This window comes from Thamnophis elegans, chromosome 13 (genome assembly GCF_009769535.1).
Source record: "Thamnophis elegans isolate rThaEle1 chromosome 13, rThaEle1.pri, whole genome shotgun sequence".
In the NCBI taxonomy this organism is placed as follows: domain Eukaryota; kingdom Metazoa; phylum Chordata; class Lepidosauria; order Squamata; family Colubridae; genus Thamnophis; species Thamnophis elegans.
This window is the reverse complement of record NC_045553.1, coordinates 525,502-660,501: the sequence shown is the minus strand read 5'-3', so window position 1 is coordinate 660,501 and position 135,000 is coordinate 525,502. Positions and strand designations below refer to the sequence as shown.

Sequence of the window (135,000 nt, the reverse complement as noted above, 5' to 3'; positions counted from 1 at the left end):
GATAAACTAAATCAGTGATCGGGGAGACCCCGAGTCTTGTTGCTCTTTTATGGCCTGTCACACAGTCGGGAGGTTTTTCCTCCCTTGAGCACCTGGGGGTGCTGCTGGGGAGCGGCTGAGCCGCATCTGGCCCCTCGCCCAGCGGGGAAGGGGAAGCCAAGAGGAGGGGGAAGTCAGAGAATGGAGGAGGAGGAAGAAGAGGTGGCCCTCCGACTCTGCTCCCGTCTGCCTCTCTGGGGGTTCCAAAGCTGCAGGAGAGGAGAGGGAGAAGCAGCTGTCCGGGACTGGGTGCAGCTCCCTGGAGGTCAGTACCGGCCAGCGGGATTCGGACTTGCTTTGGGTCAGCTGAAGACTTCGATCTGCTGAGCAGCCCCAAGCGGGAAGGAGAAAGGGGACAGCTTGAGATAACCAAACAAACGTCCCTTTCTCAGAGCTCAGGCAGAGTCCGGCAGCAGCAGCTCCTTTGCAGAGGTGGGGCAGGCGGGGGTGGGGATGCTAGCAACAGCTGCTGGAGGCCCTTCCTTCAAGCTCCCTTGGGGGGGGCTGAGAATCGCCCCCTCCTGAAGGTGGGCAGAGAAAGCCGCTCGCGAAAGGAGGGAGTAACTGGCGCTTCCTGTGCGGGTGTTTCCAAACGCTCTTAAGCCGAGACGCCCTTTTTGTCCTTCAGCTGCCACAGACACCCACAACTGTTTGCAGAGAGTTTCTCAAAACAATTCCAGAAGCAAGTTTCTTCCGAACGAGGCCTTCGCTTTTCAGGGATTGTTTTGCTAGCGATGTTTCCAGGAATGTTCCCCCAGCTAAACTGTCCAATTTCGAAAACAAGCCCATCTTTGCAGAGTCTTCCTTCCTACCCTCTTTGTGGCTTTTGCCTGCCCTAGTCCACTTCCTCTGTTTGAAATGAGGAGCTTTTGAAGGACCGGCAGCCTAACCGAAGGTGCTCCAGAAGGAAGGCATACAGATGTGTGCGTTTTGCATTAGAAGGGTCCACCTTTGACCAAAAGTCTCTTAACTGAAAAGGAAGGTGCTTAACAAGGGGCAAGACCCCCAGAAGAGAGACGACGGGTGGTGCACAAATTAGTGAAACAATTTCACCTTCATTAAGGAACTTCTTGTACCTTCATCTGCTTTCTCTCCCCGCCCCCCCCGCCGCCCAATTGACTGCTCTTCTCCCCAGCAGTCTAAATAACAGCTTCCAAGTAATTTTGAGGTCCATCTTGCATCCTTCCAAGCTGTGGATGGAACCTATAGAAATATTTCCGCCTCCTTCCAGGCCCAGCATGTCAGGGATGTACCTGGTGAAGAAAGGGCGGGAGCAGAGGAAACTGGACCTCCACAGGGACTCACGGTGGCGTCACCTGCTGAATTTGTCACTCGTTTTGGAGGAAACTGTGTGATTGAAAAGGTACGGCTGCTGAAGAAGAAGCGATGCTCCCCTTTATCGTGATGCAGATGGAATGGCTGCCTATTAAATACATTTCTTTGATATATATATAAAGCCCAGCACATATTTAAAAAAAAACTTATATAAAGCCAGTCAGGTATTCCAGAAGTTCAGCAGAAACGTGACCCGTCAAAACCGCGCTCGACTAAACGCGCCCGATTAAACGACGTCGCTGACGTCATCAACAGGGCGACAACAGCCAGCGCGGAGAAAGAAGGGCGCTTTAAATAGCGCTTTGAAAGCAAGCCGATTCAAGTTAAGGTTAGGGTTAGGTTTAGGGGTTAATTTAGGTTTAGGGTTTACAGCGTGCTCTCTGTCTCCGCGCTGTTGTCGCCCTGTTGATGACATCAGCGACGCGGTTTAGTCGCGCGCGGTTTTGTGGGTGAACCCAGCAGAAATGCTGAAGGTTTCTATGGCTGACCTGGGAAAAGAGCCCCGGAGACCTGGCTGAAAATGAGCTGGATTGTCCAGGTCCAGGGACTGAATTCCTCTTCTGCCACCGAAACTCTGGTCCTCTTTTTGGGAAGCTCCTTTTCAACGTCCTCTTGTCTGTTGCGCTTCCTGGAGGGATGACCGCCCCCCGTGCGTGCCTTCTTCCCAACCTCAGGTCCTGATCGCCAACAATGGCATTGCGGCCGTGAAGTGCATGCGCTCCATCCGCAGGTGGGCCTACGAGATGTTCCGGAATGAGCGGGCCATCCGGTTTGTGGTGATGGTGACGCCCGAGGACCTGAAAGCCAACGCAGGTAGGCAGCCGAAGGCAGCCTTCTCGACCCCCCCCCCCCCCCCGGGGCTCCAGGGGGCTCTCTTCTCACCCTTTGGCTCAAAACCTTTCCTCTTCCAGAATACATCAAAATGGCGGACCAGTACGTGCCCGTCTCCGGAGGAACCAATAACAACAACTACGCCAATGTAGAACTGATCGTGGACATCTCAAAAAGAATTCCCGTGCAGGTAAGGGCCAAAGTTTTCTGTCCGTCTTGGGCTGCCGAGAATTCTGTAGCAGGACGTAAATATAATGAGTAGAATGGAATTTATGAAAACATAGAACAGCCAAAGGGATCCTTTTGGGAACCGGTGCAAAGGATCCCTTCAACTTAATTCTCCTTCCAGGCTGTCTGGGCTGGTTGGGGTCATGCCTCTGAAAACCCCAAACTTCCGGAGCTGCTGCAGAAACACGGGATTGCTTTCCTAGGTAGGTGTCTTTGTGTCGGCACCTTCAGCTAAGCACCAGATGGAGCAGGAAATGCTGCTCTCCGCCACCTGCAGACTCTCCTTTCCCTAAGCATCATCGCACAGCTGGAATTTATGTTGTGTTTTCCATGCAACCTCTTGAAATTTCACCCCGTGCTTTGTTCTTGCCAAGGGAAAAAATAGATCTTCTTTCCCAGAATTTGTTCTTGTTGTTCTCCTGGACCAAACGTTACCCCTTTGGAGCAGAGATCTCTGTCTTTCTAAAATCCGTAGAGGGCCCTACCCAGGCCAGCTTTCCTACTGGACCCAAGGAACCCTCCTTGAGCGACGAAGGTTAAATGCCTGGCCCGCAAAACAGGTGTGAGAGAGAGAGAGCTCCCCTTGGCTCTTTCTAATCCTGCCTATGTATAACTGAGCTTCTCTGCTTTGTCTGGGCCTCCAGCATTCCAGCCGAGCTCAGGCAGGCCCTCTCCCGAATATATATATATATATTTCCTAAATGTCAGCTGGACCTCTTTTCTCTCTTTACTAGGCCCACCCAGTGAAGCCATGTGGGCCTTGGGGGACAAAGTGGCTTCCACCATTGTGGCCCAGACCATCCACATTCCAACCTTGCCGTGGAGTGGTAGTGGTAAGAGGACTCCCCCCCCCTTTCCCCATGCCTTCCTGTCCTGTGCCCTGTTTTTAGATTAGATTAGATTTATTAAATTTCTATGCCGCCCTTTTTCCCCAAAGGGGACTCAGGGCGGCTCACAACCCAAGTCAAGGGGGAAGGGTACAAATAAGGAATAAAAAGACAGACAAAACAATACCATATCTGGGGTCTTGGCAGCTGTGATGGCCGCTTCCATCTTGGCCCCTCCAGATCCCGCAGGATAGAGAAAGGGCTGCGTGGCAGGAATCCCTTCCCTTTTCCTGCTTCTGGCTTATTCCTCGCGTTATTCCGAGGCATGGTGAAGCCTCTGCTTCAATCGTAAAGAAATGGCCGTTGCCCTTAAAGTTTTGTTGTCATCTTTTTTCTTCTAGACTAGTTGCAGAATGGATCCATGGGGAGAAGCAGCAGGGGGGGACGCTAATGGTTCCCTTGGAAACCTATCATCGGGGCTGCGTGCGGGACGTGGAAGAAGGCTTAGAGGTAACTGGGGGCACCCCAAGTGCCTTCTTATTTGTATTTGTATTTTGTATTTTATTAATATTTATAGGCCGCCCTTTTCCCCACGGGGACTCAGGGCGGCTTACATAAAATAGGGAGGGGGGGTATAAACAATAAACATAAAACAATACATAAGAGTAAAATAGTACACAACATTCATTCTTCATTCAGGTGGGGACAGATTGTGATCTTATCCCCAGGCCTGACGGGATAGCCAGGACTTGAGGGCTGTGCGGAAGGTCTGGAGGGTGGTGAGGGTACGAATCTCCACGGGGAGATCGTTCCAAAGGGTCGGAGCTACTACCGAGAAGGCTCTCCTCCGTGTGGTTGCCAGTCGACACTGACTGAGTGTCAGTGAGTTAGCGTTATTCATATTATTGGAGGGGGGGGGGAAATGATAGAGGCTGAGGCAACTACGCGGAGGAGGTTTTTTGAATTAAGCTGGGCTTCCTGTTGGATCCTTCGTTAGCTGCAAAATGAAACAGGCCAGGCAGATTTTTGTTCCTTAAAGCAGTGGTCTCCAACCTTGGCAACTTTAAGACTTGTGGACTTCAACTCCCAGAGTTCCTCAGCCAGCTTTGCTGGCTGAGGAACTCTGGGAGTTGAAGTCCACAGGTCTTAAGTGCCAAGGTTGGAGACCACTGCCTTAAGGATCATTAGCTGCCTTCATGGAAGGAGAGAATCAGTCCTGTGTAAATCTCGGCTTATGTGGAATTTTAAGCATAGGGCATTCTTTTTCTGGCTGGACACAGTACCCCAAAAGATGGCAATGTCTGGCTATTCGTGTCAGAAGCATCACAATTAAAAAAATGTATATGACACATAAATTTAAAATATAAACATACAGGATTAAATATGCGCAAGTTAATAAATGGGCAACGAAGCCTGTGCTTTCAGGATTACCCTGTTCACATGTTCCTAGAATTTGTGCAAAGTGCTTACGGGCGTCATGAAACGGTTGGCAGCTAAGCACATGACTTCGTGCCACTTCGACTTGCTAGTTTAGGCCAACTATGCCAAGCATATAATCCAGCTATTGATGGGCCTGCATGTTTCAGCAGGTGGCAATGCCTCTCTGCGTGGAATGCCAAGGTTGCATGTCCTTTGGCTTCGGGGCAGGCCTGGTCAGGCGCGTTTGAGGAAGGCTGAGTCAGTCTCTGGGCACCGCAAGGCCATATTTAAAAAAAGAAAACTGAACATTTTTAGAAAAAAAACTTTTACAAATGTTTACCTCCCACCCCGAAACACCCCCCCCCCCCCAACTTCTCAGAACAAATACAGGGTATATATTTTGAGGGGAAGCTCAGGGCTGGGGTTCCAGGGTAGGCTTTTTCACCCCTTGATTCTCCTTCCTTCCCTCCTTCCTCGTCCTTCTCTCATCTGTCAGGCATCCAAGAGGATCGGCTACCCGGTGATGATCAAGGCCTCTGAAGGGGGAGGCGGCAAAGGGATCCGAATCGTGGAAGGGGTGGACGAGTTCCCCACCCGCTTCAGACAGGTAAAGGAGGGGCAGTTCTGGGACTCTCCTGGGCCAGATGCCCCGTCATTTTAAGGGTTCCCTGCACCCCTGTAGCCTGTTTCTCCGTCATAGTGTCAGGTTTCCAGAAGATGCCCTAATTAACTTATGATAGCAGTTAGCAATAGCAGTTAGACTTATATACCGCTTCATAGGGCTTTCAGCCCTCTCTAAGCGGTTTACAGAGTCAGCATATCGCCCCCAACCAATCTGGGTCCTCATTTCACCCACCTCGGAAGGATGGAAGGCTGAGTCAACCTTGAGCCGGTGGGATTTGAACAGCCGAACTGCAGATAACAGTCAGCTGAAGTGGCCTGCAGTACTGCACCCCTAACCACTGAGCCACCTCGGCTCTTATGAGCCTCGAGACGTAGTTTATGAAAACCTCTTTTTCCCTCCTCAGCTTCCTTTGGAATCCACATTGAGAGACGATTTCAGTTGTTTGACTTGAATTAATTGAGGGTTTTTTTGTACTCTTACAACCCAGAGTGCTGTCCCAACGCGTATCCCTGGATTTTGGCCAGCTGTTGGGAAGGTCTAGGCACGCTGGCGCGTCGTTTGATTTTCTTGCCCTTCGTGCAACAGGTGCAGAGCGAGGTGCCCGGGTCCCCCATCTTCGTGATGAAGTTCTTGCAGCACGCCCGCCATCTTGAAGTCCAGGTCTTGGCTGACCAGTATGGGAACGCCATTTCCTTGTTCAGCCGGGACTGCTCCATCCAGCGGATGGCACCAGAAGATCATCGAGGAAGCCCCAGCCACGGTGGCTCCTCCGGCCGTCTTTGAGTACATGGAGAAGGTGCGCATGCGTATGTGCGGAGTCCTAGCAAGGAACAGAGGCCAACCGCAGATGTCGCTTCTTGGATGGGAGCCCCAGAGCAGTTTGGCCATTGCAGCCAGGGGGGCCTCAAGGGGAGAGAGCGGGATTTGAACCTGGGTCTTTTCAGTCTCGGTCCCTCCCTGCGGCTTTTCCAACTAAAGGGGATATTTGTAACCCAACTGTGTGTCTGTTGTGACATCCATAAAAGGAAGAGCTCTTACAGGGACCCCGTAGCAGACGGTCTGCGCAGATAGTAAATGCATTCTTTGAGATTACGTCCCCTGCTTTGCTTGGGAACACAACCACTCACTCCTCGGGAGCTGTTGTCCTTGAATAATGTCCCAAGACGTTGCGTATTTCTACCCGGCTGTGTTGTGTTTCCTCTCCACAGTGCGCTGTGCGCCTTGCCAAAACGGTGGGCTACGTCAGTGCCGGGACAGTGGAGTATCTCTATAGCGAAGGAGGGAGTTTCCACTTCCTGGAGCTGAATCCCCGCCTGCAGGTGGAACATCCTTGCACAGAAATGATTGCGGACGTCAACTTACCGGCTGCTCAGCTCCAGGTATTCCTGTCCTCAAGTCCGTTTGTCCAGTTGCGGCAGTTCTGGGGCGTCCCAGAGGGAGAGAAAGTATGATCAAGGTGTCTCCCCTGCCAGATCTTCAGAGGGAGAAGAACTTGGCTTCGTGTTGCAAATGAGCCCTGCGATTTCTTTGTGAGCCCCTTCAGAAGAAGCGCTGAGACGTCCAATGAATTCTTCCCTTTCCCTTTCTGTCTTTCCCTCCTTTCAGATTGCCATGGGTGTCCCGTTGCACAGAATGAAGGACATCCGAGCTCTCTACGGAGAATCCCCGTGGGGAGACCACCCCATCACTTTCGAGGGCCCCAGCAATGCTCCCGTCCCCAGGGGCCACGTCATAGCGGCACGAATCACCAGTGAAAATCCCGATGAGGTCAGTCAAGAGTCCCAACACTTGCCGTGTCTTCCTTTTAAGGAGTGCGAATGCCCAGAATGGTTGGGTGGGCTCTAGCTTGCCCTGCAAGACGATAGAATCCTTTTTATAAAAGGGTGGCAAACATCTCTAAAACAGATATTGAACAAACCTCCGGTTCTTATTTGTTTAAAAGTGTTTGTTCTGTGCCTGTTCTCCTGATTCGACTGATAACTAAAAATAATGAGCCTGGCTGAGAGTTTTAGTGCAAATATCTGATAACAGGCAAAGGGACGCAACGAAAAAAAAAACCCTGTTTATTTTCCAGTCAAGGCGGATTGAGATTTAAATAATTGCTTCCAGTTGCATCATCAAACTATTTGACAATCGCAGCTGACCCCTGAAAGGGAAGGGGGGAAATTCTGGTGCCTCATGGGCTTAAACGCTCACGAAGGAGACAATGTCTTAGCACCAGACCTAGTGGGCCAGGAGAGGACTTCCTACCTGCTCAGGTGCCGCCTCCCTGGTGGCTCTGGATCAGTGCCCAGGGCTGCCTGCGTGGCCCTTCAGGGTTCCAATGTGGCCTCGATTCTGCCAAAGGTGAGCAAGTCTGCCTTTCCTGCCCCCCCTCCTCCCCCCACCTTTACCTGTCCTTTTGCTGCACCTGCAGGGTTTCAAGCCCAGCTCTGGCACCGTGCAGGAGCTGAATTTCCGCAGCAATAAGAAACGTCTGGGATACTTCAGCGTTGCGGCCGAGGGCGGCTTGCACGAATTTGCCGATTCCCAGTTTGGACACTGTTTCTCCTGGGGAGGAGAACCGCGAGGAGGCCATCTCGTCAGTATTGCCTTCCCTCGGGCTTTCACGGGCGATGGAACCCTTGTGGGGGGCGGGGAGCTTCCCCAGAGGCCCTTGAGACTCTCCATTGTCCACCCCCATCCCTTGGTTCCACCTCCTGCTTTGCTAAGAAGAGCCAGTCGTGCTGGGAAGATCACACATCCCAAAGGAACCTAATCCTGTCAGCCCCCCCCCCCCCCGCCCTCCCTTTGCTGGGGCGTCATTTGCACAGACCCCCCCTCCCCTGGGATTGAGAGAAGCAGAGCAGGTTGCGACTTGATGCATCTGGCTTGTCGGCTTTCAGAAATTTGGTGGTCGCCTTAAAGGAGCTGTCCATCCGCGGGGACTTCCGGACGACGGTCGACTACCTGATTAAGTTGTTAGAGACCGAGAGTTTCCAGACGAACGAGACGGACACCAGCTGGCTGGATCACCTGATCGCTGAAAAGTCCAGGTAGCCGAGAATGCGGCAGATTTTCAGGAACGGATGCTTGCGTCTCTCGAATATTCTTTTCCAAGCTGAGAGGCCCGAGTCCATATTTCCTGTTTTATTTGGATTTACTCTCATGCTTTGCCTTGAAAGACTCATCCTCCATCTGTGGAGGTTTCCCAAACTGAAGCCAATTCTTCCTCCGTCGGCAGGCAGAGAAACCAGACACGATGTTGGCCGTGGTCTGTGGCGCCCTTAACGTGGCAGATGCCTCCTTCAGGACCTGCATGGATGACTTCCTGCATCTGCTGGAGAGGTAAAGGGTCGTCCTGGCATCCCAGCCCCTGGCCGTCTCATGCAGTGATCACACCATCAGCAGGTCTCTGTGGGGCGGCCCCACAGGGCTCAGTGCTTTGAAATGCCTTCATTTCAGAGTTTCAGCAGTGAAGATGTGCTGTGATGAGCTGTGGAAGATGGTCTTCCTAATACCTAATGCCTGGGGTTATGTTTGTAAGGCACTCCGGGAGTCTCTCGGGAAGAGTTCGAGGGGACGAATGTGAACATATTTGGGAATATTTTTTCTGACCCTCAACAGACGGTTCCACCACAAATGCGCGCACAACAAAAGCGCGCCTGACTAAACCGCGGTGTCTAAAGCGCGGTGACAAAAACCGTGCGACGAATGAGTGACGAATTAGCCCTAAAGCGCGCGACAAAAGCGTGCCGACAGAAGCTCGCCGACAGAAGCGCGCTGTAACGTAACCCTAAACCTAACCCTAAACCTAACCGTAAATCTTACCTTAAATTAAATCGCGCTTCTGTTGGCGCGCTTTTGACATCGCGGTTTTAGCGCTGCGGTGTTGTCGGCGCGCTTATGACGTTCGCGCTTTTGTCGGGTCACGCAACAGATAATTAACTGAAAGGGCCGGGACAGTTTTTGGTTCCGAAGTGTAAATGCCAGGGAGGGTAAACAAAGCAACCCAAATGGAATATTATAATTCTATAAACGGAATGACAAATGTACAAGAACCACGAATGTAAAAAAAGAATAATAACTATGTGAATGTATACCTTTAATCATACATAGAGAACAAAAATAAACATTTATATAACAAAAAGAAGAAGAAGAAGTGTAAATGCCTGGCTGCTTTTTCAGGGGCCAAGTCCTGCCAGCAGCCTCTCTCCTGAATATTGTCGATGTGGAACTATTTACGAAGACACCAAATATGTGCTTAAGGTGTGTGTGGCCCCGATTTCTACAAATGGGCTGAAAGGGGAAAATTCCTTCTGGATGGAAGAGGGAGGGAGCATTTACGGAAGCAAAAACTCCTGGTTTCTGCTGCCCTTGACACAGGTCGCCGTCAGTCCCTGACCCACCTACGTCCTCCTAATGAACGGCAGCCACATTGAGATCGATGTGCACCGGCCTGAACGACGGGGGGCTCCTCCTCTCTTACAACGGCAACAGTTACACCACCTACATGAAAGAAGAAACCGACCGGTGGGTGGCGGAAGGGCTGCCAGACACACACCAAAGTTCACACCCCAGGCCTCACAAGGACCCTTCTCCCATTGCACAACCGCTCCTTGGTCTCTGTGCTGCTTACTTGGCTGAGAAGCTCCTCTTGATGGAACACGGGGGGGCCTTGGAAGGAGCCGGTTGATGAGCTCGGCTGAAAAAAAAGCAGAATCCGAGGCTCTCCCTTCTTCTTCGGAGATTTTCATTTTCTTTCGTTTGCTTCTTTGCCTTCTGACAACCTCCATGGTACCGCATCACAATCGGCAACAAGAGCTGTGACTTTGAGAAAGAGAAAGGACCCATCCTTGCTTCGGGCCCCCTCTGCGGGAAAGCTGCTGCACTACACGGTGGAGGACGGGGCCCGCATCTATGGGGGCCACAGCTATGCAGAAATGGAGGTAACCCTCGCGCCACCGGGGGGTGTCTGGGTTTTTCCACCGAGGAAAGTGGCTGTTTCTCCCTAATGATTCTCTAACATTAATGTGCGTATTTGGGGAGCAGGCTGGCAGTCAAGAGGCAAGCGGGCTCAGCCTTTCCCATCCTTTGGGCCATCATGCGGAGAGCATAACTTTGGTCCCCTGGCCAGATGCTCAAGGCATAATTGATCATGTTAGATAGATTAGATTAGATAAGTTATTTATAGGCCGCCCTTTTCCCTGAGGGGACTCAGGGTGGCTTACAACTTATGGGGAAGGGACTACACACAATGACGTGTAAAGACAATACATAATTAAAATAGAAACACACTTCATCATTCGGGTGGGGGCGGATATAATCTTTAACCCCAGGCCTGACGGGATAGCCAGGTCTTAAGGGCTGAGCGGAAGGTCTGGAGGGTGGTGAGGGTACGAATCTCCACGGGGAGATCGTTCCAAAGGGTCGGAGCTACTACTGAAAAGGCTCTCCTCCGTGTGGTTGCCAGTCGACACTGACTGGCAGATGGAACTCGGAGGAGGCCTAATCTATGCGATCTAATAGGTCGTGTTGGGATCATTGGGAAACCATCCAGATGTGCAGGCCCACTGCTCTCTCAACAGGTGATGAAGATGGTGATATCCCTGACAGTGGAAGAGTCGGGCATCATCGCTACGTGAGACGGCCGGGCACGTTGTTGGAGGCAGGATGCGTGGTAGCTCAGCTTGAGCTGGACGACCCCACCAAAGTTCACCTGGTGAGTAACGGAGCAGCTGGAAGCCATTTGGGGGAGGGGCAGCGAAACCCCACCCGGGAGCCATTAAGGAGGCCGCCTAGTGCATCTTTCCAGGGCTTCTCTTTCCCCCCCAGAAGTGACGGGGCGCCGGGAGGGCGGGGGTGGTGGTGTCTTTCTCTGCAGGTTCAAATGCTTCCAGGGAGGAACAGCCTCGTGCTAGAGTTCCTTTGAAGTCATTCCGGGTCACAGGAAGCCCCCAGATGGTGGATTTTCTGATTATAACATTCTGTTTATTTTCTATGCTCTGCCCCTCTGCCCGCCCCCATGCTGCCCCCAGGCCCAGTTGCACACGGGGGGGCTCTCCCCTCAGCCAGCCCTGCCCATCCTTGGCGAGAGGCTGCACCAGGTCTTCCACAACGTGCTGGAGAACCTGCAGAATGTCATGAACGGCTACTGCCTGCCAGAGCCTTATTTCTCTGCCAAGGTAAAGAATGTTTTCACCTTTGCCTCTTAAAAATCAAGCCTGGGGGAAAAAAAGCTGGCTTGCAGACATCCTGGCTTGTTGGGAATATGTTCCTGAATTGCAAGGAAGCCCTTGGGAGATCTTGCTTTGAAGAAGGGCAAAGGGGGGGAGGAAGGCAGTGGAAGATGGCAGGGGGAGCTGCTCCCTAAACGGATGTGTGCAGGTTGCAGCAGGAGAGACTGAAGGAAAAGACCAGCTCACTTCTCTCCATCAGCCAAAAAAGAAGCTGATTTTGTGGGGATAATCTTGTTTTCCTCCTTTCGGACGGTCCCCATGCTGATCCCCCACAAATCTCCGCAGCCAAAGGGAGGCCTCTGCGGTTTGGCACCAGCGGAGGGCCGGACTCCCTTGCTTACATCTTCTGTGATTCACTCTCATGAATCCTGGAACCTGGAATGATGTACATTGTTAAGTTCTAATAATGATGGGAAGCTGAGCTCAATGTAGAGAGTTTATTGATTTTTCCTCTTTTTTTTTTGTTTTTTTTATTCCTTTCTTTTTTCCTTTCTCTTTTATCTTTTAATTTTAACCTATTTGGTTTTTAATATACTCTAGACTGTGTTGATAAAAAGCTTATGCCGGGTATGGGATCTGGGAAGTCGGAAGGGGGCTAGGGAGGGGGGTTTACTGGGGGGAGGGGGGAAACATAGTTTCAATTTCCAAAACAATAAGAACGCACTTGTATACTGTTGCTCCTTTTCCTTTTTTTTTTCTTTTCTTTCAATTTTAGTATAAAATACAAATTGAATAGATTAATGAATAGTAGAAATACACCGAAGCGAGGAGTAGAGGGAAAGAAGAGGGAGGAGTAGAGAGGAGTGAGAGGGGAATGTAAGGAGGGTGAGATGGAGGGAAGGGGAGAAAGAAAGTTGGAGGGGGAGAAGAAGAAAGGGTGTATGGAGGATTGAAGTGTTATGTTGGTTTTCTATGGTGGAATACTGTTTTCTTAATTGCACAGTATATAAGTGATTGTACAAAATGAGAATGAAAACGAAATAAAACAGTCTTCATGATGAATCCTGGAATCTTCTTTCCCCTCACCTCAGATCAAAGAATGGGTGGATAAGCTGATGAGGACCCTCCGGGATCCTTCCCTTCCCCTTGCTGGAGCTGCAGGAGATCATGACCAGCCCGCTGGGCCGGATTCCAACCTCCGTGGAGAAGTCCATCCGGAAAGTGATGGCCCAGTACGCCAGCAACGTTCACCTCCGTGCTCTGCAGTTCCCCAGCCAGCAGGTGAGGGAGGGCAGCGGCCAAGGAGCCGCCGACAGGGCGGGAGTGAGCAGGAGGTGGATGACGTCGACTGGCTGGGGAATTCTGGGGACATGAAGTCCACCTACCTTAAAGTTGCTCAGGCTGAGAAACACGGCTCTAAAGGATCGTTCCCTCTTTCTCTTCCAGATTGCCAGCATTTGGACAGCCACGCAGCCACCCTGCAACGCAAAGATGACCGGGAAGTCTTCTTCATGAACACCCAGAGTATCGTGCAGTTGGTTCAGAGGTGGGTTTGTGTGTCTTTGGGGACAATCACACCAACACACTCCCTGCCTGGACATCTGGTCTGCCCTGAGCTGTAGGGGGGCTGTTTTGTTGCACCAGCCAAGCTGATTCTTCTGCCTGCAGCCTGGCCTGGTCTGCCCTTGAGCATTTTTAGCAGCACTGAAGGTGATTTGAAAAGCGGAATGGAGTCCCCTGCATTGGGGCTCTCTTCACCAGGGCTCCTGCAGTAAGAAAGCTGAGCAGAGCTTCTGCCTTTGTCGCTAGAATCGTGGCCAGAGCGTCTTGCGTGACGACAGTGAATCATGCCTGAGCCTCTTCCCCCCCCTTTCTCCATCGTCTGCTCCCGACAAGTGACTCGTGCATCTCCTTTCTCGCCCCCCGATTCCAGGTATCGCAGTGGCATCCGAGGCCACATGAAATCGGTGGTGCTGGATCTGCTGAGGCGGTACCTGCAGGTGGAGACCAGGTTCCAGCAAGGTAAGGGGGAGGGCGAGGGGGGAGGGGGCTGCCAGGGCCTCTGGCAGAGCTTCCCCCCAGGAGGCGGCGGCAGGCTTCTCTGCCACTGGCTCCTCCTTGGGGTTCCGCTCCTTGTGCTGCAGCTCATTACGACAAGTGTGTGATCATCCTGAGGGAGCAGCACATGCCCAACATGACCCCCGTCCTGGAGTGCATCTTCTCCCACGCCCAGGTGGCCAAGAAGAACCTCCTGGTGACCTTGCTGATTGTGAGTTGAAAAGGAGGCGCTTCCCGACCTGAGCGGGAAAGGGGACCTCCGGCTTCCCTCCAGCCACACGGGGGTCACCCCTTTTCCACCCCGGGCACACAGCTGCAGGGCCCAACCCAGCTGGAAGATGGGGCCTGGGGTTCACCGACAAAAGGGCGAACGACAAAACCGCGCCCGACTAAACCGCGGTGACAAAACCGCGTGTTCTAAAGCGCTCCGACGAATGAGTGCTGAATCGCGCCGACAACAGCGCAACGACAGAAGCGCGCTGTAAAACTAAACCTAACCCTAAACCTAACCCTTAACTTAAATCGCCCTTCTGCCGACGCGCTGTTGTCGGCGCGTTGATAACGTCACGGTTTTAGCGTCACGGTTTAGTCGGGCGCGGTTTTGTCGCTCGCCCTTTTGTCGGGTCACGGGGCTGGGTGGGTGTCCCTTTGATGCCCCTTTAGACAACAGCACTGCAGCGACCCAGCTGAACGTTGGTTTCGTTTTGTTACCAGGATCAGCTTTGTGGCCGAGACCCGACCTTGACCGATGAGCTGATGGCCATCCTGAATGAGCTCACCCAGCTCAGCAAAACTGAGCACGCTAAAGTGGCCTACGGGCCAGTCAGGTCAGGCCAGGGGTTGCCAATCACCCTGGCTGATTCCCCCAGACTCGCCTGGGGAGGGGTGGGGGGGGAATCCTCTGACCCAGCCCTCCTGTGCTCCCAGGTGCTGATCGCCCTCCCACCTGCCGTCCTACGAACTGCGGCACAACCAGGTGGAGTCCATCTTCCTCTCTGCCATCGACATGTATGGGCACCAGTTCTGTCCCGAGAACCTAAAGGTGACGACTTCTTGGACTTCCAATTCCCCCGGGAATCCGAGGTCCCAACACACCCGCTGACTCACTCTGGGCTCCATCTCCTTTTACAGAAACTCATCCTTTCGGAGACCACCCATCTTCGATGTCTTGCCGACCTTCTTCTATCCCGCCAACCAGGTGGTGCGCAAGGCAGCCCTGGAGGTGAGGAGAGGATTGGGAGGCTCCGGTGACTTCATCTGACCAAGGGTGCTGGGGGGCGGGGGGGGGGGGAGAGGAGCTGTTTTGCAGAAAAGATGGCTTTTCTGAGCTACGGTGGCGCATTGGTTAGAGTGCAGAACTGCAGGCTACTTCTGCTGACTGCCAGCAGTTTGGCAGTTCGAATCCCACCAGGCTCAAGGTTGACTCAGCCTCCCCTCCTTCCGAGGTGGGTCAAATGAGGACCCAGATTGTTGGGGTTTGCAAGAGGCTGACTCTGTAAACCACTCAGAGAGGGCTGGAAAGCATTGTGAAGCAGTATATAAGTCTAAGTGTTATTGATATTCCTTCCTTCCTTCCTTCCTCTTTCTTTCTTTCTTTCTTTCTTTCTTTCTCCTGACTCAGCCTTCCCTCCTTCCGAGGTGGGTCAAATGTGGACCCAGATTGTTGGGGGCAAGAGGCTGACTCTGTAAACCACTCAGAGAGGGCTGGAAAGGATTGTGAAGCGGTATATAAGTCTAAGTGTTATTGATATTCCTTCCTTCCCTTCCTTCCTTCCTTCCTCTTTCTTTCTTTCTTTCTTTCTTTCTTTCTTTCTTTCTTTCTTTCTCCTGACTCAGCCTTCCCTCCTTCTGAGGTGGGTCAAATGAGGACCCAGATTGTTGGGGGGCAAGAGGCTGACTCTGTAAACCACTCAGAGAGGGCTGGAAAGGATTGTGAAGCAGTATATGTCTAAGTGTTATTGATATTCCTTCCTTCCCTCCTTCCTTCCTTCCTTCCTCTTTCTTTCTTTCTTTCTTTCTTTCTTTCTTTCTTTCTTTCTTTCTTTCTTTCTTTCTTTCTTTCTTTCTTTCTCCTGACTCAGCCTTCCCTCCTTCTGAGGTGGGTCAAATGAGGACCCAGATTGTTGGGGTTTGCAAGAGGCTGACTCTGTAAACCACTCAGAGAGGGCTGGAAAGGATTGTGAAGCAGTATATAAGTCTAAGTGTTATTGATATTCCTTCCTTCCCTCCTTCCTTCCTTCCTTCCTTCCTTCTTCTTTCTTTCTTTCTTTCTTTCTTTCTTTCTTTCTCCTGACTCAGCCTTCCCTCCTTCTGAGGTGGGTCAAATGAGGACCCAGATTGTTGGTGGGCAAGAGGCTGACTCTGTAAACCACTCAGAGAGGGCTGGAAAAGCAGTAAGAAAGCAGTATATAAGTCCAAGTGCTTTTGCTATTTATTTTGCCATGAGTTCAGAGAGCTGTGATAATTTCTGTGCTGGGAGAAAATCATGAAATGGTTCTTTGGGCACAAACTCTCCAGTCCTCCTGCTTCCTTTTTGCCTTCCCAGGTATATGTGAGGAGGGCCTACATCGCCTACGAACTGAACAGCCTGCAGCACCGCCAGCTGCTGGACGGCACCTGTGTGGTTGAGTTCCAGTTCATGCTGCCTTCCTCACACCCAAACAGGTGGGGCAAACGTCCCCGAGCCTTTGTGGGGTGGGCGAGGGGCTGGGGGAGGCTGAGAACTAGTGGGAGAGGGTCTCCCCGGGGAAGGTTTCAGGATCACCCACTGGTCTCTGGCTTGCAAGCCTGAGGGGGGGCTGGGGAAGGCCGAGGGCTCCCGGTGGGTCTGAGCAAGGGGGCTATTCGTGTCCCTGTCTCTTTGCAGAGGAAGCAGCCTCACCCTGAGCAGGTAGCCTGGAGTTCTTTTGGCTCTGCAGCATGATAGCGGTTACACCAAAGCTCCGCTCCCCCATAACGGCCTCCTCAGCTTTTCTCTTAACTGCCCCTCCCCAAGCCCTTTGGATTGGCTACTAACGTCCTGTCTTGTGGGGCACGTGGGGGGCAAAGCTCCATGCTGGAGCCATGTGACAAGTGGGTGAGGGAGAGAAGGCCAAGAGGAAAAGGCCTTCAGGCTCCTATCAGCTCCAGCTGGGTGGCTGCAATGGGCCAAGCTGCCCTCGGAAGCGGCAGGGGCTCAGTTCTACGCCCACCAACTGGTGGCAACAGCCGGTGCTCCATCTGATGTTTCCCCTCTTCCCTGTGTCTCCCCCCCACACACACACAGGATGTCCGTGCCAATCAGCATCTCCAACCCAGACTTGGCCCGGCACAGCACGGAGCTCTTCATGGACAGCGGATTTTCCCCGCCCTGCCAGCGAATGGGAGCCATGGTGGCCTTTGACAGATTTGAAGATTTCACCCGGTAGGCAAGCGCTGCCCTGGTGGCCTTCACTGGGGTGTGTGTGTGTGGGTGTTGTCGCTGCGTCGCTGTTCCCGTTGAGCTTAAGTATTGGCCAGGGAAGCTGGGCCTTTCCCTGGAGTCCCGTGCTCTCCCTGGGGGAAGGGCGCTTCCATCTTTTCTCCCTGGCTTATCTTCCACTTTGCCTTAATCCCAGCTTCATTGTTTCTGAGGCCTCTTGACTCCTTCTGATTGATTGATTGATTGATTGATTACATTTATATGCTGCCCTTTTCCCCGAAGGGGACTCAGGGCGGCTCACAACTCAATCAGGGAAGGAGGTACAGACAGGGGGATAAAAAAGACGAGACATAACAATACAAAATTTTAAAAACACACAACAGTCATACCATTCGAGAAGGGGGGCAAAAACTCATCAGCCCCAGGCCTGTCGGAACAGCCAGGTTTTAAGGGCTTTCCGGAAGGCCTGGAGGGTGGTGAGGGTCCGAATCTCCACGGGCAGCTCGTTCCAGAGGGTCGGAGCAGCCACAGAGAAGGCCCTCCTCCGGGTGGTCGCCAATCAGAATTGGCCGGCAGATGGAATTCGGAGGAGGCCTAATCTGTGGGATCTAATCGGTCTAGTGGAGGTAATTGGCAGCAGGCGGTCTTCTCCATCTGGATGAGGGGCACTTTCACCTTGGAAGGGAGAGCTACTTGGGACTTGAGGGAGCAGAGAAGTAACATGTTTGGAAAGTGTGAGCCTGGTTTAATATGTGGCTGCAGATGCAGAGTTCCCCAGGTGGAGGCTGCAGCCTCTTCGGTTCTTGAAAGCAAGATGCCCTCACAGGATCAGTTTTGCCCCCCCCCCCCCCCCCCCCCCCAGCAGCAAGAGGTTCGGTTCCCTGGTGCCCCGTTTGTTCCCTCTTCTCACCTCCGGCCTCCCTCTCCCCTTTGTGTGCTAGGAACTTCGATGAAGTCGTTTCCTGCTTTGCTGAGCAGGAGAGCCCCCTCTTCAGCGAAGTCAGGTCCACCTTTTACGATGAAGACGACACCAAAGTGAGTGTTTCTGGGCGGGCGGCTCCTCCCTGCTGGGTTACGGCTGGGCCTAACCTCCGCGTGGGCTTGTGGCTTCCAGAACACCCGGGAGGAACCCATCCACATCTTGAACGTGGCCGTCCGGTGGGCAGATCACCAGGACGACGAGGAGCTGGTGCCGATCTTCAGGGCCTTCGCTCAGTCCAAGGTCGGTTCTCACAGAAGCCTAGATTTCCTCCCCCGGGGGGCTTGGCCTCCGGCTTATTTATCGACCTGCTGGCTTTAAAAGCTGACCTGGTGAATCATTGGCTCCACATCCAAGGAGGGTTGCCTCTCCTCAGCTCCTGTCTGAATGCAGACAAAAACCCCTTGATCTCATCGGACTCTCCTTCCTGATTTCATTCCTCTTTTGCCCTGGTGATAATGTTTCTTTCCTGAGATTATTCAGGTATTCGGTATTTTCTCCTCATCTTTCCCCATGCAGAATAATATTCTTGTGGACTATGGGCTTCGAAGAATCACGTTTTTGATAAACCAGCAGGTCAGTGATAATATATAAATATATGTGATATATGTACCGTATTTTTCGGAGTCGATGCACCTTTTTTCCCCAAAAAAGGGGGAAAATTTGGCTGTGTCTTATACACTTATGCAGTATTTTTGGCCTCCCGAAACCCCGCTCTCTTCACAAAAATGGACGTGCAGAGGGTTTGGGAGGCCTGCAAAGTGCTCCTGGGGGCTGGGGAAGGCAAAAATGAGTGAAAAATTGGTTTTTTCCTCATTTTTGCCCCCCCACAGCCCCGAGGAGCATTTTGACAGCCTCTCAAATTCTCTGCATGCCCCGTTTTTTTTTTTTTTACAAAAAATGAGGCCTGCAAAAACTTGGTTTTTTTTTTTAATTTACCTCTTCAAAATTGTGGTGCGTCTTATACTCCGAAAAATACGGTGCATGAAAGTGTATCATGACTGTTGATAATCATGGTGGAATTAACGTCTGTTTAAAAAGCAAAGATTGGCAACTTCTGCCCTTTCTCCTCACTGGTAAGGTCTCTCTTCTTTTGCAGAGGGAGTTCCCCAAATTCTTCACTTTCCGAGCTCGGGATGAGGTGAGGTGGGGGGCTGTTTAATCCCCCAGGCGACGCCTGATCTTGGTTTTAACGCGCGGTGGGTGCAACCTCAGCCTCGACGACAAACCCCACAAGTTTTTGCTGCATCTTCAGTTTGCCGAAGACCACATCTATCGCCACTTGGAGCCAGCCCTGGCTTTCCAGCTGGAGCTCAACCGCATGCGCAACTTTGACCTGACCGCAGTGCCATGTGCCAACCACAAGATGCACCTTTACCTGGGTGCTGCCAAGGTGGAGGAAGGCACGGAGGTCACCGACTACAGGTTCTTCATCCGTGCCATTGTCAGGCACTCCGACCTGATCACCAAGGTGAGTTTAGGGCTGAGTTACAAGGCACTTCATGGCCCCCGGTGCTCTCTGAGCTTGGCGGTTTTCTCGCAGACGTTTCACGACCCAAACGAGGTAACATCATCAGTGTAGTGATGGTGTTGTTGACTAGCGCTGACGATATTTCGTAGTTTCGGTAATCTGCAAGAAAACAGGCAAGCTCAGAAAGCACCAAGGACCCCGCTGTCCCTCTTCTTCCTCTTTTACCTCCTCTTCCTCCTTTCCCTCCGCAAATCCTCTCTCCTTCTGGCACTGGTGTTGTTCCCTAGTTGGGTCATGAAACATTTGTAAGAAAACAACTAATTTCAGAGAGCACCAAGGACCCCTCCTTTCAACCCTGAGCTACAAATATTCTGCTTTTTTTTGGTACTTCCTGCTCAGCAGAGCAGCCCCTTCTGGGATCAACAGTTGCCCCCTCCTCTCTGCCTGCCTCATGGACAAGTTCTCTTTCTCACTCTCCCTGTCCTGCTGCCGCCCCCGTCTTCCCATCCAGGAGGCCTCCTTCGAGTACCTGCAGAACGAGGGCGAGCGGCTGCTCTTGGAAGCCATGGACGAGCTGGAGGTGGCCGCCAGCAACACCACCGTCCGCACCGACTGCAACCACATCTTCCTCAACTTCGTCCCCACCGTTGTCATGGACCCTTCCAAGGTCTGCGTGGCTTCCCTCTCTAGAAAGCCCCCCCGGCCGCTTGCAGAGTAAGAGGCTCCCCCCCAGAACACATTTTGCCTCCCCCCCCCTCCCAGATCGAGGAATCTGTGCGCTCCATGGTGATGCGGTACGGCAGCCGCCTCTGGAAGCTGCGGGTCCTTCAAGCGGAAGTGAAGATCAACATCCGGCCGATGCCGACGGCCCAGGCGGTTCCCGTGCGCCTCTTCCTGACCGACGAGTCCGGATACTACCTGGACATCGGCCTCTACAAGGAAGTCACCGACCCCAGCACGGGAAGCGTAGGTGCCCCCGAGCCCCTTGAGCGCTTCATGCGTCCCTTCGATTGGCTTCCCTTCGTCTCTCAGGGGTGGGTGGCCTTCCAGGATTGTATTTTCCTTCCCCGGGGTGCTTTGGGTCTACGCAGACCTCTCCCCACGCTGAGCTCAGGGTCTGGGGACCTTGGCTGAGGGCAGCCGCAGAGGCCTCCAGATCCTTCCGCCGAGTGTAAAGTCTGCATTTGTGAAGATTTGAGTGCTGCTTCTCTCCTCTGACTGGAGTTGCCTCAGCCGAGGGAGGCCGCCTGATCGTTCTTTGGCTTTGTCTCCTGGCCCAGATTATGTTCCACTCCTACGGGGAGAAGCAGGGCCCCATGCACAGCATGCTGATCAACACGCCCTACGTCACCAAGGACCTGCTCCAGGCCAAGCGCTTCCAGGCCCAGTCGCTGGGCACCACCTACGTCTACGACTTCCTGGAGATGTTCCGGCAGGTGGGCTGGGCAGCGGCTCAGGGGTCTCCCCTGGCTCCGTCGGCCACCAGGGTGGAGAGGTGCTCACTGCCGCCACTGCTGCTCACTAGGCTTCCACCGTGGCTATTCACGGCTCCGGGTTTAGGTTGAGGTTGAGGTTTGTTTTATTTATATGCCGCCCTATTCCCAAAAGGGACTCAGGGCGGCGAACAACTCAAGCGGGAAAGGGAACAAATACAAGACAAGCATTTAAGATAGCCAACAACCACACCTGTCGAGAGGGGAAGGGAGCTCATCACCCCCAGGCCTGCCAGCAAAGCCAGGTTTTAACGGCTTTTTGGAAGGCCTGGAGAGAGGTGAGGGTCCGAATCTCCACGGGGAGCTCGTTCCAGAGGGCCGGAGCTGCTACAGAGAAGGCCCTCCTCCGGGTGGTAGCCAGATGGCATTGGCTGGTGGATGGAATTCGGAGGAGGCCGACCCTGTGTGATCTAATGGGTCTTTGGGAGGTAATTGGCAGCAGGCGGTCTCTCAAGTACCCAGGTCCAATAACATGAAGGGCTTTATAAGTGATAACTAGCACCTTGAAGCGTATCTGGAGACCGATTGGAAGCCAGTGCAGCTCGCGGAGGATAGGTGTAACGTGGGTGTATCGAGGTACACCCACAATCGCTCGCGCGGCTGCATTCTGGACAAGTTGAAGTCTCCGAATACTCTTCAAGGGCTGCTTAATGCTCGAGAGGCCCCAGAGTGGGGATTGAGGGTCCTAGTTAGTCCCTTCATTGGAGCTTCTGATTTGAGAGTTGCTGCAGATTTTTAAATTAAAAGACAGACACACGCACACGCACACACAATATTGGGAAATGTTTTCACCTGGAGAGAAAGCCCGCCTGTAGACCCGCCTCTCCAGAAATATTGGGAAAAGCAAATGGGCACCGAATGGGTGAAGGTGTCTCTCTCTTCCGGATCTCTCCCAAGGAGATTCTGTGCCAGTGGAAGAGGCAGCGCTCGGTCTCCCCGATGGAGAGCCCACTGGCTCACTCTGGCAGAGCAGGCACCCAGGAAATGCCTTCCCCTCCCCTCCCTTCAGCTGCGTCTGCCCCTAAGAATCCCCCTGATGCCGAGAATCTTCCTCCTCCTCCTCCGCAGGCTCTGTTCAAGCAGTGGGGACCCACTGAAGAGGCCAGCCCCACCGACGTGCTGACGTACACGGAACTGGTGCTGGATGCCCAGGGGAAGATGGTGCAGCTGAACAGGCTGCCAGGAGGAAACGAGGCAAGCGGAAGCTTGAGAGAAGTGGGGCTCCACCAGGGAGGTTTGAAAGCGCTGGGGGTCCTTGCAGACTGAGGGGCTGCCTGCCTTTCATCTTCTGTCTAAGCTGGTTTGCTGCAGGCCTCTGTTTTTTTAAAGTTTTTTTCTTTATTTTTCTTTTAAAACAAACATTTCATCCTTCATCAATCCGTGTGTCGTCTGAGTACAATGTGTGTGTCGTAATAGTTATAAGCTCACCACCAAATTCTTTATATGTTCTTACTTTAACATTACAACCTAACATAACTCCTGTTATAACATTTCTCTTCCTAAATTATCTAATTTCATACTTTATATCCCTATTCATATTCTAACCAGTGATAAAATAACCCCCATATGGTATAATAATCAGATTCTTCCTTTAGTTGCTAGTGTTAGGAATTAGGAGTTAGGCCAAATGGGAGAACTTCCTCCAGATTTAAGAAATGCAGCTTGTTAACCTCTGCTTTTGATCAGTTTGTTTTTCTTTTTCTTCTTCCTCTTCTTCCTCTTCTTCTTTCTCCTCCTCCTCCTCCTCCTCCTCCTCCTCCTCGTCCTCCGCCAGATCGGAATGGTGGCCTTCAAAATGAAGCTGAAGACCCCCGAGTACCCCAAGGGCCGTGACATTGTGCTCATCAGCAACGACATCACCTACAAGATCGGGTCCTTTGGGCCTGCCGAGGATCTCCTATTCCTGCGGGCATCGGAGCTGGCTCGTGCAGAGGGCATCCCGCGGGTCTACATCGCAGCCAACAGTGGTGCCCGCATCGGCTTTGCCGACGAGATCAAGACCAAGTTCCAGATAGGCTGGGTAGATCCAGCAGATCCCTACAAGGTAGGGGGATGATTGTGGGACCCGGCGGGATTCCATCGTGGCTGAATCTCCCCTTGGGAAGATGAGGAGACGCCTTTGTTGCTGAAGCTGAGCCTCGTTGCCCGGGCAGGGAGAATTCCTCGACGTTTCCAGGGCCTCGTCTTTTGAAAGCTTAATGGCAGGGAGGCAGGCACGGAACGCTGGGCAACAACAGGAAGCAAGAGAGGGTGTGGTTCCCCAAACTCCTCTAATGGTGGGAGAGCAGAGAAGGACCCACTGCCCCAAATGTGAGGGGTAAACAATATTTCATCCCCCGTTCCTTGTTCCTGTTTCAGAAAGACCACCAAAACGATTCAATTATATGCTTAATCTAGAACGGGGGTCTCCAACCTTGGCCAGGCAGAGCTTTGCTGGCTGAGGAATTCTGGGAGTTGAAGTCCACAAGTCTTAAAGTGGCCCAGGCTGGAGAGCCTTGCTCTAAAGGCTTCCTAGCAGTCTGCTAATCCTGCACACACACCCTCTTTTTCCAAAGGGATTCAAGTACCTGTACTTAACGCCTCAGGATTACACGAGGATCAGCTCCATGAATTCTGTTCACTGCAGGCACGTGGAAGAGGCTGGTGAGTCCAGGTGAGCAAGGGGCTCCTCTCAGACTTCCCCTCCTGGGGGAACCCAGGGGACTAAGGTGTGTGTGTGTGTGTGTGTGTGTGAGTAACCCCCTGCTTGCTCTCGTCTCCTGCAGGTATATCATCACTGACATCATTGGGAAAGAGGAAGGCTTCGGGGTGGAGAACCTAAGAGCATCGGGCACCATTGCTGGGGAGTCCTCTCTCGCCTATGACCAAATTGTCACCATCAGCATGGTAGGGCTGCGGATCCCTCTGGTTCTAACGCTGGGGGGGGTGGGGAAACGGCTCCTGAGCAGGAAGCTGCCATGTTTTCTAAACCGGTGGTTTAGAAAACAGCTTGACTTCAAATCCCAGGATTCCCCGTGGCTGACTGGGGCACTCTGGGAGCCACTCATCTCCAAGCTGCCAAGGTGAAGAAATACACAGTTCTAAGCTAAATAGCAGCTTCCTCAGCCACAAATTGGTTCCTTCGCTTCTGGTCCGCAGGTCACCTGTCGAGCCATTGGGATTGGGGCTTACCTGGTCAGGCTGGGCCAGCGAGTGATCCAGGTGGAGAATTCCCACATCATTTTGACTGGGGCCAGCGCTCTGAATAAGGTACGGAGGGAGCTTCTTTTGGCTTCCAGCGTTTTCCGTTTAGATTATCCTGAGAAAAGTACTTTTAAAAAACCAGAAGTGCCTCCCTTGCTATGTGGTTGTGGAATCGGTCCCTGGGAAACGATGTGCGCTAGTTCTTGTACGTAAAACACTATATTCACATTTTAAAAACAGCTACTCAGAAGAGAGGTTGGTACTGTTGGATTACTGTCTTTATCAACCACTCATTCAGAGGGAGAGAGAGAGAGTGGAGGGAGGGAAAAAGGAGAGGAAGGAAGGACTACAAACCTGGCAGTAGACGCAGCTTCAGAGGATAATCCAGGGCTGGGATGTACCTGGAGGTCATCTAGTCCAACCCTGCTCCAGCAGGACATTATTAAAAGTGAGTTTCTGTCAGCCTCTGCTTTGCTGCTGCTTTTCGGCTGCCATTGAAACGGGGAGGGAGGGAGGGAGGGCATGGTATTTGGGGAGGGAATCATTCTGTACTGGAGGACTGTTTATTGGGAGTTATTCTCACCATCTCTTTGCACACGTGGAAGGGGGGAGTTTCCCGCCAAGGCCAACTGTCCGGCATTCTGACCTGATGATGATTTTTGAAGATGTCTCCCACCTGACAGTTGGGTGACTTATGATTGGACTATGGACTGGGGTACCAAGGGGAGGGGGATGAATCATGTATTGATATCTATTGCTTTCGTGCCTTTTTACTCAGATTCAGCTTTGCTTTGCTCCTCATCGTTTGTAATCAGTAAAAGTACACTTAATTCTGAAACATGGAGCTGAGTGGTTCCTTTCTTGGTTATTAAATGAAGGGGCAGTGACAGTTTCAGTCTTTTGATCCCCCATAGTTACATGACTACATAGCCACACCCACCCAGTCATATGACCTCGCCAAGCCACGCCCACCAAGCCACGCCCACAGAACCGATAGTTTAAAAAAAAAAATGATTTCACCAGTGGCTGGAGCCACGTGTCCTGAGTAATTCCCAAAGCTCCAGGGTGGGACCGCTAGGAAGCTGTCCTCGTTTAAGCCTTTGAGGGAAGCGCTGGTTTTATCGCCCTTTTCGTGCTCCTTCGCGCAGGTCTTGGGCCGGGAGGTCTACACATCTAACAACCAGCTGGGCGGAGTGCAGATCATGCACAACAACGGTGTCTCCCACGTGGCCGTCCCGGATGACTTTGAGGGCGTCTACACCATCCTTCAGTGGCTCTCCTACATGCCCAAGGTACCTGGAGGGCAGCGGAGGAATGCCAGGCTGCCCGCTTGGAAGACAGTGAGAGCGATGGTGCCAAGCATCTAAATGAGGAAGGAATTTCCTGCCATGGGTCCCTTGCCTAATATCTTACACTTAAACTTATTTTATTTCATCCCAATGGCCTTCCCTGTTTAATTCGGCCACAGGGTTGTTGTTGTTGTTGTTTTTAAAAATCTTATGTATTATGCTAGAAACTTCTGTAATTGGGTAAGAATGAATTATCTTCACTTGTGAACGTCACAATCAGATTTCTTCAGGACTGTAGAATTACCTGAAAAAGCCCGTTTCTTCTTCCCTTCCTGATTGCTGCTCTGGGTGGGCTCTTCCCCCCACCCCCCACCTTAAAACTGGCCTTGAGCAAAGTTTTCTTCTTGCAGGATAATCACAGCCCGTTGCCCGTTGTCCCTCCAAGCGACCCCATCGCTAGAGAAATTGACTTCGTCCCTTCTAAAGTCCCCTACGACCCCCGGTGGATGCTGGCCGGGAGGCCCCATCCGAGTGAGTATCTCAGTCAGCTCTTCTGGAAGAAGCGTGTTTGGGGAAGTGGGGAGCAAAATCCAGCACTGTGGAGGGAACTAGCTTGGTTCAACGAATTCTATAGGAAGCTTTTGACAAAGATAAAACTTGACCAGATAAACATACAGAGATGAGAAGCTGGAAGATATTGTCTTTGTTGGTTGGGAAGTGTACAAATTGATACCCAGCATGGCTGGAAGGAAGAAGAGACATGGAGAGTCGCCCATCTGCAGGTGGAGATAGTGGTGTGACGGGTTTTATTTACTTATTAAATTTATTGGCCGCCCATCTTGCCACAGGGTAACTCTTTAGTAGGCCTTTCTGGTGTAGCCTCACGGTATGGCTGGGTTTCCTTCTTCCTGAATCTTCTCCGGTTTTGCCTAATAGATCAGCAGAGGTTATGGAATTGCATGACTTTTAGAAGACTTTACCTTGAATTTTCTCAATGTCTTTCCCTTTCCCTTCCTCCCCCCTCTGTTTTGTTGTACAGCTGTGAAGGGATCTTGGCAAAGTGGTTTCTTCGATCACGGATCATTTGCAGAGATCATGCAGCCCTGGGCCCAGACTGTGGTAGTTGGTCGAGCCAGGTATCGGCGAAGGGTTGGGGCTGGCTGAGGAGCCTTTGGGAGAAGGGAGGGAACCCCCGCAGGATAGATCTTGCCCCTGAACATCAGCTGGAACTCCCTTTCCTGCCCTGGCTGATGTGTGTCTGCCTTTAAGGCATGAGGAAGAGTTCGGCAACCCCAGGCCTGGGGTTGATGAGTTCCCCTCCCCTCTCGACTGGTATGGCTGTGTGACTCTTGTGTATTTTAATTACGTGTATTGTGTTTGTATCCCCCTTTCCCCTTTTGAGTTGTTCGCCGCCCTGAGTCCCTCCCGGAGAAGGGCGGCATACAAATAAACTAAATCTTAATCTTTTGTTCCCAAGTTTTAAAACCTTAAAATCTCTATGCTTACGAAATAAATAAAGGCACATTATCCATTGACTGGTTGCATTGAGTCCACGTAGCCCTAATCTGAAGTCGTCTGGACTTATTCTGACAGGCTAGGAGGAATCCCCGTGGGGGTGATAGCCGTGGAGGTCCGGACGGTGGAACTCGCCATACCGGCTGATCCGGCAAACCCAGAATCGGAAGCAAAGGTTGGCCTCGTAAAATTCAGAACCTTTTCTCCCACGGGGCATCTGGTCAGTTTGTCAGAAGCCAGAGAGTCTCCCCGTCTTGCTTCTCTCAGGCTCCTAGAATACAGTTCCACGCTGCCTTCAGTAAAGGGGCACTTCTGTGAAATGGGCACATCCCCCTACAATGTGTCCAGCACATGTTTTTGCCTTACGTCCGATTGCTGCATTAATTCGGGATGACCCGTAAATTTTTCTCCCTTTTTATATTCCTTAGATCATTCAGCAAGCCGGGCAGGTCTGGTTCCCGGACTCGGCTTTTAAAACTGCCCAGGCCATCAGGGACTTTGACCGTGAGCGCCTCCCCCTCTTGATCTTTGCCAACTGGAGGGGCTTCTCTGGTGGCATGAAAGGTGCCCTTCCTGCACCCCCAACCCCTGTCCTCATCACGCCAGTGGCTACCAGAGCGAGAGGGAGGGAGACGGAGAGAGGTGGTGGTGGTGGTGATGACCTCTTGGCCTCTGATTGCAGACATGTACGACCAGGTGCTGAAATTCGGGGCCCACATTGTGGACAGCCTCCGGCAGTTCAAGCAGCCAGTTCTCGTCTACATCCCCCCACATGCTGAGCTGCGGGGAGGCTCGTGGGTGGTGATTGACCCGACCATCAACCCTCTCCACGTGGAGCTCTACGCAGACAAAGAGAGCAGGTGAGTGTCCGGCTACATCCTCACCTTCTTTGTGGTCAGGTCTTGGGGTGGCCAATCCTGCCTGCTGTCCAAAACATCCCTTTGATCTGTGAGTTTCTCCTTTGGCGAGAGCGAGAACTTCATTTTTGCTGAAAATCTTTATCAGTAATAGGTTTTTTATTTTCCATTTTCATTTTCGTACAGTCACATATATATACACTGTGCATAACCGGGGCCATATAACATTAAACAATAAACACAGCCATTCCTCTTGTCAACAATACCCCCCAAAATAGAAACCCAATGTACCTCTTCAACCCTCCATACACCCTTTCTTTCGCCCCCCTCCAACTTTCCATCTTCCCTCCATCATTCCCCTCTGCCCTACTTCCCCTCCCCCTCTACCACTCCTCTCTCCCGGTACACTCCCTCCCTTCCTTCTCACCCTCCCTCCAATCCTCTCTCCCACCCTCTCTACCCCTCTTTCTTCTATCCCTCTACTCCTCCCTTCAGTGTATTTCTACTATCTATTAATATATTCAGCTTGTCCTATTTTTACAATGGAATTAAAGAGCAACAGTATACAAGTGCAATCGCGTTGCTTTGAAATCTAACACATACTATATATCCCCCCTCCCCCCTCCCCCTAACACCCCCCCTCCCTCCCCCCCCGGACTTCCCAGAGCCCGTAAACGGTATAGATTTTTAACAAACACAGTCTAAAATATATTAAGACAAAGGAAATAAAGAAGTTAATAACATCTCTGCATTGAACTCAGCTTCTTCCTGTTGCACTAACTTTGAGCAGTTTAGATTATTCCTAATCTTAAGCATAGGCTATCTGGAATTTCTTAGTCCCGTATTTATTTTGTATATAGTTGATCCATTTTTTCCAGTCTCGTTTATATCTCTCATTTGAATGGTCTTTAAGATATGCCGATATTTTAGCCATCTCGGCTAGATTTGTAACTTTCAATGTCCATTCTTGAGTTGTAGGCAAGTCTTCCTTCTTCCAGTATTGCGCCACCAACAGTCTTGCTGCCGTTATTTTTGCTGAAGATCTTGAGATAGTCTGTGTGTTGATTGGGGTTTCAGTAGGAAAGTATCTCCGTTTTTTTCTTGCAAAAGGAACGTATTCCTTATTAGGTTTGCCTGCTTAATAAGGGGCCCCCTTGGAGCCCTTGTGAAATGCTGGCTGGAGGCTCTCGAGGCCCAAGGCATGGAGTGCTCCTGTGGTGGGGGGAGACTTGTTCTGACCTGTCCAGTGCTGGTCAGCCCAAGAGGAGGGGCGCTTCCCTCTCCTGCCTTCCATTGCAAGGGGCTCTGCTTTGCAGGGGGGGCATCTTGGAAGCGGAAGGAACCGTGGAGATCAAGTACAGGAAGAAAGAACTGTTGAAGACCATGAGGAGGGTTGATGTCACCTATGCACGAATCGCACAGCAGCTGAGTAAGAGGAAGGCCAAGCCGGGCCGGCTCTCCCCCCCCACCTTCCCTTCTCTTCCTTTCCCTGCTGCTGGTTGATCTGCATCCACTGGGCCCTCAACACTGGAAAAATGGGGGCGGGAGGGTGTAGCAGAGCTTCAGGTGGGAAACACCCTCCGGAGCCTGTCCCCCCTCCTCCTCCAGCCTTCCTTCCCAGGGGCTTCCTGGGCTCCCCCTCCCTCCCTCCCTCCCTCCCGGGCTGGATCCCTTCCAACCGGTCCTTCCTGTGTCCTGGCCTTGGCAGGTTCTCCGGAACTCTCCCAGGGGCAGCGCAAAGAACTGGAGAAGCAGCTGAAGAGGCGAGAGGACGAACTCCTGCCCGTCTTCCACCAGGTGGCTGTGCACTTTGCGGACCTCCATGACACCCCCGGGAGGTTGCAGGAGAAAGGAGTGATTTCAGTAAGTGCAGGCCGTCCTCGACTTATGACCACAGTTGAGCCCGAAATTTCTGTGGCCAAGCAGGGCATTTGTTCAGCCGCATTTTACTCCGGCCTTCCTTGCCACCGTTGTTAAGTGAATCACTGCAGTTGTTAAGTTAGCCACACGGTTGTGAAGTGAGCCTGGCCTCCCCACAGACTTCGCTTCTCCAAAAGGGATCACAAGAACCTGGCACACTGTGGCCGTCATAAATATGAGTCAATAGCCAACTGTTTGAATTTTGATCACCTGACCACAGGGATAGCACAGTGGTCGTAAGTGTGAAATGGAGTCACGAGTCCCTTTTTTTAGTGCCGTTGTAACTTTGTCACTAAATGAACTGTTGTAAGCCGAGGACTGCCTGCAGTCAAGCTTGGAATCTTGGGAGGGATCCTTCTTTCCGTGATCTTCTTTCTCCTAGGGATCTCGGGGCTGTTCTTGGCTTCCTGGGCAGCTCTGCAGCTGTGGGGCAGAACTCTGGGGTCGAACCTGCCCCCTTCGCCATCTCTGGTGTCCCCCCACCCGCTCTTCCTCTCCAGCTGAACCTTTGAAGGGGGCAGGAACTCCCCAAAGGGTCTCCTTAAGAGATAAGACGCTGGCCATGAGTTCAGGGGGAAGGCGTCCTGAAGCAACCTGAGTGGGGTCTTCCGTTTCAGGACATCCTTCAGTGGAAGGAGAGCCGCACCTTCTTCTACTGGCGGCTGCGGCGGCTGCTGTTGGAGGAGGGTGTCAAGGCCGAGATCCTGAGCGCCCACAGCGAGCTCAGCAACAGCCACATCCAGTCCATGATGCGACGCTGGTTCCTGGAGACCGAAGGCGCCGTCAAGGTCGGGGACTTGGTTGGCGGGAGCCGGCTTCTCTCGGCTGCCCCTGCTTCCCGGCTGAGTGCGGCTCCCCCCTTCTGTCCCTCCTGCAGAGTTACCTGTGGGATAACAACCAGGTGGTGGTGGCATGGCTGGAGAAGCAGCTGAGTGAAGAGGACGGGGCAAAGTCAGCCATTCGGGAGAACATCAGATACCTGAAGCGCGATTATGCCCTGAAACATATCCGAAAGTGAGTGTTTCCTTCCTGATTTGTATTTGTATTTGTATTTTATTATTTGTATGCCGCCCTTCTCCGGGAGGACTCAGGGCGGCGAACAATTCAAGGGGGAAAAAAAGGGGAACATAAAAAAACAAAATACAAATAATAAAAGTAAACAATAGTCGCACAACCATACATGTCGAGAGGGGAGGGAACTCATCACCCCCAGGCCTGCCGGCAAAGCCAGGTTTTGACGGCTTTTCGGAAGGCCTGGAGAGAGGTGAGGGTCCGAATCGCTGCGGGGAGCTCATTCCAGAGGGCCGGAGCTGCCACAGAGAAGGCCCTCCCCCGGGTAATAGCCAGGTGGCATTGGCTGGTAGATGGCACCCAGAGGAGGCCAACCCTGTGAGATCTAATGGGTCTGTGGGAGGTAATTAGCAGCAGGCGGTCTCTCAAGTACCCTGATCAGGTGTGGGGGTCTCCGAGAGGCTCCACGGATCCGTCACTTAGGGGTGTCGGGGCCAAACGGTTGGGGTGGCATAGGAAGGGCCCCAGGAACCCCGAGAGCATTCCTTGGAGCTGGGAGAAGTGAAAGACTCTGCATTTTCTGCTCAAAGGAAGAGTGCAGGATAAGTGTGTCCCTGGGGATGATAAGGCTTGGGCCACCTTAGCTGTGCAGTGTGTAAAGAGGATGCCACAGCAAGAGGGCACTCAAAGGGCTCTTGATGAGAGAGGGAACTCTGGTCTGTGGAGGCTGAGATTTCAGTGCATTATGTGCCGCTCGTTGGCCCTCTCACTTCCACTGGGCAGCTTTGGCTCTCTTCTTGAAACAGTACTGAGCAAAACTCCGGTTGCGTTTGTGTCTCACAAAATTCAGGAGAGAAAAAAAAAGGGCTTTTTTTACATCAAATCCTGGTCATCCAAGTCTCTCTTTACAATCCCGCTTCTCTCTTCCAGCTTGATAGAGGCGAACCCGGAGGTCGCCATGGACTGCATCGTTCACATGACCCAGCACATCACAAGCGCCCAGAGGGCTGAGGTGGTCCGCCTCCTGGCAACGATGGACAATCCGTCCCCCTCCTGACTTGCGTCCGCTGACGGTGGGAGATTGCCAGATTGCCTCTGATAAAGGAAGGAGGAGGCGGCGCTAAACCACCTCAGTTTGTGAGCGCCGTCCGGCTGCGGCTTTCTAGCAGGGCCCCCGTTTGTCCTGAATTAGGAGGGCCAGAGTCTCCCAGTTCCCAGGATTCGCTCTCCTGCCACACTCGGCGGTCCGTATTTTCCCCAACCGCCTGGGTGCCCACCGCACAATGTCCAAGGGAAAAGGTTTGCACCGCTCAGTCTAGAATGTAGGCTTAAAGTAAGTGCATTTTCAGTTATTGCCCAGGGTTATCTGTTGAGATAAGGGATTCTCTTTCACAAAACCACTCAGGACACAACGCTTTATTAAAATATGTATTGGAAGCGGGAGGAGGGGGGGGAATGTCAGTATCTACCACCCAGCCAATACAGAGGAGCGGCTGGGGAAAATTTCCCAATAGGCCAGACAGACAGGCGGCTGCGTTGCCTTCCAGCACAGCTGTCCTAGAAGCCTTTGAGAACGGAGGCATTCCTCCCTCTCTCTCCTGGAAAGGTGAAAACAAAAGGGACATCCTCCCCCCCAAGGGAAGTTCTTGTTGTTTCTTTAGAAAGAAAGGTGGGGGGGGCTCCATCCTTGTTCCTAACTGGCTGAGATGTCAGATACCAGAAGTGGAGACGGTGGTGCTATTTATTTGTGGGATGAGTGGACTTTGCGAGAGGCGAGACAATCAAAACACACTTTTAAAGGGATGAATCATCAGCAGGCGGAAAGTATGATGGGCTGTGAAACATCAGATGCACAAAACACTTTCACACACGCGCACACACACACACACACACACGCACAGAGTCTTTTCTAAAGCAGACCTGGGACAAAGGAGGTGACAGCTGAAGGTAATTTACATTGTCCGGCATATCTTGGCAGGTTTCCTAATCCTTCCTGGGAGTGGGATTGTCTCTCTACCTCTGGCATTAATGCTTGAGTGGGTCTGGTATGGGACGGGGGTTTCCCCCCACCCCTAAAAGAAAAGAGGGTGATAAAACTCCTTTTCCCAGGGACAGAAGAAGAAACACCTGACAGAATCTTGCTTTCTTCTCCTTGGGAGAGCTGTTAATAAATCTCAGGGAAGGGAGGCCCCCCAAAGGCCACTCCAAAATAGCCGTTGTTTTTTTTAAATAAGAGCAACTCTTTGACTTTTGATACAGGCTTCGAGGTTTGTTTTACCTTTTGTGAGTTGGAGATTCATTAAAGGAGTCTTGGTTTTCTTAACGATCCCAATTGTATTTCTTCATTCTCCTCCCCACCCACCCCCAACCCCCCACCCCGGAAAGATGCAAAATTGCTCTCTAGGTCTGATTTGCCGCTGTGGATGCCGCTGTGGTCTCTATCAGTAACACGTCTTTATTGCCCTTCGTTTCCATACAAAGCTGACAGTAGTAAATCATGGGATGATCAGCACATCAATTCATCAGAACTCAAAGTACATTTTGAAGGGGAAAGTTTTTCGGAAGCCATTTCCATTCCCTCCTGCGTTTTGCTTTTCTAGCCTGACCTCTAGCCAATGTCTGTAAGTAGCCTTGTCTACGCTTAAAACAACAACCACCACGGGGGTTCCCGAGAAGAGCCCGTGTGGGTCACGTGGTAGGAGTCACACCCAAACTGCGCATGCCCTATTATGCACTGGGCCATGGGTGACCCACACCTACACAAGGAGTTATATTACAACAGCTTTCTTCCAAATGATCCAAGCTACAGACGGTCCCCTCAGGGCCAGCTTTGGGCTAAGGCCACGTAGGCACTGGAGGGGGAGAGGGGGCACCAGGGCTTAGGGGGCACCACCAGGCACCAGCCCTTCTTCCCAAAACAAAGGCTGCTCTAAGAATGCACGTCTTGGCATTGGCGGGAGGTGGCGCTGTCAGACCAACTGACCCACCGGGACCCTCTCCCCTTGAGCCAGCCCTGCCTCTGTGCATATTGGCCTCAGGGAGGGAGGGGAGGGGTGCCTAAGTAAATCTCTGTAAATGCAAGTGAATCCTAACCTTTTAAGAAGTCAGCAGGACCCTTCCCCAGAGGAAAAAATGGGACATAGGCAGTTCCTGATCTCTGCCAAAATGCAAGAGAATGCTGTAGCCGAACTATCCTGTAACACTTGTTGTGGGCAAGGCTCTCCATGGGTGCATCAGTGGGGCTTTTGGGCCCCTGGGGAAGGCTGTTGTGTGAGCTGCAACACCCCCCTCCCCCCGGAAGGCCTTGGACGAAGAGGAGGGCTCTGCTGGAGGGAATGGAACTCAGTGCCCCTTTGCTAAGAATCTCCATCGCTACCTGGAGAGTCAAAGAGGCTGTTCTTTGCACCTTGAACTGTACGTGCAATTTCCTTGAATGATATGGTTTGGCTTCTTTTCTTCAAAATTGAATTCTGAGGCAATAGGAGGAATTATTTAAAATTTACAGTAAAAAGGTGTTTTAAAAATAAATATTAGATCAAAGTTAACCTGGTACTGATAGCCTAAATGCTAAATCAGAAGATCTTAGCTGCAACATGCAATGTCTCTTATACTAGTGGTCATTTTTGAAACAAAACAGTAAACAAAGATTGCTGCATGATATATTTCTAAGTAAACATTTAGGGCTGAGCGGGGGGAAAAAACACAGCATTTTTATGTCAGTTGTGGAAAAGCTCACTGGCTAGAAGTAGGTTTGGTCTTTCACAGAAAACGTTCCATCCACAGAAAGTACGTCCAAAGTGCTTCTTTTGAAAGGGTAGTTTAAAAAAGTCCACAGTGTTCTGGTGATCTTTAAAATAGTTTGCTGCAGTTTGAATAATTAAGTAAAAAAATATTAACAGTGTTTTTTCAAAAGTCAGTGCTGAGCATAAAAATTCCCTTTCCGTTTTCATAAAAATAAATTATAAATAAAATTTACAAACAGTAATACTGCTTAGCCCAAGAATCAACAAACCTCTAATCCTAAACTCTAGTATTTCCCCCCCCCCCCCCAAAAAAAAATCTCTAGTAAGATCGTTAATCCTAATAATCTATTCAAGGTTGTTTTTTTTTAAATCTCATTTAGTACATTATTTTCTTTTCTGCTCTGGCTGTGAAAAGCAGCCCCTTCTGGCAGCCTGAAACCTTTGCTGTCAGAGCACCAAGCCGGGTGAATGGGCTGCGGGATTCAGCTCCTGCAAGGGAAGGCTGGCCTACTTGCTACGCCTGGGACTAAAATTCCTCTCTTGTGCAGCATGTCTTGAGGCCTGGAGAGATGATTTTGGGAGGTAGACAAGTCAGGTGTGGATCTGAAGAAAAGACCCCCGAAGACCCTCTGGAGGAGGAGGAGGAGCAGCGAGATCAGCAACTGGAGCTTAAAAGGGCTCGGAACAATTTCACGGTACTTGCCAGTAGGAAGAGAAAACAAGTAAGAGCTTAACCGAGACACAAAGTCAGTGGCATGGCCAAGACCAAGCCCCCCTTGCCCCTCCCTCAAATGCCCCTGTGAAAGGGGTGAAAGAAAGGCAAGGAACCTCCTCCCGTGCTTTGATTAGCTCAGAGGAGATCAGGAACCTAAATAAAGGACAGCTAAGGACATACGGGGAGGAGAATGTGTATTTCCTCCTTTGAAGCAAGTTAATTTAAATTCTGTAGCCCCTTTTGATTTAGCTGTTCTGAGAACAGCTCCTTCCCCCCCCCCCCCCATGCTGCCTTCTCTCCCTCTCCCTCCAAAAAACCCACAATAAATTAAAATTTTATCTAGGTTCTGATGGAGAAGCAAATTCCATGCTTCTTACCATTCCGGTAACAAAATCAGGCCTTGGTCAAAAAGCTGCTCGCTCCCACCAGACTCCTTAAAAGGTGGGCTTTGTGCTACTAGTGCGGAGACCATGAGGTGTCTTGCAACATTGGTTGATGGGCTGAACATGGAGGAGGCCGGGTCTTCGCACGATCAGCGTGCCCCCCCCCCAAGGCCTGGCACTCACTGGTGGGGGGGGGGGACGGACAGAGTGGGGGGGGCTGCGAGCAGGAGAAAACGGCCCAGTCCAAGTGCCGTGGGGCTTTCAGAGCAGAGCGATGGGTTTGTTCCCTTGAGGGCCCCGGTACTGTGCTGGGGAGACGGCATCCAGCGTGGCGTAGGTTGTGTAGAGACCCGTCACCTGTAAGTCTGCGAAGGAATGGTCGCTGGCACTGGAGGCAGGGGGCAGGCTGGCAGGCGCCAGGTCGCAGTCGGAGAGCGCCAGGGGAGAGTTGCTGAAGGCCCCCAACGTCTCCAGGTTGAAGCTGTCGTCCTTCTCCTCCCAGAGGTTCCCTTCCACACAAGAGAAACGGGGGTCAAACCTCTACTCTGGTGGGGCTTCATTGCCTTCTCCGTGGCTGCCCCGGCCCTTTGGAACGAGCGCCCCGTGGAGATTCGGACCCTCTCCACCCTTCAGGCCTTCCGGACGGCCGTGAAGACCTGGCTGTCCCAGCAAGCCTGGGGTTGAGTTCCCCCCCCCCCCCACTCGAATTTGCTGCGTCTGTTGTACTTTAAAACTGTTTGTATTGTCTGATTGTCTTTGTCTCACTTTTTGTAATTTCCCCTCCCTTGGCTTTGTTCAGCCGCCCTGAGTCCCTTCGGGGGAATAGGGCGGCCTACAAATTGAATGAAATCCAAAATCCAATTGCGCAAATCTACTCAGAGAATTTTAGCAGTGGGGCATTTCCTGCTTCCAGACACCCCCCCCCCCCTCTTTTCCTCCCCTGCTGTTTGACTTTCTGGAGAAAAGGAGGAAAATGTGGTTCATTTTTTTCCCCCCAGTAAATAAAGCAGCTTTATGGCTGGTTGCAGGATTCTTCAGCCGTCCTCTTGACTTGAGTATTTAAGTTCGGACCTTATCAATACCTGAAGGTTTCATCCTAGCCTCTTCCCCCAGGCACCCCTAACCAGGTGCACATAAAAAAGAACAAAAGAGCCGAGGTGGCGCAGTGGTTAGGGTGCAGCACTGCAGGCCACTTCAGCTGAACTGTTATCTGCAGTTCGGCGGTTCTAATCTCACCGGCTCAGGGTTGACTCAGCCTTCCATCCTTCCGAGGTGGGTGAAATGAGGACCCAGATTGTTGTTGGGGGCGATATGCTGACTCTGTAAACCGCTTAGAGAGGGCTGGAAGCCCTAGGAAGCGGTATAGAAGTCTAACTGCTATTGCAATCTATCTATCTATCCATCTATCTATCTATCTATCTATCTATCTATCTATCTATCTATCTATCTATCTATCTATCTATCTCTATATCTGTCTGTCTGTCTGTCTATCTATCTATCGGATTGTTGGGGGCAATATGCTGACTCTGTAAACCGCTTAGAGGGCTGAAATTCTAACTTCTATTGCTATTGCAATCTATCTATCCATCTATCTATCTATCTATCTATCTATCTATCTATCTATCTATCTATCTATCTATCTATCTATCTCTGTCTGTCTGTCTGTCTGTCTATCTATCTATCGGATTGTTGGGGGCGATATGCTGACTCTGTAAACCGCTTAGAGAGGGCTGAAAGCCCTAGGAAGCAGTATATAAGTCTAACTGCTATTGCTATCTATCTATCTATCTATCTATCTATCTATCTATCTATCTATCTATCTATCTATCTATCTATCTATCATCTATCTATCTATCTATCTATCTCTATATCTCTGTCTGTCTGTCTGTCTGTCTGTCTATCTATCTATCGGATTGTTGGGGGCAATATGCTGACTCTGTAAACCGCTTAGAGGGCTGAAATTCTAACTTCTATTGCTATTGCAATCTATCTATCCATCTATCTATCTCTATATCTCTGTCTGTCTGTCTGTCTGTCTGTCTATCTATCTATGGATTGTTGGGGGCGATATGCTGACTCTGTAAACCGCTTAGAGAGGGCTGAAAGCCCTATGAAGCGGTATAGAAGTCTCACTGCTATTGCTATTGCTATTGCTATTGCTATTGCTATCTATCTATCTATCTATCTATCTATCTATCTATCTATCTATCTATCTATCTATCTATCATCTATCTATCTATCTATCTATCTATCTATCTATCTATCTCTATATCTCTGTCTGTCTGTCTGTCTGTCTATCTATCTATGGATTGTTGGGGGCGATATGCTGACTCTGTAAACCGCTTAGAGGGCTGAAATTCTAACTTCTATTGCTATTGCAATCTATCTATCCATCTATCTATCTATCTATCTATCTATCTATCTATCTATCTATCTATCTATCTCTGTCTGTCTGTCTGTCTATCTATCTATCGGATTGTTGGGGGCGATATGCTGACTCTGTAAACCGCTTAGAGAGGGCTGGAAGCCCTATGAAGCGGTATAGAAGTCTCACTGCTATTGCTATATTTCCCTCCATGATCACATTTTCTGGGCCAGCCCTTAAAAAGACCTTCGGGTAGAAAAGATGTCTACGCAGCCACTCTTTCTTCCTGCAAAAGCAGCTTGGAGATAGGTGGGGGCAAGAATCCCTGCAGGTGAGGACCCCTCCCCACGCCTTCTCCCAGCTGCCGGATTTTTTTTAAAAAAAACTATAACCTCCTCTCTCACCTTGGAGTGCAAAGTCCATAATGCTGGGATCGAGGGCATCCACCTCCGTGCTCAGGTCAGTCATCACGTTGAGGAAGTCGGGGGCCCTGCTCACCAGGTGCTGAGGGAGGGGGCTGTGGTGGGCGCTGGGCAGGGCGTGGAGGGGGGGCGTCTGTGCAGGGGCCGGGGAGTCCGGGGCCAAGCACGCCTGGGGCTGGATCTGCCGGTGAAGCCGGACGGACTGCAAGGGGAGCGTCCCCATCGGCTGGGGCTGCGCCTGCAGCAGGTGGCCCTGAGCGGCCGCTGCCCCGTGGCTGCGCAGGGAGGCTTCGGCCTCCGCCAGCTTGCCGGCCCTCCTGCAGCCGGCGGGGCGGTCAGTGATCAGCTTGTCCAGTTCCTCTGCAAGGAGAAACGGCTGTCTTAAATGCCCAGCTGGGCAGGCAGAAAGAAGGAAACTTATTTCACAGCATTTATTATTTGCACTGTGGTTTCTTTTTTTTTAATGCACTACAGGTGGTCCTTGTCTTAACGACAGTCGGTTTAGTGACCCTTTGACACCAGCTTTTCACACTTAACGACCGTTGCAGAATCCCCACGGACACGTGATCAAAGTTCAGACTCTGGGCAACTGGCTCCTATTTATGACGGGCCGGTCGCCGTTTTCCCCGAGTTGCTTAATCCCCTTTTGCAAAATCGACTGGGAAGTCAAATTCACAAAGGTCACTTAAGGAGGCCGAGCTCACTTAACAAATGCCCCACTTAGCGACAGAAATCTGTGTTGCTCGGTTGCGGTTGTGAGTCGAGGACCAGCTGTACGCCCACCGTTTTTCAGAAGGCCGAGGAAGCCCTGAGACAAAGGAGGGCCGCCTGCCCAGTGTCCCTTCCGGTTGAATAACTCCTGCCGGACCACAGGGAGGGAGGGAGGGCGGGAGGGAGGGGAGAGCTGGGCCTACCTGGGTTGGCCATGCTCCTGTGAATGGCAGCCAGGTCCTTCCTCTTCCACTTCTGCATCTCCTCCTCCATCTTGTCTATCTTGGCAGGGTTGAGGGCCCAGAGGCAGCCCTTGCGGGAGGAGCTGCTGGCCTTGTTCTCCACTTTCTCGAAGCACTTGTTCAGGGAGAGGTTGTGCCGCACCGAGTTCTTCCAGCCGTCGGGGGCTGTCTGTGGGAAGCAGGTGAGCCGTCACACCCGCCTCCCCCCCCCAGGCACACACGCTCGGCTCAGAGCCCCCCCAGGCCATGGTCTTTTGGGGGGGGGCTTTCCAACTTCTATTCCGGCAAAACATTAACCTCTGGGGGGCCGGAAGCTGCTCTGGGTACTGTGGCTCCAGAGACCCTCATCACCCTCGGATCTAAAGATGAATTCGATGTTTGTCTGGCCTATGAGGGAATCGTTAGGAGGATACCTGTCTGTCTATGGTGATAAGGTAAAGGTTATTCCCCTTGCGCATATGTGCTAGTCGTTCCCGACTCTAGGGGGCGGTGCTCATCTCTGTTTCAAAGAGCCAGCGCTGTCTGAAGACGTCTCTGTGGTCATGTGGCCGGCATGACTCAATGCCGAAGGTGTTCCCTTCCCACCAAAGGTGGTCCCTATTTTCCTACTTGCATTTTTTACCTGCTTTCGAACTGCTAGGTTGGCAGAAGCCGGGACAAGTCACGGGAGCTCACTCCATTAACGCAGTGCTAGGGATTCGAACTGCCGACCTTTCTGATCGACAAGCTCAGCCTCTTAACCACTGAGCCACCACTATGGTCTATGGAGATACCTGTCTGCATTTCTGCAGGTAGTCTGCAAGTTGTGGTGTCTGTCTGGAAAAGGGGCCTTTAAGGTCGCCAGAGAGCCAAGATTCCTCTGACCTGGAGCTCTGGGAATATGGTCGGGGGGGGGCGGGCTCCTCCGTTCTTCAGGGGGGGCTTTCGACAGCCAACACTCCCTGCACACACACAACCATCCCTCTGTCTGCACATCGGCCCCAGGGCGAGGGAGGGGCCGCCCTCTCTGACCTCCCCGTTGGGCTCGGCCTTCCTCACCTTAAAATAGGGGAAATGCTCCTTCATGAAGCCATAGATCTCACTCACGGGGAGGCTGCCCGTCTTGCTGTTCTTCAGGGCCATGGCGATCAGGCAGCTGTGGAGGGACAGGGGAGGGTCAGTTGCCCAGCCGCCTGCAGCGTGCCCGGACCTCACCTCTACTCATTCCCGGGAAAGTGGGGGGGGGTTCCCCTCCCTGCGCCGTGGGCCCCCGAGTCTTACTCACCTGTAGGAGTAGATGGGCTTGGGGTAGTGCTTGGCATGCATCTCTTGGGCTGCATGGGGGGCCAGGCGGGGCTGGGAGAAGTGGGGGTGGGCTCCGTAAGAGGTGCTGTAGATGGTCACGGGGTTGCACTGTGGCCGAAGAGAGAGAGGGAGGAGACCGAGTGAGGCCCTCCTCAGGGGAAAAGACAAAGCGGGGGGGAGGGAGGGGCTCTAGGGGAAAGTGGGCTGTGGGGATGTGGCCCCCTCCCTACAAAAGCTGCCCAGAACACCTCAATGCATCCACATACACACACACACCCAAGGCAACCATCAGCAAGGGGCTTGGTGGTTACTTTAGTCTCTAGTCTAAATGGAGGAGGGGTCCGGAAGCTGGGGGGGAGGGCCCCCCGGCCCCTGCCCACTCTGCAGTTGGTTTTCTTAATAAGGGAACAGGGAGGCGCCTGCCCTGAGTGGGGGTCTGCCTCCTTTTCAGCCGTGCCAGGGAAGGGAGAAGCAGGCCAGCGCATTTGCCCTCTGGGGGTGGCTGGGAGACCCATCAGCCTCGGCCAGTGGGGAGGAGGCCAAACCAAAGGCCGGGGGCCTCTGAGGCATGGGTGGCCACCAGCACCCCGGCTCCACGTTCTTCTTGCTGGTGCAGAGATTGGAAAGGAAGCCCCCGCTAGGAGAAGTGTCTCTTCTCAGCTGGAGGCTCCAGTCACCTCTGAACCCTTGCGCCCACCGGTTAAAACGTTTTCCTTGCACTGCCTGGATGTTCTGGTACAAGCACACGTGCACCGCTGAACCTACAGCTGTTAGACCTTCACACAGGACGACAACTAAGTTGTGGCGAGGTTCCTGACACACACACACACACACCCAAAGCCGGGAGCCGTACCTGCTGCGTGCTGTGCGTGATGGTGAAGATCTGCTGAGTGTGGCAGGAGGGAGGAGGGAAGAGTGGGGACGGCTGAAGGCTGGGGGACGGCTGCCCCCCCACCATGTACTGACTGATCTGGGGTGGGGGAGAGAAACCAAAGCATCAGTTGCGCAGGGCATCAAACCCCTCCCCCCCTGCGGCCGTTAACGAGGGAGGGGGCCTGTTCTTACGTCACTTTCATGGGGCGAGATGGTGTTAAGTCCCAGGATGTTTGGAGACAGGCTGGCTTGAATGTGAGGCGTCGCTCTTGGGGGCCCCGAGCTGTGCATGCCACCTGTCATCGAAAAGCAGCAAATGATAACAGTTCTGGGCAGTGGTGAAACCCACATTTCTTTACGACCGGTTCTGTGGGCGTAGCAGGGGAAGGATACTGCAAGACCCCCATTCCCTCCCCACTCGGGGGCCGGTCAGAGGTGGAGTTTGCCGGTTCTCCAGACTACTCAAAATTTCCGCCACCGGTTCTCCAGAACCTGCTGGATTTCACCCCTGGGCTGCTCTCAATCCCCCCCTCCCCACCCAAAAAAAGCTCTCCGTGGGATCTACAGGGCTGCATACCCACTGATCATCGCAGTGGGGCTTATTGAACCCAAGTCGATGCTGGTTTTACACCCTTCATTTGCTTTTTTTGTGCTTTAGCCACTAGGCAACACAGCACAGTGGGGTCAACGCAACGGAGTCCCAACAATTATTTAATTATTTAATTAATTTGTATGCCGCCCACTCTCAAAGAGACTCAGGGCGGCAATGAAAGGGTCAAGGAGTTTTTCTACCTGTCTGCTGCAGGACCACATTCTGGGAGGTGATGCCAAAATCCATTCTTTCGCTGGTCATCTGCTGCAGCCGAGGGACGTCCACGGAGGTCAGCCACGAAAGGGACTGCAAGTCGCCGGGGAAGTCATCTTCGCTCAGATGTGAGGGGTCGGAGCCCAACAGTCTGCAGAGGAATAATGTGGTTTTAGTGGCTGCCTTGCCCTGGCCTGTGTGAAGGTAAGGTGGCACCTATTCTGACAATGTTTTTATGCCAGTTTCTGACTACGTTGTTATGCCCGCAGGGTCCGCTGTCTGGGGCCCTCCTGCGTAGGGAAGACAGCAGAGATATGCAGGAGGAGAAAAACTTTCCTACTGTGCAGAGAACGATAATACTTATAAGCCTAAAGTTAGAGCACTGTGTACCGAATTCGTCCTGAGAATAAACCTTTTGCGGGTTGTTTCTAAAACTCCTGTTTCTGCTCCAGCAAAGTCATGCTAACTCCAGGTTCGTGTGGCGCTCGGAGCCTGCTGGAGTTGCACAACACAGCAGCGCCAGAAACAAACAATTTAAAACAGCCAGAAGGGTTTAAAATAAATCTGGGATATTAACAATGCCTTCTTTACGTTTCCCAAGGCTTTGAAATGCTCTCTTCAACTGCCCCTCCCTAGTTGCAAAGCGAAACTTCCCAGTTGAAAACTTCTGGGCGCTTTCCCTCCCCTCCCTTCTCGGGGGACGACAAGACCGATGGCTGTTATAGCAGCGGGCGCCCGGTATGCTGCTGGCTGGACCCGCCTGTCCTCCTGCCACCCTCCTCCGGGGAGGCTGTTTTCTTTTTAATGTCATGTATTGATGTGGCAATAACCAACATCGCCATGGTTACACTTCTACAGTTATTTTGCAGAGCCAGCCGGGTCCCTTCCACGCCTGGAAAAGGACATCAGGTGACCAGTCTGCCTGCCCGGCCATTGGCCCAACTGTAAGTAAACACCAGCATCAGAGGGTTCAAAAACGGGGAAACAGCCCTTGTCATTTGCAACAGTTGGTGCCCCTGAGCATCGTCAGCCCCATAAGCCATTGTGTGGGGGGAGGCTGTTGGCTGCCGGCACGTGGCGACCCTTTGTTTTTGGAGATCCTGGCTTAATTGTTTCCTTCTGCCCACCCCCGCCTCCCTCCCCCCTTTTACCAGTTCCCCATTAATCTGCCTGAATGACGGGAGACACTCCACCCGTGCCATCTGCCGCTCTCCAGCCCCACATAACAAACGAGCGGGGTCAAGGGGGCGGGAAGGGTCGGAACCCACAGCAATGGCCTCCTGTCAGGGGCCATGTGCACCCCAGGCCCCCACCGTCCGGTCTGCTTTGGCACTTTCCTGGGCGAAAGCTGAAATGCACCCGGCAGCTTCAGCCGCTGGTTATTTGCAGCCTCAAGAGGTTGTTGACAGTGTTCATCACACCGCTGGGCACCTGGTATGTGGCAGAGGGAGAGAGAGAGAGAGAGAGAATCACACCCTTTCCCCTAGCAAATGTCCTGGCATCTGTGCCCTGTGCCCCATCCTCTTCCACAAAGCAGCACCCTTGTGGAGTTAGCTGGATGTGTGGAAATATAACTCTGGGAAGCAAATACTCCTCTTCTTAAAACTTCCCTACTCACTTTCTCCTTTGAAAGTGTTTTTCTTCATTCTTTGGAGCTGGGTATGTGTAGGAGAGGATGTGGGACTTTGGAGCAGCTCCATGCCGCCCTTGAGGACATAATTCCCGTTTTGAGGAGGGCTGTTCCTAAGAATCTCCGCGGCTTCTCTCCCGGCGGAGCAACAGCCGTCTCTCCTGGCGCTCATTTAAATCAATCGTGGCTCTGATGAGATTTCCCCGTAGAATGATGGGAATGGAACGGAGGGGGGGTTACTTCTCTCCCCGGGAGATTTCTTGCTCTCTGATTATTTACCCCAAGAGATTTGGGACCCTTTGCCTGCCTGTTGATAGCCGATCCTTGCCTCTTTATTCTGTCCTGCTAAGGGAGCGCCCCCCCCCCCCCCCCGAGAGATGGGTGGGGTGGGGGAGTCGGCAGAGAAATCTGCTTGCCAGGCCCATCAGTTAAACCGGCCAATGAGCCAGAATGTGGGGTGGGCCTGTTTCTAAATTTGCTATGGAAGAAGGGCCACTTTAGCACAGTGGTTCCCAAACTTGGCAACTTTAAGACTTGTGGACTTCAACTCCCAGAATTCTCCAGCAGAGCTGGCTGGAGAATTCTGGGAGTTGAAGTCCACAAGTCTTAAAGTTGCCAAGTTTGGGAACCACTGCTTTAACAGTACACACACACAAACACACACACACACAGCCTTTTGGAGGATGAGAGCACCCTGTTTTAAGGGACACATTTTTAAATCTAAAATGCTTTTTATTCTCCAAATACCCTCTTCCACAATCAGACACGGGAAGCCTTTTTCCTCCTCTTTTTCCTGATCAGTGGTCGGTTAAGAAGCATTGGTTGCAATCGCGCAACCGCAGCCTTGCCGCTAACCTTTCCGTGGGCAGGTAAAGGTGCCGCATTTTTGGCTGGGCAGAGGGACCGTCTCGAGCCCCGACCCCAATCCACCCACCCAGAGCAGACTCCTTCACGCTTCTTAGCTGCTGGTGGTTCCCTCGGAGCAGGCCAGCGTAGCCTCTCGGGCCACTGAGGGATTACAGTCCTTGGCTGAATGAAAGACTCGGTTCCGGTGGCGTTTCCTTTTGAGGGTCCCAACACTTTCTCACCTGGCAGCCCACCCTTTACGGAGATTATCCCCCTGCCCCGTCAGTTCTCTTTGCTAGGACTCTCTGGAACACAGGCTCCTTTAATCCCCACGTTGTCCCATTGTGGTCAAGAGAGATCTCAAACTGGAGCCCCAAATCCTCCAGGAATCTCCCGTGGGCTGCAGTTTGGGCCCTTTGGAGCAGATGACCCGAGCACAGTCGGACTCCCACACATACAAACAAACGCACCAGCATGGATCCTCAACCCGTTTGGTAACCTGCAGGAGAAAAAAGATTGCCACAGGCCCATCCTTACAGGGAAGATTGCAAAGGTCGCTCAAATCGAAGCGAGTAATTTAAGCGAGATTTAACGGAAGAGACCTGTCTGGATTCTCTGCCTCTGGCCATAAACTGGAGAAGGCGGCTTTGCTTCCACCTCAGCTTCACTTGGATTCAGAAGGATTCGAACATCTCTCTGTAGAGACAACTGCAGAGTTACCAATTCTGCAGCATCCCGATTCTGATCGACCGAGCCTCCCTTCGTCTTTCCATGGCCAAGATGGGATCCGCTTCTCCCTCTCCTTTCTCTCTCTGGCTTTTCCGCTTCTGTTTTTTAACCCTGACTTTGAAATCCGCTTCTCTTCATGTCTACCAGCCCCATAGAAACACTCCCAAGTGAAACAGAAGCTTATTCTCAGCACAATTACCCCTCCCTTCCGCTAATTGGGGGGCCATTCCTTCATGCCCCCCCCCCACACCGCCCGCCCGTGGAGCACTCAGGACCTCGGGGTTCCCGTCCTGCACTGTGGTGACAGGAAGAAAGTAAATTGACCTGATAGAATTTGACAGGTCTATTCTCTTCTTAAAAATCGGTCAGTCTGGAAGATTTTCTTTTACATAATCCGAAGTGGTTTCTCATGAAACGGGACAAATGCTACAGCGCACTTTGGCCATAATGGTCTGGATTTTGTATACAATTTTTTTTTTGCCACTTTTAAACGGGGGTCACGCAATTCGTGGGTGGAAAAATGACCGCGGTGAGGAATTACAGCTTTATTTTTTGAGATGGCGGGAAGGAACAAGGAGAATTTGGGAAACTGGGTTATTGATAGAAATAAGCATTTTTGTAATAACTAAGGTGACTTCTTAAAGGCTGCCTGAAACTCTATATAAACTGAACTATACGTGTCTTTTTTTTACTGAGAAATAACCTTAATCTGCCAAAGGGCTGCATATTTGATCTAAGCAAAGTTATTCGCGTTCCTTATGCTAAGAATTAAAGATTCTTGTCCATGTAATTTTCAAATTCCATTTATTCTACTCTTATCAAATTTGGCAAGTACAGATCATTTAACAACTTGCACCTTAGCAATGTGATTTCGGTACAAGGGGGCTGAAATTGTTAAGGGCAGCCTGCATAAGTTCACCGTGGAAGATCTCTTCGCGTTAATGGCAGGTGCTGTTGCCACCACTGCTTTGGGAAGGTTGGTTCTCTTGTGACTGGGGGGGGGGATTTCAGATCAGGTGGGCAGAGGTCTTGAGTGTGCAGGATCTAAACCCCTCTTGCTCCCCTGACATCTACCAGAGGGGCTTCAAAACCGCGCCATGCTGGAGCAAACAGTTAATTCCCCCCCCCCCCCGGTGCATTGCCAATCACCTCCACTAGACTGATTAGATCACACAGACTAGGCCTCCTCCGAATTCCATCCGCCGGCCAGTGTCGACTGGTGACCACCCGGAGGAGGGCCTTCTCTGTGGCTGCTCCGACCCTCTGGAACGAACTCCCCGTGGAGATTCGAACCCTCACCACCCTCCAGGCCTTCCGCAAAGCCCTTAAAACCTGGCTGTTCCGACAGGCCTGGGGCTAAAGAGCTTCTGTCCCCCCTCGAATGATATGGTTGTTGTGTGTTTTTAAATTATGTATTGTTATGTTTCGTATTTTATTTTTTGTCTGTACTCCCCTTCCCTGGTTTGAATTGTGAGCCGCCCTGAGTCCCCTTTGGGGGAAAAGGGCAGCATATAAATATAATAAAATCAATCAATCAAATCAAATCATTGCATCAGTGCGATGTCGTTGTTTTTAGGGGGTGGGGAGACTGAAATTTGGACAATGGTTCCCCAATCTAGTGTGGCCTCTTTATCCATATTTGCAAGACAGAAAAGTTACGAGGAAGATGAGGAATGTCTTGAAAGCAACTCCAGAGCCAAGCGGATCGAATCGGAGGTTTCTCCCCAGAGGTTTATCTCCTGGATTTGCACCTGGAGGCACCCCCAGCCATCCAGCCGCGCCCAATAGGGAAGAAGGTGGCTGTGTTGGGACTCCGATCAGATTGGCAGCTCGTGACTTTAGAGTGCAAGAAGACTTTCGCTCCGACTAAACACACAAGCTTGCCAAGAAGGGAAGCCGTTCGAGCCACCTGTTGCTTCCCAGACAGCCTTCAAGGTCAACCCCGAGTAGATTATGCTGCAGTAGCCTAAAAAGATGGTGGGTCGTTGTGATGGGGCTAAAGGAGGCCCCCCCCGATTCTCCAGAAGGACCCCTAAACCACAGTCTCGGACTTCCCAGAGCGTGGAACGGTGTTCAGATCAGACCGGACTTCCCACTCCTCATCACCTCCCTCTCTCCATCTCTCTCTGCTCAGTCATTGCTCCGGAACCACAGGACCTCCCCCTTCTGGGAGAGAGGGGGCAGAGCCCACCGACTCTCCCTCGACTGCCAGGCCTGGATTCCCAGAAGGGGAGGCTGGCAGGGCTCCCCCTCCCCCTCCCCCACCACGGGGCTTCCCACTGGTTGTCCCAAGCCCAGCGCACCCCAAAGGGAATTGGATTATTCAGAAGGGGCTGGGGGAGGCAGGGAGAGCCCATTTTTCGGAGGGAGGGGACCCTGACAAGAGGAGGGCCGGTTTGGGGCACCTGAGGGTGGCCTCCCACAAGGGCTGGAGGGGACCAGGGGTCCTGATTGGGGAGTCGGGCAGCTTCTCCTGCAGGGGGGTCCCCTGCGAAGGGCCGGCGGGGGCGCATTTCGGCGACTTACTCGGGGCGCAGAATAGACTTTCCGAGGAAATCGGAGTTTGGAAGACGGGAGGTTGAGCGTGGCATAAAGGCGCTTCGGTTCCTCCTGCTGCAACAGGGGACTTGGGCACCGAGGCAGGCGGGGGCGAGCCTTTAGGGGCTCCGCATGGGGGGTGGGGGGGCAGAGCCAGCCTTGGAGGCGTTGGACGGTACCTGCGCGGAGGTTGCGCTCAGGGAAAGCCTCTGCCGAGCCCCGAAGGCAGCCCGGACTCCAGGGCTTAAACTCCCCCGGGCGAGAACGGGGGAAAAGAGAGGGGGGGGAGCGCTCACCTGTAGTCCTGCGGGGAGGGTCGGCGGGCCGGTCCGGGGTTCCTGACGAGGCCGGACATGGCGAAGGGGGGGTCGCTTTCGATCATGGCCTGCCGGGGGGAGAGAGCCGGGTAGCTATCCAGCATTTCAGCAGGGAGGGAGGGAGGGAGGCGCCGGGCAGGGCTCCCCGGCCTGCCCTGGCACCAGAGGGGCGGAGGGGGGCCGCGGGGCAGGTACCTCCGAGCCGGGCGACCCTCCGGCGGCTCCTCTGCCTGCCTGGAGGCGGCTGGGGCTGCGGCCCGCGAGGGGCGTCCGAGGGAGGCAGCTGGCGGGGCGGCCGGCCGGCCGAGCAGCGTTTTTAAATTTCCCTCCCCGGAGCTGTCCAGCTGGAGCATGCGCGCCCAGGGGCCGAGGGGCGGGGGAGCCTCCGGGGGGGAGGGGGAGAGGGGCGGGGGAGCGACCCCTCCCCTGCTCGGAGCCGCTGGGCGGGCAGCGCGCGGGGCTGGCTCGCAAAGGCGCAGACCCCGACTCATTGAGGACTAGCCGCTTGCGAGGTCCGCGAGGCCGGGGCCAAGAGACGGGCGCGCGGCGGCGGCGGCGGCGGCGGCGGGTGAAGGCGGCTAGTCGCCCGCCTTCCTTCCCGCCTCGCCCGGCCGCTCGCCCGGCCGTTCGAGACGGCGGGAAGGAGCCCGCCAGCCGCCGCCTCGCCCCTCCCGGCCCCGGCAGGGCCTTCCTGCGGGGGGCGCTCTCCGGCACGAGACCCCCCCCCCGCCCTCCACGCAAAGGCTGCCCCCCCTCCATCCCTCCCCAACCGCCTTCCCCAGTCTCTAGCGCCCCGAGGGCTGGCTGGGGACGCTGGGCGTTGTAGTCCCCGCGCAGTTTGAAAGTCCTTTTTGGGAAAGGCTGGAGGAGTTGTGGTTCCTCTGGTGCCCTCCCCTGCCGGACTCTGGTCCAGGAAGGACCCCTCGCCCTAGCTTTTCCTTGGGGGGGGTAGAAAGCTGAGGGTTACCTGTCCCCCCCCCTCACTTTATCAGGTTTCTTGACTGAATACTCCCTCCTTCACCCTCCCAACTCCTGCTAAATCCCAGTTTGGTCACCCAGTCTGTCTCTCCCACTGGGAGAAGCCGCGATGGAAGTGGGGCCTCCCCAAATCTCTTGAGCGTATCTGCTGAACCCCCTCCCCTATTTAATGCCCCCCTCCCCGGGACTGGACAGGCTTGGCATCCTCAGGAGGGGGGATTTGGGCTTCTCCTCTGCCTGAAGACCTGGAGGGATGGCTGGATGTGGGGCCAGGCTTTGCCCTGCCCTCATGGGTCAGATTCAGCCCCCCATTTGTGTCCCTTTCCAAGTCAGAGCCCCGTCTGGAACTTCTGGCTGGTTTTTCTGGTCTTGCTCCGTAGGGAAGGATGAAAACTCAACGTGCAGACATTCAAGCGAAAGACTTCTGCAGTCTCTCCAGAGGGAATTCAGCCTCTTTTCTAGCCACTGAGTGAAGAGGATGAAGGAGGGAGAAAGAAAACTAATGCTGAACAAGAAAGATTCGCTCTCGGCATCCCTTTATAGGGCAAAATGGAAAATGCAGAAACAATGGCTGAATATCCTTTAAGTAGCGCAGTGTTTACATTCACCTCTGCTTGGAATTTGCAATCCACGTTGTCTACGTTTAAGAAAAAAAAAACAGCACTGATATTCTTAAACCCTCTTTGTGTCTCTGGTAGGGAGGAATTTAAACTGAACTCGATACAGTTATTTCAGTTTTCTAAAGCCTGGCTTTTCCCCCCCCGCCGCATGAAAAACGTGTCTCAGTAACACTTTTTATCTGTGTAACAAATTGTAGTTAAAATCATTACGTGTGAAATTGCCAATTAATCCCCACAGGGACGAGTCCTTTGGTAGAAATCTACCCACTTGGGACCGTACAGATGGTGAATCTGAGTTTTACAATAGACCCAACCTCTGATTAAATGCGGAGATGTAACGGACAAAAATTGGGCTAGGGAATAAAATCTCAGGTCCTAGTGCCCTACAGGTTCAGCATAGTACAGTCTTTAAAACTTTATTCTCTTACTTCAGTGGATCCTAGGAGCAAAGATTATTCTTAGGATTGCTATAGGAAATCATTTTGCACCGATATTGCACAGCCTGAAAGAAATATACAGCGAATCTCTTCAAAAAGCAGAATGTAAGGCAGAAAGCTCACAAGAAACTCCCTGTGAAAACTGCTTTACTGCTGTTTCGCTTTGCTCTCTGTTGCTCCAAACTTTGCATTAAATCTTAGAGAACTTTTAGTGTCTCCACGGGGACCTGTGTTACAGGTAGGCTTGCAAATACTTTGCTTCCCCCAATTTTTTTTTAATTTCAGAAAGGACATTTTGTTTAAATAATGAACCTTGACTGGTCATCAGAGGCAGAGATGCCCGCTTTCTGTTTGGCGTGGTGGCCCAAGACCTGGTTCGGTATTAGCAGTTAAATCTTTTTGTGTATTCCAATCCCTCACCCATGATTTCTTGTTTCTACATTTTATATCATCTGGGCAGAATTATAGATCCTTCTTTTGGCTGGAATTACTGAGTGTCGGGTAATTAAAAGGTGTTAATTGTTATTTTTTAGCGCTGGGCCTGGTAATTCATTCTTACTTTAATAGGACAGATCCACCCGTGGCCTGGATATGCATTTACCATCACTTTCAGTTTCAGTTTTGACATGGCTTCAAAAATCCCATTAAACCATTTTTTTCTGGCCTCCCTTGACCAGAAACTGATAAATAATGAGTAGAAAGCAGTATGGTCCCTTCCCCGCCCCCCCCCCTTACTCAAGGGCCGTGCCCCACAATTTAAAACCAACATTTCCCAAAGCACTTCATGGATTTGGGGAAAGGTCAATTAACTTCTGTTTCCTCCGAGTAACCCTGGGAAGAACGGGCTGCAGTTGTGTCCAGAGTGATTTGTCTAGTGACCTTCAAGGGCAGGAAGTTCACAAGTGCAACTAACAATGTCATCTCAAATTTGTTCCTGGGTTGGTGTATCGCAAGAGAAGGAACAACGGTTGTGCAGCCTCTCCTCCTCCGACAATACTCAGGTTCCGAGTAACGTCACTGATTTTATTCATTATTTATTAAGCAAACGTATCTGGGCTCCAACCTCACACATAGGTGACTCCAGGGGGCTTGCAACATTAAAAATCCCCGACGTTAAAACCCTCCATTGCCCCCCCAACTCCTCACGGCAGCAGCAACGGAATCAAATCAACTGCCCGATGGATTTTATGTCCATTGGTGGCCCACTGGCAAAACCACGTCTTCAGGGCCTTTTAGAAAAATGAGGACCAATCTTCCCCCAGGGGAAATGATGTCTGATAGAGAATGGGCCACCACAAAAAAAGGCCCTTTTTCATGGTCCCACCAGATTTCATTCCTAGCAGATTCCTTCCTACCACATTGGGTGTGCGCCACGGAGTCACAAGACACACCAAAGATAGATGTGTATCTCCCGTGTGTCTTTTTCCCTTTTCTCTCCCTTTGCAGAATCCGTACTGTTGGAACAATAGAAAATCCAAGCGATGCGCACCAAGATTGGTTTCCCACACGAAGACTGAAGGGGAGCAGTACTTTTTAGGGGAAGCTAAGAGATGGTGACTGTCATGTTTATTCCTTGAAGTGAAAGCTCTGGACTGGAGTTTCAAATGTTCTCTTGTTTTTATTATTATTATTACACAATTGTATCACAGCGGCCAGTTGTTTCGCATTTGGCATTGGTTACTAGTCGGGCCCCACCCAGGGGCCTAGGACGTCATAACGTATTTTCGTAATATGCGTGCAGATCCAAGCAGTGCGGCTTTTTGCATTTGACTGATGGTGATTTTGTCAATTTTTAACTGTTTTAAATGTAATTCCAGTGCTTTTGGAATAGCACCCAGTGTGCCGATTACCACTGGAATTACCACTGCTGGTTTGTGCCATAGTCGTTGAATTTCGATTTTTAACTCCTGGTATTTTGCGATTTTTTCATATTCCTTCTCGGCGACCCTGCTATCACCTGGTATTGTGATGTCTATAATTGTGACCTTGTTTTTCTCAACCAGTGTGATGTCTGGTGTATTATGCGCCAGTATTTTGTCTTGTCTGTATGCAGAAATCCCACAAGATCTTGACCATCTGATTTTCGGTGACTTTTTCAGGCTGATGTTCCCACCAGTTTGTTGCTGTTTTAATATTATAATTTTTGCACAAATTATTATTATTGTTATTGTTATTTTGTATATTGATTTCTAAGGGAACCTGGGTTGGTTTCTGTTCAAATTACAGCTGGATAGGGAAAAATATAACTGCCACAATTCCTTAAATGATATAACTTGATGACACGAAGTATTTTTCTCCAGCTCTGTCAAGTAGATCTAGTGTATCCCAAATAGGATTCCCCCCTCCCCCTTTTAGCAGAAGGAATGAATTGAGGAATAGCCGCAGAGAAAGTGCATTGAAAGCAAGGGGGGGGGTTGGTGTTATTCTTGTTTTTTTTATTTGATTTACTTCCTCCTTCTGTCTTTAATAACTGAGTTCCTCGGATGAGGCAGGTTTTGTTGCCAGAGCTGTGCCACTGAATGCCACTGACCCCGGCCGAGACCCCAGCCCCAGTTCCCCCCAGACAAAGATGGGGCTGTGCGAGGACCAGTCAGCCCCCATTATAGCTGAGAGAGGCTAGTAGGAAGAGACAGCCTTCATTATTTTTAATTGGGCTCTACAGTTAAATAATACACAATGGCCACAAATCGTCTGGGAAGTTATATTGTGGAAGGCCATTGAATTAATGGAAGCCGGGCCGGAGCGGAGCAGCGTTCCCATTCATTTCGATGGGTGAGGGCCGGGCGGATCTCCTGCCCAGTCCAATGTTGGTGGTTTATTGATCCTGGTGTTGAAACGTAAGACAGGCTCCATTGGGGGTGGGGGGAGCGGCAAGTTGTTAGACGTTCACAGTTAACAGACCGTGTTTCATAATCTGTCAGCCAAACCAGATGCCATCCAAATCATACCCATTAAATCCCATTTCTCTTTATCCCCCTATATTTCTTTCTGCATTGCCTGCTCCGGATTTGGATGGACGCTGTTTGAAGTCCCTTAACCTGAAGGAGTCGAGACGGGAGTCCCCAGGTCAGCCTTCTTCGGTTGCGGTGAGTCCAAAGCTCTTCCTTCCTGGGACCAATCCTGGCACTGAATGTCAGGCAGTCTACAAAGCGTCCCCCCTTCCTCCTCCTCCCCAATATCTTCCTGTTCTGACCCCCCCCCCTTCTTCGTTCGTTCAAAGACGACAGTCAGACAGACTTAAAAAAGGAAATAACTTTATCAGTCCTGGCTCCCGCTGGCTGTGAGCCCAAAATAAACATAAATAAAGTCCCTGGCAAGAAGATAACAGAATGCCAAAACAAAGATCTCTTACGGCCAAACCAGGTGTACAGAAAGAAAGCAAATCACTTATCCAAGTGCCTCTCACAAACAAATCATGAACGATGAACGATGAACCACGAACGAACGAATGAACGTTGACTTCTGCAACCAGGGTGTGGCACCATCCGTCCTTTTATCTCCAGAAGACGACACTAACGAGCCCCAGCTGCATTGTTATTCCTGCATCCCGACTCAACTCACAGCAAACTTCTGCTGAGTCACAACACTTCCCCTAAAGGAAGGTTGAAGATCCCACAGCCCCAGCGAGGCCTAAATTTTAGGCCATCCATCACTTTTCTTTCCCCCGCACCCCACCCCACCCAGAGGGCCAAGGCATCTGGGGATGAGTAGGGCCTGGGTCGTTCAGATGTTAGCTGACCCTGGGGCTGCTGTCTGGTTTAAGTGGGCAGACTGAAAGCAGTGGGGAAACTCCTTGAGGTAGGCAGGGGCCAAAGCCTCCCCTAGATCCCCAAGATCTGAGGTGGCACAGTGGTTAGGGTGCAGCACTGCAGGCCACTTCAGCTGACTGTTATCTGCAGTTCAGCGGTTCAAATCTCACTGGCTCAAGGTTGACTCAGCCTTCCATCCTTCCGAGGTGGGTAAAATGAGGACCCAGACTGGGGGGGGCGATATGCTGACTCTGTAAACCGCTTAGAGAGGGCTGAAAGCCCTATGAAGCGGTATATAAGTCTAACTGCTATTGCTAACTGCTAGATCCCTCCGTCTCATCAGCTTCAATAAGGAGGAGGTTTTTTTTTTAAAAAAAGTCTTCCACGTAGAATAATAAATCCAGCTTGATTTCTTTGCACGGAGGCCTTGTGGAAATTATGTCCGGAAGTGCGTGTCCCACACTACGGAGCCATAGCACAAGCTCAGCATGTCTTCTCCAAAGTCTGTCCCGAATGTGTTTAGGATTGCAATGCTACAACCTCGCATAATTCATCGCCCTATAAAACACGCTACCATATTTTATTGCAAACCAGAGAGCATGAAATTGTAGCTGCGATGCAATGTTCCTGTTCCGTGGGGACGCAGGGAGGGAGGAGAAGACACACCTGTCCCTTCCCTCGGAGGCTGCTTTGACGAAGGAGTCCAGGGGGCCTGGTAGCAACTCTTGCATTTTTGAAGCTCCCTCCAGAAAAGAGAGAGGGGGGCGGGAGAGAGAGGGGGGTAGGGGAGAGAGGGAGGAGACGAAATTGAGGTTAAACGTAAGGCAGAAAAGCCAGGAAGGAGGAGGTGGGATCTGGTGTAAATGGGGAGAGAAGGGAAGATGTGCAGAATCGGGCATTAGAAGGAAATCTGGAACTCCAGACTGTTCATCACCCTTTATAGCAAGAGCTCTTACAAATCCCACCCGATTTAGCACTTAGTGTTGGGTTCCTTCTGATTCTTGCAAATGCAGGATTAGGAAACGAGCTTTTGATGAGATTGTCATTCTTGGACTTCAGATCCTCACTTGTCATTCTAACAAAATCCGAGTGATACCTGCAATTTTAACTTCAATCCTTCTGAAAATTCACTTTCTGAGACCGGTTTTTTAAACAATTGGATTGCCTTTAAAACACCTGCCTCTTTCTTACAATTTGTTTAATATCTATGAATTGTCGACATTTAAATTTCTCAGTCAACATGGCATCACTAATCACAAGTGTATGATTAAAGACAAGCAGACATATTTATCTGCCTGAAGCACTAACAGTGCAGTAAAACCCGACTTATTGCTTGTAATATTTAGAATTAATGAATGCAGGGCTGAATAATTTATGATTGTCTTAGCACAAGCAAGAATTCAATTAAATTTGAACAGGAAACACCAAGGCGCTTGGCAAAAAAATGAATAAATCCCCTTTCCATTTTTTTTTCCTCCTGCAAACAATACCCTTCACTTCTGCTCCCTTGGGGCTGCTGGCAGAGAAACAGGTGTGTAAAACAGGAGCAAAACAGGTATTATGTTGCTTAAAAGTCATTCATCCCATCAGAGGAAGGGAGGAATCCAGAGGCACCTGGGAGATCTGTCTGCTTGGATGTCAGCTACCTTGTTACAGGAATAACAGCCCATTTGCCAGGAGAATGTAGGGGGGGGGGTTGGCTTTTTTTTTTTCCAAACTGGATTTGTGGGTTATGTTTAGCCATAATTTGATTTCAGCTTAGCACTTTTTAAAAGCCAAGGCCAACCCGAAAGGCGATGACAGATAGGCAGGTGTGTTATGAATGAATAAGTAATAGTAAAACATTCCAATTGCTAAGCAAATGAAGGGAAGGATGAACCTAAAACTAAGGAGAAATTTCCTGCTTGCCTACAGAGGTTGTGGATGTCCCATTACTGGAGGTTTTTAAAGCGATTTGCCCAGAAGGGTGTAGCTGGCTGGGGAATTCTGGGAGTTGAAGTCCGCAAGTCTTAAAATTTGGACACCCCTGGAATAGGGTCTCATGCTTGAGCAGGGGATTGGACTCAGACTTCCAACCCTGTCGGTTCTGTGAAATGCCAGCTGTGTTTCCCTTATTCCTGGGCATCCCCAGCTTACCTTCACCGACCTGGTGAGAGTGTGCCAGTCTTTGGGCTGGCACTCATAAACCCAGTCCTACATCACCTGTAGGCCTTTTGACAACAGTCAGGAGGTGGCTGACCTGCAGCTACCAGGCGCGCCTTATTCCATCTCTTATCTAGTGTGAGGCGTCCCTGAATTATTAAGGATATTTAACATAAATATATAGTCGTAACATCAGCCGGGTTCTTGTTAGTTTTAATTTTTAAGCACGGCCGCCGGTCTCAGACTAAACTGGTGAAAAGAGATCCTGTAACTCTTTGCTTACCTGCTGCGATGCATTATTAAGTGTAGAGGTTGCCCTTCCGTCGACTTCCTTGGGGCTGGCCTGCAGAAGGGACCCCCGGGGGCCCAGCAAGGCCAGCGGAAGGAGCTGCAGGAAGGCTGGGTGGGGTGGTGGTTGGGGTGGGGGGGTTCAACCTCCTCCTCTCATCCGGGCTTCATTTCTGTCCTCAGTAATTAGTCTGTCAAGAAATTGCAGCAATCAAAGATCAGGCTGCAACCTAATCTCCGAGAAGGTCCAGTGTCTCATTCTTACCAGCGGCAGGAGCCAATACCAGCATCCCGGACCCGGAGGGCTCAGCCGCCGACACGCCGCATGAATTATTAAGCGCGCTTCGCTGGGACGGAAAAGTCTTTTTGCAGAGCTCCTGGCATCAGGTTCTGCTGCGCCGGATCTTAAGCAAGCCAGAGCCCCGGATGGCTTAAGCCGCACCGTCCGCCTTCAGGATCAGCATTCAGGATGGCGGCCCAGGTAACGGTCAGCGCGGCTCAGGAGGAGGAAGAGAGGCCATCGCGGGAATAAAAAGGCTGTTTGGGGGCGGGGGGAGAGTCTGAGAGAAGCTTCCACAAGAACCAGAAACCTCCTCCCTGATTTTGGGGCGCAGCCTTGACGCCCTGGTGTTTCCCTCTCGTGAACGTCCTGCTCTTTCCGTCGTTCAAAACTCCTGAGCGGGTGGGAAGGATGGAGCCCCAGATCCAGGCCTCAGGGTGCCCCCCTTTTGCCATTGCATTCATGGGGAGGGGGGGTGAGAGGCGCTGACCTTGGCTCCTGGGTCCCTGTCTCTCCATTCGTGCCCACGAAGGAAAGCCACAAATGTTCCATGTCGCAGCTGTGGAGAGAGAATGTGGAGAGCTAGTAGCTCAGGGAGGAAAAACATGTCTCTCCTCTTTGGTAAAGAACCAAAACTTTCTTATTTAAATAAGCCCCAAAAAACCCCAAAGCCTCCATAGAGTCGACAGTGTAAAACCAAATATGTCCCCTGGAACGGGAGGTCTCGGTGATTGGGGGCAGGAACTGTTGACCCCAAAGGTGCACCCGGCCACCCCACCTCCGGCTGCAATAGCAATAGCAGTTAGACTTATATACCGCTTCATAGGGCTTCCAGCCCTCTCTAAGCGGTTTACAGAGTCAGCATATTGCCCCCAACAACAATCCGGGTCCTCATTTCACCCACCTCGGAAGGATGGAAGGCTGAGTCAACCCTGAGCCGGTGAGATTTGAACCACTGAACTGCAGTTAGCAGTCAGCTGAAGTGGCCTGCAGTACTGCACTCTACCCACTGCGCCACCTCGGCCCAAGCAGCTGCTGTGGGGCACATCCATAAAGAGAGGGGCCGGGTCTGTTCCTGGGGGTGGGGGTACCAACTCTCTCCAAAGCCAGCAGCCTTGGCCTCGATGAGCAACGTGGTTGAGGTGGGTCTCTTTCCAGCCCCTTAAAGCCTGCATTGCGTTACTCTAACACAGTGGTTCCCAAACTTGGCAACTTGAAGACTTGTGGACTTCAACTCCCAGAATTCTCCAGCCAGCTCTGCAGAGCTGGCTGGAGAATTCTGGGAGTTGAAGTCCACAAGTCTTCAAGTTGCCAAGTTTGGGAACCACTGCTCTGACACCACGTTTGCAAACTCAGCAACTTTTAAGGTGTGTGGATTTGGGCTCTCAGGAATGGGAGTCCTGACGTCTGAAAGTGGGCCAGGTTGGAACAGCAGCGCTTTCACAGTGGGGAGGGGGGGAGAAGGAGGGAAAATTGGGAGAGGGAAGCATTGGAGGCTTCAGTTCAATGGGTGTGTTTAACACAACACTTCTTTAAAAAAAATTGCAAAGCCCCAAAGCCGAATTCTGGAACTGGAGACTTGCTACCAACGGCCGTTTTCTCTCCCTCCCGCATAGACGGCTGTAGCCTCCAAGGGAGAGGAGTTTGTCGTCTTGTGGCTTTTTTGCTTTTGTGTGTGTGTGCGCGCCAACAATATCTGGCCGAGGGCGAAAATAGTTGCAGACCAATCCTTCATTGTAATCCAAGGCTCAGCTGGAAAAGGGGGCTTTGCTTTCAGCCCATTTTCTTTGGGCCTTGTGAATTCGGTCGGTTCGGATGCTGGCCTGACCCTCGTCCTGGGTTGGGAGCCGCTTGTGATTCTGATGACCAAAGAGGGCTTGTAATTATGCTGAACTGGAAGCCAGAGATGACACCGCAGTAAATTTGAAGGAGGGTCAGCATCATTTATCTGCCGTTCCGTTTTCCTTTCCAGCGAGGCCGTTATGAAAATCTAATTTCCCAAGGCAGCCGGCTGTGAAGCCAACCCAGAGCAGAATCTCTTCATTCGTTTATTTATTTGTTGAGCAAGGCATGGACGGAGGGGACGGGGGGGGGGGGGGGAGATCGAGGTTTAAAGCGGCGGCAGCCCTCTCGGCCGTTTGGGCGATGTTAGCCAAAAGAAAGTTCCAATCCAACTCTTGCTCCAGAGCTGCTGGGGGCTTCAGCCGTTAGCCTCTTTCCCTCTCAAGGGTTGGGCTGCTCCTGAAAGTGGGGTGGGGGGGAGCCCTGTGGGTGACACTGTGGGGAGAGTGGGGGAAACTTCAGCCTCCCCAAAGTTGGGGCAAGGCAAGGCTGACGATTTGGAGATGTTCATGTTGGAATAAATCAGTCAGAGGCCCCCTGACCCTCGAATTGCTCGAGAAATTCTCTCTTTGCCCTCCGTGAAAGAGCCGTTTAGGGCCCCAAATGCTGAACGGGGTGACTGGTATGGGGGGGGTCCCTCCGAGGCCGAGCCCACCTTTGGCAGAAGAGCCCCAGAGGCTCCTGGCTCAGCTTTGCTGTGGCTGCTGGTGGCTTCTCCCTTCAGTTTAGGCCGCAGGAAAGGCCAGGATCGCTGCTGCTGTAGGATCTCGAACTTCCTTTGAGCAATTAGCACTCCCCCCCCACAAGCCAAAAAGGAACAGCTGCACCACCGCTGCAAGCCATAAAAGGGGCCTTCCCCACATCACCCCTGGCTGTCTAGATGGGGGAGGGCCGGTGACGGTCTGTGTGCACCAGAATGGAGGGGCTGCCGGCGGTAAGTGCTTCCTGGGGGCTTTTGGGGAGGGAAGGGCTTCCTTCTCTCTCTACAAACCCTTTGGCTTTTGCAGGGTTAAAACTTGGGGGCTCTCTGGGAATCCTCCACGGACAGAGGAAAGAAGGGGCTGGAATGTCCTTTTGTGCTCTGCTAAATGACCTGGGAGGGCAGCCGAAGGCTGTGCAGGAGGAACCTGGCCCAGGTGAAGCAGCCCGGCTGCCTGGGGGGGGTGGTCTTGCTGCTCCTTTCACCCATTCTGCAGGCCCAGGTGTTGAGCCAAACGCCTCCCTCACCTGTTGCAGGGGTCACAGACAATTGCTGCCCCGTTTGCGTTATCCCCCCCTCCCATATATTACAGCTGGCCTGCTGCTTTCACACACATGTGGGGGGGGGGAGGGTTTGTGAAGTTGTAGTTTCTGATGTTTGTGGTTGGTGTGTTTATTTTGAAGGATTGTCTCCTGGCTTTTTTCTTCTTCAGCTAGTCAGGCTCGCCAAATGAAATTGAAATTTCTGGCAATTAAATTAGGGTCATATTGCAAGGAAGCGTTAAAAGATCTGTAGATTTAGGGACACTTTGTGGCAACCAACAGCACAACGGTAGCAGCCCTAAATAAAAGCCGCCCCTTGTTGGCTATTTCAATTTTGAGGCTGCCCGCAGTGGCTCCGGGCAGATTGCAACAGCCTCCCCCTCCCTCAAGGCCGGCTGGGAAGAGATTGCCAGGACTACTTTCTCCCTCTCTCTACTTGAGAGACCGCCTGCTGCCAATTACCTCCCAAAGACCCATTAGATCACACAGGGTCGGCCCCCTCCGTGTGCCGTCTACCAGCCAATGCCACCTGGCTATTACCCGGGGGAGGGCCTTCTCTCTGGCAGCTCCGGCCCTCTGGAACGAACTCCCCGCATGGATTCGGACCCTCACCTCTCTCCAGGCCTTCCGAAAAGCCGTCAAAACCTGGCTTTGCCGGCAGGCCTGGGCATGATGGGTTCCCTCCCCTCTCGACATGTATGGTTGTGCGACTGTTGTCTACTTTTATTATTTGTATTTTGTCTTTTTATGTTCCCCTTTTTCCCCTTTTGAAGTGTTCGCCGTCCTGAGTCCTCCCAGAGAAGGGCGGCATATAAATAATAAAATGCCATTCCATTCCTCTTAGGAGTCAGAGTCCCCTCTTAACACCAGGAAGAGCTGCTCTTAGGAGGTGGTGAGGGAGCTTTGCCTTTCAGTCTGGGAACAAGGAGCTCATAAACCAGTAATTTAAAAAAAAAAACCAATGTCACGATGTAGTCTGCATCGGAGGTAAATAAAACAATCGTGGCAGTCTATTTAACAGGCACCCAAAGAGAGGTTTTGGTCCATCCAATGGAGGGATGCTCTGGAGGCCAGGTGCCACTCTAGAGGTCCTCCCCCCCACCCCAACCTCTCCAGTCCTCTCCCTAAATAGCAAAGTTTGAGGGGGGGGGGAGAAGAAGACATGTTAAAATTGATTGCCATAAATTGAATCCCTGCAGGGTTTGCTTTCCGGAGTGTGGCCGTATTTCAGTTTTGATCAGAGGGCGCGCGGAGGCCTGTTTTGCCAGGACAGTGCGTGGTTCTTTACTGGCCTATGAAAAGGAATCGGAGGTGCTGTTCCCTGCTGTGGATCATTAACCCCCTGAGATGTTTTGACAAGGGGAGCAGGGAGGAAGAGGCTGGCAGAGCAGCCCTTTCAGGCAGCCAGGAGAGGGAAGGGAAACTCTCCTCCGTCGTCGGCCCAAATCAGGAATCTTTCCCCATGGTTAAAAAGAAAACAGGGTGAAATAAAATGGGTCCTTCCACTTTCCCAGGGAGGCCTGGGGGGCCCTTTGAATGACCCCAGGCTCTGTTTTCAGCCCTGCTCCAGTGGGGGCAACATTTTCACCCCATCCTGAGCGGAGGAGGAAGAGGAGGAGGCTGGGCCAGGAACCTTGCCTTCCCCACCAGGCTGGGGCTCAGCCCTGGGGATCCCCAGCCCACCAATTTGGGCTGCTATCTTGACCCAGGGCTGACGTTCTTCCTTCTCCGCTTCTTTTCAGCCACGTCCTTCACCTGCCTTCAGGAGAACGATCTGGGGGGGATCTGGGGGCCGGGGGGGGGTGGCTGTTCTCCGGCAGGTGGGACACGAGGAGATGCTGGTCTCCAGGTCCTGCCCAGGAGGAGGAATGGCCAGGAACAGATCCCCATTGTTGCTGTCGTCAACCTGAAACGCGCCCAGGGAGGCAGGGGAGCTGTGACCGTTAGCCGCCCCATTTATCGGGGCTGTTGTGTCCCGCCCGGCCCTCCCCCTCCCCGCCATTTCTCAGATTAGCCCGGGCCGCGCTCTAAAAGGGTCCTCGGCCGGGCTTTTGTGGCCGGAGTGCCCACTGTGAAATCTGCAGTGACGTTAAATGTTTTCTAATGAATAATTACTGAAAGGAAATGGAGGCATATCGGTGTAAAGGATTGTAGCGTATTAAAACGTTTTATGCGACGGGTACAAAAATGTTGTCCTTCACAAGCGCTTTGGGAAAAAAGGCTTCTCTTCCTTGTGAAGGGGGTTTTGATTCTCAGGGGATTATCCCTAAGCTCTTTCTGGCCCGTCTCCCGGAGGCGGCCGTGAAAAGGCCCCGCGAGGCGCTTTCAAGATGGCACCCCCGAAGCCCACCGAAGGGTTAGAAGTTTTAGGGGTTGGAAGAAATGTTTGAACATCGGAGGACGTTTTCCCCCACCACCACTTCTGCTTTTGATTTTGGAGGGTGAGGCGCAGCTCCCCTTTGACCCCCGCAGGGATGGCCGATGACTCTTTTGATTTAAGGCTGTGCCAAAATCACAGGCGAGGGACTGCCGAAATTGCCGAGTGTTTCTTGCCCACCGCTCGGCCTCAAAATCTGCATTTTCTGTGGCTTCAGAAAGAAACGAGGCTGAAGTTTGGAAAAAGCTGTGTGGGATGCAGACTCGTTTAAGATTTTCTTCTTCCTAGCATTCATCCTTGGTGTTCCTTTTAAGCAGCAAAGCACATGATCAAATGCACATTGCCCTTTGGAGTGAAAGCTTTTATTAATAATGAAATTAATAAAACTAATGAGAAACCCCATAGATGAAGGCAGCCGTGTTCAGCCAGATAGATTCTTGATTCGTATAGGAATAGGGGGTGCCAGTTCGTAAACTTCAAGTCCCCCCCCCCTTCTTTCTTGGAATTTTGATGTGGTGAAATGATTCTAGAATTCACACTTCTGCAAAAGTCTCCCCCTTCCCTCTGGCGGTATTCGATGGCCTTAGAGGAAAGGCAAAGGAATTGGGGAAAGGAAGGGTTTTTTTTTTTTTAATTTTATCAATTTCCTATATACATTCACAATTATATGATCTCATAACTGTTATTAATAATATGTATTTATAACAGTTTTTCCCTACTGTTGACAATATACTTGAAGATTGCTTTTTTAACATCCCATAGATCCATCTTATCTTACAACGGTCCTACTTCTTCCCTCCCTCCCTCCCTCTTTCCTTCCCTCGTTTCTTCTCTCCTACTCCCCTTCCTTCCCTCCCTCCTTCCCCTTCCCTCCTTCTCTCCTTCCCTCCTTCCTTCCCTCCTTCCTTCCTTCCCTCCTTTCTTTTCTCCTTCTCTCCTCTCTTTCCCCCTTCCTTTCCTCGGGAAAGGAAGGTTTTGAGAGCAGAATTAAACGGAGGGAAGAAACCATGGAGAAAACTCGGGAGACAGGCAGGCAATGTAGGTCACTTCCAGGCTGCGGGTGAGTTTCCCTCTGGGGGTCTGTGTGACAAAGCCAATCCTGGGCAGGTGGCCTTGGTCTCCCTGATGTAATGTTTGCAGGGGAGGAAATTAACTGCAGCGCCCAAAGTTGAACGGCTAGGAGAGTCAAAGGCGGGAGGAGAGCAGCCCCCTCCCCAAATTGCTACAGTAAAAGCTGCCCATTGTAGGCTTACTTGTCCTGCTCACATAATTGAGGAATATATTCCTGTCCTAAGTCTGTATTCGTAGGAGTAACATTCAAAATATTCATAAGCCGTAATGCGGTTGTTCAAACTGTCATTTATTCAAACCGTGGACTAATTGTGGACCTTCTTCACCCCACACTGACACCTTCACAACTGTTTTTCTCGTGGCACGACAAAACCGCGGTCCACTAAAGCGCGCCCAATTAAAGCGCATACCTGACGTCATCAACAGGGCGACAACAGCCAGCGCGGAGAAAGAAGCGCACTTTAAAAAGCGCTTTGAAAGCAAGCCGATTCACGTTAAGGTAAGGGTTAGGTTTAGGGTTAGGTTAAGGGTTAGGTTTAGGGTTAGGTTTAGGGTTAGGTTAAGGGTTAGGTTTAGGTTTAGGGTTAGGTTTAGGGTTAGGTTTAGGGTTAGGTTTCGGGGGGTTAGGTTTAGGTTTAGGGGTTAATTTTAACTTTAGCGCTCACAGCGTGCTTTTTTCGTTGAGCTGTGATGATGTCAGGTACGCGGTTTCGTCGAGCGCGCTTTAGTCGACCGCAGTTTTGTGGTGGAGCCGTTTTTCTTCCGTTCTCTTTGTGTGTGAACTTTTTAGCACGTCTCCAATAGTTGGGATATTGTGGCAGGAAGTGGCCAGAGCTGAAGAGATGCTCAGGTGGCAGCAAAGGATCGGCGTTGGCTTTCTTGCTCGTCCAAACTTTTATAGCCGGTGGGAGGGGTGGGGCGTGGTGGCTACCGAGACGCTTAGCTGTTGTAGAACCTTTCCCAGCCTGATGCCCTCCAGAAGCAGCTGAGATGAACAAGCCAAGCAATTCTGAAGACGGCAGCCTTTTCTGTCCTTGGATGGGCTGAGAAGGAGCATCCGTGTGGATGCTTGGCTCCTGGAGAAGGAGCTGAGGGCGACCTCTTGTGGAGAGAAGGGGCTCCTGGTTTGTGGAGAGGGAGCTGGCAAGGCCCATGTGGCCTCCCCAGCATCCTTGCCACAGGTCTCCCTCGGCCGGCTCCTCTCCTGGCTGGGGCCTGGAGGAAATGAGACCCACGCCAAGCGTGCCTCTGTTCACCTGTCCGGTGGTGGTGGGCTTCCTCCTCTCCGTGAGCAGCCTCTGGCTTCCTGAAGGTTTTCTCCCTGGGGGGGTGGTCCAAACGACTGTCACATGTAAGGCTGACCCATCTCACCTGTTTCCCCATCTTTCCACGTTAGGAAAAACACACCTGTGACCTGCTGTTTCTTTCACAGTGGACGAGCGGAAAGACCTTTTGCTCTTCAGCTGTGGATAAGCTCTTCCTGATGAAGCCCGGATCCATCGGTCCTGACAGTGCCAGGGTTGGGAGTCTTGCCCTAAATTTATGGGGTTAGGGCACCGTTTCTCAACCCTGGCAATTTTATTTTAGATAGCAATAGCAATAGCAGTTAGACTTATATACCGCTTCATAGGGCTTTCAGCCCTCTCTAAGCGGTTTACAGAGTCAGCATATTGCCCCCAACAACAATCCGGGTCCTCATTTCACCCACCTCGGAAGGATGGAAGGCTGAGTCAACCCTGAGCCGGTGAGATTTGAACCGCCGAACTGCAGCAAGCAGTCAGCTGAAGTGGCCTGCAGTGCTGCACCCTAACCACTGCGCCACCTCGGCTCCTTTAGGTGGACTCCAACTCCCAGCTGTTTGCTGGGACACACTGGGAGTCGACTCCTTCCCACCTGAAGCGGTTGAGAAATTCCACGTTTGACTGCAGGGCCAGAGAGAAAATAGTGTTGGGTGCCCAGCTCAGCTGGAGCAAATGGCTTTGAATTAGCCGCCCTTCGGATTTCCACCTGCAGAAAGAGCCGAGGTGGCGCAGTGGTTAGGGTGCAGTACTGCAGGCCACTTCAGTTGACTGCTATCTGCAGTTTGGAGGTTCAAATCTCACCAGCTCAAGGTTGACTCAGCCTTCTATCCTTCCGAGGTGGGTGAAATGAGGACCCAGACTGTGGGGGCGATATGCTGACTCTGTAAACCGCTTAGAGAGGGCTGAAAACCCTATGAAGCGGTATATAAGTCTAACTGCTATTGCTATTGCAATCTATCTATCTATCTATCTATCTATCTATCTATCTATCATCTATCTATCTATCTATCTATCTATCTATCGGATTGTTGGGGGCAATATGCTGACTCTGTAAACCGCTTAGAGAGGGCTGAAAACCCTATGAAGCGGTATATAAGTCTAACTGCTATTGCTATTGCAATCTATCTATCTATCTATCATCTATCTATCTATCTATCTATCTATCTATCTATCTATCTATCTATCTATCTATCTATCTATCTATCTATCGGATTGTTGTGGGCGATACCTCCTTGCTGAGATGTTACATCAGAGGACGATTCAGCCACTATCTCTTTCTCTCTCTCTCTCTCTTTGACTGGCTGGGGGAGGAGAGGACAGGGGTCATTTGAACAATGCTGCCTTGCGTGGCCAAGAGATCCTTCCCCACCCCCCCACCCCCCCGGGCTCCTTTCTCCCTGCCAAAGAGGTGGAAGCCAGATGCAAGTTGCAGTTGTGGGTGAGGCGAAGTGAGAACGGAACGGAACGTTCCAAGGGGCTTCAAGTGGAAAGAGAGGAGCCTCTGGAGGGGGAGGTTGTGGGGGGGGGGGGGGGGGGGGGGGGGCGGGGGAGAAGGAGGTTGGGGGAATCTAATCCCCAGGCAGCTCCTGGGCTTTCAAGACTGCTTATTCATCTCTCTTCCTCTCTCTGGTGTCAGGAAAGGTAAGGCAGCATAATTATTATTATTGTTGTTGTTATTGTTGTAATTGTTATGCTGGGTCATCTGCAATTTCACAGTCTGGGCGTTTAAGATTGATAAGGCAGCACCTGAGAATATAGGTAGTTTCTAGCAGGGGGTTGAGGTTTTATTTGTAAAATCGGGGTGTTTCAGGTCCAATAAATTCTCAGTTTCCAGATATCGAGGGAGTCTATTAAGCATTGCTCCAATCCCAATGGATGTCTTTTTTCAGAAGGGAACAAATTTGATCCCCGGGGATCCTCTTTCTTTCCCAACAGCATCGCTCGATAGAGCCACCCCATCAATGAAGCCGGATTCCTTCTTTCCCCTGGCTGTGACACGGGGCATGTGGTGGCTGGTGGGGTCTTAAGCCAGACCTCCTCAGATTCCCTGGAACGGGGATGCCAGGTTTCATATGAAGTGGCACCTTTTCCATTGTAAGCAAAAGAAGAAAGTTCGTTCCTAGGGCTGAAAACTCTTAGAAAGCAAAGATCTGCCATCGTGGTAGAACCAGATCTCCTAGTGGCTGAGGGAGTTACGATGCCTTGGAATTGCAGAAGGCCTCACCGCACAATCACCGATATTCACTCTGTGCCTGGATATCCATGTTTCATGGATATAAAAGCTGCACATCTTACCATGTTGGGCCAAGCAAAGGGGTCCTCCTTTTCGTTGTCTCCCACCCCAAAAGTTGGATGGTGGTTGAGTTTTCCCTAGACTGGAGTGTCGAGTTGACTCTAAGCCCCTCCCAGAGGAAAGTTGGATGGAGGTTGTTGTTTTTTGGGGGGGCAAAATTCCATTGGGAAATGGGGAGCCCTGTTCTCCTAAGCATTTCATGCCTCCGTCTATGCGCTTAAGTTGTTGTTGTCCATCGGGGGGAAACAGCTGCTCAGAGCCAGAGGTGGCCCTCTTGACCGCGCCTGAGAAGACAGCCACGCACGGCTATTTCAGAACAAGCCTCCCGAAAACGCTGGCAGGTTGCAGGCTGGGAGAATGAGGGGAAATATTCTCACGATTCGGAAGGGTCCTCCAGGCAGGGCCAATCCTGCCATAATAGGTTTAAGTCCCAGCCGGCAAAACTCACAAAGGGACCCTTTGTGAAATCAGCAGAAGCACAAGACTCGAAACCGGGGGGGGGGGGGGGGGGGGTGGAGAGAGGGAGAGAGAGAGAAGGTGCCGGCCATCCCCATGGGGAGAAAGGTTGTGCCAGGAGCACAACTGTTAAGAGGATTTTTCCAGCCTTTTGGAGTCTCCTTTATTGCCTCCTCTTCTTCCTCCACCTCTTCCTCCTCCTCCTCTTCCTCCTCTTTTTCCTCCACCTCCTCCTCCTCCTCTTTCTCCTCTTCTTCCTCCACCTCCTCCTCTTCCTCCACCTCCTCTTTCTCTTCTTCTTCCTCCTCCTCTTCCTCCTCTTCCTCCCCCTCCTCCTCTTCCTCCTCCACCTCCACCTCTTCCTCCTCCTCCTCCTCTTCCTCCTCCTCCTCAACCTCCTCTTCTTCCTCGTCCTCCTCTTCCTCCTCTTCCTCCCCCTCCTCTTCCTCCCCCTCCTCTTCCTCCCCCCCCTTCTCCTCTTCCTCTTCCACCTCTTCCTCCTCCACCTCCACCACTTCCTCCTCCTCTTCCTCCTCCACCTCCACCTCTTCCTCCTCCACCCCCACCACTTCCTCCTCCTCCTCTTCCTCCTCTTCCTCCTCCACTCCCTTCCAGCACTTGTTACCTGGTTGGGTCATGAAACGCCTGCAAGAAAACAGCCACAGTCAGGGAGCACCAATAATAGCAAAGCCTTTTCCACAAAGAAAACTTTGACCTTGCAAATCAATCTCTGCGTTGCAGATTCGGTAATTTGGTATCAGGAGAGAGAGAGAGAGAGAGGATCTGATCCTTATCTGCTCTGGGCTCCAGCAAAGGAGAGCAAAGAGCTGATTCTCTCTCTCTCTCTCAGGCAGGGCAAGGAGCCAGGCCAGGCTTCAGCCCAGCTCCAGTTACAGGGTGCCGGATTTGGGGGGGGGTGCTGCGTATTGCTGGGGGCCCCCAAATATTAGTTCTTGGGGGCTGGAAGCTAGAAGGGGCGTCAGTGTGATTCTAAGGCTGCAGCTGGCACTTTGTATCCAGCGCGCATGTGAAAATATTGCAACAGAATTTCTTGGCTTCAGGAAAAGGAAAGGGAAAAAAACCCAATGTATCCAGAGAGAGAATGTCATAGATTTTTCTCCCCTTGTTTTTGTGGAGTTACTCGATGTGCCAACTCGGCTACATTGACTGGAATAAATCACTCCCCGATTCTGCAGCCTGGGAAAAAGGCAGTCGTGTGCGTGTGGCTGGCCAAGGTTTCTGCTTTCTGGTTATCTGAAAAGAAAGAGATCCCTCCTCCCCGTCACTTGGGTGCCCATTCCCAAGAGCAGAAGGAAAGCCTGCTGACTTATCCCCCCCACCCGTGACCCGTCAAAACCGCGGTCCACAAAAGCGCGCTCGACGAAAGCGCGTACGTGACGTCATCACAGCGCGACGAAAAAAATTAAAAATTGAAAGAAAAATTAAATTAAAGCAAGCCGATTCACATAAAGGTAAGGGTTAGGGTTAGGGTTAGGTTAAGGGTTAGGGTTAGGTTTAGAGCGTTAGGGTTACGTTTAGCGTTAGGTTAAGGGTTAGGTTTAGGGTTAGGTTTAGGGTTAGGTTAAGGGTTAGGGTTAGGGTTAGGTTTGGGGGGGGTTAGGTAAGGTTTTCGCTTTAATTTTACATTTACTGATCACAGCGCGATGTTTTTGTCGCGCTGTGATGACGTCACGTACGCGCTTTCGTCGAGCGCGCTTTTGTCTACCGCGGTTTTGTGGTGGAACCCCCACCCCCACCCCCACACCACTAACCGGGCCGTTTCCTTGTGGGCTTGCAGAAGGAGGCGGTGTGGAAGAAGCCCCACCAGCTGAACATGGAAGGGGCCCTGATCGCCCGCGACAGGGTCGGAGTTCAAGATTTCGTCCTGCTCGACTCTCACACCAGCGAATCGGCTTTCTTGGACAACCTGCGCAAGAGATACCGGGAGAACCTCATCTACGTAATGAAACGTGGAACGGCCATTTGGAAGAGGGGGTGTTGCCTGCCTTGGGGAGGGGAAGAGGGTGCCGGAATAACATTATAGACCAGAGGTCTTGGACTGAATCCGAGGGGCTGCTGCCTCTTCAGGGTTGAAAGGAGAATTTGAGAGCCAGAAGACAACCCCTCGAGGGGTGTGAGGAAATGGGGGGGCTGTGCCCCTCTCCTTGATGGACAGCTGGTGTGCCCAACCAGCGACAGCTTCAGCCCTCCCTCTGGCCCTGGGGTAGGAATTGGGGTGGCTGAGGAGGCGACTCTGGTTGGCCCTGAAAGGACACCTGGCTGTGTGGCTCTCAGGCCCTCCGGAGAGGCTCTTGGGCGGGACGAGTACCAACCTCCGTGGGCTTTGTATGGTGACACTGCCACCACCACCCCTCTTTTGCTCTGGGGATCACGCGCTGATTGGCAGCCTGAATTCTTCTTGCTTCTCCCTCCCCCCCCCCAGACCTACATCGGGACTCTCCTGGTCTCTGTGAATCCCTACAAAGAGTTGGACATCTACACGGCTAAGCAGATGGAGCAGTACAAAGGCGTCAACTTCTTCGAGCTGCCACCGCACATGTGAGCAAAGATGCCAGGCCATTCCCTGCCCTGTGGGGCCTTCCGTGGGCCCAGAGGGGACCCTCCGTTCGTATCCATCCATCCACCCAAGCTTAAGGGGAATTAAAGCACAGAAAGATAGCCTCCCCCAATAATAATTATACACACTTCCTGTGTATAATTATTATTGGGGGAGGCTGGTTGGGGATTACAGGAGTTGAAGCCCCAGCTGGAACACAACACCCCCGTTGTGTTATCCTTGCCCACGGGGGAAGCTCTCCCTCTCCTCTCTCCCCCCTTGCGTCTTCTCCAGCTACGCCATCGCAGACAACGCCTACCGGCTCATGTGCACCGAGTACAACAACCACTTCATCTTGATCTCCGGGGAAAGCGGAGCCGGGAAGACCGAAGCCTCCAAGAAGATCCTCCAGTTCTTCGCCGTGACCTGCCCTACCACCGAGCAGCTCCAGATTGTCCGCGACCGTTTGCTCCTCTCCAATCCCGTCCTGGAGGTGCCGGCCTGGGGATGCGGGGCTCTCGGTCCCCCGTATGGTGGAGGGGCTTCCCCTGAAGGCCGCCTGCTGGGCAGGGAGAGGAGGGGGAGGCTCAGCCGCTCTTCAATTACCCCCAACTCTCTTTCTCCCACAGGCCTTTGGAAATGCCAAAACGTTACGGAATGACAACTCAAGTAGGTTTGGGAAGTACATGGATATCCAGTTTGATTTTAAGGTACAGCTTTTGAAATATTCGGGGGGTTTAAAAAAAACACCTTGCATTTTTAACTCTTTAATCCGGAGTCATGAAATGTAGACCACCTTGTGGAATCTTTTATTTATTATTAGCGGTTATATGTCAGGGCTCCAAAAGAGCCAAGGAAAATAAAAAGATGGCTTGCAACTCATTATATCCTTTTTTTTTTAAATCAGAGGGGGGGGAAAAGTGTGACACTCATTGCCTCCCTTAGCTTTTATCTTCTCAATGCCCCTGCGAAGTAGGCCAGGTCGGGACTAAGAAAAGATCAGCCAGCAGTGTTCCTTTCAGACTGGGGGGGGGGACGGGGGGGGGGGACGTGGCACAGGAGCTTCTCTGTTTCTGCTCTTTCCAGGGGGCTCCTGTCGGTGGACACATCCTGAGCTACCTGATTGAGAAATCCCGAGTGGTGCACCAGAACCCTGGGGAGCGCAACTTCCACGTCTTCTACCAGCTGCTGGAGGGGGGCGAGGAGGAGCTGCTGGAGGGCCTGGGCCTGGGACGCAGCCCTCAGAAGTACTCCTACCTGGTGCAGGTCGGGTGGCGCAGATTTTTGTCCCCAGGCTGTGATTTCCAGGCGCCTCCCCCCTGCATCCCCCTGGCTTTGCAGAAAGCTGCCAGCTGTTTCTCTCTTCCGCTGTAGGGAGGCTGTGCCAAAGTGTCTTCCGTTAACGACGGCAGCGATTGGAGAACAGTCCAGAAAGCCTTCGTGGTCATCGACTTTGCCCCGAGAGATATTGAGGTGGGGACCTTAGGAGGGGCAGTGGGGGGAAGGAGAGTGTTACATCTGTTTAAAACAGACCTTTCCCCCCCCACCCCCCTTCGCTGACGAGGGTGAGTTACGCTGGATCTGACTGCGTTTCTTCGCCTTCCTTCTCAGAATCTCTTGGGCATCATTGCCAGTGTCCTGCACCTGGGCAACATCCAGTTTGAAGAAGACAGCAACGGCCACGCCATCATCACCAACGGCACTCAACTCCACTGGATCTCCAAGGTGCCAGCTGGGCGCGTCAGAGACTCTGAATTAATTTGGGGGAGGGCAGCCCTGGGTGCAAAGCACATGGCGTCCCACCCTGGCCACTGGCACGGCGCACAGCCTTTGCGGGCAAGCCCTTTGCCATGCTGAAACTCAACGACAATCCCCTGCGCTGCTTCCATACACTGTGGTGTGAGTGCGCCGTCATAGGAGTAGTTTTGAGCATGGGGTGCACATCGCATTTGAAAGCTTCCCTCCCCCCCCCCGAGGTTTTGAATTGCAGCACTGATAAAGAGTTGAGTGTTAGCGGCTGTTGTCTTTTTTCCCCTCCTCTCTGTAGCTTTTGGGCGTCCCCCTGTCCATCCTTCAAGAATCTCTGACCCACAGGAAGATCGAGGCACGGTTTGAAGAGGTACCACTCATTCTCCCTGCTCCTTTGCAAGAAAACAACAGGGCAGAACTGCCCCCATGCGGACCCCGCTGTGACTTTCTTCCTCCTGAAGGTTTTAAGCCCGCTGGACGTGGACCTGGCATTCTACGCCCGTGACGCCGTGGCGAAAGCCATCTACGGACGGACCTTTGCTTGGCTGGTCAGCAAAATCAACGGCTCTTTAGCAAACAGGGTGGGTCCTTCGTGGCTGTTTGTAAGAGTGGCTTGTATCGGTGACGCCCGGTCTTTCCCATTCCCGCTGGGGCTTGAGAAGGCTGGCGGTTGACGGAGGTGGCTCCGGGGTTGTGCGCCTCGTGTCCAATTTGTGCGCAGACACTCGAAGGACCTTCCGATTGGGACCCGCGTTGTTTCTCCTTGTTTGGTAGGACTTCAGCAGGAAAACCGTGATTGGGCTGCTGGATATTTATGGCTTCGAAGTCTTTGAGACCAACAGGTAAAGTCTCCATTCACCCTCTAAATCAAACCACATTTTAAAATGTTTTATGCATTAAAAAAAATGAGACTAAACTAAAGAGAACATGGGATTTGGAGAAAGAGCAGGAGGAGGCAAGGATCATACAATCTCCCTTCCTCTAGTTGTGGGGTGGTAAAAGTGGTTCAGTCCAGAAACACTTCTAGAACATGACTGTTTTAAAATGTGTGTGTGTGTGTTCAAGTTTTGAACAGTTTTGTATCAACTATTGCAACGAGAAACTCCACCAGCTGTTGATCGAGATGACCTTGAAGGCAGAACAGGAGGAATATGAGCTGGAAGGCATTGAGGTAGCTCTTGCTCCTTGCTAACCCTTCTTCCCCTTAAACCTTTCTCCCCCCACCTTCCCCCTCCCCCCTCCCACCAAGTCTAGGCCTGGTAGCCCCAGGGCCGAAATGAGGCGCAGGAAGAGACAAAATATGAACTGCAGTTGTCAAACCATCCCGGAGGCTACCTGGGGGTGGGGGGGTGGGGTGCCCCTGTTTCTCAAGGTGGAATTCAAATGCTCCGAGGATTGGAGAAGACAAGGATCTTTCGCAGGGCAAAAATGGTTGGGGAGAAGTGCCTTTTTTTTTTACACCAAGCATAAACTTACTCATTTTATCCAACCCCCTGAGTCAGGTCAAGCCGGTCTTAACAAAATCCTGCCACATTTGACCAAACCAGGATCCTTGATGTGAAGAAAATGTTTGTCTTCTGGACCCAGATTGTGGGCAACTGTGCTTTCCCCCAAACTTTTAAGACTTCTTCCTAGAGTTCATCTAAATTCTGATTCCAGAGGCCGGTGGAGATGGACTGACTGTTTTAAATAGAATTTTACACAGCACGGCCATATTTGGCCAAATATGGCCGTGCTGTGCCTTGACCGCCTCTCTTCTGCTCCCAATTGTAGTGGGAACCGGTTCCATATTTTAATAACAAGATCATATGTGACCTCGTGGAGGAAAAGCACAAAGGCATCATTTCCATACTGGTAAGAAAACATTGGTTTTTGGGTATGTTTAGCCAATAAGAGAGATTCCAAACAAGGTCGCCCACTAAAGGAATTTGGGGTACCGAAAAGTTTTTAAATAGCTGAGGGATTCTATCAAAGAGTTATTGACTTTCTCACAAAACTACAGTTCTGGTTTTGTAGCGTAGTGGCAGAGAAGGGAAAGTGGACCACAGGGTGGTTTTATAGGACTCGGGGCTGACCTGGAAACACTTTGAAATAATTTCCTTTGCTGTTTGGAGATGCCCTCAGCGTCCATTTTTCTGGTTCAGGAGACCTCCAGATGTGCTGGCTGGCAGCCATAAACATAAACCCATCACATCTGGTTTAGATTCAAGAACCACCAGACCCATTGGCTGTGCCCCACACATAACCATTGACCCATATTTTTCAGCTGGATTCACTGAACAAGTTAGAATCGCCCAGTTCAAACCTCACCTTAAGCCTAATACACTATTTATTGCTCATGCGGGGAGCCAGCGATGGTCTTTTGCCTTTCTTGTTTAAGGATGAAGAATGCTTGCGGCCCGGTGAAGCCACTGACCTGAGTTTCTTGGAAAAACTGGAGGAGAAAGTAGGAGACCATGCCCATTTTGTGACGTAAGCACTGTGCCCTTCTTGCCGGAAGGGACGGGGTCATCTCCCAAGGGCCGTTTACCTTGGCACTTCTTGGAGCAGACCCTACCTCAATCCAGTGGTGGGATTCAATTTTTTTTCACTACCGGTTCTGTGGCTTAGTGGGCGTGATATGGATTGGAGAGCGTGGCAGGGGAAGGTTCCTGCAAAATCCCCATTCTCTCCCGATGAGCTGGGACTCAGGAGGCAGAGAATAGATGGGGGCGCGGCCAGCCAGAGGTGGTATTTGCCGGTTCTCTGAACTACTCAAAATTTCTGCTACCGGTTCTCCAGAGCTGGTCAGAACCTGCTGAATGCCACCTCAGCCCCACCATCCTTGCTTCTGGGTTGGATCCTGGCCCAGCTGCCAGTGGGATTGTCTCTGAACTGGGGAATTCCCTCTCTTTTTTTCTCTTTCTCTCTGCAGTCGAAAGCTTGCAGACCTGAAAACCCGGAAGTCCATCGACTGGGTGGACTTCCGCTTGCTTCACTACGCGGGAGAAGTGACCTACTGCACAGTGGGTAAGAGGGGGAGGCTGACGTGGGGACCAGTTTGCAAGGGGCTTAATCTAGGCTGCTTCCCTCCCTCCTTGCTTGAAGCTCACAAGAATGATTCCTGCTTCAGGGGACAAAAAAACAAACAACGAAGGAGGCTGACTGGAAGCAACTCCTTCCTAGATTTCGAGACCAGGAACATTTTTCTTTCTGAAGCCGCTTATCTTGGCAAGAGGCCTCCTCCAGCTCCCATCGAATCCAATCGTTTGGAAAATATGTTTGTGGTGATCAAAGCCTTCTGGGCACCAATTACGACACCTCTGTGTGCCCTTCAATTTGACATGGCCGATTCAAGCCCATTAAATTGTAGCCCATCGTCCCCAGCGAGCGGACTCCACAGTGGTTGTGCAGGATAGTTGGTGCCTAGTTGGAGAGGGCCGGTGAGGTTTCTCTTTCTGTGTCTCTTCTCAAAAAAAACCCCAAAAACCTCTCGGCAAAAGAGGCTGACATTGATGAAATTCTGTAATCCCAAGACTGTAATTGTTCAGACTGTGTTTCTCAACCGTGGCAACTTTAAGGCAGGCGGACTTCAACTCCCAGAATTCCCCAGCCAGCATGGGGGATTCTGGGAACTGAAGCCCAGATACCTTAATGCTGCTAAGGTTCAGAAACACTGGTTTAAGCCAACAGAGTCTTTGCTAAGATCACCCTGGGTTCATTTCCAGGAAGACTTTCTCTTCCCCTGTCCCAATTTTATTAGCAATAGCAATATAGCAATAGCAGTTAGACTTATCTACCGCTTCATAGGGCTTTCAGCCCTCTCTAAGCGGTTTACAGAGTCAGCATATCGCCCCCAACAACAATCCGGGTCCTCATTTCACCCATCTCGGAAGGATGGAAGGCTGAGTCAACCTTGAGCCGGTGAGATTTGAACCGCTGAACTGCAGATAACAGTCAGCTGAAGTGGCCTGCAGTACTGCACCCTAACCACTGCGCCACCTCGGCTCTCTTAATTAGTATTGTTTTAACTTTATTTCCTGCCGTCTTTAGGATTTTTGGAGAAAAATAATGATCTGCTTTACCGGAACCTTAAAGAGGTAAGAATATTTTGGATCCGTTGAGGTGGGCTTCTCTCTTGTAGTTAAGGGATAGGAACAGAAGTAGAAAAGGTGCAGATGAAGGAAGAGTTGCAGGAATTCTTAAGAGTGGGTGGAAAGGAACGGATGTTACGGATTCTGTGACCTCACGCTTTGACCTGTTTCAAGGTGCTGTGCAATTCCAAAAATGGCATCTTGAAAGAATGCTTCCGCTCATCGGAGTTGCACAACCGGAGGAGGCCAGAGACGGTGAGTGCTCTCCTCGGACACGATGAGACGAGCTCTTGAAATGTTTTGGCTCAGAGCCAAGCAATAGATTGGCACTTTGTAGAATTGGGGGAGCGTCTTTCAGCAGAGGAGAAATTTCTTCAGCGGGAAGATTGCATTCCTTGCTGACGATTAACAATCTGGGACAAGGTGCGCATGGAAACGGGGCTTGCAGTGGTCCTTAGCACACCGTGCCCAGAGTGCACACAACGCACAACATAATTGGGGGTCACATTTAACTGCTTGGGTAAAGTTTGCAGCTGCACCCCCTTCCATGTGTGTAACTGAGGCCTTCTGCCACGCCCAGGTTGCAGCTCAGTTCAAAGCCAGCCTGTCCAGTTTGATAGACATCCTGATGTCCAAGGAGCCCTCCTACATCCGGTGCATTAAACCCAACGGGGACAAAGAACCTGGTATGGAGACCTCTGGGCTGGACAGTGTGGGGGGTGCTGCACAACTTTCCCCCCGTGGTGGTTTCATTGATCTGTCCTGAGGGCAACCTGAAATCTGGGCTGCCCTGAAAACAGCAGCTAACATTTCTCATCCCCCCCTGGAGAAACCAGAATTCCTGGAGTTTAAAACCTAAGGAAGTGCTGGAGGAGAAGCCGGCAGGGGCTTCCTGTCTCAGGCCAGAGGGGGGTGGCAGATGGACGTGAAGATCCATTCCTCTTGGAGCTCTTCTGCAGCCAAATGTTTTGGTGCCTTTGGGCAGTAGAGTTTGGACCCAGAGAAACGAGTAGGTCTTAACCCATGAAGGGGTGGCGGAAGAGTGCCGAGGGCCCTGAATGGGCTGCCGTTTTCTTCTGCAGACAAATTCGATGACTCCTTGATAAGACACCAGGTGAAATACCTGGGTTTAATGGAGCACCTTCGGGTGAGGCGAGCCGGCTTCGCTTACCGTCGGAAGTACGAGCACTTCCTGCAAAGGTGAGGTTCCTCTCCTCTCCCCCCACCCCACTCATTGCCATGGCTGCAGTGGGAACTGAGAACACAAGAGGGAGGGCCGTCTTCCCCCCCACCCCCCTCCAGCTCCAAAACATTCTGCTGGAGATTGGATACCTGACTGGCCCCCTTTGCATGTTAGGAAGACGGAGGTCACCTGTGTGGTTGTGCAGCCCATCCCTTCGCCGTGGGGCTTGTGGAGGGGAACTGGGATTGGCCTCCTCTAAACAAGCTTGACCCACAATCAGGATTTCTGGGGAGGGAGAAGCCGGGGGTGAGCTGTGCTGGTCAGGAAAAGTTAATGAGTCTCTGGGATGCCTCCCGCGGCTTGGAACCCTTTTCCCCTGGCTGATTCCAGGTACAAGTCTCTCTGCCCGGATACCTGGCCCCAGTGGCGAGGCCCTGCAGCCAAGGGAGTGGAGAAGCTCATCCATCACATCGGCTACAAGCCCGAAGAGTACAAGATGGGAAGGTAGAGGAGGAGACGCCTGCAGTGTTTGGGATCGGTTCGTGCAGCTGCTGTCCATTAAAATGCACCTTCTGTCTCCTCCAGGACCAAACTCTTCATTCGTTTCCCGAGGACCCTTTTTGCCACCGAAGATGCCTTCGAACATCGGAAGCACCTCCTGAGTATGTGCCTGGGCCTCTTTGGGCCACGCCCAGGAAGGTCTTTTTCTACCTGAGCGTCGTCTTGACGAGGAAGTCATCCTCTGGAGGCCCTGGGCGGCCTCCTCATAAATGCAGCGTCCTTCTAAGGCTGCACGAAATCCCTGTTGGGCTATTTAGCCCTTCTCTTCCTTCCCTTCTCTTGGGCCAAAGAGAAGCCTCCAGGTTTAGCACTGCAAGCTCAGGTCTATTTAGGATTAATTTTGGGGTGGTCTTCTGTGTATTAAGATGGTCCCGTGCTCCATCTCTCACTGAAGAAGCCAGGTAGCTTTGATGGGAAAGATGTCCAAGAGCTACTTACTTCCAGCCCCATTAGAACGTCGTCATACTCCTGATGCATCAGAATCCTTGATTCAGTTTCAATGCAGATTCTAGGCTAGAAAGTCTCAGGTTTTGGTCCCTGGAAGTCGCGGTCGGGAGTGATGTTTCTGGTAAACAAAATGGGAGTTATACAGTCTGGTTTAGAAGGGCCTCCTTCCCCCCCCCCCAAAGAAACCGGAGGGACCTTCACCTGGGGAGGGCATCAGGGCAGCCTTTTCCCCCTCTCTTTCAGTCTCCAGAATCCAAGCGAAATACAGAGGTTGCCTGGGGAAGCGAGAGTTCCAGAGGATGAGACAAGCCGGTAAGGGTCAGCTTGGCCAGAACCGAAAACCTCCTTGAGCAGAAGGCTTGACAAGGGCCGGTTTCTAAACTGGGTTCCCGGAGACCCTTTGTGAAACCGTGCTCTGCTTGCCCTCCATCTGCTGAGGAGGAGGAGGAGGAGGAGGAAGAGGAGGAGGAGGAGGAAGAGGAGGAGGAAGAGGAAGAGAAGGAGGCGGCTCTCCTGGCTGAACCGGGGACTCTTTCTCTCTTGCAGCCATCCTGCTGGAGGCCGCCTGGAGGGGGGTCCTGGCACGCAGACTGGCCAAGAAGAGGATGTGGGCAGTGGAGACAATCCATAAGTAAGTTCCCTGCCTCCTCCGCCTGGGATCATCCCTCCCTTCCCGGTGCCTCTCGGCCAGTGGTGAAATTCATTTTTTTTAAGCTACCGGTTCTGTGGGCGTGGCTTGGTGGGCGTGGCAGGGGAAGGATACTGCAAAATCCCCATTCCCTCCCCCACTCGGGGGCCGGCCAGAGGTGGCATTTCCCGGTTCCCCGGACTACTCAAGATTTCCACTACCGGTTCTCCGGATCCTGCTGGATTTCACCCCTGCTCTCAGCTCCGAGAAGAAATCAGAGGGGTCCCTGATCATTTGGTTATTCCGTATATTACACGGATGTCTGTACACACACACACCGCCCACACACACCTACACCTGGGAAGGCACCTGGGGACGATAAGGAGGAGGGTCCTGCATGTTGCTTTCCTCCCTTCTGAAGGTTCCTCAAAGGCTTCATTCACCGGAGGGAGCCCCTGAACGCCCACAACGTGGATTTTGTGAGGTTTGTGCAGTACACCTACCTCATGAAACTCAGGGATCACATTCCAAAGACCGTCTTGGACAAAAGCTGGCTTAAGCCTCCAGAGATCATGCAACAAGTGAGAACGGGCTTGTGGGAAGCCTCCATGTTCAGGGGCAGTCTGTTGCAGAGTCCAGAGAGGAAGCCTCTGGCTTTGCTGTCTGGCTGTGGGTCTCTTCTCTCTAGGCTGCTGCGGGCGGGGGGTGAGGGTCTCTCCAGCTCCTCTGAGGCTAGCTGAGGGGTAGTCAGATTGAGAAGGTCTCCTAAACTTGTACAAAACTGGGGATTGTGAGTTGGAGCGCCATCTGCTCCCTTAGGAAGAGAACCTGGGAGCTCCACAGGGGTCCGTGGCTGATTATAATGTCCATCTCATGTCAATCTTCTCCCCTTCTACCACCCAGACTTCTGCTCTTCTGAAGACCATCTGCAAAAGGAACCTTGTCCGGAGATATTGTTGTGGAATGAGCGCAGAGAAGAAGGCCCAGGTGGGACTCCGAGATCTTCTGATGCAGAAGCCTGCCGTTTCCCGTGAGGGTCTTCCTGGTGTCCCGAGGGGGATAAAGTTCTCATTTTACTCCCAAACAGATGGAGCAGAAAGCTGTTGCCAGTGCAATCTTCTCCGGGAAGAAGGTCGGCTACGTGGAAAGTCTGAACCAGCCCTTCCTCCACAGCCGACTGGGTGAGTAGCTGAGTGTTGGCAGACCCTGTTGAGAACTTGGCTTGACTCAAACGAAGGGTTCTCCCTTGTTGACTGTCTGGATGTAATTTGGGGGCGGGGTGGGGGGTTTCAGGGAAAGCATAGAAGGGTGGAGTTGGAAGGGTGATCCCAAGGACCACCCGAGGGGATCAACACACCCTCCAAAGGACCTGAAACTGAAGGCAGGGCAAGAAGCAACTGATGGAAATTGATCAAGGAGAAGCCACCTGGAACTGAGGAGGAATTTCCTGACACTGAGAACAATTAACCAGTGGAAGGGCTTTTGCCTCTGTTCCAAAGACTGGAGAACCATGTGCCTGACATGGCCTAGGGCAGGCTTCCTCAAACTACGGCCCACCAATGCAGAGTATCCGCCCCGTGGAGTGGTGGGATGAAAAGCAGCTGCCAGCTTGTAAAGAAGTGCTTCAAAAGTCTTTAAAAACAGCCTTTCGGGTATTTTCACAGCCATGTGATCCATTAAAACTCTTTAAAAGTCCTTAAAGTTCTTTAAAAGTCTTTAAAAATAGTCTTTCGGGTATTTTCACAGCCATGTGATCCATTAAAACTCTTTAAAAGTCCTTAAAGTTCTTTAAAAATCTTTAAAAATAGTCTTTCAGGTATTTTCACAGCCATTGTGATCCATTAAAACTCTTTAAAAGTCCTTAAAGTGCTTTAAAAGTCTTTAAAAACAGGCTTTCATGTATTTTCACAGCCATGTGAGCCATTAAAACTCTTTAAAAGTCCTTAAAGTTCATTAAAAGTCTTTAAAAACAGCCTTTCAGGTATTTTCACAGCCATTGTGATCCATTAAAACTCTTTAAAAGTCCTTAAAGTGCTTTAAAAGTCTTTAAAAACAGCCTTTCAGGTATTTTCACAGCCATGTGATCCATTAAAACTCTTTAAAAGTCATTAAAAGACTTTCAGATGTTTTTCACAGCCATGTGATCCAGGGCCGGTGGGTGAGTAGGGAAGGGGCTGCTTTTAAAGTAGTGCTTTAAAAGTGAGTGAGTGGGTGGATGGGGGGCATGTTTCCATGTCTCCTAGCCTTTTCAAAATCAGGTGAAGTTGGCTGACACTAATTCAAATGCAACCGCAGTATAAAGCCAGAAGGAGGATTCACCCACTGCTTTGATTCTTCCCACATATATAAAGTACACCCACCAAATTGGTTGCTGAACAATTTTGGTAGATCTCCATGGGTGTGTATTACACATGCACAAGTGTGGCAAAAAGCAAATCAGTTTGTGAATTCTAAATTGGCCACGCCCACCCAGTCACGTGACCACCTAGCCACGCCCACCCAGCTGGTCCGGCCACCCCAACAGTGTGAGGGACCGTCGTGCATCGGCCCCCTGTTCAAAAGGGTTGAGGACCCCTGGCCGAGGGTTTCCCCGCCTGAGCAGAGGGTTGGACTGGAGAGACCACTAAGGCGCCTTAAAACTTACTCTGTTATCTGGTCCAGCAGGAAAAGTAAGTCCTTATTTAAATGAAATAATGAAGGGAAAAAAATAAAAGACATTTCTGGCCTGCCGGAGGTTTCTTCGAAGACCTCAGAGGAGCTTTCTGCCCCCTTCTCTCCTAGGGGAGGGCGACCTCTGCCCCAAAGTCCTGCAGATGATCCGCCACGAGAAGGTCCAGGTAAGGCAGAGCAGGGCACCCCACAGGTAAGCAGGGGACGAGCTCCGAGCGGCTCCCACCTTTTTCTCCCTGACTCCGATGCTGCCGACCCAGCCCTGCTGCAGCCCTCTTCAGCTTCCCTCTTGTCTCTTGCGCTGGTTTCCAGTATGTCACCCCAGTGGTGAAATACGACCGGAACGGCTTCAAACCCCGAGAGCGACTGCTTGTCCTGACCCGCGTGGCGGCTTACGTGGTGGAGACGGCCAAGATCAAGCAAAAGATCGAGTACGCCGCCCTCAAAGGTAACCTTGGGCATCGCTTCTCTTGGGCAGAGGGACTCGGTCCTCATCCCTGGAGCCGGCCCCTTTGTGACTTTGGAGCAAAGCTTTTGGAGACACACCAGAGGGGGGAATTCTGCCCTCAGGCAGGTCTAGGACAGCCAGCGCAGAAGCTAGAATTTTCCACCAAGTTAACCAGGAGCTCTGGCCTAAGTGCAGGTATTTACCGGCGACTTCAGCTAGTCCAGAATGCGGCCGCGCGAGTGATTGTGGGTGCACCTCGGTTCGCCCACATAACACCTATCCTCCGCGAGCTGTGCTGGCTACCTGTTGATCTCTGGGTGCGCTTCAAGGTGCTACTTGTCACTCATAAAGCCCTCCGTGGTAGTGGATCTGCGTACTTGAGAGACCGCCTCCTGCCAATTACCTCCCTGCGACCAATTAGATCGCATAGATTAGGCCTCCTCCGAGTTCCATCCGCCAGTCAGTGTCGACTGGCAACCACACGGAGGAGAGCCTTTTCAGTAGTAGCTCTGACCCTTTGGAACGATCTCCCTGTGGAGATTCGCACCCTCACCACCGTCCAGACCTTCCGCACAGCCCTCAAGACCTGGCTAGCCCGTCAGGCCTGGGGATAAAGATCGTAATCTGTCCCCACCCGAATGATGAATGAATGTTGTGTACTATTTTTACTCATGTATTGTTTCATGTTTACTGTTTTGTACCCCCTTCCCTATATTTTGTAAGCCGCCCTGAGTCCCCTCAGGGAAAAGGGCGGCCTATAAATAATAATAAAACTAAAACTAAACTAAACTAAACTACCCCATCAATATCTGGAAGGCAGCAAGGCTGTTGAGGCCAGGTGCTTTTCAAGGACAAGAAGGCTGCCAATTGGTCTCCGGACGCAATTCAAGGTGTTGGTTATTACCTTTAAAGCCCTACATGGCTTAGGACCAGCCTATCTGCGAGACCGCCTACTGCCACACACCTCCCAACGGCTGATAAGATCCCACAGGGTGGGCCTCCTTTGGATGCCGTCAGCCGGACAGTGCCGGCTGGCGGGCCCCCGGAGGAGAGCCTTCTCTGTGGCTGCTCCGACCCTGTGGAATCAGCTACCCCCAGAGGTCCGGACCTCACCCACCCTCATGGCCTTCAGGAAAGCCGTTAAGACCTGGCTGTTCCGGCAGGCCTGGGGGCTGTTGACCTCATTGTTAAGGTCCAGCCCCGATTAGAAATGTATGCGTGTTGGGAATTTTTAAATTATTCTTTTATTTTGCTTTTCTTTTTTCTTTCTTTGTAAGCCGCCCGGTGTCCTCCAGGATTAGGCGGCCTATAAATCTAATAAATAATAATAAATAATAAATAAATAAATAATAAGAAAAGGCCTAAGTAGATGAGAGGGGTGGGTGGGAAGGGGCGTCTCGGGAACAGGAAGGCTCCAATGGGTTTGGAAAAGATGGGAGACCAGAGACCTTCTGGTGGAACAAGGACGTAGAGCTCCATCTTTGCAATTTCACCAAAGGCCCCTCCGAAAAAGAATCGGCGGGAAAGGGGATTCGCTTGGTTAACCAAACCGTCTTTTTAAAAAAAAGAAAGAGTAGGAACTTCTTCCACATGTCCATAAAACTGACCCGTGTGGGACAGAAAGAATCAGGTGGTCTCTTCTCCCTTCTCCCCTGCAAGGCGTTTCCACCAGCAGCCTCAGCGACGGCGTCGTAGTCCTTCATGTCCCCGAAGACAACAAGCAGGAGAAGGTAAGGGGGGGGGGGGGTCTGCTGTTCCGGAGACTCTCGCAGACCCTTCGGGACCCAGTCAGGAATAAGGGCCCGTCTCCAACCTTCCTTGCAGGGAGATGCCATCCTGCGGTGTGAGCACGTCTTTGAGACCGTCACCAAGCTCTGCATGTTAGCCCATAAGGAGGACCTGGTGGCCGTGGTCCAGGGCAGGTAAATTGGGGGCTCCCTTTGCTCCCGAGGGGGCGCAGTGGTTAGGGTGCAGCACTGCAGGCCACTTCAGCTGACTGCTATCTGCAGTTTGGCGGTTCAAATCTCACCGGCTCAAGGTTGACTCAGCCTTCCATCCTTCCGAGGTGGGTGAAAGGAGGACCCAGACTGTGGGGGCGATATGCTGACTCTGTAAACCGCTTAGAGAGGGCTGGAAGCCCTATGAAGCGGCATATAAGTCTACTGTTATTGCTATTGCTTTGGCATGCTTGTTTTTTTTTACTACCGTTGGATTAAAACCCACTGAAGAAACGTCAAATAATTTAAGGCTTCCCTTTCGCAACACACAGCAGTTAAAGTCTGAATCTCTGTTTCTCCTTCAATCTTCCAAAATGTTTGTTTTCTCAACCAAGATCTGTTTCGACTCCTAGGGCTTGGGGGGGGGGGGGGGGAGGAAAAGACCCTTCGGCCTGTGGCCTGGTGCTGCAGACGAGCCCACCCCCCCTTCCCGGGTGTCTCCCTCTGCAGCCGGGGCTCTGCTGCTGAGCCTGGCCCTGGGCCAAAGGCCCCCTGGTGGAATTGCTCTGTTTCCCCTGTTTTGTAACAGCCTCCAGTTCCAGATCAGTCCCGGGAAAGAAGGGACCATGGTTTTCACCACGGGGCAGGAGCCTCACGTCTACAAAGCCAAAAATGGGACCCTCACAGTGGTAAGGCCTCTGGGGCGCATCAGGCCAGGGGGGGCTTTGGGGCATCCAGTCAAGTCTGAATACGATTTCCCTCCTCAAAAGACGGAAGGAGATTCTGTTGAGGCAGCCGATCAATTCGTTTAGTCAATGCAGTTTTGATTCTTTTTTTACGTAAAGAAAAGCAGCCTCCGTTTCTTTGGCTGAAGCTACCTAGAAATAAAACTCTCTTTATGCTTAAACCCCAAAGGTGTCGGCCAAGATAAAGTCCTGATGGGGAAGAGCAAAGCTGAAGGTTATCCGTCACCCTGTCTGCTGGAAAAGGAAGCCCCCGAAATCCCCTCCGTGGAGAATTGAGGCGCTCTCCGTAAACCTGCTCAGAGGGGCTCAGAGGGGAGTTGAGGTCATCTGCATCTTTTTTTAAAAAAAACAACACACCACCGTGAACAATGCCCCCCCCCCCCACATTAATCCTAGACCCTGTAACGGCCTCAGTGACCCTTTCCCAGAACGGATGCATAGATTGAGCCCTGAGTGTTTTTTGTGATCATTTGCTTCAACATTCCAGTCGGCAATCATTTAACCATTAACTGCACCAAACGCCCCCCCCCCCCCCCCGGCACCCGTTTTGAAATGCAGAACTCCAGAAAAGAACCTCAGCGTAAAAAAAAACCCCGAAGGACTCCCAACACCCCTTTGAGGAGGTCTGGAAGAGGAGCAATACGGCCGGCCGGGAACCTCTGCCCGGGGCCTTGAGGGGGTGGGGGGTCTCTTTTCAACCGAATCCTCTGCAACATCTGAAGGGGCCGGTTGGTGGTGGTGGTGGGGGCACCAGCCCCATTTGTGAAATGCAAATTGAGGTTCTTACTTCCGAGATAAGCAAGTCCCGGAAGGTCCTCCTGTCCCTGGAGTTACGATCCCACGTTATTCTCTGTATTAGCAACCTGTGATGTATTTATGAAAAATTAAAAAGGCGAAAGGAAAATTCACTTTCACTGGCCTGGCCTCTCCGTGCCTGCGAGCCACCTTGTTCAAAACGCCAGGCCAGTTTTTAAGAAGGGTTGCCCCCCCCTCCCCCTCGTTTCCCAGGGGCCTCCTAAGGCCCTCCGAGGGCTGAAGGGGGGGCTGCAGAATCGGCCACAACACACAGACCTCCTTGGGGAGGGAGGGGGGATGCTTGATCCTTGAAGGGCCTTTCCCAGGTGAGTGACACCTGGCCAAAGCTTCTCAGCAGCCCAATCTGTGACGCTGAGGATAAGAGCCGAGGTGGCGCAGTGGTTAAATGCAGCACTGCAGGCTACTTCAGCTGACTGCTATCTGCAGTTCGGCGGTTCTAATCTCACCGGCTCAGGGTTGACTCCGCCTTCCATCCTTCCGAGGTGGGTGAAATGAGGACCCAGACTGTGGGGGCAATAAGCTGACTCTGTAAACCGCTTAGAGAGGGCTGAAAGCCCTCTGAAGCGGTATAAAAGTCTAACTGCTATTGCTAACTCTCTGGTCTTTGGAGGAAAGTGGTTGCTGGCTTAGTAAAGCTGTGCTTTCTCTTCTGACTCTGGTAGCCACGCAGACTAAGAGCCGAGGTGGCGCAGTGGTTAGGGTGCAGTACTGCAGGCCGCTTCAGCTGACTGTTATCTGCAGTTCAGAGGTTCTAATCTCACCGGCTCAGGGTTGACTCAGCCTTCCATCCTTCCGAGGTGGGTGAAATGAGGACCCAGACTGTGGGGGCAATAAGCTGACTCTGTAAACCGCTTAGAGAGGGCTGAAAGCCCTCTGAAGCGGTATAAAAGTCTAACTGCTATTGCTAACTCTCTGGTCTTTGGAGGAAAGTGGTTGCTGGCTTAGTAAAGCTGTGCTTTCTCTTCTGACTCTGGTAGCCACGCAGACTAAGAGCCGAGGTGGCGCAGTGGTTAGGGTGCAGTACTGCAGGCCGCTTCAGCTGACTGTTATCTGCAGTTCAGAGGTTCTAATCTCACCGGCTCAGGGTTGACTCCGCCTTCCATCCTTCCGAGGTGGGTGAAATGAGGACCCAGACTGTGGGGGCAATAAGCTGACTCTGTAAACCGCTTAGAGAGGGCTGAAAGCCCTCTGAAGCGGTATAAAAGTCTAACTGCTATTGCTAACTCTCTGGTCTTTGGAGGAAAGTGGTTGCTGGCTTAGTAAAGCTGTGCTTTCTCTTCTGACTCTGGTAGCCACGCAGACTAAGAGCCGAGGTGGCGCAGTGGTTAGGGTGCAGTACTGCAGGCCGCTTCAGCTGACTGTTATCTGCAGTTCAGAGGTTCTAATCTCACCGGCTCAGGGTTGACTCAGCCTTCCATCCTTCCGAGGTGGGTGAAATGAGGACCCGGATTGTTGTTGGGGGTGATATGCTGACTCTGTAAAACCGCTTAGAGAGGGCTGAAAGCCCTATGAAGCGGTATATAAGCCTAACTGCTATTGCTATTGCTCAGTGACAAGCATAGCTGGGCATGTTAGTGATCTGTTGGAGTGGCTGCAGGTACTTTCCTCGACCCAAGAAATGTAGGACCTGCTTCAGAAGTGCTGCTGCTCACTTCTCTTGTGACGGGACGTTTTTCTCCCTGCAAAAACTCTTGATTTTGCTCCCTGGCCTCTTTCAAGAGACGGTCTTAAATCAGGACGCCGAGAGAAGCTGGCAATAGGAAAGACATCCAATTTATTTTCCGTATTTAAAATCTGTGTCAAATGCCTTAACACTTACACAAAGGGACAGAAAACCACGTCAACAGAGAGGAGGAGGGGATTCTGCACAGACAGGCTCCTTGAAAGAAAGCGAGGCTGGGCTCCCAGCGTCAAAGCAGGTGGGGAGGGGGCTTCTTTCCCAACCTGTCTGGTTCACAAGGCCCAGAAAGCAAAGGCACTGCTGGGAAGGGGGGTGCGGGGGGGGGGTGCGAGGCAACTTTTCCCTCTGGCCAAAGTTGTTTTTGGAATTAGGATTAGCACAAGGACGGTTTGAAGCCAATGGAGGCACTCAGGTCCATCCTGATCCCTCGCTTCGGGGGTGGTGGTGGTAGGGAGGGGAGGGGGCTGGTCAAAATTGGGTCTAATGCAGATGCCTCACCGGCAGGCTAAAGAGACAAAAGTTTGCAGCCGGTCTTCTTTATTGGGTTGGGGTGCTGGTTATCCCACCCCAGAAACATTTCCTCCCTGGTCCCCTTGAGCGATTCGGGCTCAGCCGCACGGCTGTCCCTTTTCCTGGAACTGATTGTCCTCTCTGCCAGCCTGGATCGAGAGCCCCCACCCCACCCCGCCCCAAGAAGCAGCCAGAGAGAGGAAGCGCAGGGCACCCCACCCCTTCCTCTGGGCCGCCTTCGCCGGGTTCTTAGCAGAAATATCCACAAAGACGCTTCCCAATTCAGCCGCTCAGGAAGCAGCTCGGCAGCGCATTCAGCTCTGGGAAATAAATATCTCCTGGGTGGGGGGGGTGGGGGGAGAGGGGGGGAATGTTAATAGGCAGCCAAGGACCCATTGGACGACTAACACAACCGTTGTGGTTTTCGGCATCTTTCGACAGTTGCTTTTCGGCTATTCTGGTTTACCTCCCTAAGCTTTTGAAACGCACAAAATAAAACTTGCAATCTATTTTTCTTAAATAGAAACGGGAATAAGCCAACTCTGGACTTTGGTCTGCAGCCTTGGAACACTTCGCACAACCTCTCAACTCAGCCGATGTCCCGTCCAAACTTAATCTTTGGATTTCCTGCTACTTAAAACTCCAAATGACAAATAAGATTTCCGCTGTGAAATAATAAAGGATTGGAGAGATGCAACAGAAATGAACAGAAGAATGAAGGGACAAAGGGCTTCTCATCCCGCCTGGCGCAAGATTGACTCTAGATTCCTGCCAGCCAGGCACCTTCTCACCTACATGGGGGCTTCGGGGTGGGTGGGTGGGTGTGATGGCACATGGTATGGAAGCCCCAGGCAGAAAAGGGCCCTTGTTCCTCCTTTTCGGGCCCCTTTTCCAATCCAAGGTGCTTTCGTGCCTCTTCTGGACGGACTGCAGGGGGGCCAAGAGACGAGGCCTAGGGGGTCTCACTCATCAGGACTTTCCTTCCACCCACCTGCAAAATGGCTTCTAATTTAGAGGGGGCAGCCGGGGTGAGGAAATATCGGCCTCTGAATGAAGGAGACCGAATCACACACGGACACGGCAAGAAGGCCATTGCTGGGAAGTCGAAGCCTTTGGTCTTGGATAAGAAGATGGAGGAGCTAGTGAATGGGGAGGGGGCCACGAGAAAGAAGGCCACGGGGGCACTTTGCAGCATCTACTAAAGGCAAGGTGGGAACCAGCATCCTTTGGGGGGGGGGAAGTGAAGGAAACGGGCCCTAACACTCTTTGTCCTCCTGCAACAGGAGACGTTGGCAGGCCCCCTTCCCCCCTCCCCTCCTTGGGCGGCCAGGGGATTCAGCCACAGCTTTTCTCCCTGGGACTGGAGGCTCAGCCGGAAACCTCCCCTGGAGGAGCCCGCTCGAACAAGAGGCTGCGTGGTCCTACCCGAAACAGGCTGAATTTGGAAGTGCTGCAAAGCCCGGGACCTGCACCCCGAACTCCTTCGCGGGGGGACAATCCATTGGGGCGCCACACGCTGCATCGTTGAATATACCAAAAATACTCTGGGTAGAAAAGGGAGAGTCCAGGCAGCAAGCCGAGGGCCGGCTGAGTCAGAGGGAGGGGGCTGGCCCGCCGTGGCCCCTCACTGGTGCATGTGAGTGCGGTCGTCGGGGCGCTTGATGTGGATCCGGCGGACCCTCTCGATGCGCTCGCGCTCCTCGTCCTCCTCCAGGTGGTGGGAGCGCCCGGCCGCCCCGCCGGTGGCCTCCAGCAGCGCATTGTCGGGACCCCGGCCGTCCTGGGCCTCGTAGAGGAGGATGTTCAAGGTTTCCTCGTAGATCCGGGCTTCTGGGAATTCAACCTGGAGATGCCGGAGGGGAGGGGGAGTTAGACCGATCCCATGCGCGACCCTTTCTGAGCGGGGTGGAGCAGAGAGAGCCAGCCACTCACTTTGGTCTGCTTCTTCTCGGTGGCGTACACAATCGAGGTGCAGCACACTTCCGCGATCTTCCGTCCCTGCCCGTAAAACGACCAGCAGCAAATCTCGTCCCCCAGGACGTCTTTGATGAAGAGGACCCTCCCGTTGAAGCGCAGGGAGAGTTTGTCAAACAGCTCGATGTTCTTCAGCATGTTGTCATCCGAATTGCTGGGGGGGGGGGGCAATGGACCCAGGAAGGGAGAGATGGGGTAATGCTCTTAATTAGCCAGTTCCACCCACCCCACCCCCGGCTGTTTCCCTCCCCTCCTTTCCGCCTCTCAGGGTAACTGCTCCCCTCTTTAGTGGTGAAAATACTTTACCTGGTGTAGGAATATTTGTTGTTACTTCGGTTGTAGAGCAATTTAACCGCCGGCTGCAAAGACACAAAAAGCAAATAGGGGCCTTTAGTTCCATGGGTCACCACTAGGCGTTGAAGGCCATCGGGCCCCCTACAGGGATGGTTGGAACTGCAGAGCTAAACATCTGGAGACCAGCTGTGTCCCCCCCCCCTCCGAGTTGGCCACCTTAAAGATCTGGTGGAAGGTGAAGCCCCCTTGGGGGGGGGGATGACCATTCCTCTCCCAGCTCCAAGGAGAGAGGGAGCCACTAAGAATGACTGGAAGACCCCCACCCCACCCCCAGCTTCAGAATCCCCCTTTAACGCAAGGCCGTTTACCTTGTTGGACGTGGCTATGAGCTTCTGCTCCTCCTTGGAGGATGTGATGATGGGCACTTTGCAAAAAGGCTCGTAGACATCTTTGTTCTGGGCAAAGAAGAGGACAGAGATTTGAACCCTCACCACCCTCCAGGCCTTCCGCAAAGTCCTTAAAACCTGGCTGTTCCGACAGGCCTGGGGCTAAAGAGCTTCTGCCCCCCTCCTCGAATGGTATGACTGTTGTGTGTTTTTAAATTATGTATTGTTATGTTTCGTCTTTTATTTTTTTGTCTGTACCCCCCTTCCCTGATTTGAATTGTGAGCCGCCCTGAGTCCCCTTTGGGGAAAAGGGCAGCATATAAATGCAATAAAATCCAATCCAAAATCCAAATCCAAGGGAAGCAAGAAGATCGGACAGAAGCCGGCCTTTGCTTACGGCAGACCAGTCCTCCCTTCTCTGGCTTGCAAAGGCTTTCCTTTAGAACAGGGTTTTCCAACCTTAGCCATTTTAAGATGGGTGGACTTCAACTCCCAGGATTCCCCAGTCAACAACACTTAACAACGCTGGAATCCTGGGAGTTGAAGTCCACCCATCTTAAAATGGCTAAGGATTGTGGAGACGGTGCCTTAGAAGCACCGATAGCCCTATAGAAGGGGGGGGGGTCCAGCCCTACAGCCTCCCTCCATCCCCCAGGTGGGAGCCTCAGCCACTCCCCGTCAGAGGGATTCACGGGGGGCAGCAGAGCGGGGAAAGAAAGGCTGCCTCCAGAGCACCCACCGCAGGTTTACCTGAAGGGCAGCCTGGCCCTCGTCCACCAAGCCTTGGACCAGGTAGTACTTGGCCTCGGCCAGCAGCTCCTCAATCTCCCGCCGGCTCTCCGGGAGGGGCACGGCGCCATCGCGCAGGTAGTTTAAAATGGTTCCAAAATGCTTGCCACACCTGTCTATCAAAATCCAGCCTAGGAAGGGACAGGAAAACGCAGCCAGGGTTGGAGGGGATGCAGAGGCCGAGCTAAGCCTCATCCTAACCCTGGCTTCCTTCCCTCTGAGACAGTTCGGTGTCGTCACCCGGCCTCAAAACAAGCCGGCTCAAGAGAGGCCAGCATCTTGCACAAGGGCGCCAGTTTCCATGAGCTCAACGTCTTTGTGGGCAGAGAGACAAGAATGTGAAGGGGGGGGGAGAGGATTAAAAAAATGCGCAGGGAGGCCGCTGGTCTTTTGACAAATAAGGGCGATGCTGGCTGAAGAATGCAAAAGGCCGTCTTAAATTAAGGGGACTTAAAACAGCTAAAACCGGATTAAGCTCTCAGTTCTGCAAGCTGTGGATTTCATTCTAATGGAAGCAGAAGTCGTAGTTTTTGGAGTCAAACCGTAGTAGCCTTTTGATATCTGGATCCGTTCATCTCCTTAGTTTAAAATCCTCAAATGCGGTTGAAAAAAAAACCCCTGTTTTAATGGGAGATTCTCTCGTCCCAGATCCCCTCATCAAACTTTCAAATGCTCCTAGCAAATCAAACGCTTCCTTTGAGACGGTGCAAAGGTATCATCCTCAGGTGGGCTGCCTCTAGTTGGCTTTTACCACAAAGTAAAGCTTCAAACACCCGTCTCCTCTTGGTCCTCACGGCTGCAGGTGGGTGGGAAGCCCCCCCACCCCCACCCTGAGACTTCCTCGTGCTATGCCACTCAAGAATGGACTCTACTCTCCATAGACAAAAAGCTGCTTTTCCTCCAAACGGAGACTCAAAAATCACATTGCGTGGGCTGTTGGATATGAGATGGGCGGCAATTAAAGTTCACAATAAAATAAATAAATCCGGAACACCATTTGGCAGCTCTTCCTCCTTCCTGTTATTCATATCCAGGAGGAACCGCAGGAGAAGTTTGGTCACGAGAACCAGACCTCCCTGCTGGAAAGCCCACCAAGGGCTCCTCGTTCAACACGGAGCCAATGGCAGCACATGCGTCACGGGCTCCGCTTCCGGGGGGACCCAGGGGCAGAGAAGCCTGACCCCCCCCCCCTAGGAGCATCCCAAGGCTCAGAGCAATTCCGAAACCTGCCAGGCCATTCTAGAGGGTGCCGGGAAGCCCACTTGACCCCAAAGGCCCCCTCTCTTGCAGAGTCGATCCTAACCCACCCACCCACCCCGTTTCTTTACCTTCGCTGTCGGTGAGGACCTCCATGCGGCCACTGAACATGGCCTTCAGCATGGTGTCCTGCTTGGTCAGCGTCTGCATGGTGGTGTAGTACAAGGCGCCGCCAATGTTCAGCTTCACATACTTGGAGCTGGGGCTGCCGCTTTTGAAGGACGTGGTGCGGGTCGTGGCTGCTGGCACGGCGGTGCTCACCACTGTCTCTCCGGACATCTCTTCCTGCAAGGGCAGGGGGGGGGGGCTTCAGGGAGAGCCCAGCGCATCCCCAGGGGCAGGAGAGGCGCTCTGGAGGGGGGCCAGGGGTGTCCAGGGGGGCAGGGGCAGAGGGGGCCAAGGGCCCTTCTCCCGAAAGAGCCCTTCAGAGGGGGGTCTCTGTCGCTGGAGGGGAAACCCCTCCATGGGGGCAAGGGCCCCTCGGCCCCCTCCCTCTGAGGCTGGGGTCTCCCAAGGTGCCAGCTTTAAAGCCAGGAATTCTGGGAAGTCCACAAGTCTTACAGCTGCCCACTTGGGAGACCCCAGACTCAGCGGGAGGGGCCAGAGGGCAGCCCCCCCTCCTGAGACCCAAGGACTGGGCTCCCCACCGACCTGCCCCCAGGAGCGGCCTTTGCCCCCCCCGCCCCTTTTCCCCTCCCTCCTCTTCCTCTTTTGTTCCCCAGCTTGGACTTTGGGCCTCGGATCTCTGGACGGCCGTTAAGCGAGTCAAGGTTTCCCCCGGGCGCATAGGCGAAGCAACGCGCCAGAAGCCCCCCCCCCACGGTTTCCTCCCCTGCCATTCATTCCCCCCGCCCGCCTTCCAGGCTCTCTGGGCGGAGGGGCCGCCGGAGGCTCTCGGGGCCGCCGGGAAGGGGGCGGCGGCGGAGACCCCCGAGGAGGCTGGGCGGGAGGGAGGAAGCAGGAAGCGGCCCCGGGCTGGGAGAGGCGGCCTCCGCGGAGGGAAACGCCGGGAAAAGCGATCGGCTCCCGCCCTGCCCGCCCCTTCCCCGCGGAGACCGACTAGATGCCCTCTGGTAGACCCCTCGCTGCTCCCCCCAGCCCCCCACTTCGCCCTTCTTCACGTTCCCCCGGATGTCCCCCCCCGCCACCATCGGCCCACCGTCCCCGCCGGGCGGGGAGACCCCCGAGAGGGAGGAGAGGGGGCGACGAGGACCCCCCTCCCCCCACCGGCGCCCCCTCCTCACCATGAACAGCCCGCGCGAGGCTCCCTCCTCCCCTCGGCCAGACGGTCCTCCTGGGCGGGGCAGGGAGCGGATGACGCAGCCCGTGGGGGCGGAGCCCCGCCCCGCCCCCTCCTCTACGCAGGTCGGAACTCTGCTTCGCGGGGCGCGTTCCCGGGCGGGCCTCGGCCTCCGAAGGCGCTTCCGCTGCAACGGCCGGAAGCGGTCCTGCCGGCGTGGCTCTATGGTCCTCGGAGTTCCGCGGGTGCTCGGTGGGGGTAGGCTGAGGGAATGGGGGGGCGCGCCGCCGAGGGCCTCGACCCGTAGCAGCCCCGCAGCCCGGCCGGAGCCCCCTCGCCCTTCGCAGGCCTCGCCGCCAACACGCCCCCTGCCAGGTAGGACAGGCTGCGGGGGGGGGGCTCTCGCGGGCGGGAGGGGTCCGTCCCCGCTCTGGGCCGCCCCCAAAGGGGACCCGGCTCGCTGTGGGCGCCACGGGGCCCTCCTGGGGCCTGGTCTCCGGCGGCCCCCCGCAGAAGGGCTTTCGCGGGGCCCAGGAGACCCCTCCCCAAGTGGGCTGGTGGGGGGAGGGAGTGGCACGAGGGGGGTAACCGTAACCCCTCCAGAGCCCCCCCCCCCACGAGACCCCCTGGCTCTGCAGGTCCATCAGGACCCCCCCCCTTCTGTCCCATCTAACCAGTTTCTTTCTTTTTTTTCTTTAAAAAAAAAACACAAATATTTCATCATTTGTCAATCATTAAGACATTGAAGTACAATTTTTTTAATGTGCCCCTCCCTCCCTCCCCCCCCCACTTCCCAGAACCCGTACACGGTATGGATTTTTAACTAACACAGTCTAAAATCTATTGAGAATAAAGAGATAAAGAATTTAATGACATTCTACATTGACCTTAGCTTCTTCTTACTGAACTAACTTTTAACAGTTTAAATCATTTCTGCTTAACCTTTTGGCAGGTCCACCATATATGATAATATGTAGCATCATCGAGAAAACCACACCTCCCTTCCTTAACCTTTGTATCGTCCCTGGTTCCTTGTTAACTCCAGCTCTTTTCTCTTAATTTCCTCTTCCAGTTCTGTTCGTTTTAACCCTTGCTTATTTCTATGTGTTTTATTTATATTCATCAAGACTCCTCTCATATACGCTTAGCTTGCGTCCCATACAAATTCCATAGATGTACCCTTATTCATACTCGAAACAAAATATTCAGATAGTAATTTTTCACAATCGTTAATATACTTTTCATATCTAAATAAGTTTTCATTCAATCTCCAAGACCTTCTAAAGAGCCGAGGTGGCGCAGTGGTTAAATGCAGCACTGCAGGCTACTTCAGCTGACTGCAGTTCTGCAGTTCGGCTGTTCAAATCTCACCGGCTCAAGGTTGACTCAGCCTTCCATCCTTCCGAGGTGGGTGAAATGAGGACCCAGACTGTGGGGGCGATATGCTGACTCTGTAAACCGCTTAGAGAGGGCTGAAAGCCCTATGAAGCGGTATATAAGTCTAACTGCTATTGCTTCTTGCTTGCACTATCCTTCCCAACTCCATCCAAACTGGGTTATGGTCCGAAAGGATCCTAGCTGCAATCTTTGTCTTCTTGACCCTAGAAAGCAAATCATTAGTGGTTAGAATAAAATCAATCCTTGAGAGGGATTGATGCCTGTCCGAGAAGAAAGTGAAGTCACATTCCTCTGCATTTCTTTCTCGCCAAATATCTCTCAATTCAAAATCATCCATAATGTCAAAGAAAGATTTGGGTAACTTTGCTCGCATCTTAGTATTTAGGCGGGAAATGTAACCACTTTCGTTGTATTTATTTTGTACAATGACGATAAAGGCTATATCTGGTCTTTCTTTCCCTCTCTCTCTTTCCCTCCCTCTCTTCTTCCTTCCTTTCCTTTCCCTCCTTCCTTCCATCCTCTCCAACTGATGCGCCCATCCAGAAGAAGAAGAGGCAGCAGCAGCGTTGGAAGCAGCCAAGAAATGTGATGGGAAGCTGCCTGGCATGAACCCGTTGCTCCCCCCAACAGCCAGGAGAAGCTGCAGTTTGGAGCGAGTGTGAACCATGTTTGTGTACGGGTGACCTCCAGGCTCTTCTGCAAAACACACCCGCCTGGGTGAGCTCCACGCCCGAGCCGCCTTTCCGCCAGGGACCGTCCAAGCAGCCTTTCCTGCACACGCATGCAAAGCCTTTGGTGCTCCTACTTCAGGCCTCCCCTTCCTTGTCTTTGGTTCGCAGAGGCCAAAATGTTCAGTGCAGCCCAATCATCCAAGGCCGAGTTCCTGGACAAGGCCCGGCAGGCCCGGGAGGAGCGCCGGGAGCAGAAGGAACGTGACCAGGCCGCGGTGCGGATCCAGGCCCTCATCCGAAGGTTTCTGTGCCGCTGTCGGCTGCAGCGGAAAATCAGGTATGTATAGCTACGGGTACTATGAAACCGTACCTGCAGCGGGTACCTGGGCATATGGAAAAGTTGTCTGTTGCCACCCGTGAAATCCTCCAGTCCTAGAACAAGAGGCCTGGGAGGTCATCCGAGTCAAGCTCCCTGGGCTTCTGTATCCAAACTCAATGCCTTGCCTGCTGCACTGGAGGCCCCTGTTGCTGGGACTTCCTTCTTCCTTCTCCTCTTTGGCCCAGGAGCGAAGTGGATAACTTCTTTCACACCAGCGGTCCTGCCAAGAAGACGGCCCTTTCGCTCTTTAAAATCTCCCGGAAGCTGCTCTTTATTTTCAGGCTCCCTCAGGACAAAGAGGTACAGCGCCTCTGATGCTTTTGGAACCCCAGCTACTCTCTGCATTAGAGGGGAGGGGGCATCAGTAGAGGGTGGGTCCCTTGGCCTCCCAGTTCTGGGATGGAAGAATCCCTCGTGGTTGCCCTCGGACAACAAGCGAAGGAAGGAAGCAATGTCATAAGCTTTCCATGAGTTAAATAGCCATTTAAACTTAGTTCTGGGGAATCAGGTGGATTCTGGCAGCTTGGTAAAGGCTGATCTCACCTCGAGTCTGTTTCCTGCTCTCCGCAGAGATTTGAAAAGCTGTGCCGCTGCATCCTTAGCAGCATGGAGGCGGAAAACGATCCTAAGGTAAGCAGGTTCTCTTTTCACGAGATGAGGGTGCAACTGTGCGTTCGGCTGTTCATTTTGCCAGAAAAAGAGAAGCGGGGAACTTTTTCAGAGGCGAAACCCCCTCCACTAAAGCTTTTCCCGGGACTATTTGTGGCTGTTTTGAGACATTTCTTGTGTCTCAGCGGCTTCACAAGAGGCAAAGAAAGTTCCACTGAATTGCAGGATGGCAGCATTTTGCCCTTTGACCTCTCAATCCAGTGACAGGAGCGGGGCTCCCCCACACACACACACAATTGGGGGCCAGGTTACTCTGGTGGCCCTTGTGTTTTGCAGGTGTGGTACGTATCCCTCGCCCTCTCTAAGGAGCTGACTCTCTTATGGATCCAGCAAGTGAAGGACGTGCTGTGGATTTGCTGTGAATTTCTGAAGCTGCTCAAGGTACAGGCAGGCCCAGTTTCTGTGGCGCGGATTTTTTAGGGGTATTTTTTTTCCCCCACCCCTGCTCTTAGCTTTACAGTAGGTTCCCTTTTCAACTTTCTGGGGGTTCATTTTTTCTAGCCAGACATCTTGCAAGATTCAAAACTGGTAAATTTGCACCTCACGATGCTGGTGACTTTTACGGACACCTCTACCTGGAAACTCCTGCAGGGAAAAGGTGCGTTTGCAGAATTCTGCCTCGATGCCGCTTTCTTTGCCAAAAAGAAAAAGGTGCCACTTCTTTCTTCTTTTCCATTAGCTTTGTCCTATTGGCTTGCCAGGGGTGATTTCCTCTTGACCTGATGGCAGAGTGTGGGTGATTGGCATCTTTTCCTTATATAAATTATGTAGCATTTAGTTTAGTTTTATTGATTTTGTATGCCACCCACTCCCGAAGGACTCTGGGCGGCTTACAATAAAACAAGGGAAGGGGATAAATACACAAAACAACACTTTAAAATACACAACAGTCACAGTTTCCGAGGGGCTGGATATTTCGAGAGCCCCCCGGCCTGCTGGAGCAGCCAGGACTTGGTGGCTTTGCGGAAGGCCGGGAGGGTAGTAAGGGTCCGGATCTCCACGGGGAGATCGTTCCAGAGGGCTGGAGCTGCGACAGAGAAGGCCCTCCCCCGGGGAGTCACCAGCCAACATTGGCTAGCAGATGGAATCCGGAGGAGACCTAACCTGTGTGATCTAATCGGTCTGAGGGAGGTGATCGGCAGGAGGCGGTCTCTCATTTGAGCCACAACTCTCCTCTTCTCTGAGCATGAGGGTTAAGCTAAGGGCTTTTTGTTTATCTTGGGAGTTTTCAACTTGACGGCTTATTTTACGGCATTTTTTAAAATCTTTGTTGATTGGTTTTTTAAAATATATATATTTTAAAAAGCATTTAGCCTAACGATGCCTCTCAATCTGTTCATCAAAGTCTAAATCCTGGAGGCTGGGAGGAAAGTCCAAGTAGACCACACTCTCAATCGGGGTTTTTCCTGCCCTCCCCGAGCCTTGGGGAGCCCTTGATGGGCAGGAGGCACCCGGCCACGAAGGGAAGAGTCGCTGCTGAATCCTTCCTTCTCTCTCGGTCCTTTTGCAGGAGACGCCCTGCGCCATGCTATGAACCACATCTGTGCAAACATCATGGGGCATCTCAACCAGAAAGGCTTTTACTCTGTGCTCCAGGTTTGTTGCTGTCTGGTCACCATCGCTGTAAGCTTCTCCCTGGGAAAAGAAGGGAAAGAGCTTCATGGGGGTTTTGCTTCCCCGTCTGCTCATCTCTGTTTTGTGACTTTTTTCATTTAGAACCTTGGCAACTTTAAGCCTCGTGGACTTCAAGTCCCAGAATAAAACTATATACAGTTAAATGTTAACTAATAGGGGGGAAATGTTATGATACACGATATAATTACATAAGGAAAGGAGAATGATAATCAACTATATACATGGAGGATGGAATTTTTGGTATTAAATACTATGGATGTTCAGCTAAGACAGGATATGAGGATTTGATGTTAATGGAGGATTTTATAAACAAGTAATGAAATGTCAGCATGTGGTTATGGATTAAATCTTTGGCATAGTTAAGGATGAAGGATGTTTAAACAACTGTAGTCAACTAAAAGTGGAGGTATGATGATGTCAATATGGTCAACATTTGAGTTAAGATATTTGGATTAATATGAATTAATGGAAGAGATGCACAAAAACATGTAACCAGCTGATATGCTTTTTTATAACATATACTTGTTGTGTTTTGTGTTTTTTTCCCTGCCTTGTTTTCTGTTTTTTGTCTTTTTTGTGTTTTGATTTTTTCCCCCCACTAGTGTGGGCATGTGTTGTTTATGTAACAAAATAATTTTTTTTAATAATAACAATAAAAAAAGTCCACAAGGCTTAAAGCTGCCAAACTGGAGACCCCTCCTCTTGACCCTTAAATGCATTTTCAACTCTTCCCCCCCCTCCTCAGATTTTGCTGACAAACGGCTTGGCCAGGTCTCAACCTTCCTTCTCCAAAGGCACCTTAACAGCGGCTTTTTCTCTGGCACTGCGGTAAGGCAAACAGCTGTGACTCAGGGAGCCTTGAAGGGGACCGCGGTGGCACTCCAAGCCTCTCCAAACCCTTGGCGGTGTTTTTCTCTCCCGCAGCCCGGTGGTGGCGGCTCAGTTTTCCGACAATCTCTTGCGGTCCTTCTTGATCCACATCATGTCCGTGCCAGCCATCATCAGCCATCTCGCAACCCTGACCCCCGAGGTAGGCGATTCCTGTCCAGGCCAGAAGGAAAGGGGAGGCGACCAATTTGGAGGCTCCTTTTTCTGGAACCAGAAGCCGCCTGGTTATCCTGCAATCCTCTCCAGCAGGGCTTCTCAGCCTTGGCCACTCTCTGACCTGTGTGCGGACTCCCAAACTCCCCAGGCAGCAGAGAGCGAGGGGGGGAAACCGCCACAGTTGAGGAGCTCTGCTCTGCAGGGCTGTTCAGGATGCCTCTTTCTTGCTGTATGGATCTTCTGCAATATTATCCCTGTACATCAGGGCTGGGGGCTGTTCAGGAGGTGTGAAAAGGACTTAGTTGCTTGCACACAGCTGTGGAGAAAAGCTGGCAAGGGAATCTTTTATTTTATTTTAATTTTTTAATTAACTATTTCCATAACATATAATCACATGTATATTATTACATGTTGTAAGAGAGGACAATATACATGTGCAATCATATTGCTTTAAAATCAGAAGAAGCTAAGGTCAATGTAGAATGTCATTAATCTCTTTGTTTCTTTTTTCTCAATAGATTTTAGACTGTGTTTGTTAAAAATCCATACCGTGTACGGGTTCTGGGAAGTCAGGGGGGGGGAAGGAGGAGGGGCGTTGGGGGGTGGAGGGAGGGAGGGGCATACAAAAAAATTGTACTTCGATGTTTTACTGATTGAGGAATGATGAAATGTTTGTTTTGTTTTAAAAGAAATAAAACTTTTGAACTATATTGCTTTAAAATCAAGCCTAGTATACTTCCCTCCCCCACCCGAGCCCCCCGAGCCCCCACAGCCTACCCCCACCCCCCGACTTCCCAGAACCCGTACACGGCATAGATATTTAACAACCACAGTCTAAGATATATTGATAAAAAACAAAAGTAAGAAGTTAATAACATCTTTGCGTTGAACTTAGCTCCTCCTTGCTAAACTAACTTTAAACAATTTAAATCATTCCTGATCTTAAGCATAGGCTAACTGGAATTTCTTAGTCCCGTATTTATTTTGTATATAATCGATCAATTTTTCCCAGTCTCGTTTATATCTCTCATTTGAGTGGTCTTTAAGATAGGCAGATATTTTAGCCATCTCAGCTAAATTTGTGACTTTCAGTGTCCATTCTTGAATTGTAGGCAAGTCTTCCTTCTTCCAGTATTGCGCCACCAACAGTCTTGCTGCCGTTATTAGGTGCAGAATCAAGTTAGTCTCTACCACTGTAAAGTCAGTACATATACCTAGTAAGAATAACTGAGGAGTAAACTTTATCCTTCTTTTAAAGATATTTTGCATAATCCACCATATTTTTATCCAAAATGCTTTAACCTTTTGGCAAGTCCACCATATATGCAAGTATGTAGCATCAAGAGAACCACACCTCCAACATTTGGGTTGCAAATTCGAATACATAGAAGCCAGCTTTTTAGGATCTAAATGCCATCTATAGAACATGGAATCTTGAGGACGTCTTTGTTTCCCTTTCTTGGCCAGAGCCAAAGGAACAGAGCAGGCTTTGAAAGGCCCGGGGAGCTGAGCTTAGCCCATCAACGTCTCCCCTTCTGCTCTCCTTTCAGCGCCTGGCAGTGATGGAATCCCAGGATCTCCTGCACAAGTTCCTGCTGTTCCTGAGCCGCGAAGAGCAATGCAGAGACGTCTGCGTGTGTCTGGAAGGGAGCCACACGCTCTGCCTGCTGGGTAAGATCCCCGGGTGGCCCCTTCGCCTGCGGAGTAAGGAAGGGGGCCTCTGGGAATTAGGGAGACCATATTTGCCATCCTCTGCGCAAACTCTGTCCCTGCACTTGGGTTGAGACGGAGGCAAGGCTTCCTGCGTGCAGGGGACAGGCTTTGGGGCCGGGGTGGGGATTGGGGCAGAGCTCCCCCCCCCGCTTGCCCCGGGGCCGGTTCAAATCCTGCGGCTGTTTCCCAGGCAACCTGGTCTACTTGGGTTCCCTGAACGAGAAGGTGCTGCAGGAGGAGACGGGCCACTTCGTCAGCGTCCTCACCCACATGCTCTGCTACTGCCAGAAGTACGTCTCGCAGAAGAAGTCCAACCTCACCCACTGGCACCCGGTCCTTGGCTGGTTCTCCCAGACGGTGGATTACGGGTAAGCACCACGAGGGGGGACGGGGGACGAGACACGGACGTGCTGCCTTGGGGTCCCTCCTCCTTTTTCTGACCCGGAGACCCGCTGGAGGCGCTGGGCTTGCCCCCTCTCGGCTCCCGGCCGCAGCTGCTCTCCCCTCCTCTCCCTCGCCTCCCTTCCCTCAGCTTGAACGAGTCGATGCCGTTGCTCACCAAGCAGCTTCAGCACCTCTGGGGGGCCCCCATGATCCGCATCCTCTTCAGCGACGTCCTCAGCAAAAAGCTCCTGGAGAGCCAGCCCCCACCCGCCCCCTCCCCGCAGAACAGCCTGCCGGTGAAGAGTGAGTAGAAGTGAGCGGCATCCCCCCCCGGGGGTCCCTGTGGGGTTCCGTGGTCAGCGAGCCCCAAACTCAGCAGGAGCATCTTCCCTCCAGTCAGTATTTGTGGGCTTCAATTCCCAGAATCCCCCAGCTGAGGAATTGTGGGAGTCGAAGTCCACCCACCTTAAAAGTAGCCTCAGGTGGGCTGCCCACCTGCTGCTTCCCCTGGGCTGAGGTTGTAACGTTCCCGTGGTTCGTCCATGAGGCCAATGTGGAGAAAAGACAGGACACGACCTTTCTCGGGATGGAGCGACCCAGATTGGGGGTCTGAGAGCCCCTTTTATTGAGATAGGACAAAGGCAGGAGGAGCAACAGCATGTGGTTAAAAACAGCCTGTAAAAGTACAATTTCTAATCTACTGCTCAGGGAAGTTCTGTCTATATATGGTCAAATCCTGGGCGTCATTGGTGGGGCACATCTCAGGATGTTATGTTATGCACTATCAGGACGTTATGGAGTTTTAGGAGTTTGTTTTCTCCTGTGTGGTTCAGCGTGGCTCTGCATGCCCCGTTATGAACTGGGCCATGGGTGACCGCTACGCCTACATAAGGAACTATATTACAACATCAGGTTTCCGAGAGAAGGAGCATCTTCCCTCCGGCTGTTCTCAGGGTTTCTTCCTCCTTGCTTGCCTCTTGGTCTCCCGCCAGGCCTCTTCAGGCGCGCCTTCCAGAAGTCGACCTCCGTCCGCAACATCCTGAAGCCCATCGGCGGCAAACGGGTGGACTCGGCGGAGGTGCAGAAGGTCTGCAGCATCTGCGTCCTGTACCAGATGGCCCTGACTACCCTGACGCAGATCCGGCTGCAGATCCTCACAGGTGGGGTTTGAGGTGCTTGCGGGGGGTGGGGGGCAATTTTAGGTGCTCCAACGGGTTATCTAGGGAAGGGGAACTGATGGAAGCTGCCCTCCCTCCCTGCTCAGGCTGGCTCTGGCTGCCTGCAAGGAGAACGTTAGTAGTTTATTGTGGGAGGGGGAGATTTTCCAAGAGATGGGGCAAAAGGAGAGGACCGGATCTCCTCACTCTCCTTCTCTTCCCCCTTCCAGGTCTCACTTACCTGGACGACCTCCTGCCCAAGCTCTGGGCCCTCATCTGTGAGCTGGGCCCCCAGGGGGGCCTGAAGGTCTTCCTGGAGTGCTTGAACAACCACACCGAGGAGTCCAAGCGGCTTCTGGCGATGCTGACGCTCTTCTGCGACTGCTCGCGCCATCTGATCACGTATGCTGGGCGGGGGGGGCGCCCTTCCCCTCCTCCCCCCTCCATGAGGATGACAGTGCAGCCTGACCCCGTCCCCCTTTCACTGCCCCCCCCCCAGGATACTGGACGACATTGAAGTCTACGAAGAGCAGATCTCCTTCAAGCTGGAAGAGCTGGTCACCATCTCCTCTTTCCTGAACTCCTTTGTCTTTAAGATGATCTGGGATGGGATTCTGGGTAAGTCCCTCGTGGGGGGCAGCCGCCCTCCCTCTCCCCCTCCTCTACGGGGCTGGTGTGTGTGCAGGGGGGAGGAGGGTCTCTCAGAGAGGCTGTCTTTCTCTCGGCCGCAGAGAACGCGAAGGGGGAGACCCTGGAGCTCTTCCACTCGGTCCACAGCTGGCTGATGGTCCTCTACGAGAGAGACTGCCGGCGGCGCTTCGCTCCGGAAGACCACTGGCTACGCAAGTAAGCGCCCTTCCCTTGCCGGGCTCCCTCCTTCGCTCAGCGGGTGCTCCCCGGCCCACCAATCGGTTGCTGAAGGTCAGGGCTGCTTCTGCGCCTCCGGCTGATTTTTCTACGCGCTGTGTGTCCGTGTGTGTCGTGTTGTTTAGGGACCTGAAGCCCAACTTGCTGTTCCAGGAGCTTGACAAAGATCGGAAACGAGCCCAGCTGGTGCTGCAGTACATCCCCCATGTGGTCCCCCACAAAAATGTGAGTGGGGCCGAGGAGGTGAGAGGCCAGGGCTGGCCGGTGGGATGGTCCTGGCCTTGAAACAGACCCAGCCGGGCCACCCTGCGATCCAGACGCGCTTCAGAAGAATTGAGGCCAAGGCAGGAAGCCCCACCAGCATCTCGGCCCTTGGGGGGGCTCTCCTTGTGGTCTCCGCTTTGCAAACCCAGCAGGGCTAAGCCATGTTCTTTCCCTCCCCCCCCCCCCGAAATTTAGCGGGTTCTTCTCTTCCGGAGTATGGTCACCAAAGAGAAGGAGCAGCTGGGCTTGGTGGAGAGCAGCTCTGCGTCGCCTCACGTCACCCACATCACCATCCGCCGGTCCCGCATGCTGGAGGTGAGAGGGGTGGGCCGGTGGCCCTCGAGCGCCCCTTCCCTTCCCCTCCTGATCCCGGGGACTGTCTTGGGCCTCTCCAGGACGGCTATGAGCAGCTGCGCCAGCTCTCTCAGAACGCCATGAAGGGCGTCATCCGGGTGAAGTTTGTGAACGACCTGGGCATGGATGAAGCGGGCATCGACCAGGACGGCGTCTTCAAGGAGTTCCTGGAGGAGATCATCAAGAAGGTCTTTGACCCGGCCCTCAACCTCTTCAAGGTATCTGCCCCAGCGACGGGATTTGGGGCCACCCGGAGAGGGGAGTGAGGCTCCCGTGTCTCCAGCTGCTCAGCTCTCCTGCTCTGTTTCGGCCCAGACCACCAGTGGGGACGAGAGGCTGTACCCCTCCCCCACCGCCTACATCCACGAGAACTTCCTGCAGCTCTTTGAGTTCGTGGGGAAGATGCTGGGAAAGGCCGTCTATGAGGTAGGCCGAGTTTCACGACCGGTCGGCCTGATTTGATTTTGATTTGATTTTATTTGTCTTGTATGCCGCCCACTCCCGAAGGACTCCGGGCGGCTCACAATAGACAAGGGAAAGGGGGAAAACTAGACAAAGACAACACTTTAAAAACAAAACCACAACATTCACAATTTCCGTGGGGCTGGATATTTCACAAGCCCTCCGGCCTGCTGGAGCAGCCAGGACTTGGTGGCTTTGCGGAAGGCCGGGAGGGTAGTAAGGGTCCGGATCTCGACAGGGAGATCATTCCAGAGGGCTGGAGCTGCAACAGAGAAGGCTCTCCCCCGGGGGGGCGCCAGCCGGCACGGGCCGAGTGTGGGAAGAAGGGCACCCAGGCTGCCTTGGGGGGGGGGGGGGGAAGGGGGAGGATGCTGGTAGCTCTGCTGCAGTTCTCCCACGGCCCTCCCTGCCTTCCATCTTCAGGGAGGGGCCCCGGGGTGCTGCCTGAGCTGGCGGGTTTTCTGGCCCAGGCGTTTCGTGAGCCAAACGGGGCAACGTGATCAGTGCTAGGGATGCGCGGATGGTGTCGCCCAGTTGGGCAGTTGCTCCTTCCGGCCCAGAGCTGCAGATCCTTCTCCTTTCCAGGGCATCGTGGTGGACGTCCCCTTCGCCTCGTTCTTCCTGAGCCAGCTGCTCGGCCACCATCACAGCATCTTCTACAGCTCAGTGGACGAACTTCCCTCCTTGGATTCCGAGTTCTATAAGAACCTGACCTCCATCAAGGTTCACTCCCAGCTCCTGCGGGCGATCCTTTGGTCCCCCGGGCGGCTCCTGCGGGGATGCGAGAGGCTGCAGAGGGCGGGTTATGCCTAGCAAGGCCCCTTGTTGTTCTTAAGAGCCGAGGTGGCGCAGTGGTTAAATGCAGCACTGCAGGCCACTTCAGCTGACTGCTATCTGCAGTTCGGCGGTTCAAATCTCACCGGCTCAGGGTTGACTCAGCCTTCCATCCTTCCGAGGTGGGTAAAATGAGGACCCGGATTGTTATTGGGGGCGATATGCTGACTCTGTAAACCGCTTAGAGAGGGCTGGAAGCCCTAGGAAGCGGTATATAAGTCTAACTGCTATTGCTATTCCTTATCACACCTGGCAGAGCACAATAAGGGACACGCAGGGGGTGTTCAGCTGTGCTGGGGGCTTTTGCAAGCAGCAGAGTTGGCTTTTCTCTGGGGCAGGTTTTTTTTTTTAAGCCATCCTGGGTCTCACGTTGGGCAATTTCTGCCGGACCCTTTCCCTGCAATTCCTCAGCAACGGAGCTGCTTTCTCGCCCTTCTGCAGCGCTACGAAGGAGATACCAGCGACCTGGGCCTCACCCTCTCCTACGATGAAGACGTGATGGGCCAGGTAGGGTCGGAGGCCCCTTGGGTGGCACCTGCTTTCCAGGGGTTGCCAGCTGCTCGCTCGCCCCATCCCCGTTTCTGCAGTAAATGCTAATTTCTCTCCTTTTTTTGTCTTTTCCCGCTCCACAATTTTTGCCTTTCTAGCTTGTGTGCCACGAACTCATTCCTGGGGGAAAGACCATCCCGGTGACCAACGAGAACAAGTAAGGCTGACTTTGCTGACTTTCCCCGGCGGGATCCGGCCGCTGCCTTTGCTGCAAAGGGGCCTCTGGGCTCCTTTTGACCTTCCTCCCCCCCCCCAAAGGCCTCAGGCGGCAAAGGGCTTCCTGGGGAGACGGGCTGTGAGGCTCAACTCTCCGCCCTTCTGGCTTCCTCGCCCGTTTCCCAGGATCAGCTACATCCACCTGATGGCCCACTTCCGCATGCACACCCAGATCAAGAACCAGACAGCCGCCTTCATCGGCGGCTTCCGCTCCATCATCAAGCCCGAGTGGATCCGGGTCTTCTCCGCCCCCGAGTTGCAGCGGTTGATATCTGGCGACAATGCGGAGATCGACCTGGAGGACTTGAAGTAAAAGCAGGGGCCCGGATGGCTCCAAGGCCCGGACTCTTCCCGCCCCGGGTGCCTTGCGCTGCCAGGGATCACCGCGGGCAAAGCCCGGAACCGCCCTCCCGCTTGCCTGAAGGGAGGCTTGCGAGCAGGAGAGGCAAAGGCCACTTCCAGGAGGGAGATTGGGAGGCTGGGGAATCGGGGAGAGAGACAGGGATGTCGCGGTGCATTCAAGCGCCTGGGGAGACAAGAGTCCGAGGGGGGAAGAGAAGCTGCAGTGCTTTGGGGGAGGAGGGGAGAGGAACAGCCCGGCCTGCCTAGAAGCCTCAACACCTGAGGGAGGCCAGGAGCATGTCTGGGGCGTTGCAAAAGGCCCTTTCAAGGGTGGGGGATTCTGCCCCCCCCTGACCTCTTTCGTTCCCTCTAGGAAACACACCGTCTACTACGGGGGCTTCCATGGCAGCCACAGGGTCATCATCTGGCTCTGGGACATCCTTGCCAACGACTTCAGCCCCGAGGAAAGAGCCATGTTTCTCAAGGTGAGGGAACCCGTGTGGCACACGCATGTCTCTGCGAGGGAACCGGCTTCCCTAAGCGCTACTCTCCCCTCTGGTGGGGGCTGTGTGGGGCAGGGTCCCCCCCCCTCCCCAGTGACAGTGCTGCGTCCCACTCTTCATTTCTCTCTTGCCTCTCAGTTTGTCACCAGCTGCTCCCGGCCGCCCCTCCTGGGCTTCGTCTACCTCAAGCCTCCCTTCTCTATCCGGTGCGTGGAAGTGTCGGATGACCAGGTGTGTGTGGCAGTTGGCAGGGCAGGGGTGGGGCCTCCAGAGCCGCTGCTTGTGTTCCCAGGCAAAGTGCGGCCAGCTGGCGTTCTGTGGCGGAGACCCAGAGCCCTGGGGGAAGGGAGGGCCGTCCCAGTGGAAGGAAAGGAGGGGGGGAGCCTGGCTGATCTGCTCGTGGGATTGGGGTTCAGCCTCTTCGGCTGGTGATCCCTCCCCTCCTCCTTATTCCTGTCTGTCTCCCAGGACACGGGGGACACCCTGGGCAGCGTCCTGAGGGGCTTCTTCACCATCCGGAAGAAGGAGCCCGGGGGCCGCCTGCCCACCTCCTCCACCTGCTTCAACCTCCTGAAGCTGCCCAACTACAGCAAGAAGAGCGTCCTGAGGGAGAAGCTGCGCTACGCCATCAGCATGAACACGGGCTTTGAGCTCTCGTAGCGGCCCTGGCGAGAGAGAGGAGGGCCCGGGGGGCGCCAGTTGGCTGCACAAAACAGCCCCTTCCCCGGAGCCCTTGGGACTCCGGTGCCCAGGTAGAAAAGGAGCTGCCTCCAGCACTGCTTTGCTCCTCCGAGACCGCAGCTGGCCTGCCATTAAACGTCGCCTTGCCTGCAAACCTTGTAGAGTGAGCCGTTGCAGGGGCCGCGTGGAGGGCTGGGCAGGGGGTCCCTCGCGTTAAGAGCCCCCATGGCTGCTGCAGAGGGCGGGGCCTCCTGATGCCGCCTTCTCTCTTCCTCCACATTGCTGCGGCCTTCCTGCCTGTCCTGGTCAAGCATCTCAACTGCCCTGGGCGGGCTGCGGCCAAACTCTTGCAGGGCACCCTTGTAAGGAGGCCGATCTCCGCCTGCTGAGTCCGAGGCCTCCTCAGAGCGGGTGAGAGATTGGAGTTAGCGGCCAGAAAACCTGTTCCTCCGTGAGCCTGCAAGGCTGCCTAAAGTGGGAGTCTTGTCCAGCCCACTTTTGTTCCCTTGAACTGCTGGCCAAACCAGATTGGCTTTGGATCCCCCCCCTGGGCCCTCCCCAGCAAGACACGGGCCGTTGGCCTTCAGTGGCCCAGGGCGGGGGGTCTCCAGTGTGAACTTTGGGCAGCCTCCCTGGGGGAAAGGCCTGGCGCAGAAGGCGCCCGAGTGCACTTAGGCCGAGGGGGGAGGGGGTGGTCGGTGGGGTCTTTCAGCCCCAAGAAGGAGCACGTAGGCAGAGGTGAAGGGGAACCCGCTGGGCAGACCAGGGCGGTCCTGTGCCACGTCTCTCAGGGTTCTTTTGAGGTTCAGTCTGGCTGCTTGTGGAAGGAGGCTCTAATGGGTTTAGACCAGGGGGCTCCAAAGCTGGCAACTTTTAAGACTCGTGGACTTCAACTCCCAGGATTCCCCAGCCATTATGCCGGAGAGCCCCAACCTAGACCAGTGGTTCCCAAACTTGGCAACTTTAAGACTTGTGGACTTCAACTCCCAGAATTCTCTGGGAGAATCCTCTGGGAGCAGAGCTGGCTGGAGAATTCTGGGAGTTGAAGTCCACAAGTCTTAAAGTTGCCAAGTTTGGGAACCACTGACCTAGACTGAAGTGTGCGTTCCCCCCACCTTGCCGGTTGCTCTGGGGCGGATTGTTCTGCCCTCCTCTTGAAGTCTCCAAAAGCCCCCAGGATGAGCTCGGGGCCTGTACAGGTTCCGCCGTCTGTGGCTCTGGTTGCACACGTGTGGGCACGCGTGGACGTACAAATCTTGGAACGAACACAAAGTCTGGCCAAGGCAGGCCGTGTTTTTTTCCGCCTTTTAAAATAAATGGGATGAATCCGTCCATAGGAAAACGTATTTCGCTCCCAGTCCAGCTCTATTCGGTGGCGGTTTTCCACAGGGCTCAAGCGAGCCCAGGGCCTAATTGTGGTCCTGCCCCCAGGTAGAGCTGCATGGCCTCTGGGAGAGTCTGTTTGTGTTAGGAAGACGGATTGCAAACCCTTTTGCACAAAGGTTGTGAAATACGAAGAAAGAAGAAAAGTTGGTTTGAAGAAACTAAAAACAGCGCAAGGTATTTTGGGAATGTTGCTTTTATTTTAAGTCCAGTTCTTTTTAATTTCAGAACGTAGCTACTGCCTTGAAACACACACACACCCCTCTTTTAAATTAAGGGCTGGGCCCAGACAGGTTCATAAGCATGGAGCTGTCCTGGATGCTGGTTCAGCCAATTCCCTTCCTGACTTTCCGCTGGGGATTATGGGGAATTGACCTGTGGCTACCACTGCAGCCCTCCCAGAGAACTCTTTCAAATTTCCCCCTCGGAGGAGGGGGTGCAGCCTCCCCCCACTGGAAGTCCTAACAAGCGTGCCAGCAGCTGCACATGGCTTCCCACAACCTTCCGTGCGCAAAGAGGGGCTTTGCAATGCACAGGCCCCTCCATTGCGCTCTTGCTCAGGCCTAGGTGTCCCTGTCCCCTGGAGGCCCTTCTGCAGGAGCCCTGGAAGGTTCCCCACGCCCTCCCCACATAGGTCTTTTCCCAGGAGAGAGGAAATCAATAAATTATTTTGCTCTTTGATCCCCCGGTATTATTATTTTTTTAGTTAATGGCACATTCTCCACACTGGAAATTCAGGAAATAAAGTTGAAAAATTGGTTGAATGCTGCGGTTGCTTTTCTTTTTAAAAAATGCATGACTGGGAGAAAATAGAAGCCAGGGAAAGAGCTTTGTGGCATTCTGGAACGTTTGCCAAAAGTGCCTGTCTTTCAAAAGCTGCATTTTTCCAAGATTGTTGACGAAACGTATCGATGGAAGAAGGTGGCCGAGGGGAGAAATCCAGATCCATTTTTGTCTTGATCAAAGGAGACCTTCAGACGGCATCATGCTTAACTGGAGCCAACGCCACTGAACTGAACCTCCATTCCCTTCCTTGTTCCAAGACGCAACAATGGCATCTTTCAGGCATCACAGTTGCTCTGAGTTCCCATTCGCAAGCTGGACTCTCAGCAAAGTGGCCAGGAATCTGAATTTCCGTGGGCGTCTATTGGCTTCTCAGGTCGGGCTCTGAGCGTTTCAAATTGCCAGGATTTTACACTTTGTTTTGCCTTCTATTAGCTCAAAAGTTGTACATCATGCCTTTGTGAGTTTAGTTTTGGGGCTCCGTCCTCCTGTAGATTTGCTCCTTCTTCCCTTCCTGCTTTGCAGCCAACCGGGCCAAGACAAACAGATAGTCGCTCAGCCTGGATACGGGGGGGGGGGGGGGGGGGAGAAAAGGGTCATCCTCCATCTGTTGACAGCAGGGCTAGAGAGAGACCCCCCCAGCCAGAGCTGGGAGTTGCGTCTGGGCACAGGGGAGAGAAGCGCCAGGGCTGACCTCTTACGACCCACCTGTGCCCGCAGCTCCCCTCGCCAAGGTCTGCAGAAAAAACCCATGGATGCACAGAGACAAGAGTTGCCAAATAACTCCCTTGAAGCAGCTGGGAGTTTGAACCCAAGGCCAGAGTAAAGCAGTAGAAAAAATCCTTTTGAGGCCAGACAATCTCTTTTGGATCTCTCTCTGCAGAGGCTGCGATGCTTCGTATGCCTCTCCAGCAATGTCCCGTGGTCCGTATTGTGCGTGGCAGAAAGTTTCCCTGCGGTTGGATTGCAACATTTGTCTGCCTGTTTAATCACTTAAACCCAAGTTACCTGTTTAAATACTTGGCGACATTCGCATCTGCTTCTCCCGCTTTCACCAACGGAACAACACTGAAGACATAAGGAGACAAGAGGCCCAAACGCCATCATGACACAAAACAACAGGTTTGCAAAAGGGAAAAGATCCCGACCAAGAATCTGTGTTGCCACAACCCTGTGCCTGCCCTATCTCAAAGCCCAGGTGTCTAATTTGTGTGTTCTGCTTGGACAACAACCCTTTAGGTCAGTGTTTCTCAACCTTGGCAATTTGAAGATGTCCGGACTTCAACTCCCAGAATTCCCCAGCCAGCGAATGCTGGCTGGGGAATTCTGGGAGTTGAAGTCCGGACATCTTCAAGTTGCCAAGGTTGAGAAACACTGTCCTAACCACTGCTGGGGAATTCTGGGAGTTGAAGTCCGGACATCTTCAAGTTGCCAAGGTTGAGAAACACTGTCCTAACCACTGCTGGGGAATTCTGGGAGTTGAAGTCCGGACATCTTCAAGTTGCCAAGGTTGAGAAACACTGCTTTAGGTGATGGTTTCCCCATCTCTCCCGTGGTTCTATCAACACCTCTAAAGCCACAAATGCAGCTGTAGAGTCTTCCCACCCAGGGGAGCATTTATTCTAGAACCAACTGAAGGACAGGCCCCCGTCCCTTACCGCCTCTCGGCTCTGCGACACACGGCTCGGGAGAGATGGAGCGCGGCGCTGCTTTTCCCACCAGACTGCAATGACACAAAGACACAAGATTTGCTTGGCCGAAGGTCATAGGATGCATTGGCTCACTAAAGACGACCAACTCTGGGCTGCCTTTAAAAAAAAAAAAAAAATTAGGATGCAAGGCATGAAGTTGCGATCCTAACAAGGAAAAACTCGGGGTTTTTCGAGGCCGAAGTCCAGCGGTTCTATCCTGACTCCAGGACTGAGGGCACAAAACATGGAAGGGCACATAAAGGACTTACTGGCAAAATGAAGGAGGTGAGCGGTGGGAGCTGATCTGAGTATTTATCTATCCAGCTTTCCAACTCCAGCACAGGCTTCTCACTGAAGGATGTTCGCTCTGAGGAGGAGGAGTAGGCCAGTCACACAAGATGGGCCTGGAGGAAAGCCTCGGGCTCCTTGGAACGTGCCCAGGGCAGTTTCCCATCTCCCACTGAGGGACAGTGAGTCTCCTGCTTTGATCCGCCAAGCGTGACTCCAAGGTGTCAAATCCAAAAGCTCCCCCCATTTAGGGACCCTTGGAAGCCTCTGAGTCTCAACAAGGAAAAGCAGGTTATGGATGCAATCAATGAAGCCGCCATGGGAGAAGTCTGGGCTCTCAACTCTCAGCAGAAAGCAAAGGAAAACTGGTTTGAAAAGCAAATTCCTTACCAACCTTCCAACCTTCTTAGAGAAGTCCTACTTACTTATGTGAGACTCCCTGGCTGAAGAGATGGGTGTTGCCACATTAGAGCCGGCATCTTGCAGCATGCACTGGACCTGCAGTGAGGAAGTCGAGACATGTTTGGGGCACAAAGTTGGTATCACCTGGAAGGGAGTCAGGCCTCTGTTTTAATGCGCCTCTCAGAGTAAGAGGGGAGTAAAGCTTGGCCCAGATAGAAAGGATGATTTCAACTTATCTCTCACCTTGTGGAGTTCTTCCACAAACGCGTGGCCTCTTTCGCTGCCAAATTCAGCACTTAAGCTGCAGTGAAAAAGGACAGACTGAGCCTCCGGATGTGACTCCCTCTCCTCTAATAATATTATTAATTATTTGGGGTGATAAACCTATGATTGGTCCCTTAGCAAACTTTGGAAAGTACAATGGACTTCCTGAGGGCTTCTTACACCCAAGTTCCTGTATTCTGGCAGCTGCTCTCCACCTGCTCCCCATGGTCATGTGATCACACGCAACAACTACTAAGGCAGTCTGAAATCTGTGGAACTGTCACATATTTTTCCTAAACGTAGAGCGTGTTTCAAGAATGCTGCTGTTACCTATAGATATTATCACTGCTTTGCAAGTATTGCATTTGCAGGTGCGTTTCTCATCCAAAGCTAACTTGCCTTCCCCTATCTAAAGGGCAAAGGCCCAACTGGTGACAGGCAGCCAAGAATACTTCATGGGAACAGGGGCGGGGCGGGGGGGCAACTTTAGCTGGCCTATTGGGCATAGGAGTGTTGCAGTTTGAAGTTTCCGCAGTTCGCCCATGAGGCCAATGTTGAGAAAAGACAGGAGACAACCTTTCTCGGGATGGAGCGACCCAGATTGGGGTTCTGAGAGCCCCTTTTATTGAGATAGGACAAAGGCAGGAGGAGCAATAGCAGGTGATTAAAAACAGCCTGTAAAAGTACAATTTCTAATCTTCTGCTCAGGGAAGTTCTGTCTATATATGGTCATATCCTGGTCAGGATGTTTTGTTATGGACTATCAGGATATCAGGATGTTATGGAGTTCTAGGAGTTTGTTTTCTCCTGTGTGGTTCAGCGTGGCTCTGCATGCCCTGTTATCCACTGGGCCATGGGTGACCGCTACGCCTACACAAGGAACTATATTACAACAGCAGTTACCCTATAGCCGAGCTCAGTTCGTCCAGGGTCCCCAAAGCCTCGAAGATCAGGTCATCTTTGGCTCTCCTCTCCCCGGTGAAGGTGCTGGAGAACCCTTTAAGCCCAAGAAGAGACAGGCGATGGGCGCCCACCGGGGGGGCAGGGTTTGGGGGGCGGGGTGGGGTTAGGGCCAGGCGGAGGGGCTACCTTTGTCTCCCGTCCTGGTGTAGATCTTGGGGGCTCCGCTGCTTTTCCCAGGCTTGGAATCCGGGCTGCAGGGAGGAGAAGGGAGCCGCATGAAGGCAGCCACGGCCGACCCTCCTGGGGGTCTCCCGAAACCCTTCGCCCCCTCCCCCCCCCCAGGGACGCCGCCCTCCCCCGGGGCATTCGCCCGCCTCTAGGGCTGCAACCCCGCCACGGTCCTCACCCGGGCGGCTCGGGCCCCGGTGGCCGGCAAAAGGCCCGGCTCCTCGCCCCGCCGCCCGCCGCCGCCCGCGCCAGAAGGAAGCGGCCGCCCTGCCAGCAAGTCCCAGCCATGCCCGGGGACAAGGGCGAAGCGCCCCACCGGGATTGTCCCTTCCCGGCCGCCGTCGCCGCCCCCCTCCGGCTCCCGATTGGGCGCGGCGCTGCGGGAAGCGGCCAATCCGGGGAAGGAATGGCCCGCATCGCCCGATTGGGCGGGGGGCGGAGCGCCGGCCACGCCCCTTCGGGATGGTCATCCAGACAGAGCACAGGTGAGCGGCTCTCCCGCCGGCCCAGCATGCATTGCGCGGAGGGGCGCAGGTAGAGTGCCTCGGGGTGGGGAGGCTCAGGCTGGGGCGGCGGGGAGCTTTTCTCCGCTCGGACGGACCGACGGGCGTTTCTCTCTGCAGGGAGGCGATGTGGAAGGAGGGGAGCCTGGTGCTTTCCGCCCCGGGGAAGGTCATCCTGCACGGGGAGCATGCGGTGGTGCACGGGAAGGTAAGGAGGCGCTCGGGCTTTGCGCCCCAAGAGGCCGGGAGGGAGGGAAGCCTCCCCCCCCCACCCTTTTCAGCCCTTTAATTCAGTGTTTCTCAACCTTGGCAACTTGAAGAGGTCCGGACTTCAACTCCCAGAATTCCCCAGCCAGTGAATGCTGACTGGGGAATTCTGGGAGTTGAAGTCCGGACATCTTCGAGTGGGGAATTCTGGGAGTTGAAGTCCGGACATCTTCGAGTGGGGAATTCTGGGAGTTGAAGTCCGGACATCTTCGAGTGGGGAATTCTGGGAGTTGAAGTCCGGACATCTTCGAGTGGGGAATTCTGGGAGTTGAAGTCCGGACATCTTCGAGTGGGGAATTCTGGGAGTTGAAGTCCGGACGTCTTCGAGTGGGGAATTCTGGGAGTTGAAGTCCGGACGTCTTCGAGTGGGGAATTCTGGGAGTTGAAGTCCGGACGTCTTCGAGTGGGGAATTCTGGGAGTTGAAGTCCGGACGTCTTCGAGTGGGGAATTCTGGGAGTTGAAGTCCAGATGTCTTCGAGTGGGGAATTCTGGGAGTTGAAGTCCGGACATCTTCGAGTGGGGAATTCTGGGAGTTGAAGTCCGGACCTCTTCAAGTTGCCAAGGTTGAGAAACACTGCGTTTAATTTTATCCCTTTAATCCAGGAGTGTCCAAACTCAGGAACTTTAAGCCTGCTGGGGAATCCTGGGAGTTGAAGTCCACAAGTCTTAAAAGTCCCCAAGTTTGGGACCCCCCCCCCCTGATTTTAGTCCATCCACCCATCATCCCCGAATGGCCACTAAGGCTTCTCCCCCCGCCCCCCTTCTGCTTTCCTCTGCTGCTTTTGGGACCTGCAGGTGGCTCTGGCGACGGCACTGGACTTGCGGACTTTCCTCCAGATGACTCCGCGGCAGGATGGGAGAATCTCCCTGCAGCTGCCGAATCTGGGGAGCAAACTGAGCTGGGGAGCAGCTGAGCTCCAGCCCCTGCTGGCCGCCTTCTCAGGTAGGCACAAGGCACCTTTGGGGGAATCCCACCTGAGCCACAAGGAGCCGCTCGGCTGCTGGGGAAGTGGGCCTGTTTGCCACCTCGCTGGTGGTGTTGCGGCCCCAAAAGCCACCACAGGCCGCCTCTTGCCCTCGTCTACCTGCTGCTCTCGGTCTATGAGGCTTTGGTTTCTTTGCGGGGCTCCCAAAATCAGCTTTATTGTCAAATTGTATCCATCAAATTCTGCCCCTTGTGGATGGTGCTATCCTGGCGTACGTGGAATAGTTAGGAAGGATTGTCCAAAGACCCTGAAGAAAGGCGTCTTGCCTCCCTTTCTGGGCGTAGAAGACAATGTCTCTCCTGCTGTTTCTCCTCAGCTGAACTGCCTGAAGGGCAGCCGCCCAGCGTTGAACAAGTGGAGAAGCTGAAAGAGTTTGCGGGGGACGATAACGGACACAAAGCCATCCAGAGTGTGGCCGCTGCAGCCTTTCTTTACTTGTATCTGTCTGCGGCATCTAAATACGGGTAAGACTGATGGGTCTCACCTTTCCGTTGTGGCTCTTTTGCACCAAGCAGTCAGGATTGCCCACACCTGCCTTCCCAATTCCCACACGGAGAATTTGGAGGCGTTGATGGAGATTGTGGAACTGTTTTGCCTTCCTCTGGGAATGTCGGGAGGGTTTGGCGAATGGTGCAGATTAATAGGGATCCTAAAGAACACGCAGTGCAAAATACGATAGATCAGTAGAAATAGAGGAAAAAATGGGATGCAGCCAATGAAGATCGACAATGAAAGAAGAAGAATGGATGTTTTATTATTACAGGAATTTAAAATCAGGATTGTGGGATAATTTTTGCAGAAAGTAACTCATGAGCCATGAAATAAAATCGTGGATTATATCTCTTTTTTAAAAAAAAAACAGGAAACTAGGAGCAGGCAACATATAACACTTCTTACAAATTACTTGTTTCTGAGGCACCACATCCAGAAAAACCAGAAGAGAAAATGAGGGAAGGAAAGGCCAGTTCTGTGGTCTTACTTGTTCTGTTAGCCTCTTGTGACTCATCGTGAACGCAAAGACTGTTAAGTTCTGCTCAGCGTCAGGAAAACGACGAGTGGGAATTGCAAAACTTTTAATGCTCGCAGTGTTCTTATCTTTTCAGGGTTCTGCCAACGGTTGACATCTTGGTTTGGTCTGAGCTGCCCACCGGTGCTGGGTTGGGGTCCAGCGCAGCTTACTCGGTCTGCCTGGCAGGGGCGTTGCTTTCTGGATGCGGCGCCGTCAGATATCCTCTGCAGGAGGGCCAAGAAGCAGCTAGGTAGGCACTGGGAAAGAGAGGAGTTGAGGATTGGATTGGATTTATTTCATTTGTATGCCGCCCTTTTCCCCGAAGGGGACTCAGGGCGGCTCACAATTCAAATCAGGGAAAGGGGGTACAAACAGGAAATAAAAAGACAAAACATAACAATACATAATTTAAAAACACACAACAGTCATACCAATTCGAGACGGGGGCAACAGCTCTTTAGCCCCAGGCCTGTCGGAACAGCCAGGTTTTAAGGGCTACGCGGAAGGCCTGGAGGGTGGTGAGGGTTCGAATCTCCACGGGGAGTTCGTTCCAGAGGGCCGGAGCAGCCACAGAGAAGGCTCTCCTCCGGGTAGTCGCCAGTCGACACTGGCCGGCGGATGGAATTCGGAGGAGGCCTAGTCTGTGGGATCTAATGGGTCTGTGGGAGGTAATTGGCAGCAGGCGGTCTCTCAAGTACCCAGGTCCAATACCATGAAGGGCTTTATAAGTGACGACTAGCGCCTTGAAGCGTATCCGGAGACCAATAGGCAGCCAGTGCAGCTCGCGGAGGATAGGTGTAACGTGGGTGTACCGAGGCGCACCCACGATCGCTCGTGCGGCTGCATTCTGGACAAGCTGAAGTCTCCGAATGCTCTTCAAGGGCTGCCCCATGTAGATCACGTTGCAGTAGTAACTGCAGTAGTAAGCCAGGAGGGCTGCTGAAAGGGGACAGGGAGAGGCTGATTTCAGCCAAGGCCTCTTCTGCTCTTCCAGATGGACCAAGGAGGAGCTGGATGTGATCAACAGGTTGGCCTTCCGAGGAGAGCAAGTGATCCATGGGAATCCTTCTGGAGTGGACAACGCTGTGAGCACCTGGGGTTGGTGTTCTCTTTCCTTCTTTCCCATTTCTGGACTGGCTCAGGGGCAGCTTTGCCCCTCTCTGAGATGCTGAACTAAGCTGCCTCAGGGAACCACAAGAAATGTTCCTTAGGATTCCGGATTTTGGCTGCCGTTCACCCCAAGGCCTCCCTTCCCTTGGTTTTTGGTAGAGGAGTCAGCAGCCAGATGTTTCCCTCTTGCTTAGGTGAAATGAGCAATTTTGCAGAATATGGAACAATGAAACATTGAGGGGGAGGGAAACAATTTCTCTTCCTTCCTTTCCCAAATGTTTAGGTGGAGCCTTGCGGTATATTTCAGGAAAAATCTCTCCGTTGAAGAGGTAAGGTTCATTTGAGCTTCAGCGTTTAGATAGTTTCAACAAGAATTGGTGGCTTTATGAAATCGTTTTTAAAAGACGGAGTTGCATTTTTTAGCATGGTCCCATGTGTCGGTGTTTCCTTCACGAAAAGATAGTTTTCTTCCAACGTTTTGATTTGCAAGACTGATCAGCGTGTTAAAAAGTTTTGATTTTTTTTTTTTAAAAAAAGGGAAAAGCCTTGCTAGGATGATTAATTTCTTCAGGCAGACAGGAGTCTTCTTTTCGAAAGAAACAGCCTCCCACCGATCTCACTCTGGGCCCGAGGTCTCACACTGCGAAGGTTGCCCCTCGGCAAGCAAGCATCGAGCAGTGTTTCTCAACCTTGGCAACTTGAAGATGTCCGGACTTCAACTCCCAGAATTCCCCAGCCAGCGGATGCTGGCTGGGGAATTCTGGGAGTTGAAGTCCAGACATCTTTAAGTTGCCAAGGTTGAGAAACACTGCATTAGAGAGTTTGCATGCTGAGCGTTTCTGGGGCTTGGAAAAGAGATTGCCAGCGAGGGCTCAGCTCCCTCCCCCCCAAGCACCTTCCGCCAGCTTGGCCTAATCGGACTTCATTAGAATCTTTCGCAGGGCGTGAAATTGCTCTATTAGCAGCTAATGTTAGACACCACTTATTCTGTTGGCAGTTATTAGAAAACAAAGTTATTTTGCCTTGCAAAATGTGGGCCTTGGCTGGGTCGTTCCCAACACGCCAAGCTAATTCTAACTAAACCGTGGCTCTAATTGGTGATTAAGCTTAGCTAGCAAAGGTCCCGTCCTGGTGTGCCGCTGGCTGAGCAACATTCGCAGGAGCGGAGCAGAAGTGAAGCTTCAGGGCCTCCAGGGAGGGGGACGATGGGGCTTGTAGTTTCACCTTGCTGTTATGGAGATGCTTGGCCAAATTCTCCCCCCCCCCTCTCCCAGGCTGCAAACTTCCAGTTCCTTTGGGGTGAAATAAAAGCCGTACCTTCCTCCTTTGGCTGTGCCTGATGGGTCTGCGTTCTTAGTTATTGCACAGCAACTCCCAGACTGTTGACTTGATTTCGACCCTATGGAACGAACTCCCCGTGGAGATTCGTACCCTCACCACCCTCCAGACCTTCCGCACAGCCCTTAAAACCTGGCTGTCCCGACAGGCCTGGGGTTAAAGATATTGACCCCACCCGAATTGTATGAATGTTGTGCTTTTAACGATGTATTGTTTTATGTGTTTAACATGGTTTGTCCTCCCTCCCCCTGAACTGTGAGCCGCCCTGAGTCCCCCCAGGGAAAAGGGCGGCATACAAATAAAATATTTATCTATCTATCTATCTATCTATCTATCTATCTATCTATCTATCTATCTAAGAGTCTTTTTCTTTTTCTCAGTGTGCCCACTTTACGGATTTTACTGACCAACACTAAAGTTCCACGCAGCACCAAGATCCTGGTTGCGGGGGTTAAAGCCAAGCTCCTGAAGGTATTTCTTCTGGTTCCTCTCCCAGGCTTTGTGACTCTTGGTGATAAGTCAAAATACATTCAGGGTGGGAGGGAATGATTTGGAGAAGGGCTGTATAAGAAGCAGAAGCAGGTATAAATCTGCCATTCACGAGGGTCCCTTTCCGGCTAAGTTTAATAGAAGCAGGTGTTTTTTTAAAAGTAAACCTTATAACTGTTCCAATATAGGATTTCAGATTTTTTTTAATGCCTTTTATTTTTGCTCTTCCTCCTTCTCTTTCTCTCCCTCTGTCCCTCCCCCTATAATTTTCCCTCCTGCAGCTCCCCACTATCATGGAGCCGATACTCGCTTCCATAGACGCAATTTCTCGGGAATGTGAAGTTATTCTTGAGGCAATGACCAAAGATCCATCTCAGGAACACTACTCCAGGCTGGAGGTACGCCCTTGCCTTGGTTCCTTCCTTTCCCATGAGGACTAGGAGCCCGCTTTTAAAACAGAAAAAGAAGCTTGGATTTTTTTGGCACACTCTGAAGTGAGACGATTTTGCTGATCTTCGATTTGTAATCCTTGCTGTAAACCTTTGCTAAAAGTAAAGAACTCCTGAGTTTTCGGAAAGAAGGGAGAGAGAGAGTAACACTCCGTTCAGGCCGAAGACTGAGGTTAATTTGGGTAGCCACAGGAGAGCAGGAGGTGTGGCTTCCAAAAGATTTCCTCAGTCTCCAATAGGCAAGAAGGCTTGGTTAATACCCATGGTTACTCCTCCCACACCTTCTCTTCGGAAACGCTTGGATTTTTTGGCCCACTCTGAAGCTTCTGCTCCTCGTTTTCCCTCTCATCCGTGTCGCTGCTTTTTCCCTCAGGACTTGGTAGACATCAACCAGCACCTCCTCAACGGCATCGGGGTCGGCCACGCCATGCTGGACCGTGTCTGCCAGGTCACTTCCTCCCACGGGCTGCATAGCAAACTGACCGGAGCTGGGGGAGGAGGCTGCGCCATCACTTTGATCCCACCTGGTAAGTCTTTCCTGGCCGGCTCTTGCCTTCCTACGCACAGGTTTCATTTCTGCTCTGGAATTCTCTGTTGATTGCGCATCAGTTGGGTTCACAATCAAGTGCGTAAGTGAAAGGGCCCTACAGATGTGTTGCAGTGCAGCTGTTGGGGGCATATTGGCTTTCAGTTGGTCATGCTGTTGTATGGGCTTCTGGACTCTGGCAACTTTTAAGACCTGTGGACTTCCATTCCCAGAATCCCCCTGGCAGCATAGCCCATGTCTTAAAAGTTGTCAAGGTTGAGGAACTCTTCTTTAGGATTTACCTTAAGTGCCACACTTAAAGTAACCACGAACCACCCCTACATTCTGCTTAAAGGCTTCCCAGGTGCAGCTCAGAGCATCTTCCCCTCTGCATTCGTGGCTGTTCAGCTCCGTTTCCTTCGGCTGCACTTTTTTTTTAAAAAAAAAATTTATTTCTCATATATACATTCACAATTATATGATCTCATAACTGTTATTAATAATATGTATTTGTAACAATTTTTCTCCCCTACAATTGACAATATAATTGAGATTGCTTTCTTACCATCCTATAAACCCATCTTATTTTACAACAATCCTACTTCTTCTTCCTTCCTTCCCTCCTTCCTTCTCTCCTTCTCTCCTTCCTTCCCTCCTTCCTTCCCCCTTCCCTCCCTCCTTTCTTCTCTCCTTATCTCCTTCCTTCCCTCCTTTCTTCTCCCCTTCTCTCCTTCCTTTCCTCCTTCCTTCTCTCCTTTCTTCTCTCCTTCTCTCCCTCCTTCCTTCCCTCCTTCCTTCCCTCCTTCCTTCCCTCCCTCCTTCCCCCTTTCCTCCCTCCTTTCTTCTCTCCTTCTCTCCTTCCCTCCTCCCTTCCCTCCTTTCTTCTCTCCTTCTCTCCTTCCCTTCCTCCTTCCTTCCCTCCTTTCTTCTCTCCTTCTCTCCTTGCTTCCCTCCCTCCTTCCCTCCTTGCTTCCCTCCCTCCTTCCTTTCCCTCCTTCCTTCTCTCCATCCTTCCCCCCTTTCTTCTCTCCTTCCTTCCTTCCTCCTCTCCTTTCCCTTCTCTCCTTTCTGCACTTTCTGAGTGCCAAACTTTCCATACCGCTTGGGCTGGGTGGGCAGCTTATTACCCACATCTGCTGTTTTGAATAAATAAAATAAAATAAATAAAACTTTTGAGTGTCTTAACGGGGGGGGGGGGGGGGGCAATGTCTCTTGGCAGGCACCGCTCCTTCGGCAGTGGAAGACGCCATCCGAGACCTGACCCACTGCGGCTTCGAGTGCTGGGAGACGGTCATCGGGGCGCCTGGAATAAGCGCCCACGCCTTGCCGTGCCTGAAAGCGGAAGTGCGGAAGGCCTTGAAGGGCAGCTGATGGTAGCCGTGAAGAGGGACTCTTCCTCCACCTGGGACTGGACATCCAGGCAACCTCCAAGGACTCGGTCAGTCAGGCTGGGAAGGGCGCAGTCAGTGGGGGTGGGGGCTGCTGGAGCACCGGTGGGGTGGGGTGGGGTGAGAGGCAGGTAGCCGGGGTCTTCCTAACCAGTCCTCTGCTCTTGACGTGGCTCTGCTGCTAACGGGGAAACTTTGGCTACACTAGTATACATCCTTGGACCTTTGCAACTCGGCCAGGTCACTCAAGGTCACTAAAAATGCCGGGCATGAGAGCCCATCTCCTGAACTCTGCTGAGGGGCTTTCCTTCTTACCCACCAGTTGACAGGGCCTGGCAAGTCTGCCCTGAGCTATTAACTCTCTCTCTCCTGATTTGTCTCTAATGTGCTTTTTTGGGGTGGGGGTGGGAGGGGCAGGTTCCCTGGTTAATGAGTTGCTGAGTGGCTTAAAGGGGAGGAAAAACAGGGCTTCCAAATGTCCTTGTAACCAGCCTGTTCCTGTCAGTCCTCCCTCCCTCCCTCCGGTTGCATTTGATCACTTAATCCAGTGTTTCTCAACCTTGGCAACTTGAAGATGTCTGGACCTCAACTCCCAGAATTCTGGGAGTTGAAGTCCAGACATCTTCAAGTTGCCAAGGTTGAGAAACACTGACTTAATCAACTCAAGCTTTTGGGTGTAAGAGGGGCTGCGAGAGCCCCTCTTTGTGGGCGTCTGAATTTTTGTAGTATTTTTTTTTTTTTGTAGTATTTTATTGTCACTTATAGGCCGCCCTTTTCCCTGAGGGGACTCAGGGTGGCTTACAACTCATGGGAAGGGGGTGCAAGACAAAACGTAAAATAATATGTGAATACAAATAATAATAGCAATAAAACACAACATTCATTCAACATTCGGGTGGGGTGTATGCAAATCTTATCCCCAGGCCTGACGGGATAGCCAGATCTTGAGGGCTGTGCGGAAGGTCTGGACAGTGGTGAGGGTGCAAATCTCTACGGGGAGATCGTTCCAAAGGGTCGGAGCTACTACTGAGAAGGCTCTCCTCCGCGTAGTTGCCAGTCGACACTGACTGGCGGATGGAACTCGGAGGAGGCCTAATCTGTGCGATCTGATGGTCTCTCAAGTACTCAGATCCATAAAGGCTGTGGGTCAAAGATGGCTCTTCTGGCTTTTGTGCCAGGGCTGTTGGGGTGGTGGTGGAGGGAAGGGTCTTCCCAGCAACAGCCACTGCTGGAGGGGTTGGGGGGGGGGGGGCGCTTGTCCTGAAGTGGTTGGAGGGAGGCTTCTCAGCGGGCGCAGAGATTTTTCTGAACAGCAGAGGGCAGCATAGACCCACTTACGGAGAAGCTTCGGCTGGGAGGGTCTCTTGAGCTTGCAAAGGACCCCCCCCTTTCCCCACCCCCGGAGGCAGAGGCTGGCCAACTGGCTGGGAGGGGGCTCCGTTGGTTCCCTTGGAATGCCCACCCACCCCTGGCAAGGGACTGTTCTTGCAGCTCATCCAGCGGGGGGGGGGGCATATTTGTGCCACCTGGGAAGCTGGGTGGACACTTGTAAGTGGTGGAGCAGGCCGCTTTGAGGGGGGCTGTCTTCTTTGAGCATAGACACACACATGCACCCTAACCATATTGGCGAAGTGGGAGGGGAGCCCAGTGCCTGCAGAGGCCTCCAAGCACTTCTGGGAATTCGGTGGCTGTCACACTTCGAGTCCCAGTTCATCCCAGTTATTATTATTCTTGGATTTCACCTTGTCCTCTCCCCCCCCGACTCCCCCCACCCCCTGGCCTTTGAGAAGGAGGGGGCAGCTGGTGAAGAGAAACAAATGGAAGTTAAAACAAAACCATAGTTTGATGGGATGTAAAATGTAGCCACGTTGGGTCTAGAATTTAAAATGGGTTCCCCTGTTCTGCTGGGTAATGCCATCCCTCCCCAAGGTGACCCTTCGGGGGAAGGGGGGGAGATCTGGCATCTCGTATCATCTTCCTGGCCCTAATTTGAGGGACCTTCCTCTGTTTTTGGGAGAATGGCGGGTGGGACAACCGTCTCTGGAGAGGAGCACAAGACGGCAGAAGTGACCAGAGGGTCATCGCAGGACAATAGTCGCGAAGGCAGCCTCTCCGCCTGCTCCCCCCCCCCAAGGAGATGCCTGCCCCTCCCCCTTTGCCTTTGGGTGGGGGGGCTTCTTCCTTTGTTTCCAGGCCCCTCTTGTCAAAGATTACGGATAGCTGATGGATCGGGATGGTAACTTGGCTAATTTTTCTCAAGCGTCACTTTCCCACTGATGAGCTTTGTGGCGGGAAGGCTCAGCATTCTCCCCATTGGCTCCTAATGGCCGGAACAGCCCAGGAAGGCGGAAGATGAAAGGGGCAGGCGAGAGCCGGCCTCCTCTCCGGGAGCGGAAGGAAGGGCAGAGCCAGGCCGGGCTTGGCAGCCCCTGGCAGAGATCAGTTGTGCAGGGATGCGGATCAGAGCTGTCTCATTCTGGGAGAGGGGCCCAACCGAGGCTGGCTGCTAGAGGCACGCTGGGCCAGGAAAAGACTGGCTGGGGACCTAGTGGGGGTGGGGGGACAGGTTATCAAGACAGCCGAGGGCCGGACTTTGCCCGCATGGCAAAACCTGGGGAAGCAAGCGGAAGAGCTGAAGAGGTGAACCTCAAAGGCTGAAACTCCTCCAGTTGGCCTCCTGGGGGGTCGCTGGGTCTTCTGACCCGGGTGGGCTCACCGAGGCCAGCAGCCTCCTAGGCCGGTTTCAGTCCCGTGAAGGGTGAGGATGAGGAGGCAATTTTATCAGCCGGAGAGCAAAACCAAAACATTCCCAATGACCATGAGGCTATTTATTCCTTTTCCAATCATTTGCTCAGCTGCATTAAAAAAAGGCATAACCTGCCTTTCGGTTGAAAGCTAATTTTCACCAACGTGCCAATAAAAGCCAATCAAAATTATACCAAAAGTTAAAGCAGGAACATGGAGCCTGTAGCACTGAATAATTGAGCTGTATTAAAACAACCCTTTATGAAGAGGCTGGGGAAATTACTTTCTTTTTACATAACCCTTGAAACCATGCTCCACTGCCAAGAGGATTGGGGGGCAGCACTCTTCCCCCTCCTGCACAAACTGAGCAGGGGGGGGGGAGGCAGCCCATCTGGTCGGACCCTCTGAGCTGTTTGTCCAAGTGGGACCCAGTCCAGCACAGGGGTCCTTCTCGGCTCCTTGTCCTGCCCCTTCTTGGGATCGGTTTCTAGCATCCTTTTGGGGGGTCCTTCCTGCCTCGGGCCCCACCGCAGGGCCCCCCCTGTCCTGTTAACCCTGAGGGGAGGGGGCGGCTGCCTTCCCCCAGAGTGGCAAGTGTGGGAGAGCCGGCCTGGGTGGTGCGGATGGTTTTATGCTGAACCTCAGCAGTGGCCCCTTTGAATGGATGCTTGGGAGACGATGGCGCTGGGGGAGACAAGAGGGGGGAAAGCGGGTCAGAGTGGGAAATGTCAAAGGAGGAACTCAAAGGCAGCTGCCTCCCTCCCTCCCTCCAGGATCCAAGGGGGCCTGGCAGAGATTGTGGGGCTCAAAGCCCCCTCCCAAGCATTGCGGGGCTCATGTGGGTTTGATCTCCGCTTCTTAATCCTGCTTTTGGGGGACAGAACGGCCCCATCAGTGGGAAACAATGTCTGGGTTGACACGTTGCACCAAGCCATAATTCCCTGATTTTGTGCTCACACTTAAGCCACGATTTAGAAGCTTCAGTGGCTGCTTCCCTCTTCGCTCTACGCTCTGAGCCCAAAGCCCACCCAGCTACTTCGGGCTTAGCCCTGAGAAGGACATTGTTCCACTGTGGAATAGAAAAGAAATGGGACCCCCACAAAAACCCCTTCCAGAGCCCTCCGAGGGGGCCTGGTTCCCAGGGCGGAAGGACCCGCAACTCTTAACAGTGTGAAATTGTGGTCGAAGCCGAGTGGATGAAGACCAGATCCAGAAGACACCGGTGGCCTGTGAAACATCTGGCTGTCGTCCCAGAGGAAGACTTCCTGTGTAACCTCTTGCCATTTACTCCCTGGAGTATCAAAGAAGGTTCTTCATCCTACTCTGTTCTCCCTGGTCCGAGCGCCTTTCCTTCCTTCAAGAGCCAAGATCTGGAGGGAGAGGAAAGGTCTCTGCCCCTGACAGGGAGCCTGGGTCTGGGAAGCCCACCCTCTGCTCCAGATGTGCCGCCAAGGTGGCCTCAAAGCTCTCCGCAAGGGAAGGAGGCTGGGGGGCTCAGCTGCCGTCCATCAGGCTCCTCCAAGGGGTCTGGAATTAGGCACCTCGAGGTCTCCGGAGAGCAGAATCGGAAAGGCTGATCACTGTTGAGGGTGTGGAAGTGTCTGCTGGGAGCCTGTGGATTTTTGCATCTGTCTTCAGACAGACCCTCACTCCCCAATTGAGGGAGGGGGCAAGGCAGGGCTGATGTGCCCGGGGGCTTCCTTCCCCCAGCACGGAAGGGCACCCGTGACAGCCTGTTACTCCGTGATGGATTTAAGGCACGAATCCCCCCCCCCACACAGAAGCCCCCCATGGCACCGTGAAGGTTTTGAAAGTTAAGTATTACTGTCGGCTTTGTTGTTGCCGAAGTACGACAGACAAATTGAGAACTAGTTGTCAAAATGTCAGTGCACAACAAATCAACATTCAGAATGAGTCTTGGTGCAATGTGGTGTATAATTAAAAAAAAACCCTTTTTAGGAATTTCGGCAAGCATCGGCTTGGCTTTATATTTGTCTGTGTGATTAATAAAGGCAGCTAATTTTCAGACTTTTAAAAACAGCTAGAAAATAGCTCCTAATTACATATTAGGCTCCGCGCGTCCCCCGCTGCGCTCGGCTGGTATTGGTGGGCCAGGAATTTTGGCAGAGGCTTAATTACATTCTGAGAGCTTCATCTAATTTTAGTTAAATGTAATGTAATCAGCAGCAGATGTCTTGAAATAAAATATGAATTATGAATACGAAGAAATTCCTTTAAATAATTCTTTAAAAAATAATTCGCCATTGAGTTTTCTCCAAAGCGGTTCCGAGCTCGGTGGGAGAAGGCTGGAGGCTGGGAAGTGGGGGTTCAGTTATTGGGGGGGTGGGGAGCGGAGGGGCTGGGGGTTCCAAGGTTGAGTAGGAGGCACGGAGAGCGGAGCAGCCGTGCCAGCGGACAGATGTTTCCAGGAAGGGGGGGGCATCCAAGGCAGATTAAATGTCATCGTACCGCCGGGTCAGCTGGATTTCAAAACTGGTCCGATTTCCCTCAGCCGAGCAGGGCTGCTGAGTTAGCATTCTGTGGCATCCATCCTCGGCTTTATTGAGTTTTCCAAGCAATTTGGGGGTCCTGCCCCTCCTGAGGGAGCCTCTCCACCCCCTCCCCCTCCTCCTCCCCCTGCAACACCCTGAGATCAGCTTAAATCTCCGCTTATATTGCATTTTTCTGCTGACGCTGTCAAGGTTGTGTTTTCCCCCTCCTGCCTCTGAAGCCCAACGCCCTGGGTGGGGTTTGGGACAGCAGAGGCACCGTGGGGCTCTCGGGGGTCAAACCGTAATGTTGAGGCTTCCCTTTGCAAAAGGGGGGAAAAAAAGAAGGACGTGCAAATGTGTGTGGAGGGGGGGGGTTGTGCAATGCTAGGAAGCTTCCCTAAAGAGCCATTCAGAGGGAAAAAAGGCAGAAGGGCTCAGCCTGTGCCCCCTTAGGGAAGAGGTGAGGAAAGCACTGGGGGGGAGCCAGCTGTGGGGCCGGACTTCCTGCTGGGCCAAGGCCTCCAGCCGGTGCCTCTCAACCTGCCCTCTCCTGGCCTCGCTCTTCCCCGCCTGGGTTGGCAGCCCCAGCTATTCAATTCATCACGCCGGGAGTGACAGCTGAAATTCATTGGAAGATGAAGAAAATGCCGGCTAATCCTTTCTGGGAGACATTGATAGACTAGCGGCCGGGGAAGAATCGCACAGCAGTAATGAAATTAGGCTAAAACTACTGGTGGATAACAGATAATTGCCCTTGTCTGTCATCAGGAATAACATCTCCCCCAATGCAGACACAGGAAGAGCGGGGAGGGGGGGGGACGCTGAAGGCACGGCGCGGATTCCTCCACCTCCCCTTCTGCCCCCCCCCCCCCGAGGAAGGCAGGGACTCCCTCCCCACCCTTCCTGGGCGCCTCAGGGGTCCTCTCGCTGCAGGTGGATCCTTTCCGGACACTTGGCTGATCTCCCCCAACAGAGGAGCCAGGGGGATCAGGTGGGCCGAGGAGGGGAGGGGCTCCCAGCCCCAAAGGCTGCAGGGAGGGGCGGCCAATCGCTTGGACTCTGCGCTGCTGGGGGAAGCAGGTGGTCCTGCGGCCAGCCCTGGTCTCCTGGCTGGGGATGATGGGCCAGGAAAGCCCAATTCTCCTCCCAGGGAAAGGAATCTGCTTCTACACCGATGCCGGGATCTTTCAGCCGGGATCTGGCAGCCCAGCAGTTCTCGGGATCAAGTTCCTTCTGGAAGCGGACTGACTCGGATGCTGCCATCCAGGCCCAGGTCGACCCTCAAACATTCATAAATCCACGTAATTGCCCCGCGGTCCTCGGGGTCTCCAGCAGCCACAGTGGTGGCTCCGGGGCCTGGCGTGACCAGCAGCCGTTTGCCGGGTGATTTATCGCGAGAGGCTGGTGAGGGAGGGCGCAGGCCGGCCAGCTGCAGGAATGGTTTATGCGCCCCGGCCGGTGGCTGTAATTTACGGCGGACGCTGGAGGAATATTTCGCTTCCTGTCGTGCGGATGAAGATTACTTGTGTTTGAAATCGCCCGAGTACACAGTGGGTTCCACTTAAGCGGTTCCACTCGGCTGAGCCGGGGTGATGCCCGTCTCCTGCCTGGCTCGCCAGTGGCAGAGCCGAGAAGGAACCCTCCGGCGGCTTTCGGTGCCCGTGCGGACCAGCCCATCGCGAGAATCAGCATGCGGGGGCGGGGGGGGGTTGCTCTGAGGGCAGCAGGAGGCAGCGAGGTGGCCTCTCTACCCCCGGCTGATGGCTGAAGAGAACCTCCAGCCTCAGAGGCAGCCCCCTGACTCCCAGGTCAAAATCCCTTCCTGGGACGCACAACTCCCGGGTGTACTTGGTATGCGTCAGGGTGGTGATTTTATCGCCTGCCTTGCTGCAGGTGGCATAGCTGAGTTGAAAATCGGGATGGATTTCCTGAGGACTACCCTCTTGTTTTCAAGTGCAGTGGGGCAGATCCCTGGGGCAGAGCCCACAGGGAGGCTCTGGGTACCAGCCTGCCTGCCTGCAAACTCAGCGGGCAGGATGGGGGAGCGAGGCGGACTCTGCTTTCCCAGCCTCTGGATGCCAAGAGGTCAAAGGTCAGGAGGGGCCGGTCGAGCCGGACGCCTCCTGCTCCCCCCCCCCAAACAGCGTCTGAAAGCTTTGGGATGTCGGCATCCTGGTACACTGAGCCCTCCGTAGCCAGCTGGCCCTCCGACTCCGAGAGCTTCCCTCCGAGAAACTCCCACTGGCTCCCTCCGTCCTGGGTTTGAAGGAGAGCCACGTCCCCAAGCAGTTTAGCCCAGGAAACGGGCCAGTGGCCTGGCAGCAAAGGCTTCCGGACGGATAATCCGTGGCCCCTTCCTCCCCGGGGTCTCTGCCCTGCGCCTGCCCAGATGTCGAGGCGCATTGGGGGACCCCGGCTGGGGAGGAGGGGGAAGTTGCAGCTGAGTTGGGCCGTCTGGCTCCCTCGCCTCACCATCTGGGGCTGAGCCATGTGGGGGAACGGGGTGGCTGGGAGCCTGGAGGGAGGCCGGGAGGGGCAGCCCAGCCGCTGGGGGCTCTGCGAGAGAAGGGGGCCTCGTCCTTATCTGGGCCTGACAAACGAGCAGCCACCCCAGAGCGGCTGTTCGCAAAGCCCACCGATTGGATTCTCCACCCGACAGTTTGCTCCCAGCCGCAGAAGCCGAGCCGATTAACCAGCAGCTGCATGGGGAGGGAGGGTCCTTGAGTCGCTCGCCAGGAGGCCCAAGCCCAGCCGCTTGCTCAGCCCTGGCCGGGACCCCCCTCTCCCCCTTGCGAGGTCTGCAGGAGCCTCCTCCCTCTGGAGCAACCAAAGGAAGGGCTGCGAGGACCCCTCCCCTGCCTCCCCTTGTAGGAAAAGCAGCCCTGGGTGCTCCCAGGGGGAGACGGGTGGATCTGGGAGGGGCCGCCCCGCCCCAAGGACCACTGAGGGGCCGAGGATGGACCTGCTCCTGGTTGGGACCCAGGAAGAGTCTAGCCCCCCCACCATCATCCTGGCACTGAAAGGGACCTCTTGGGGTGGAAGGTTCCTCTGCCCCCTTTAGCTCGTGTCTCCTCTCATCCTCCTATCCTGGCACCTAATTCCTTCATCCTCGGCTTCAGGTGTGCAGGTAGACTGCCTCTGAGCAGGGAGGCTCCATCTAGCTCTTTTGGAACAGGTTCCTGCGGGGGGGGGAGGGAGAGCAGGTTCTCCACCTGCTTGGAAGCCACCGGTGAGGGCCCCCCCCCCCGCCCCCACAGCCTCCTTCCCCGGCTGGTCTGTTTCCGTGGCTCTTTCCTTGACACCCGTCCCGGGGTTTTTTATGGCAGCTGATTACATAATGGAAAACTCCTGTTAACACTCCACCAAACGGCAACGAAGATTATGAAGTAGCTGACAACCAGCGCAGGGGAGGTGTGAAATATAATGCCCCTAATATTGCAATTAGACAAGGACGACTCTTTTCTGTCTCTTTCATCCCCGGCCTTTTTTTTTTAATTAGCAGGAATAATAACATCCAGGCACCAAAGTGGAGGGGAACTGCTGGGGGGGGGGGGGGAGCAGCGCACATCATTGGCAGAGAAGCAGCCTCAAGGCTGGCTGGTGAAAGACACCCACCCACCCACCCTCAGCTGTTCTCAAGGCAGAGAGGGCATGACGGGCAGTGCCATTGTCTTCGCGAGGGGCAGGAGAGGAGGAGGAGGAAGAAGCGGGCATCAATCCTGCGAAAAGATAAAAAGGCCCTGAACAAGCTGTTCTCCTTCCTGCTGCTGCCTTTTTCCAGCCACTTGACTGCGGAGGAAGGAGAGAGCCAGGCTGCCCCCCAGGGCTGCTCTTCCCCTCCCCAAGGAGAACGGGGGGCCCTTCCTCAGCTCTGCCTGGAGCTCAGCCGGAGGTATGGGCCTGGCCCGGCTGGAGGTGGCAGTTCTGCCCTCTCTTAAAGTTTAATAACATTTATATGCCGCCCAATCCCGTAGGACTTACAATACAAAATAAATCAAAAAGGATAGAGGGAAAGAAAAGATAGATTAAAAAAAACACACCATGCTCTCCGTTCTAAGTGGGGCTGGGCCGTATTTTGGGGTCAACAGCCTCAGGCCTGCCGGAACAGCCAGGTTTTAGTGGCTTTACGGAAGGCCGAGAGAGTGGGAAGGGTCCGGATCTCTGCGGGGAGATCATTCCACAGGGCCGGGGCAGCTACAGAGAAAGACTTCCCCCCGAGTGGTCGCCCGAAGGAGGCCCAGCCTGCTCTGAAGCCCCCAAGCTCCAGGGAAGGAAGCGGCTGCCGGCGTCTTCAGAAGAGGCTTCCCTGCATGAGGAAGGCGAGGGGGGTGATTGAAGGGGGCGACTCTTCTGGATGCCAAAGGCCACGTGGAGCCTGCCTGCCGATGCCCGCTGAGCCAACGGGCATCGCCTGGGAAAGCCATGGAGGCTAAACATGAGTGGGCGGATCTAACCCAGACCCAGGGTGGGGTGGGGGAGTGTCCTGAGGGTTGCCTTTTGGCCCTGCGGGAGGTCAGAGCCAAGGGCCACTCCTGGGGCTGAGCTGGCTTTGAGTCGGGTGTGCAAAAGAAGAGGGGGCAGGAGGAGTTTCTAAGGCACAAGGAGACCCTTGGAGAGGGAAGCCCTCAGCCCAACCTCTGCCTGCCTTGCAGCCCCCCCCCCTCTTCCTTAAGCCTCCGGGAGCTCCTTGCCCCCTGCAAAGGCAGAGCAACCTCCGCTCTTCACAGAGACAAGCGGGCGGCTTCCGTCCTCTCTCCAGAAAGAAGAGGAGGATCCATTACATGAGGATCAGCCAGAAACCAACTCGGCCAATCGGCGGGTGCGCAGGAAAAAACGGCAAGCAGGAGAGAAAAAGGGGGGGGTGAACGAGGAGAAGAGGCAACGGAGGAGTGCAGAGATGGAAGGAGAGCGTGGAAAACGAGGACGGAAGAGAAGCGGGAGTTACAAGGAGGAATTTAAGCAGAGGGAAAAGGCGTGAAATTCATCCTCTGCGTGCCCTGGGTCACTTAACCACTGAGGGTTCAAAATATCCATTTCAATGCTCTTGAGTCCTGGGGGGGGCCAAGGGAAGGGTCAGACCCCCCACCCCCAGGCAGCCTCATTACTACTGGAACAAAAGTGCCCCCCCCTTATCTTTCCTCCGTGTTCTTGATATCCACTTCCATCAGCCATTGACAGGTCTTAAAGCCCATCCGTCAAGACGATTGGCAGGTCTGGGAGACGGCTGGGAAAAGGAAGGGAAGGGTGGGGGGTGGGGGGGGGTTGAGAGGAACCAGCCAAAGACAGGACTTCTCAATTTAAAAAAAAACTCCAAAAGCATCCGTGGACTTTTTCCAAATATTTAAAAAAATAAATAAATGCTGGGGAGCAGGAAGACGTTTTGGGGTTCTTATTTACTTTGCTTAATTGGCCGTTCTGCTTGATGTCCAGGGTCTGTGGAGGAGGGTCTTGGGGGGGGGGTCTGGGGCACCTCAAGGAGACCCAGCTGCCCCTCCCCTGAAACTTTTGGCCTTGGCCTCTTGTAGGGTTCACCAGTCCATCAGCCCTTCTGGCAAGGCTGAGGACAATGGGAGCGGTAGTCCTTTCGGCCTGTTGCAGAGGGTGGGGGGGCTGTGCTGTTTGCGTTGGCAGCCCCTCCCTCCTGAAGCTCCCAACAACAGGGGGCTCTCTTGGCTGCTGCTCCAGAGTTGCTTTCAAAGCCCCCCCCCCCCCCAAGTTAATGGGTCTCTTTGCACCTTTCTGAATTACGGAGTGTTTCTGTTCTGATGGGCTTTTTCTGCCAATTAGCCTTTATTAATGGAAGGTGACCTCTTCCCATTAGGGCCTCCTGCCTCTTGTGCCACAAGCTGTCCTGCTTGCGAGGCCTTGTGCCACAGAGCGTGCCAGGGGGGCGTGTGCGTGCGTGTGCCAAAGGGGCCGGGGAGATTTGGCTGCGGAGGGGGACCCTCATGGTCTTTCAAGGGGATCCTCCGATTAGCTGCCAATAGGAACCGTTTTCTGAAAGTTGCTCCAGAACTCTTGACTCAGAGCAGGAAGGTATCCCCCAAAACTCACTAATCGTGAAGGAGACAACAGGGCGTGTCCCCCCTCCCACACACACACACACATACACTATTTTGCTTGCCATCTGAAGGAAATGGTGCAACGTTTCTCTTTTTCACCTAAGTTTGGGGGGTCTCCAAATTTGGTAACCGGTGGTCTTCCCAAGCTTGCAATTTTGATTGATTGATTGATTGCAATTTTGCGTGAGGGAATGCAGTTGTTTCCTTGCTTCCTGCCTGGGCCCGTGAGGTGCAATGGTTAGAGCAGCTGCTACACACACACACCCTCCCTCCCTCCCCCGTGGAGGATTTTCTGTGGCGGGTTGGAGGGGCAGCGAGGGGCTCCTGATGCCAGGCCTGCTTGCAGCTCACCCAGCCAAGGCCTCCTCCGTCTCGCCAGGCCCCAGCTGGCTCCGCCGCCTCCTGGATTGGGGCCATGTGCCTTGAATTGCAATTGCAGTAAATAAATCCCATTAAGGGGGACTCTTCCTCCCGCACACACTCATTACCATGTGCCAGAACTCCTGGGCTCCTGGGAGCGCGACTCTAATGAGGCCAGGATGTATGTGTAGCTGGGAAATTAATGCTTATGCAGGTTAATTTGTTTTTATTAAGTACATCACATGAGCAGCAGGAGGAAGGGGAGATGCCACTCAGCGCACGGGGGGGGGGCGGTGTTGGAGGGGAGGTGGGCAGAAGGTCCTAGGGGGGGCAGTTCCATAGCCCCCCCTTTGCTCGGCTCCCTTAACTCCGCTCTTCTTTCCCCAAGGGATGCTTGGCTCCTTCCTCAAAGGGCAGAGGAGCCTGGCCTCATTTGCCCTGCCCTGCAACAGCCCCTCCCTTCAGATGCAGCCCTCCTGGGGGCTCCCCGGGTGAGGGAGGCCTGTTTTGTGCCCTAGTGGCAGTGGGCAGCCTCGGAGTCTGTTTTTCGTGCCAGCTGGGCTGTCCTGAGCTGCTCTGCCCAGCAGGTGAGAAGCAGGAGAAGAGTTGAGGGCTTCACCTGTGGCTTCCTTCAGGCTGCCAATGCCAGCCCAGTCTCTGCATTGGAGCTCCCAGGGCACTGCTCAGGATAGCAATGGGCCAGCCAGGCCCCCACAGAGCCCCTTCCAGCTTCCCTGGGGGAGGGGGGGAGGTGACATCTGCACCAAGCAGCTTTGATCCAGCCCCCCCCCTCCCTCTTGCCCCCCTACCCCCCAGCGGGCTGAGCTATCGGATTCATTCTTCTCTGGTCTGCCTCACCTGTGATTTCATGAAAGGAGAGGTGGAAAGGGAGAGGAAGAATTCCAAGAAAATAATTTTAAAAAAACCTCCAATTAGCAATTTGATCCTTCGGGCCCAGCATCACATCCGCTGTTGGGAGAGGCTGGAAGATGCCCAGGTGACCCGAGAGAAGTGGGGGGGGGGCAGGCGCATGATTGTCTCCCAGGGATGGAGGCTCCCTCAGCTGCAGTGCCAGGCCCTCCGTCTCCTTCGATGAAATGGCCTTTATTGGAGGAGGAGGGGGGGGGTCCGGACACCTGCTGCCTGAGAGTCATTGCCACCCACCTCCCACCCTCCAGTAGCTGGCAGGAGGGAGAGGGGGGGGCTCTGGGGCTGTGGCAGAAAACTTTCCTTGCAACTGCAAAATTTGCAGAACCTCCCTCCCTCCCCTCCCTGACTGGCAGGCAAATGGACCTGCTGACCTGTAGTGGCCATTTCTGTGCCATGGGCCAAGGATGATTGCCCACAGCCCCACCCCAGAAACAACCCAGCTCATGCCCAGAGAAGGAAGAGGCTAAGATAGCTGGGCAAAGGTTCCCTCTGCTTGGAGTTCATTCGCTCAGCTAGGATGGCTGGGTGGCTCTTTGGGGGGGCGGGATGCTCAGATGCTCCAGCCCCCCTCAAGAATTCGTAGGCAGAAGCCCCCAATTCCTTGTCCCCCATTCTAAGACTAACAGCTGGGCATCAACCGGCAGAGCTCGAGCTGCGCTGGCACCTCACTTGGGGCCATGCTGGCGGGATGCCCTGGGACTTCTAGCTCAGCCGCGGCTCTAGCGCCTGAGTTCTCCACCAGCGAGGCCGAAAGCCCTTTAACCGCGGGGCTGAAGGGCATCGCTCCCCTGGGCTCCATCCGGGGAGGGAGGGAGGGCGGAGGAGAAAAGGGAGCGGGGTGAAAAAGATATTTTCGTCCTTGGCAACTTCAGCTTCGCTTCGTCTCTCTTCTCCCCCCCCTTTCCCCTTCTCCGCATTGTTCTTCCCCTCCGCCGAGGGAGATTCGGCGGCATCCTCCTTTTTCCCACTGAAAAGGCTAAATGATATACTGACACCTTAATTACACCCCATTGTCACA

At 52.9% G+C, this 135,000-nt stretch overlaps 7 protein-coding genes across 10 annotated transcripts in view; 4 read left to right on the top strand and 3 right to left on the bottom strand.

Moving 5' to 3' along the window:
- Positions 1-32,964, top strand: part of ACACB (acetyl-CoA carboxylase beta) — a 37,836-nt gene extending 4,872 nt beyond the window's left edge. The window contains 62 exon segments of the mRNA XM_032229286.1: positions 1,271-1,338; positions 1,341-1,402; positions 2,049-2,187; positions 2,286-2,395; positions 2,555-2,636; positions 3,168-3,266; positions 3,521-3,526; positions 3,667-3,770; positions 5,176-5,286; positions 5,890-6,030; positions 6,032-6,100; positions 6,513-6,683; positions 6,910-7,071; positions 7,721-7,861; positions 7,863-7,885; positions 8,190-8,339; positions 8,506-8,631; positions 9,472-9,554; positions 9,670-9,689; positions 9,691-9,741; positions 9,743-9,815; positions 10,080-10,126; positions 10,128-10,232; positions 10,872-10,917; positions 10,920-11,005; positions 11,322-11,468; positions 12,554-12,604; positions 12,606-12,743; positions 12,917-13,008; positions 13,396-13,484; positions 13,607-13,731; positions 14,235-14,347; positions 14,448-14,562; positions 14,652-14,675; positions 14,677-14,742; positions 16,066-16,184; positions 16,387-16,410; positions 16,786-16,923; positions 17,862-17,955; positions 18,035-18,142; positions 18,419-18,475; positions 18,999-19,040; positions 19,155-19,370; positions 19,882-20,037; positions 20,133-20,336; positions 20,651-20,806; positions 21,932-22,057; positions 22,638-22,907; positions 23,419-23,516; positions 23,629-23,749; positions 24,002-24,112; positions 25,195-25,338; positions 25,746-25,866; positions 26,375-26,471; positions 26,929-27,025; positions 27,279-27,414; positions 27,533-27,710; positions 29,024-29,136; positions 29,416-29,570; positions 30,245-30,415; positions 30,505-30,641; positions 31,569-32,964. Of these exon segments, the coding sequence (XP_032085177.1) occupies positions 1,271-1,338; positions 1,341-1,402; positions 2,049-2,187; positions 2,286-2,395; positions 2,555-2,636; positions 3,168-3,266; positions 3,521-3,526; positions 3,667-3,770; positions 5,176-5,286; positions 5,890-6,030; positions 6,032-6,100; positions 6,513-6,683; positions 6,910-7,071; positions 7,721-7,861; positions 7,863-7,885; positions 8,190-8,339; positions 8,506-8,631; positions 9,472-9,554; positions 9,670-9,689; positions 9,691-9,741; positions 9,743-9,815; positions 10,080-10,126; positions 10,128-10,232; positions 10,872-10,917; positions 10,920-11,005; positions 11,322-11,468; positions 12,554-12,604; positions 12,606-12,743; positions 12,917-13,008; positions 13,396-13,484; positions 13,607-13,731; positions 14,235-14,347; positions 14,448-14,562; positions 14,652-14,675; positions 14,677-14,742; positions 16,066-16,184; positions 16,387-16,410; positions 16,786-16,923; positions 17,862-17,955; positions 18,035-18,142; positions 18,419-18,475; positions 18,999-19,040; positions 19,155-19,370; positions 19,882-20,037; positions 20,133-20,336; positions 20,651-20,806; positions 21,932-22,057; positions 22,638-22,907; positions 23,419-23,516; positions 23,629-23,749; positions 24,002-24,112; positions 25,195-25,338; positions 25,746-25,866; positions 26,375-26,471; positions 26,929-27,025; positions 27,279-27,414; positions 27,533-27,710; positions 29,024-29,136; positions 29,416-29,570; positions 30,245-30,415; positions 30,505-30,641; positions 31,569-31,695 (6,751 nt within the window). The 3' untranslated portion in view covers positions 31,696-32,964.
- Positions 32,965-35,740: 2,776 nt separating this feature from the next.
- Positions 35,741-48,306, bottom strand: FOXN4 (forkhead box N4). Its single transcript, XM_032230127.1, has 9 exons — positions 48,221-48,306; positions 42,169-42,332; positions 41,569-41,672; positions 41,357-41,473; positions 40,484-40,611; positions 40,258-40,354; positions 39,181-39,388; positions 38,249-38,626; positions 35,741-35,988 (listed from the first exon to the last, which is right to left on the bottom strand). Exons 1-9 carry the CDS (start codon positions 48,304-48,306, stop codon positions 35,741-35,743), a joined length of 1,530 nt encoding a protein of 509 aa, XP_032086018.1.
- Positions 48,307-69,123: 20,817 nt separating this feature from the next.
- MYO1H (myosin IH) lies at positions 69,124-85,155 on the top strand. Its single transcript, XM_032229497.1, has 31 exons — positions 69,124-69,277; positions 69,761-69,876; positions 70,169-70,367; positions 70,504-70,584; positions 70,961-71,140; positions 71,249-71,347; positions 71,486-71,599; positions 71,922-71,993; positions 72,085-72,204; positions 72,398-72,465; positions 72,689-72,794; positions 73,397-73,477; positions 74,004-74,095; positions 74,538-74,632; positions 75,656-75,702; positions 75,871-75,951; positions 76,277-76,382; positions 76,779-76,896; positions 77,270-77,383; positions 77,465-77,541; positions 78,131-78,199; positions 78,434-78,518; positions 78,937-79,096; positions 79,419-79,502; positions 79,603-79,696; positions 81,297-81,352; positions 81,498-81,633; positions 83,293-83,363; positions 83,458-83,555; positions 84,160-84,259; positions 84,486-85,155. Exons 1-31 carry the CDS (start codon positions 69,152-69,154, stop codon positions 84,507-84,509), a joined length of 3,069 nt encoding a protein of 1,022 aa, XP_032085388.1. The 5' UTR covers positions 69,124-69,151; the 3' UTR covers positions 84,510-85,155.
- Positions 85,156-86,887: 1,732 nt separating this feature from the next.
- Positions 86,888-93,366, bottom strand: KCTD10 (potassium channel tetramerization domain containing 10). Its single transcript, XM_032229019.1, has 7 exons — positions 93,268-93,366; positions 92,095-92,308; positions 90,728-90,897; positions 89,960-90,046; positions 89,604-89,656; positions 89,256-89,451; positions 86,888-89,166 (listed from the first exon to the last, which is right to left on the bottom strand). The coding sequence occupies exons 1-7, from the start codon at positions 93,268-93,270 to the stop codon at positions 88,948-88,950; spliced, it is 942 nt and encodes a 313-aa protein (XP_032084910.1). The 5' UTR covers positions 93,271-93,366; the 3' UTR covers positions 86,888-88,947.
- A 76-nt stretch (positions 93,367-93,442) lies between these two features.
- On the top strand, positions 93,443-107,539 carry UBE3B (ubiquitin protein ligase E3B). The gene is made up of 28 exons (XM_032229018.1): positions 93,443-93,638; positions 95,205-95,378; positions 95,501-95,669; positions 95,897-96,011; positions 96,282-96,341; positions 96,657-96,761; positions 96,882-96,978; positions 97,891-97,976; positions 98,761-98,843; positions 98,940-99,045; positions 100,610-100,730; positions 100,963-101,140; positions 101,305-101,459; positions 102,149-102,316; positions 102,544-102,715; positions 102,813-102,931; positions 103,045-103,159; positions 103,306-103,405; positions 103,640-103,759; positions 103,840-104,016; positions 104,114-104,224; positions 104,846-104,983; positions 105,536-105,601; positions 105,742-105,800; positions 105,986-106,168; positions 106,575-106,686; positions 106,843-106,935; positions 107,173-107,539. The coding sequence occupies exons 3-28, from the start codon at positions 95,509-95,511 to the stop codon at positions 107,362-107,364; spliced, it is 3,192 nt and encodes a 1,063-aa protein (XP_032084909.1). The 5' UTR covers positions 93,443-93,638; positions 95,205-95,378; positions 95,501-95,508; the 3' UTR covers positions 107,365-107,539.
- Positions 107,540-108,946: 1,407 nt separating this feature from the next.
- Positions 108,947-113,672, bottom strand: MMAB (metabolism of cobalamin associated B). Its single transcript, XM_032229842.1, has 9 exons — positions 113,506-113,672; positions 113,286-113,350; positions 113,100-113,193; positions 112,176-112,233; positions 111,956-112,028; positions 111,512-111,609; positions 111,210-111,274; positions 110,560-110,619; positions 108,947-110,111 (listed from the first exon to the last, which is right to left on the bottom strand). Exons 1-9 carry the CDS (start codon positions 113,613-113,615, stop codon positions 110,018-110,020), a joined length of 717 nt encoding a protein of 238 aa, XP_032085733.1. The 5' UTR covers positions 113,616-113,672; the 3' UTR covers positions 108,947-110,017.
- A 102-nt stretch (positions 113,673-113,774) lies between these two features.
- On the top strand, positions 113,775-121,433 carry MVK (mevalonate kinase). Of its 4 annotated transcripts, none has more exons than XM_032229745.1 (11): positions 113,775-113,812; positions 113,951-114,038; positions 114,894-115,041; positions 115,401-115,548; positions 116,188-116,343; positions 117,088-117,191; positions 117,487-117,532; positions 118,922-119,012; positions 119,312-119,428; positions 119,853-120,006; positions 121,222-121,433. In XM_032229745.1, the coding sequence occupies exons 1-11, from the start codon at positions 113,790-113,792 to the stop codon at positions 121,374-121,376; spliced, it is 1,230 nt and encodes a 409-aa protein (XP_032085636.1). In that variant the 5' UTR covers positions 113,775-113,789; the 3' UTR covers positions 121,377-121,433. The 4 variants fall into 4 exon arrangements, with proteins under 4 accessions (XP_032085636.1, XP_032085637.1, XP_032085635.1 ...); XM_032229746.1 differs by having other exon boundaries at positions 113,782-113,861; positions 121,225-121,433; XM_032229744.1 differs by having other exon boundaries at positions 113,782-113,861.
- The last annotated feature ends 13,567 nt before the right edge of the window (positions 121,434-135,000 follow it).

Excerpts from the sequence above, each read along its gene's own strand:
- FOXN4 (XM_032230127.1), bottom strand. The coding sequence starts at position 48,306 with ATGATCGAAAGCGACCCCCCCTTCGCCATGTCCGGCCTCGTCAGGAAC. Across the intron at positions 38,627-39,180 it reads CAGGAGCATGGCCAACCCAG|AGGAACTGGACAAGCTGATC; the intron begins GTAGGCCCAGCT and ends TTCTCCTTGCAG. Across the intron at positions 35,989-38,248 it reads TATGGACTTTGCACTCCAAG|GGAACCTCTGGGAGGAGAAG; the intron begins GTGAGAGAGGAG and ends CTTGTGTGGAAG.
- MYO1H (XM_032229497.1), top strand. The coding sequence starts at position 69,152 with ATGGAAGGGGCCCTGATCGCCCGCGACAGGGTCGGAGTTCAAGATTTC. Across the intron at positions 73,478-74,003 it reads AAGGCATCATTTCCATACTG|GATGAAGAATGCTTGCGGCC; the intron begins GTAAGAAAACAT and ends TTCTTGTTTAAG. Across the intron at positions 77,542-78,130 it reads ACATCGGAAGCACCTCCTGA|TCTCCAGAATCCAAGCGAAA; the intron begins GTATGTGCCTGG and ends CCTCTCTTTCAG.
- KCTD10 (XM_032229019.1), bottom strand. Across the intron at positions 90,898-92,094 it reads GGTCCTCACCGACAGCGAAG|GCTGGATTTTGATAGACAGG; the intron begins GTAAAGAAACGG and ends GTCCCTTCCTAG. Across the intron at positions 90,047-90,727 it reads AGGGCCAGGCTGCCCTTCAG|AACAAAGATGTCTACGAGCC; the intron begins GTAAACCTGCGG and ends TTCTTTGCCCAG.
- UBE3B (XM_032229018.1), top strand. The coding sequence starts at position 95,509 with ATGTTCAGTGCAGCCCAATCATCCAAGGCCGAGTTCCTGGACAAGGCC. Across the intron at positions 96,979-97,890 it reads GAAACTCCTGCAGGGAAAAG|GAGACGCCCTGCGCCATGCT; the intron begins GTGCGTTTGCAG and ends GTCCTTTTGCAG. Across the intron at positions 102,932-103,044 it reads GATCTGGGATGGGATTCTGG|AGAACGCGAAGGGGGAGACC; the intron begins GTAAGTCCCTCG and ends TCTCGGCCGCAG.
- MMAB (XM_032229842.1), bottom strand. The coding sequence starts at position 113,615 with ATGGCTGGGACTTGCTGGCAGGGCGGCCGCTTCCTTCTGGCGCGGGCG. Across the intron at positions 111,610-111,955 it reads AGCCAGGGAGTCTCACATAA|AGCGAACATCCTTCAGTGAG; the intron begins GTAAGTAGGACT and ends CCTCCTCCTCAG. Across the intron at positions 110,112-110,559 it reads GTCGCCAAGTATTTAAACAG|GCTGAGCGACTATCTGTTTG; the intron begins GTAACTTGGGTT and ends CCCCGTATCCAG.
- MVK (XM_032229745.1), top strand. The coding sequence starts at position 113,790 with ATGGTCATCCAGACAGAGCACAG. Across the intron at positions 114,039-114,893 it reads ATGCGGTGGTGCACGGGAAG|GTGGCTCTGGCGACGGCACT; the intron begins GTAAGGAGGCGC and ends TGGGACCTGCAG. Across the intron at positions 119,429-119,852 it reads AACACTACTCCAGGCTGGAG|GACTTGGTAGACATCAACCA; the intron begins GTACGCCCTTGC and ends TTTTTCCCTCAG.